The 144,179-nt window shown below is 47.1% G+C and overlaps 4 protein-coding genes across 13 annotated transcripts; 2 read left to right on the plus strand and 2 right to left on the minus strand.

The window, feature by feature from the left end:
- Positions 1 to 16,466: 16,466 nt before the first annotated feature.
- Positions 16,467 to 28,508, plus strand: LOC141155190 (uncharacterized). 3 transcript variants are annotated; one of them, XM_073641909.1, is made up of 10 exons: positions 16,473 to 16,568; positions 18,820 to 18,979; positions 19,856 to 19,956; positions 20,649 to 20,744; positions 21,208 to 21,297; positions 23,091 to 23,180; positions 23,859 to 23,948; positions 24,475 to 24,564; positions 25,750 to 25,845; positions 26,186 to 28,508. In XM_073641909.1, exons 3-10 carry the CDS (start codon positions 19,914 to 19,916, stop codon positions 27,163 to 27,165), a joined length of 1,575 nt encoding a protein of 524 aa, XP_073498010.1. In that variant the 5' UTR covers positions 16,473 to 16,568; positions 18,820 to 18,979; positions 19,856 to 19,913; the 3' UTR covers positions 27,166 to 28,508. The 3 variants fall into 3 exon arrangements, with proteins under 3 accessions (XP_073498012.1, XP_073498010.1, XP_073498011.1); XM_073641910.1 differs by having other exon boundaries at positions 18,820 to 18,934; XM_073641911.1 differs by lacking the exon at positions 18,820 to 18,979 and having other exon boundaries at positions 16,467 to 16,568.
- A 12,320-nt stretch (positions 28,509 to 40,828) lies between these two features.
- On the minus strand, positions 40,829 to 59,122 carry TAP2 (transporter 2, ATP binding cassette subfamily B member). Its single transcript, XM_073641921.1, is given in 13 exon segments — positions 40,829 to 42,766; positions 42,842 to 42,908; positions 42,910 to 42,970; positions 43,579 to 43,738; positions 45,187 to 45,360; positions 46,305 to 46,493; positions 48,366 to 48,494; positions 49,288 to 49,485; positions 50,512 to 50,717; positions 51,977 to 52,107; positions 53,590 to 53,704; positions 54,198 to 54,730; positions 58,787 to 59,122. Coding segments are annotated over 12 exon segments (2,112 nt in total). The 5' UTR covers positions 54,691 to 54,730; positions 58,787 to 59,122; the 3' UTR covers positions 40,829 to 42,577.
- Positions 57,587 to 83,812, plus strand: TAP1 (transporter 1, ATP binding cassette subfamily B member). Of its 8 annotated transcripts, none has more exons than XM_073641916.1 (14): positions 57,587 to 57,688; positions 58,604 to 58,719; positions 59,006 to 59,117; positions 60,265 to 60,760; positions 61,824 to 61,938; positions 70,031 to 70,161; positions 70,239 to 70,444; positions 71,186 to 71,383; positions 71,843 to 71,971; positions 72,842 to 73,030; positions 73,122 to 73,295; positions 73,993 to 74,152; positions 82,500 to 82,636; positions 83,055 to 83,812. In XM_073641916.1, exons 4-14 carry the CDS (start codon positions 60,268 to 60,270, stop codon positions 83,277 to 83,279), a joined length of 2,157 nt encoding a protein of 718 aa, XP_073498017.1. In that variant the 5' UTR covers positions 57,587 to 57,688; positions 58,604 to 58,719; positions 59,006 to 59,117; positions 60,265 to 60,267; the 3' UTR covers positions 83,280 to 83,812. The 8 variants fall into 8 exon arrangements, with proteins under 8 accessions (XP_073498017.1, XP_073498018.1, XP_073498021.1 ...); XM_073641917.1 differs by having other exon boundaries at positions 59,009 to 59,117; XM_073641913.1 differs by having other exon boundaries at positions 57,598 to 57,846.
- Positions 83,803 to 106,508, minus strand: PSMB8 (proteasome 20S subunit beta 8). Its single transcript, XM_073641923.1, has 6 exons — positions 106,152 to 106,508; positions 104,594 to 104,738; positions 104,355 to 104,466; positions 102,905 to 103,034; positions 89,905 to 90,109; positions 83,803 to 83,996 (listed from the first exon to the last, which is right to left on the minus strand). Exons 1-6 carry the CDS (start codon positions 106,281 to 106,283, stop codon positions 83,908 to 83,910), a joined length of 813 nt encoding a protein of 270 aa, XP_073498024.1. The 5' UTR covers positions 106,284 to 106,508; the 3' UTR covers positions 83,803 to 83,907.
- Between the last annotated feature and the right edge of the window lie 37,671 nt (positions 106,509 to 144,179).

Below are 144,179 nucleotides of genomic sequence, written 5' to 3' on the forward strand. Positions count from 1 at the left end.
GGAACTCTCTACCCAAACATATCAGACTCTTGCCTACCGTGGAAACATTCAAAAGGAACCTGAAGACCCACCTCTTCCGACAAGCCTACAACCTGCAGTAACCCTCGCCCCACCACACCGCTGCACGACCAGCTCTACCCTCACCTACTGTATCCTCACCCATCCCTTGTAGACTGTGAGCCCTCATGGGCAGGGTCCTCGCTCCTCCTGTACCAGTCACTGAATTCTATTGTCTAAGATTATTGTACTTGTTGTTTGCTATTTATACCCCTTTTATTTCAGGAAATAAACGGCGCTATAATTATAAATAATAATAATACTGTGCATGTCGGGTGCAGATATATGTGGTCGGCATACCTGGCCCGTAACATCAGCGATGGGAGCTCCAATCACAATTGTTAAACGCTTATATGAATTTAACCCCTTTACGACATGTGTCGTAATAGTACGACACATGTCGATTCCCTCCTGTTGGTGCGGGCTCGTGACAGCTGCGGGTGGAATCGCGATCCACCCTCGGCTGTTAACTAGTTAAATGCCGCTGTCAATCTCTGACAGCAGCATTTAACTCGCACGTCACTGGCTCCACCCATCGGCGACCCTGTCACATGATCACGGGTCGCCGATGGGTTGGCATGACAGCTCGTGTCTGCAGGAGACCCCTGCGGTTCTCATTACCAGATTCCTATGAGCGCCGACCAGCAAGTGAGTATTTCTGCTGCACACACGCGATCTGATAATTGCAGCTTCTAGTCTCCCATGGAGACTATTGAAACATGCAAAAGTAAAAAAAAATGTTTTTAAAAAAATAAAGAAAATATAAAAGTTTAAATCACCCCACTTTCGCCCCATTCAAAATAAAGCAATAAAAAAATCAAATATACACATATTTGGTATCGCCGCATTCAGAATCGCCCGATCTATCGATATAAAAAAAAAAGAATCTGTTTGGTAAACTGCGTAATGAAAAAAAAATTCAAAAAGCCAAAATTACGTTTTTTTTGGTTGCCGCTACATTGCAATAAAATGCAATAACGGGCGATCAAAACATTGGATCTACCCCAAAATGGTATCCATAAAAACGTCAGCTCAGGGCTCAAAAAAATAATCCCTCACTCATCCCCAGATGTCAAAAAATGGAGACGCTACGGGTCTCAGAAAATGGCGACTTTTTTATTTAAAGAAGTTGCACACTACTTTATATTAGCCCCCCCAATGTATCCCCCCAGGACCCCTAAGACTTTTTGAAAATACCTTATGTTGCTGATAATACCTGTGAGCGGCGCTATCGGTGGCCTCTCACAGGCATCACGTGACCCCGCGCTGACGTCACGACAAGTGAGGTGTGACTCAGCACTGGGGTCCCCGCGGTGGCTGCTGGGTTGTGGGCGGGGTTACCCCCCCCCTGCGTCACACCCAGCATCCACCGCGCGCTTTCCCATTGAATGGGGAGAGGGAGAGCGCGTGGTGGATGCTGGGTGTGATATGCGGGGGGTAACCCCGCCCACAGCCTGGCATCCACCTGGAACGCGGAAGACAAAGACCCCCGGCTGCTGCCAGCACTTGTCGTGACATCAGCGGATGTCAGAGCCGGCTGCAGCCGGGGGTCACATGATGCCTGTGAGCGGCCAGTGATAGCGCCACTCACAGGCATTATCAGCAACATAAGGTATTTACAAAAAGTCTTAGGGGCCCCGGGGGGATACATTAGGGAGGTAATATAAAGTAGTGAACAACCCCTTTAACAAACTTTGGATTTTTTTTCACAACTTAAAAAAGAACCCATACATGTTTGGTATCCACGAATTGTAATGACCCGGAGAATCATAATGGCAGGTCAGTTTTAGAATTTAGTGAACATGGTAAAAAAAACAATGACTGTGGAATTGCATCTTTTCTTCAATTTCACCGCACTTGGAATTTTTTTCCTGTTTTTCAGTACATGACATGGTAAAACCAATGATGTCACTCAAAAGTATAACTTGTTCTGCAAAAAATAAGCCCTCACATGGACATATTGACCCAAAAATAAAAAAGTTATGGCTCTGGGAAGAAGGGGAGCAAAAAACAAAAACGGAAAATGGCCCGGTCATGAAGAGGTTGGGGGTGCGCCATTTTGAACGTCAATCTGCCCCCTCCTCCACAAAACATTGTAAGCCCCCATAATGGTATAAATAAAAACATTACATTGCCACACAAAAAGCAAGCCCTCACATAACTTCATTAATGAAAAAATAAAAAAGTTGCAGGTCGTAGAAAATGGCAAAACACAAAGCTATTTTTTCTTCTTGTGACAAATTTCTGAATTTTTTTTTAACCACTAAAATAAAAAACTAAGTTTGATATCGCAGTAATTGTACTGACCTGATGAGCCGAGTTATCGGGTCATTTCTACCAGGCAGTGAACGCTATAAAAAAACAATGGCTGAATTGTGTGGGTTCTTTCACCATTATCACCCAAAAATGAATGATGTCATTCACAGCTACAACTTGTCCCACAAAAAAAACCAAGCCCTAGTATAGCTATATGGATGGAAAAATAAAAAAAGTTATGGCTCTTGGAAGAAGGGGAGGAATAATCATAAGTGGTGATAGAGGAGCGCGTGACCAGACCTGTCCATCCGCCTCCGACAATAGAAAAGCAGCTTTCCCATGTGCAGCTTTATAAATGGAGGAGGACAGACAGGTCTGGTCATGCGCTCCTCCATAAGCGGCAATCCTGAGATCAGGAGGAATTTGCAATCTGAGAAGAACCCGTGATCCTTGTAAATTAGTAAGTGTAACAACATCATCTGCCCAACATTTCTGTTAGAAAAAAAAGTAAAGCGGCCATCCCGTTTGCAAAGAGAGTACGTGCATGTTTGTTGTGTTGTACCAGTAAGGTGAAAAACCCCTGTCCCCCGCCCACAGTTTAAAATAAAAGATTTCTTCCCTCACCCTCCCCAGGTCCAGTGGTGAGTCTCTCCTGCTGCTCCAAGAGTTTGGATGCAGCGCTGCAAGCACTAACAATCAGTGGACTGAGCGGCCCGTGTCATCAACTCAGGCAGAGCCCCTGAGCTCACCTCCCTGACTGGCTGCAGCGTTGTCAATGAGACATCAGCACTGCAGACAATATAAGACACTGGGAGCAGTGGAGGAGAGTCAGAGCTGGACCCAGGGAGGGGGGAAAGCACAGTTTGTTTTTTAACCACACTGCAGCCGGCGAACGGGTTTTCAGAAACCGTAAAATCCCTTTAAGGCCGAATTCAAACTCAACAACCTCTTAAGCAATATCTAAGGCTGTCGAGTTTGGATTAGAAGACCGATGGCCGGTCCATACTTAACTGTGATATGTGATATATGGACGTATGAATTCGGCTTTATACTGGGTCCACACATTGCAGCAACATATAGTTATATACAGTACAGACCAGAAGTTTGGACACACCTTCTCATTTAAAGATTTTTCCGTATTTTCATGACTTTAAAAATGGTACATTCACACTGAAGGCATCAAAACTATGAATTAACACATGTGGAATTATATCCTTAACAAAAAAGTGTGAAACTACTGAAAATATGTCTTATATTCTAGGTTCTACAAAGTAGCCACCTTTTGCTTTGATCACTGCTTTGCACACTCTTGGCATTCTCTTGATGAGCTTCAAGAGGTAGTCACCGGAAATGGTCTTCCAACAATCTTGAAGGAGTTCCCAGAGATGCTTAGCACTTGTTGGCCCTTTTGCCTTCACTCTGCGGTCCAGCTCACCTCAAACCATCTCGATTGGGTTCAGGTCTGGTGACTGTGGAGGCCAGGTCATCTGGCGTAGCACCCCATCACTCTCCTTCTTGGTCAAATAGCCCTTACATAGCCTGGAGGTGTGTTTGGGGTCATTGTCCTGTTGAAAAATAAATGATGGTCCAACTAAACGCAAACCGGATGGAATAGCATGCTGCTGCAAGATGCTGTGGTAGCCATGCTGGTTCAGTATGCCTTCAATTTTGAATAAATCCCCAACAGTGTCACCAGCAAAGCACGCCCACACCATCACACCTCCTCCTCCATGCTTCACGGTGGGAACCAGGCATGTAAAGTCCATCCGTTCACCTTTTCTGCGTCACACAAAGACACGGTGGTTGGAACCAAAGATCTCAAATTTGGACTCATCAGACCAAAGCACAGATTTCCACTGGTCTAATGTCCATTCCTTGTGTTCTTTAGCCCAAACAAGTCTCTTCTGCTTGTTGCCTGTCCTTAGCAGTGGTTTACTAGCAGCTATTTTACCATGAAGGCCTGCTGCACAAAGTCTCCTCTTAACAGTTGTTGTAGAGATGTGTCTGTTGCTAGAACTCTGTGTGGCATTGACCTGGTCTCTAATCTGAGCTGCTGTTAACCTGCGATTTCTGAGGCTGGTGACTCGGATAAACATATCCTCAGAAGTAGAGGTGACTCTCGGTCTTCCTTTCCTGGGGCGGTCCTCATGTGAGCCAGTTTCTTTGTAGCGCTTGATGGTTTTTGCAACTGTACTTGAGGACACTTTCAAAGTTTTCCCAATTTTTCAGACTGACTGACCTTCATTTCTTAAGGTAATGAAGGTCACTCATTTTTCTTTACGTAGCTTTTTTCTTGCCATAATACAAATTCTAACAGTCTATTCAGTAGGACTATCAGCTGTGTATCCACCAGACTTCTGCACAACACAACTGATGGTCCCAACCCCATTTATAAGGCAAGAAATCCCACTTATTAAACCTGACAGGTCACACCTGTGAAGTGAAAACCATTTCCGGTGACTACCTCTTGAAGCTCATCAAGAGAATGCCAAGAGTGTGCAAAGCAGTGATCAAAGCAAAAGGTGGCTACTTTGAAGAACCTAGAATATAATACATATTTTCAGTTGTTTCACACTTTTTTGTTAAGTATATAATTCCACGTGTGTTAATTCATAGTTTTGATGCCTTCAGTGTGAATGTACAATTTTCAAAGTCATGAAAATACGGAAAAATCTTTAAATGAGAAGGTGTGTCCAAACTTTTGGTCTGTAATGTAGGTATGACAAAAAAATCCCAGAAACATAATGCCTGTGGGCGCACACCTCCGTCGTACCCAGCCGTGCGCCACCACAAACAAACAACTCCAAGAAACATGAGATAAACAAGGAATACGGAGTTTATTTGAGATTGATTAACAAAATGTCAATATGACTTTATTAACACATACAACTCAACAATACATGTAAGTATAAAAAAGACATGGGCAGGAGGGAAATGGAGGATAACAGCAAGGGCGCAAACCATTACCAGGGAGATGTCTTGTATCACATGGTATAAGAGCTAAAAAAGACGCCACGTTCAGGTTTCATATAAGGCTGAGAAGCTTAGCATAACCCAGTGGTATATAAACAGTGTAATTGACATAATTCAGCCATAATGACAATAAAACCTGTAGCGGCAGTCACTATCAGCAAAGAGCCAAACGTTGTGTATGGACAGCAACATCGCTTACCCTGGATAAGCGCAGCACCCAAAATACCGTGTGGATATATACCACTTCCCGACGCGCGTTTCGCGTGAAGTGTATACGGCTTTATCAAGGGAAGATAAAGCGTTGATAAAGCCGTATACACTTCACGCGAAACGCATGTCGGGAAGCGGTATGTATCCACGTGGTATCTTGGGCTCTGCGCTCATCTAGGGTAAGCGATGTTGCTGTCCATGCACAACGTTTGGCTGTCTCTTTGCTGATAGTGACCGCCGCTACAGGTTTTGTTGTTTTATTGTCATTATGACTGAATTATGTCAATTACACTGTTTATAAACCACTGAGTTATGCTAAGCATCTCAGCCTTATATGAAACCTGAACGTGGCGTCGTTTTTAGCTCTTATACTATGTGATACAAGACATCTCCCTGATAATGTTTGCGCCCTTGCTGCTATCCTCCATTTCCCTCCTACCCATGTCTTTTTTATACTTACATGTATTGTTGAATTGTATGTGTTAATAAAGTCATATTGACATTTTTTTACTCAATCTCAAAAAAACTCTGTGTTCCTTGTTTATCTCATATAGTTATATAGGTTGAAAAAAAGACACCGGATCATCAAGGTCCACTTTTCTCCACCAGTTCTACATTCTCTAATGTTAGATTTGCCATTTGTTGTGAGGAAATCATCCAGCCCTTTTTTGAAAGTTGTTATAGTATCTGCCATCACTACCTCTTGTTGTCGGCAATACACAGTCTGACTGCTCTGACTGTAAAGAACCCTTTCCTGTTTAGGTGCCGGAATCGCCTTTCTTCCCCCTGTAATGAGTGCCCCCTGGTTTAGTATGGTCTTTGGAAGGAATAAGTCATCGGCTAGTCCTTTGTACTGACCACACATATATTTATACATGTAAATGAGAGATCCTCTGAGGCGTTGTTTTTCTAAGCTAAACAAGCCCAACTTTTCCAATCTCTCATCATATGAGAGGCCTCCATTCCTTGTAATAATCTAGTTGCCACCTTTGAACTGACTCTCAACATCTGAATATTCTTTTTAAAATGTTGAGCCCAAAACTGGATCCCATATTTCAGATGTGGCCTCACCAGTGATTTATAAAGGGGTAACTACAATGGAATTGCAGGGTTTTATTTCTCTTTTTATACACCCTAAAATCTTGTTTGCTTTTGTGGCTGCTGCTTGACATTGAGTACTGCTGCTGGGCTTACTTTTAACCAGAATACCCAAATCCTTCCCCTGTTCTGTAGTCCCGAGTATACACCCATTTAATGTATATGCAGCAATAGGATTACTCCGTCCTAGGTGCATTACTCTGCATTTATCAACAACGATGCGGGAAAGTTGCCGGCAATTTAAACTGGTCTAGAAATGTCCATCTGGCCGGATGTTGTATAGTTGCTTTAGCATCTGTACCGTTCCGTGTGTAATTTTGATTCTTCGTGCCCCTTGTGACAGTATGGGCGCACAACCGCTGAAATGGAGTAAGAATGAGGCCCAGTAAACAGTAAGACATTGCCCCCGGCAACCACTCACTTTCAGTGTAGGCCTCAAAGTAAAAATAAAAGCCTGAATTAAATTGGTTGCTATGGGAAACTGCTCTGTTTCACAACATTTTCGTAGCTTTTTTTTGTTTTTCTTTGTGCTATGGCCAGATGCTCCTTTAAATTCTTCATTCCCAGTGTTTTGGGATTTGTGGACATTTATAAGCTTTTCTAATTTTTCAGTCTCGTTTGTGTACAAATCAGCATCAGAGGCACTGATTCTTGTCCCTCAGTGATACATCCATCATGGCGATGACAGGGGCACATAGCATCTGTGCTTGTGTAATGACCTGTGGTGATTGAAAGCCCCCTGCTGTAATAATGGCCATTAACCCTTTGGATGCTGCAATCTGTGCTAATCATGCCCCCCTATTGGGTATAAACAAACAGTGGGGGCTCTTTTTGGGGGGTTTGCTTTAATTTTGTCTTTAACCTTTTTGTGACTTTTCAGAGCAAGAAGTCGCATGTTTTGCTAAAATTACATAAAAAATTCCAGAATTGCAAAAAAAATTACTCCAGGGGGAACTAGAGTACATTAGCGCATAGAAAAATGTAACTAAAAAGTTGCAATTCATGAATCGACCACAAACATCTGGAAAATAAAAACCGCGCCCACAATGGTGAACATAAGAGAAAACAAACACATATAATATACGTAAAAAAGACGGCAATTAAAAGAGAAATTTGGCGAAAACCACCAAAAACTTTGCAAAAATCTGAGGCAATGTAATAATGAACAGGCCCTTAGGCTGCATACAGAAGATTACAATCTAAACGCCATGTCAGGCTGGTATCTCACCTCCGGTATACACGGTCTAAGTACAGACCAACCGCGGGTCTCCTGACCCAAACTCAATAGCTCTATAGTCATATATACAGGTGCATCTCACTAAATTAGAATATCATCAAAAAGTTAATTTATTTCAGTTCTTCAATACAAAAAGTGAAACTCCTATATTATATAGAGTCATTACACACAGAGGGATCTATTATATAGAGTCATTACACACAGAGGGATTTATTATATAGAGTCATTACACACAGAGGGATCTATTATATAGAGTCATTACACACAGAGGGATCTATTATATAGAGTCATTACACACAGAATGATCTATTATATAGAGTCATTACACACAGAGGGATCTATTATATAGAGTCATTACACACAGAGGGATCTATTATATAGAGTCATTACACACAGAGGGATCTATTATATAGAGTCATTACACACAGAATGATCTATTATATAGAGTCATTACACACAGAGGGATCTATTATATAGAGTCATTACACACAGAGGGATCTATAATATAGAGTCATTACACACAGAGGGATCTATTATATAGAGTCATTACACACAGAGGGATCTATAATATAGAGTCATTACACACAGAGGGATCTATAATATAGAGTCATTACACACAGAGGGATCTATTATATAGAGTCATTACACACAGAGGAATCTATTATATAGAGTCATTACACACAGAGTGACCTATTCCAAGTGTTTATTTCTGTTAATGTTGATGATTATGGCTTACAGCCAATGACAACACAAAAGTCATTATCTCAGTAAATTAGAATACTTTATAACAGCAGCTTGAAAAATGACTTTAACCTCTTAAGCCCCGAGGGTGGTTTGCACTTTAATGACCAGGCCAATTTTTACAATTCTGACCAATGTCAATTTATGAGGTAATTACTCTGGAACGCTTCAACGGATCCCCCTGATTCTGAGAATGTTTTTTCGTGACATATTGTACTTCATGATTATGGTAAAATTTCTTCGATATCACTTGCATTTATTTGCAAAAAAAACGGAAATTTGGTGAAAATTTTGAAAATTTTGCAATTTTCAAAATTTGAATTTTTATGCCCTTAAATCAGAGAGATATGTCACACAAAAGAGTTAATAAATAATATTTCCCACATGTCTACTTTACATCAGCACAATTTTGGAACCAACATTTTTTTTTGTTAGGGAGCTATAAGGGTTAAAAGTTGACCAGCAATTTCTCATTTTTCCAACAAAATTTACAAAACCATTTTTTTAGGGACCACATCACATTTGAAGTCACTTTGAGAGGTCTTTATGACAGAAAATACCCAAAAGTGACACCATTCTAAAAACTGCACCCCTCAAGGTGCTCAAAACCACATTCAAGAACTTTATTAACCCTTCAGGTGCTTCACAGGAATTTTTGGAATGTGGAAGAAAAAAATGAACATTTAACTTTTTTCACAAAAATGTTACTTTAGACGCAATTTTTTTTATTTTCACAGGGGTAACAAGAAAAAATGGACCCCCAAATTTGTTGTGCAATTTCCCCTGGGCACGCAGATACCCAATATGTGGGGAAAAAACACTGTTTGGGCGTACAGCAGGGCTCGGAAGGGAAGGAGCGCCATTTGACTTTTTGATTGTAAAATTTGCTTGAATAATTAGCGGACGCCATGTTGTGTTTGGAGAGCCCCTGTGTGCCCAAACATTGGAGCTCCCCCACAAGTGACCCCATTTTGGAAACTAGACCCCCCAAGGCACCTATCTAGATGCATAGTGAGCACTTGGAACCCCCAGGTGCTTCACAAATTGATTCGTAAAAATGAAAAAGTGTTTTTTTTTTCACTTTTACGAATCAATTTGTGAAGCACCTAGGGGTTCCAAGTGCTCACTATGCATCTTGATAGGTGCCTTGGGGGGTCTAGTTTCCAAAATGGGGTCACTTGTGGGGAGCTCCAATGTTTGGGCACACAGGGACTCTCTAAATGCAACATGGTATCCGCTAACAAATTGAATGGAAAATCGGCTCAAATTGTTAGCGGACACCATGTTGCGTTTGGAGAGCCCCTGTGTGCCCAAACTTTGGAGCTCCCCCACAAGTGACCCCATTTTGGAAACTAGACCCCCCAAGGCACCTATCTAGATGCATAGTGAGCACTTGGAACCCCCAGGTGCTTCACAAATTGATTCGTAAAAATGAAAAAGTGAAAAAAAAAACACTTTTTCATTTTTATGAATTAATTTGTGAAGTACCTGGGGGTTCCAAGTGCTCATTATGCATCTAGATAGGTGCCTTGGGGGGTCTAGTTTCCAAAATGGGGTCACTTGTGGGGGAGCTCCAATGTTTGGGCACACAGGGACTCTTCAAATGCAACATGGTGTCCGCTAACAAATTGTCGGCTCAAATTGTTAGCGGACACCATGTTGCGTTTGGAGAGCCCCTGTGTGCCCAAACATTGGAGCTGCCCCACAAGTGACCCCATTTTGGTAACTAGACCCCCCAAGGCACCTATCTAGATGCATAGTGAGCACTTGGAACCCCCAGGTGCTTCACAAATTGATTCGTAAAAATGAAAAAAAAACACTTTTTCATTTTTATGAATCAATTTGTGAAGCACCTGGGGGTTCCAAGTGCTCACTATGCATCTAGATAGGTGCCTTGGGGGGTCTAGTTTCCAAAATGGGGTCACTTGTGGGGGAGCTCCAATGTTTGGGCACACAGGGGCTCTCCAAACGCAACATGGCGTCTGCTAACAATTTGAGCCGATTTTCCATTCAATTTGTTAGCGGACACCATGTCGCGTTTGGAGAGCCCGTGATGTACCTAAACAGTGGAGCTCCCCCACAAGTGACCCCATTTTGGAAACTATACCCCTCAAGGATTTTATTAAGGTGTATAGTGAACATTTTGAACCCAGAGGTACGACACAGAATTTGTTTACATTAGGTCATCATATTGAATAAGTTGTCATTAGTCTTGAGCGCAAGTGCTCACTACTTGAGTTTGCATCGGGTACTCAGGTATGCACCATGTACAGTGTGTGCTCGAGTGACATGCTCGAGTCCCTGCTCCGCATGTTTCACGGTAATTAGACACCCAAAAAAAACCATGCGGGGATCGCTCGTGCATGGCAGGCAATCCCCGTAAAGTTTTTTTGGCAGCGAAGCATATGGGGCAGAGACTCGAGCATGTCACTCAAATACCCACGATACTCAATGCATACCAGAGCACCCGATGCAAACTCAAGTAGCGAGCACTTGCGCTCAACACTAGTCGCCATATCGTCATCTTTTTTTCTTACTTTTGAAAAAAATCCCAACCCCATCACAACCCTAACCCCAACCCCAGCCCTAACCCTAGCACAACCCTAACCCTAGCACATCCCTAACCCTAGCACAACCCTAACCCCAAACCCAGCCCTAACCCTAGCCCAATCCTAACCCAAGAGTTTATTTTTGACGCCGTTCCTCGTGCGGTATAAGTGATTAGACGACTTTATTCTTCGGGTCGGTGTGATTACAGCAATACCAGAATCATATGGGGTTTTTATGACTGACAGCTGTCACACACTAAAAGACGCATTTTTTGTAAAATCTAGTTTTTGCATTGCCATATTTTGAGAGCTATAATTTTTCCAGATGTTGGCAGACAGTCATGTGACGGCTCGTTTTTTGTGGGATGAGTTGACGTTGTTATTGGTGCCATTTTCAGGCACGTGACATTTTTTGATCGCTTTCTATTCCGATTTTTGGGAGGCAGAATAAACAAAAACCAACAATTCAGGAATTGTTTTTTTTGTTATTTTTTTTTCTATTCCGCGTGTGGTAAAATTGATAAGGCAGCTTTATTCTTCAGATCAGTACGTTTACAGTGGTACCACATTTATATCGTTTTTCTATGATTTGCACTTTTACATAATAAAAGCAATTTTATAGAAAAAATTATTTTTTAGCATAGCTTTATTCTGAGAGCTATAACTTTTTTATTTTTCGGCTGATGGAGCTGTATGTTGGCTTGTTTTTTGCGGGACGAAATTATGTTTTCAGCGGTACCATTTTTATTTATATTTGTCTTTTTGATTGCGTGTCATTCCATTTTTTGTTTGGCGGTATGGTGATAAAGCATTGTTTTTTGCTTCGTTTTTTTTTTTTTTTTACCGTGTTCACTGAAGGGGTTAACTAGTGGGACAGTTTTATAGGTCAGGTTGTTCCAGACGCGGCGATACCAAATATGTGTACTTTTATTGTTTTTTTTATAATAATATTTATTAATGGGTACATTATATTTTTATTTTTGGTGGATTATTTTTTTTTAAATATTTTTGCAATTTTTTTTTTTTTTTCACTTTCTGAAAGTTTATATACTTTATTACTTTGTCCCACTCTGGGACTTTCACTTTTCTTTCTCTGATCGCCTGCATGGCACAGGAATGCAGCACCATCCCTGTGCTATGCAGGCTGTCAGCGCTGGACAGGGAGAAGATAGTTTGGAGATGCACTGCGCATGTCCAAACAATCTTCCTGCTGTCTGGTGACCTGGATGTTGTCATGACGACATCGGGTCGTCATGGCAACACCCGGGAAGCCTTTGCAGACAGCGCTGGAAGCCGGAAGAGGAGGTGAGTATCTGCGATCACCTCCCCTTGCCCCCACAATGCTGCGATCTACTTCGATCGCAGCATCGCGGGGGTTAATATGCTGGGAGCGGTGCAGGACCGCTCCCTGCACATAGTATCGGGTGTCAGCTGTGACAATCAGCTGACACCCGGCGGCGATCGCGCCCGCACAGCCTGTGTGCGCGCGCGATCGCCATGACGAACTAATACGGGTCTGGCTCTTAAGTCCCAGGGCACAGACGCGTATTAGTATGTCAAATGTTGTTAAGGGGTTAAAATCCAGATTGTTGTCCTACTGAAATGTATGTTCAGTAAATGCACTCAATACTTGGTCGGGGCTCCTTTTGCATCAACTACTGCATCAATGCGGCAATGTGGCATGGAGGCGATCAGCCTGTGGCACTGCTGAGGGGTTATGGAAGCCCAGGTGGCTTTGATAGCAGCCTTCAGCTCGTCTGCATTGTTGGGTCTCGGGTCTCTCATCTTCCTCTTGACAATACCCCATAGATTCTCTATAATAGATTCTCTATGGGGTTAAGGTCAGGCGAGTTTGCTGCCAATCAAGCACAGTGATACTGTTGTTTGTAAACCAGGTATTGGTACTTTTTGCAGTGTGGACAGGGGCCAAGTCCTGCTGGAGAATGACATTTCCATCTCCAAAAAGCTTGTCGGCAGAGGGAAGCATGAAGTGCTCTAAAATGTCCTGGTAGACGGCTGCGCTGACTTTGGTCTTGATAAAACACAGTGGACCTACACCAGCAGATGACATGGCTCCCCAAACCATCACTGATCGTGGAGACTTCACTCTAGACCTCAAGCAGCTTGGATTGTGGCCTGTCTACTCTTCGTCTTCCTCCAGACTCTGGGACCTTGATTTCCAATTGAAATGCAACATTTACTTTGCATTTACTTAGTGTCGATGACTGCCTTCTGGACATCTGTCAAGTCAGCAGTCTTCCCCATGATTGTGGAGCCTACTGAAACAGACTAAGGGACCTTTTTAAATGCTTAAGAAGTCTTTGCAGGTGTTTTTTGCTAATTATTGTAATTTACTGAGATAATGATTTTTGTGTCTTCATTGGCTGTAAGCCATAATCATCAACATTAACAGAAATAAACACTTGAAATAGATCACTGTTTGTAATGACTCTATATAATAGATCCCTCTGTGTGTAATGACTCTATATAATAGATCCCTCTGTTTGTAATGACTCTATATAATATATGAGTTTCACTTTTTGTATTGAAGAACTGAAATAAATTAACTTTTTGATGATATTCTAATTTAGTGAGATGCACCTGTATCTGTATATGTGGCTGTTGCGTTTATGTCAGGAGACCCAGAGCTGCTCTGTATTTGGACCGTGTATGTCGGATATGTAAAACCAGTTTCAATCTCGCAGCAGCAGGGAGGACGCTGAGGAGCTGTCAATGAGGCACAGTGGGCAGAGGGGGGGGGTTCGATGTCTTCATGGGTCCTGACAGTGGGTTTCTGAATACATTGCTATTCATTTGAACAGCCCCATCTGAATGGAGCGGAAAATACAGCACTTTTATACAGTCATGGCCGAAAGTGTTGCCTCCCCTGAAATTGTCCCAGAGAATTAAATATTAACAGAGAAAAAAAAGGCAAATTGGACATAATTTCACACAAAACCCCATAAATGGGCCGGACAAAATTACTGGAACCCACAAGTTAATATTTGGTTGCACATACTTTGGAATAAATAATTGCAATCAATCACTTCCAATAACCATCAACAAGCTTCTTACACCTTTCAACTGGAATATTGGACCACTCTTCTTTTGCAAACTGCTCCAGGTCTCTCATATGTGAAGGCGTCTTCTCCCAACAGCAAGTTTAAGACCTCTCCACAGGTGATCAATGGGATTTAGATCCAGACTCATTGCTGCCACTTCAGAACTCTCCAGCGCTTTGTTTCATGCATTTCTGGGAGCTTCTTGAATTATGTTTGGGGTCATTTTCCTTGCTGGAAGACCCATAACCTAGGATGCAAACCCAGCTTTCTGACCCTGGGCACTACATTGCCACCCAAAAGCCTTTGGTAACCTTCAGATTTCAAGATGCCTTGCACACAGTCAAGGCACCCAATGCCAGAGGCAGCGAAACAACCCAAGAACATCTCTGAACCTCCACCATATTTGACTCTAGGTACTTGTAGGTACTGTGTTCTTTTCTTTGTAGGCCTCGTTCCGTCTTCCGTAAACAGTAGAATGATGTGCTTTACCAAAAAGCTCTATCTTGGTCTCATCTGTCCACAAGACGCTTTCCCAGAAGAATTTTAGCTTACTCACGTACATTTTTGCAAACTAGCTTTCTATGTCTCTGTGTCAGCAGTGGGGTCCTCCTGGGTCTCTTGCTATAGCATTTTATTTCATTCACATTTTGACGGATATTTCTCGCTGACACTGACGCACCCTGAGCCTACAAGACAGCTTGTGTTTCTCTGGAACTTGATTGGGGCTGCTTATCCACCATCCTGCGTTGCAACCTTTCATCAATGTTTCTCTGCCGTTCACGTCCAGGGAGATTAGCTTCAGTGCCATGGGCTGTAAACCTTTTGATTATGTTGTGCACCGTGTTCAAAGGAACATCCAGATCTCTGGAGATGGTCTTGTAACTATGAGATTGTTGATATTGTTCAACAATTTTGGTTCTCAAGTCCTCAGACAGTACTCTTCTCCTTCTGTTCTCCATGCTTACTGTGGCACACACAGACACACAATGCAAAGAGTGAAGAACAGTCAACTTCTCCCCTTTTTATCTGGTTTCAGGTGTGATTTTCATATTGCCCGTACCTGTTGCTTGCCATAGGTGAGTTTGAATGAGTATCACATGCTTGAAACAAAAGTGTTTACCCACAATTTATGAAAGGTGCCAACAATTTCGTCCAGCTCATATTTGGGGTTTTGTGTGAAATTATGTACAATTTGCCTTTTCTCTATTTTTAGTGTTGTTCCAATACACACAAAGGAAATAAATGTGTGTAGAACAAAACATGTGGAACTGCAATAATTTTCCTGGGAGAAATACTTCATTTTCTGGGACAAATTTCAAGGGTGCCAACACTTTTGTCCATGACCGTATCTCCGGCAATCCCATAGATAAAAGAGGTGGGCATGTTGACTCCTCGTTCCATTCAGAGGCTGCTCTTCTCATGTATGGTGATATCTTCACAGCCCTGTCTCGGTAAGGTTGGGGGTCCCAGCTATCGTCAAGTTGTTCTTTCTGGTAGTGATTGGTGAATTCTTCAAAACTTGGCTCAAACTCTTTAATATTAAACCGCCATTCTAACACGGAATAATGATGTAAGTACACCAATGTGGTGACATTCTCTGCTGGATCAGATGGGAGTTAAATGCATGATGCCCAGAAAACATGGTCATATTAGAGGTCGGCCATGATGCCCTCAGGCCTCGTACGGTTGCCCAGCATGTGATTCCAACGCTCCACATACAATGTGAATGGAGAACACAATCAGTACGACACTTTATAGCAGTGATCCTGGATTTAAAATAGTTTTTTTTTAAATTGTGGACAGTCCCTTTAAGGGTGAGCTGCACCACCACCAGTCTGAACGCAGCCATGCAGCTTTTATGTATTGCATGCGATATTGCTGTTTACACTGTGCTCACTTCGCATCCTTACTCATCACCTGGGGAACTCGTGGCCTCCCGTGCTCCACCATTGCCTGGCGGTCCCTTTGCCCCCTGTACACAGTGAAGAAAAAGCAGATCCTTTTATTATTGCACATTTTACAGTCCTGGTCCGTTACGATCACGGACACTGGGAGCCCCTCACCCCGCCGTACCGGCGCACTGCGCTCCCTGCAGAGCCTCCAGCGCCCGGAGCGCAGATAACAAAGCTCTGCACAACTTTCCACATCACTGAACTCTGCGGCGCACAGCAGGGAGCGCAGGACGCCAGCTTCCTCCCGCTCATTGGTCATTACCGGTCACATGACAGGGAGACCACCGCGGGTGCTTCCGGGAATTGTAGTCCTGAGGCGCGCTCCCTCCGCGTGCTCTTCACTCCGCTGAACTACAACCCCCGGAAGTCGCTGCGGCGGCCGACCAATGAGGGCGCTCTTCCTGCACGTCGTCTTTATTTGTGGCAGCAGAAGGTATGGCAGCGCCTCTTACTTGTATTGTGGGCTCGTGTGTGTTCATATTTGCGGGTGCAGCGTGTATGCAGCCTGGTACTGGTGCCGTGCGTCATCTGTGCGCCATAGTGGGCGGTCATGTGGCTCACATTTAAAGGGACCGTATAGGTGTGCACTGTAGCATGCATGCTGTGTCCTGTGCCCTGTAAAGAGTGGCCAGAGGAGGCCACAGATCAGGACTGTGCATGATAAGTATCCTTACAAGTGTGTGTTATGGCCGCCGGCCGGGTGCACTTACTAATAGCGCAAAATATTAGTGTAACGGTCACCATAGTGCACGGTACAGCACCACGGCTCATCTGTAAGGCAGCATTCACATTGTAGTGTGAGACTATGTAATTGTGTTCTGTCCGGCGGTGAGTGCAGCTCCGGAGGATGGCAGAATTATGTATTCTTCCTCCATCAATGCAGAATGTGAGGTGCAGCGGGTTCATTCACACAAGAATCTGCTGCCAGGACCTGGACACATCCTCAGATCCCTGATGATTTGCTCACTGAGCCGCGAGCAGATCTGCCCCATTCATTAGCAATTTAGATTTTAACTTCGTGCATTACAGTAACGGGAAAGTTTCTTCCTCTCGGACTTTCCGTGGTTTAAAAAAAAAAGATCTGAAGAATTTGGTGCGTGCCGTTCATGCAAAAAGTTTAGAACTTTTTAAATTGGCCGCCACTTTTTTAAAAAATAAATAAATGTCCTGCAATCCATTCCCAGGAATATACGGCCACTCAGACCTGGTGCAGAAGTTATTCTCTGGCCAAGGAGGTGGCAGATGTGCTCAGAGGAGGGTCTGATCCTCTGCGCGGCCGGAATCAGAGCTGGGTCCGCTATCACAACCATCTGATCGCTGTGTAACGCTGCCGCATTTCACACCGGCGGCCGCAGAGGTCTGTCCCCGTCTGCACTTTTTGGAAGCCCGTCCAGGCTGTTTTTCTTAAGATCACATACTTTTTTGTTAAATTTGGGGCCAGTAGTAAAGGGCAAAAAGTCACAAAATGCCTCTTGTGATAAATTTTGTGACTTTTGACACCAGGGGATGATAAATTCCCCCATGATCTGAAGATATGAATTATTGCTTTACGTCATCTCTTCTACAACACTTGCTCTACTTCTCGTCTGTCCTCTGCCCACAGAGGAGGAACCTTTCTCTTTACACTAAACTCTGCAGCGATGAGAGCCGGCGCCATGATACTTATCGCTGTCATGGTTGTAGCAGTTTAGGTCGCCGTGCTGCTCTCCATCCATTCTGGTCTCCTCCAATTCCCCATGATTGAGGTCCCAGCACCTTGTGAGCTGCAGAAAGTCCAGGACTTGTTAAGTAATTAAGTGGTGGCATCCAGCACCCTGTACATACTCGCACTATGGAGCATGGGGCAGTTATTTCTATAGACCATGCATCTACAAACATGGCGGCATTTCTGCTTCGTGACCCGTCATACATGGAGCAATAAGCCGGCCCTACACGTGAGCGCTCTATCGGAGCCACGCCTGGATCCTGCTCCTCTGGGATTCAGATGGAAGCCCCATAACGGCATCATTACTGGGGGACACAGACGTGATGTGACATTATTTGGAGGACGATACACCAAATTTAATAAGAGGTGCAATTGTATATACCGAAATCCAGGAGCAAAGCAAGTGATAAATTTCCCCAAAATACTAAATGATAACAGATGATACAATCCCTAGCAGCACAGAGTATTTTTTGTAGAGTAGTGGGTTTACGATGAATGATGATCATGTAATGCCTACCTGAAGCAAATAGTTCCTTTTCATGGCTCGTGCATCCATCCACACGAGTTCTGGGGGTGCAGATCTGTACGGGAGGGTTCAGACACTGCAGATTTGGTGCAGAAGTTTCTGCTTCCGTCCTCACAGTAATCGTTCCCTGCATTAAATCTTCCAGAAATCGGTGGAGATCGTGTGTAATTTAAACCAGAAAGCTGCAGAGAACCAGTGATAAACCAGCTCCAGCTTAGTAGGACTGAAGTCTGGGGCCGCGCTGCAGCTTAATTTTCTGCACCTGTTGCTGGTGGGGCGAGCGGGTCGTGATCTGGTCTCCAATAAAATGCATCAGATAGTGTCAGGTTTCCTGTGAAATCCACAGGATCACAATGGTGGAGGTGTCGTAAGATCGGACATGGCACCCGCCTATAGGATGGAGAAGGGACCAGTTGTCCAGGGATGATAATGGATCCTTTCTCTCTTTTTCAGGACCCATGCGACTTTTATGATTCTACAGGTTTTTTTTCTCTGACCCTGAATGGAGTTTATTGAAAGAGGAAGAAACGAGTCTGTATAGAGAAGTGACGGATCCGGCGCTCTGTGGGTGAGCGACCTGCACCCAAGAGGGGCCTGGTATACATCCTGCAGGGTAACTTCATACAGGGATATTTTTGGTCCGTGAGCACAAAGGACCAATAGTGGCCAATGCATTAGGACACACGACCAACACCCAACGCTGACCTAGAGTTGAGTGGAAAACATCACAGCGTGCGCTAGTGCGGTCCGTGCGGAGCAGCCGGCAGAGCTTGCACGTTCAGCGCTCTGCTGATCTGATGCAATATAACTCGCCTTCTTTTTATAATCTGCTGGGGGTTTATGTTGGGAGGATTTCTACCTCTGATGGACGGCCCCAATATAAGCTATTTGGTGAATCGTCGCACACGCAGTACATCGGCTGCAATGTTAATTAAAAAAAATTATGAAAAGGTCGCAACTCGTATCTTACAGCAGCGCACAATTCATCAAGACTGGAGTATGAGACACCAGTCGTAGTGAATGGAGCCAAATGTGAACTGAGTAGAGTCAGCCAGCCCCCTCCATGAATAGCGCCGGCCACGTGCCGACTCTCTCCGGTGCTCTGCACTGACTCGTCCACCTTTAGGGACATTTGTTAATAGTATTTAAGTACAAGAAAAACTTTTGGCATCAGATCAACATTGAAAATGAAAGTTTATAATAAATTCCATGTACTTATAGCTGCTCTTGCACTTTGCACAGCGAGAAATCCCGACCTGATAGTTGATCTTCCCGTCAGCGGAGTGAAGCAGTATGGCCGCTTCCCATCACAAATTGTACTCACACAAACTGTTATTGAGATTGATGCACATGTAATGTCCCTCAGTTAATCCTCCTGGACTCCTTCTCTTGATTTTAGATGACGATTCATTTAAGAGTCCACAGTGTTTTCTTTTGCTCCCACGTCGGCCATGATGTCGCACCCTGACATTTCTCTGATTGTTACCAGGTTGCATCATTATAAGTCCGGACATCATTGCAAAAATCGAACAAGGTGAAGAGAAGACATGGAAGAGAGAATGGAGCACGTGGAGGAGAAGCTTCGCGGAGGTCAGTAACGGGGGAGCAACAGAAGGGTTAATGTCTTTTGTAGATCGGCTGCGATCCTGGAGCAGAGACTGCGCATGGCGATGGGATGAAATCGCAAAAGGTGCAGCGAGTTCACGTCTTAGCAGGAATATGGCGACTACAGGAGCCGGGGAATCCCGTCAGCACCAGAGGCTCTCTGCTCATCACCGATCCTGAGAGCCGGCGCTCTGACGAGGCCATTGTGGACGGAGCAGCGGTCGTTCATGTGTAATACCGCTCCATTCATATGGATGGGCGCTTCAGAGCATCGGTTCTTGGTGCCCAGTGATCGGGAAGTAAACTTTCAGACTTGAGGATACCCCTTTAAATCCTTTGTTCAGCGCCACTTTCTTCCATCTACGGAGGTCAGTGGTGCTGGAGACGTCACTTTTGCACAGCAAGGACGCATGCAGGATCAGCAGGTGTCACACTTCTGTCCTATTCATCAGAGGTGCACAGGGATGTGCAGAACCTCCCGATGCAGAGAAGGGACCGGATATCCCCTTTATGTGGTATTGAGTTCACAGGGGAGAAATCCTTTTTTTTAAGATAAATGTGATGGGTTGTTTGCATCATTATTCTCGTCAGCCGTCCGCAGGGTGATATCAGACAGATTTACTCTTTCATTTAATAATTACAATTTATGTTATTGATAAAAAAATCTCCTTTTTCAGAATCTGTAATTGTGAAGCCGGACATCGAATCCAAGATAAAAGAAGGGAAGCCGGTGATTATAACTATTCCTATAGATGAGGAGTGCAAGTCTTCAGGTGAGCAGCCAGATAGTCATGAACATAAAGGAGGCTTAAGATTTAGAGATCTGCAGATGAAGAACACATGGCTGGTGTAGCGCTGCAGCCCTGCCTGATATTTCCCACGTTTTGCACAGTGGTGATCTCGGGCTGCCACCAGTGCGGAGAACTTCAGCCGCCTCATTCACTCACACAGCTCCGCGCAGCACCGTCTCGGGCAGCTGTGAATGTGACCTCTTCATTGCCAGGATCACTGGGGTATCCAAGCTCTTCAGTGGAGTGAAGTGGGTGCCCACCTGTCTCAGTTACTTAGACTGCCCGCCCTGTATTAGCTGCAGTCGGGGCCACCTGTGATCACCCTGATATATAGGGACGTGGTCACACAGAGCCGCTCTATAGGTCTCCATTGATGGCCTGTATTACACTGTATTACTGTACATTTGTACAATCTCCTTCACTTTTCCTTCTTTTGGATCCGCAGATGTTTATGTGATTTCCGATCCTTCAGCAGTAAAGCAAGAACCCGAATGTGAGATTAACCCTTTATCACACAGCAAGTCACCGCCAGAAGGTTTGTTATATATGGCCATCCAGTCTCCTCTCTCCTACCAAGGCCTCATTCAGACCTATGTTTTTCATGTGCGTGTTTTTCACGTCTAGAACTCAGACCCATTATAATCAGCTGCTCACGTCTGTTTTTCTGTCGACTAAGTGTCCGCAAAAAAAAAAAAAATATATATATATATAATCAGAAACTTCTAATTTATATGTGAGTCATGGATCAGAATCGCCTGTACAGAGCTGATATAGAGTAGCGCGGTGTACGGGTCATGTGTGATCGGCAATGTCTGCCTTTGCAGAAGTCGTGCTCACCAGGCGGTCGTTTCTGAACCCAAGACATGTGAGGTCTCCTTAGACACTTTTGCGTGCGTCTCCATTGCTGGCCAGTATCCTCTACATGTAAATTAATCCTAAAAAGAAGTGTTACAGGACGCCATAATCCTCGTTACATACTACGGATGTTCAGTGGAGAACTGCACCGAATAAACAACGTATCTGATGTCACTTAGTGGAGGTCACAAGGAACAAGATCTCATACAACCTATACCGAGCAGCGGATTTCATCATCATCATCATCATCATCTCGTAAATAAACCTTCACAGAGATTTCTTATCTCAGGTTTTCTAATATTCAGAACCACCAAGTAAATACTAGAAAATCTCAAAAAATTAGGATCCCCTCCAAGGCCTGATCAGTCAGTCTGCTCTTTTTATTGGAAGGCTTAATAAAAAAGAAAAAAACTAAAATTTCTCTTCGAGAATGTAATGATGCCACTGGCTGTGCCCGAGAGAAGCTGCCGGCTGAACGTAACCAGCCCTGACCTATAAATGGTCGCTTTGGCTTCAACAAACTTTGTAGAAATTAATAGTACAAGTGAATATAAGAAACTTTGTAATAAATCTTATAAGAGAAACCTGCTTCTTTCTCTGCTTACGAGCCACTGCTTCCCCCTCTACCCGCGGTCTCCTGAACTCATCATTCACTCTATAAAATAGCCAAAAATGTGGTGAGAACAAAACCCGACCAGCTGCGTGTATAAGAGAGGAAGAGAGGTTAAAAAGCAGAGATTGTGTAGCTGCTTTCTAGTAAGTAATTTATCTCATTGCAGCACTGGATTCACAGCTACACTGCTCAGTAACGCTGTGTAATGTCCTCTGTGCTGCTCTCTTTCAAGTAATTTCTCTCCCCAGTGCTGGATTCGCAGCCACATTGCTTAGTAATGCTGTATAATGTCCTCCATGATGCTGCTGCTGCTTTTGGACATGTGCTTCATAAAGACAGTAGAGCAGGAATCCCTCATGTCTGTGTGTGGTGGGTATGGGAGACTTAAAGGGGTAATCCCATCTCCAAGATCCCATCCCTATATGTAGTAGGTATAATAATAATAATATTAGTAAATATCTTCAATTAGAAATGTAGTATAGTTCTCCTGATTCGCTAGTGGTCGTAACCATGGATACCTAAGGTCCTGCACATGAGGAAAGATACTTAGCGAATCAGAAAAACTATACTACATTTCTAATTGGAGGTATTTGCTAATATTATTATTATTACTCCCACTACATATTGGAATAGGATCTTAGAGATGGGAATACCCTTTTAATAACCGCCAGTTTGACCTCAAAGACAACTGGTAATTTTAGAGACTAATTCTAAAGAGGGGGAAAATTTGTGTAAAGTGCAGGATAGAAGTCACATAACGGCCAGGAATAGTGTAAATCCTCAAGTACACATGTATGGATGTGAATTTCTTGTATTTCTGTATGTTGTCTTAGTCACTTTTCCTTCTTTTGGATCCGCAGACATTTATGTGATTTCCGATAATTCAACAATAAAACAAGAACCGAAACCTGAGATTAACCCTTTACCGCACAGCAAGTCACCGTCAGAAGGTTTGTTGTAGATCTCTATCTGTTCATTACTACTTTCCCAGCCATTGGCAAGTATCGGGGCTACCCCTGTGAAAAGCGCGACCCTGGGCCTGATCTCATATTAGTTTCTCCAGACTTAAATAATAAAGCGTGCGCTCCCACTCCAACGCGTTTCCTGCCCTGTCAGGAGCTATGATAGGGCAACGAAGTGTCGGGACCATAGTGAAGCGGCAGTGACGCCTCCGCATTGTCCGTATCTTCCTTTTAAGGCGAATGCCACTCCTACTGGTGGGCTTGGTTCTATAGCTGGCCAATAAGGAGAAAGGAGGTGTGGCCATCTGATAGCGCTCACCTCCCTTAAAGCCACAGACAAAGTCTGAAGCTGAGTAAAGTTACGAAGGAAAAGAGTAAAATCATATTATAAGTGATATATGACACATCTCTAGTGATTTATGACTTACAGTGGGGCTATAATTAAAGACACTGGATAGTCGCTGCATAGGAAGGGTTCATTTTCCCCTTGTAGATGGGTAAATACAGGTGATGTCACCAGCTGTGCCTGCCCCTCCAGGAAGCAGCTGTAGTCAGGAGCCACCAGTGGTCACCCGGACATGTAGAGCCGGACAGATGGAGCCGCTGCTATAGGATATAATTACATTTGTATAATTTCATTGAATTTTTCTTCTTTTGCCTCCTCAGATGTTTATGTGATTCCTGATACTTCACCCATAAAGCAAGAACCTGAATCTGAGATGCGCCCTTTACCGCTCAGCAAGTCACCGGCAGAAGGTTTGTTGTAGAACTACATCTGGCCACTGCTAGTGTATTTTCCCGGCCATTGGCAAATATCTGGTATGATGCTGCGAAAGGAGTGACCCTTGGCCTGACCCCACTTATAGTTTCTGCAGACTCAAATATTGAAACCTGAGCTCCCGCTCCAACGTGTTTCCTGCCCCATCAGGAGCTGAGACAAGAGCAGCAAGGTGTCCGGACCATAGTGAACCGGCAGTGATAGCTCAGCGTTGGCCGCATCTTCCTTTTAAAGCCAAAGCCACTCCTACTGGTGGGCTGGGTTCTGCAGCTGGCCAATAAAGGAGTAAGGAGGTGTGGCCATTTGATGGCTCTCCCTTCTCTTAAAGCCACAGATGCAGGAAAAAAAGAGTAAAACCAGATTATAAGCGACACATCTACAGTAATAACTTATAGTCAGATAAGACACTGGATGGTCACGCCACACCCTGCATGGGAAGTGTTAGTTTTTCCCCACGGCTTCCCTTCCAGATGTAATGACTACATTTTTCTTTTGGATCCGCAGAGGTTTATGTGATTCCTGATACTTCACCGATAAAGCAAGAACCTGAATCGCAGATTAACCCTTTACCGGGGAGCAAGTCACCGCAACAAGGTTTGTTACATGTGAACATCTGGTATCCAGTCCCCTCAGTACTAATTAATAAAATATAATGTGTCATTAAACGGAATGTGTCATCAGAAAATGAAAACATTTTTTTTTTTTTTCAAATCATTTTTTTGTTTTATATATATATATATATATACATTATTTATTTCATTTTAAAGTTTGGCTATTTTAAATCCTAAATCCCTGGGTTTTTTTTTTCAGGAAATCCATGTGTACATTAGCAGCAGTAGACAGACCCCGACCTTATATTTTGTATTGCTGCAGCTAATGAGCATGTGCAAAGGTCATTGTGCAGGAGAGGGAGGAGGTGATCTGTGATATCATCTATTGTGAATGGTGGATCCTGTGTTATCTACTGTATATAGAGGTGTTATCAGTCATTGTACAGGAGAAGGAGGAGGTGATCTGTGATATCATCTATTGTGAATGGTGGATCCTGTGTTATCTACTGTATATAGAGGTGTTATCAGTCATTGTACAGGAGGAGGAGGAGGTGAGCTGTGATATCAACTATTGTGAATGGTGGATCCTGTGTTATCTACTGTATATAGAGGTGTTATCAGTCATTGTACAGGAGGAGGAGGTGAGCTGTGACATCAGCTATTGTGAATGGTGGATCCTGTGTTATCTACTGTATATAGAGGTGTTATCAGTCATTGTACAGGAGGAGGAGGTGAGCTGTGACATCAGCTATTGTGAATGGTGGAGCCTGTGTTATCTACTGTGTATAGAGGTGTTATCAGTCATTGTACAGGGGGAGGAGGTGAGCTGTGTTATCTTTTGTGAATGGTAGATCCTGTGTTATCTACTGTATATAGAGGTGTTATCAGTCATTGTACAGAAGGAGGAGGTGAGCTGTGATATCACCTATTATGAATAGTGGATCCTGTGTTCACACCTGTATATACAGTAGATATCAGTCGTTGTAATCCTGCCTCTGATGATATGGAAACTCCTGTAAACTCTTCCTGTAAGGACAGGATGTATGAGTCTACATATGTAGACATCATGTAGTGAAGTCCTTGAATTCTCGGACCCTGCAGATTACAGCTCAGAGGATGAGACGATGGATTGAGGCAGATTTTGCATAGGAATATAATAGTAATTGGACTTTTTGACATCAGTTTTGGGTTTCCAGGATGCCTTCCTTATAAATATATTATTTTTCAGAATCTGCATCTATTATAATCAATATCGATGATGATGAAGATGAAGCCTGTTATGAAAATGTGCAACAAACGCCTAAACCGGAGAAGAATGCCGCAGGTACTGAATAGTCTCCACGTCTCGTGTGAAGGGCAGCTGCGGAGACGGTCTGAGTGCTGATCTTACATTACTGATGTGACCTTTCTCGAATTGTTAAAGAGGTATCCCGCCATAAATGTCTGATAGATACCGGTCCTACCACTGGGATACGTCTGTTTCTTGATGGGACGGTTCCCAGACCTCCTGTCACTCGTGCACTCGTCCGAGCCGGTATCAGTAATGTTGACGTCACCGGCTCTGCTTGCTTCCACTACAGACATGTGTGCAGTCGGAATACCCCTTTAAGTGATAACTTTTTTTTTCCACCTGTATAAACTATATATACATTTCTCTTTTGCAGACTGGATCATTCAGGACGTCATCACCCCAGTGCAGTCTAAAAATGCTCAGAATCAGAAGGAACCTGTCAATGTCTGGTTCGTGAAGAGCATGAAGGTTAGCAACGAAAACCAGAACCAGTCTGGGGGGAACTCCGTAAAGAGTGAGCATAAAAGTACGGAGAAGAAACCTGGGGTAAACGTGCTGAACTCGTCTGCACCCCATCCGTCTTCCCACAATGCCGCCGGCTTTCTGGAAAATCAGGCTCTGCACAACGGGCAGGCTTCCAAGTTTGGGGCTCATCCTGGTAACATGGCCGTGGGGGGCAGCTTCATGGATGAGATGGAAGAGAAGATCCAGGTTTGCTCCCAGTGTTCGATGTGCTTCACCTCACTGTCCGATCTGGAATCGCACATGAAGGGACACAAGGAGGGAAGCTCCTGGATCTGCTCCGATTGCGGGAAATCGTATTACACCAAATCGAGTCTCGATAGACACCAGATAACACATATAAGGGAGCAACCCCTGAAGTGTCACGATTGCGGCAAAGGTTTCGCCAAGCAAATCAATTTTGAGATGCATCTGCGGCTCCACGCCGGGGAAGTGCTGTTCCCTTGCACCGAGTGCGAAAAGCTGTTTAACTCCAAGGCCGCTTGTGACCGACACATACGAGCGCACAAGATGGAGCGGCCGCACGTCTGTCCGCAGTGCGGGAAAGGCTTTCTGTACAATGGCTGCCTCATCAGGCACATCAGGGTCCACACCGGGGAGCGGCCGTTTCCTTGTCCCGAATGCGGAAGATGCTTCCGTCAGACTTCGGCTCTCAACCGTCACGTAAAGACTCATTCTGGCGAGAAGCCGTATGACTGCGCGGAGTGCGGGAAATGTTTCTCCCATCAGTCCGATCTGAACCGACACAAGGAGACCCACAGACGAGAGCAACACTTCGCACAGTGTGCGCCAAGCAGCGAGAGCTCCTTACCCACTTACATTGTTTTATGAGACGCTGGCGCACCCCGACGTCGGCGCGGTGTAAATGAGTGGATTTTAATGAATTGTATATTAGACGTTTAACATTTTTAGAGACGTTATGTCTTACTGATTAGTAAGAAAACCACCAGATCTGGTGAAACTTCCCGTATAAGAGGAAGCGACCGGAAGGCGACACAGCTTAGCTGGGGGAAGGTGGCATTTCTCAATTATGCCTTGTCTAAACCATCGTTGGGCGCATGCGGTAGAGAAGTGCCGATCCACCCCATAGGACACTCTCCTGAAATGTGACCATCATGTCATTGATCTCTCCAAATTCGCTTTTTATGCAGTTCTTGTCATATAATCATTAGACATTCTCTCGTATATTCCGTCTTGATTTTTTTTTTTTTTTTAAAACAAAACCGCATTGGAAATGAAATAATGAGTTGATTTATTCTCCTTTATATTCTGTAGGACTGATATATTGCTGACTAAACGGACCACTAACATTATGGACGACTAGTCGTGCCTCTCTGTTGGGGCTGTAACTTTGTCGTCTAGATCGTTACAACTGCTGTAATACTTGAACCTCAAGTGATCTAATGTCAGAGCTGCTAATGTCTGCAAAAAGGATAAAATATATGTAAATCTAATAATGCAGGAGGCAGACTAAGCGCCCCATAGAAGTGGACGCAGTCGGGGCGCGTGTAGTCTACAAGGTCTCATTCTACAGAATGAAGATATTGCATCATGTCATGTTGGTAGCCAGGGCTAAACCGGGCAACTAGGTGGCATCTGTATAAAGTAACGTGCTCTAATGGCCGATGTAAGTAATATTAGTGTATTTTTCAGTATTGCTATTTTTCATTTTTATCAGCATTGTCTTGTAGCCAGGACTTTGCCGTTAGATTTCCAGTTTTCCCGTTTCCGAAAGTCAGAAGTAAAATAATGTTGAAAAGCAAAGTGCACAAAATCCGATGAAGATGCACATTATTGTTCTCTTATCTTCCACTCTTCAGCTGGATGAATTAGATCTGATTATGTACCAAAATTTAGCTTAGACCCCCGGGAGGGGAAGTTTGGGGCAATGTTTCCAAGAATAAGGATATGCAGACAGACGTGTATACAGCACATGTCTCAGAGCCTCTTACACGGCCCGATAATCCTAAAAGAAAAGGTCACTCTCATCTACTAGTCACTAATCGTAGGTTTTAAATAGATTTTTATTATTTTTTTTTTTTTTAAAACGTGTAACTTGTTCTTAGGTAAGAACATCTCTATCCTACCGGCGTCACTAGATGGCACGTCAACTATTTGTAGAACAGTCCCGCGCTGGGACAAGTTTTCGACAAATAAACCTGACTTATCATTTATTATATATCTGGAAAGTCCTATTTTCTCAAAGTGAATAATTCAGTAGCTGTAAAAATGCCACTTTGTAAAAAAAACGATTTGTAAAAAAATAAATGCATAAAACGTCAGGTTTGTGTCTAAAAGTCAGAAGCAAGCAGCCTGAGACCCCTTACATCTCGTACAAATAACAGTATAAGATGCTTGCCACAAATGCTTATTTCTCCTATTCAATCCCAGTATCCCATATGAGATGTGCAACTTGTTCATATTCTTGCTTTGTAGTAAAAATAATAAAGAACCCTCCCTTAGTGTGACAAAGGACACACAGACTCTCTGACTGGCAAAGGGGGTGATGACATGAAGAAAAGTGTAGTGCCGGCGTCCCTGCCCTCTGTTAGGCAGGGACGCTGCTCCCCTCACCGCTCTGCCCCGTGCCCGGCGTCCCTCTCCCGCTCTGCTGTCAGCGCGCGCTCCTTCCCGGCGTCCTCCTCCCGCTCTGCTCTCAGCGCGCGCTCCTTCCCGGCCCCTGTGCTTAGGGCGCGCGCGCGCGCGCTCCCCTCCTCTTAAAGGGGCCGCGCGCGCCGTCCTAAGGAGTCCCCAGCCAATGGCCGGAGGACTTCATCATATATAAGGCACCTCCTCCAAAATGGAGGTGCCCGAGCAATGTTGTTTGCACCTGTGTCTCACCTGTGCTTCAGCCCTCAGGTCCCGTTGCCAGTTACCTGCCAGTTACCTGTCAGATTCCTGCCTGATTACTTGCTACCTGTCTGCTAGCCTGAGGTCCGACGGTCTGCCTTACTACTCCTGTCAGTCTGTCTAAGGACCAGCCTGCCCGCTCACCTGGGAGCGCACCTCAGCTACCTGCCTGCTTGCCTGAGGTCCGACGGTCTGCCTTACAACTCCGGTCAGTCTGTCTATGGACCAGCTTGCCCGCTCACCTGGGAGCGCTTCTCCGTTACCTGCCTGCTTGCCAGCCCGGAGGCTCCGCTGTCACGTGCTGTGACCACCAGCTACTCCAGACTCTTGCCCGCTCACCTGGGAGCGCTTCTCCGCTACCTGCCTGCTTGCCTGCCCGGAGGCTCCGCAGTCACGTGCTGTGACCACCAGCTACTCCAGACTCTTGCCCGCTCACCTGGGAGCGCTTCTCCGCTACCTGCCTGCTTGCCTGCCCGAAGGCTCCGCTGTCACGTGCTGTGACCACCAGCTATTCCTGAGACTCTTGCCCGCTCACCTGGGAGCGCTTCTCCGTTACCTGCCTGCTTGCCTACCTGGAGGCTCCGCCGTCACGTGCTGTGACCACCTGCTATTCCAGAGACTCTCGCTTGCTCACCTGGGAGCACACATTCTTCATCTGCCTTGCTAGCCTACCTGGAGGTTCAGCCATCACAGGTCGTACCTACCCTTTATCCAGAGACTGCCCCGATCACTTGCCGTGTCCTCCTACCCGTACACCCAGAGACTGTCCTGGTCACCTCCTGTGACTACCTGCCTGGTCGCCACCCGCTCCTTTACAAGGACCGCCCCCTTGTATTGTAGCCCAGAGGTTCCGCCTCCCAGACCCGTTACAGTTTGCTCGGGCCATGGAACCCGGTGGCACCCAAGCTCCCTCGCTCTCGGACCTCTGTCTTGAACTGTCCCGTCAGAGGTCCCAACAGGAGTCCATCCTGCGTCACCTGCGGAATGTCAATACTCGCCTGAACACTCTGTCTGATCCACCAACAACCTCCGCCAGTGCCATATCTTGCAATCCGGCAGCTCCGCTGCCCACTAATACCATGGTATCCTACCCCGGACCCCGGCTTTCTGCACCTCCTCGCTTCGGAGGCGACTCCGTCCAGGCTCGGGGCTTCTTAAATCAGTGCACCCTGCACTTTGAACTTTTGTCCCACCAGTTTAACTCCGACCGGGCCAAAATTGCCTTCATCATGTCCCATCTCATCGGGGAGGCCCTGGCCTGGCTAAATCCTCTATGGGAGAGAGGAGACCCCCTGGTGTCCAACTTGCCTGCTTTTCTCACGGCTTTCCGGAAAGTCTTCGACGAACCCGGACGGAAGACCTCATCTGCATCATCGTTGCTACGCCTCCGTCAGGAGAGTCTCACCGTGGGCCAATATGCCATACGGTTCCGTACCCTTGCCTCGGAGCTGGCCTGGGATAACGACGCTCTGGTTTCCGTCTTCTGGGAGGGTCTGTCCGGCCGTATTAAAGATGAACTTGCCGGTCGGGACATTCCTACCACTCTCGATGACTTAATAACTCTTGCCACCCGGATTGACCTACGGTTCCAGGAGCGTGCCAGAGAGGTCACCCGTGAGAGGAGGTTACCACGTCTAGCTCCTACTTTTCAGAAACCCGTCACTCCTTCTGTCTCTAACCAGGTACACCCTCCTGAGCCTATGCAGGTCGACCAGACCAAGATGGTCAAGACCCGTCAGGACTTACGCCGTGCCGAGGGGACCTGCTTCTACTGTGGCAGTAAGGAGCACCGGATCCGTGCCTGCCCGGAGAGGTCGGGAAACGCCTGTGTCTAGGTTCGCTCAGAGAGGTCCACCTAGACAAGAATAAATCCTCTCCATCCCTGCTGTTGTCAGTTTCAATCGTCTACGGGGAGAACCGTTATTTCGAACTAGCCCAACTGGACTCTGGAGCAGCCGGGAATCTTATTTCACAGTCCCTGGTAGAGAAATACCGCATCCCCACCAAACCTCTGGCTGTACCCTTGTCTGTGGCTGCCGTGGATGGGGGGCTCTTACCACGCCCCATCCAACTCATCACCGAATCCATTACTCTGCAGGTGGGAATGCTGCATTCTGAAAGTATCTCCTTTCATGTTCTGCCTGGACTCTCTCACGCCCTCTTGCTAGGTCTGCCTTGGCTCCAGAAACATGCACCCGTGCTTGACTGGCAAACCGGAGAAGTCCTTCGCTGGGGACAAGACTGTCATAAGACCTGCCTGGTTCCCGTCCATCCCGTCCGTCCCTCTCCTACCCCAGCTAATCTACCTGGACTTCCAATTCCTTATTGGTCTTATGCTGATGTCTTTAATAAAAAGGAGGCAGAGACATTACCCCCTCATAGACCATACGACTGTCCCATCGACCTGTTACCCGGTACTACTCCTCCCCGTGGGCGTATTTATCCTTTATCCGCTGCTGAGACCCGGTCGATGTCCGAATATATTGAGGAGAATCTGGCCAGGGGATTCATCCGGAAATCTACCTCCCCGGCGGGAGCAGGCTTCTTTTTCGTCAAAAAGAAGGACGGCTCTCTCCGTCCCTGTATAGACTATAGAGGCCTAAACCAGATCACGGTGAAGAATAAGTACCCCCTTCCGCTCATTCCAGAATTATTTGATCGTCTGAGGGGGGCTAGAATCTTCACCAAACTAGACCTCCGTGGGGCGTACAACCTGGTTCGTATCCGTCAAGGGGATGAATGGAAGACGGCATTCAACACCCGGGACGGCCACTATGAATACCTGGTAATGCCCTTTGGTCTCTGTAACGCTCCTGCCGTCTTTCAAGAGTTGGTCAATGACATCTTCCGGGACCTTCTCTACTCCTGCGTAGTGGTGTACCTGGACGACATCTTGGTCTTCTCTCCGGATCTCCAGACTCACCGGAGGGACGTTCGTCAGGTCCTGCTCAGGCTCAGGCAGAATCACCTCTTCGCTAAATACGAGAAGTGCCTCTTTGAGCAGACCTCGCTTCCGTTTTTGGGCTACATTATTTCTCAGACCGGCCTACGAATGGATCCAGAGAAACTGTCTGCCATCGAGAAATGGCCCCGACCGGAGGGGTTGAAGGCCATTCAGCGGTTCCTGGGCTTCGCCAACTACTACCGCCTCTTCATACCACACTTCTCTTCCCGGACTGCCCCAATTTCCGCGCTCACCCGTAAGGGTACTAATCCCAAAGAGTGGCCGCCCGAAGCAGAAGAAGCCTTTCTTTCCTTAAAACAGGCCTTCTCTTCCGCCCCGGTGCTGCATCGCCCGGACGGCAACAAGCAGTTCTTCCTGGAAGTGGACGCCTCCTCCTCTGGAGCTGGAGCGGTACTTACTCAAAAATCTTCTTCCGGGAGGATGGTAACTTGCGGCTTCTTCTCTAAACTCTTCTCCTCCTCAGAGCGCAATTATTCCATAGGAGATCGAGAGTTATTGGCCATCAAACTGGCATTGGAGGAGTGGCGTTACCTGCTTGAGGGGGCTCTTCACCCGGTAATAATTTACACTGACCACAAGAACTTGGCTTACCTCCAGCATGCCCAGAGACTTAACCCGCGCCAAGCCCGGTGGTCCTTGTTTTTTGCTCGTTTTGATTTTGTCCTTCATTTTCGCCCGGCTGACAAAAACGTCAAGGCGGACGCCTTGTCTCGATCCTTTCTGGTATCTGATCTCGAGGAAGATCCGAAACACATCATCGATCCCGCCAGAGTAATGCAGGTGGCTCCCGTGAGTCTAAATCGTCTCCCTCCCGGAAAGACGTTCGTATCAGTACCTGATCGGGAGAAGATCCTTCACTGGGGTCACTCGTCTAAACTGGCTGGCCACGCTGGTCAGAAGAAGACCCTCCAGCTTATTTCCCGGCACTACTGGTGGCCTACCCTGCACAAGGATGTAATAGACTTTGTTTCTGCCTGTGTGTCCTGCGCCCGCAACAAGGTTCCGAGACATCTGCCAGCCGGTCGCCTCCTTCCGCTCCCAGTACCTGCTGCCCCCTGGCAGCATATTGCAATGGACTTCATAACTGACCTCCCACTCTCTGCCGGTTGTACGGTCATTTGGGTGGTCGCTGACCGCTTCTCCAAGATGGCTCATTTCGTTCCCCTGCCAGGCCTTCCGTCTGCACCCGAGCTAGCTAGAGACTTTATTCGTCACATCTTCCGTCTTCATGGCCTGCCCCTCCACATCGTGTCGGATCGTGGGGTACAGTTCACCTCACGCTTCTGGAGAGCCACTTGTAAACTACTAGACGTCACCCTGGACTTCTCTTCCGCTTACCACCCACAGTCCAATGGTCAAGTGGAGCGGATCAATCAGAACCTGACCAGTTACCTCCGGCACTTCGTTAATGCCCACCATTCTGACTGGGTGGATCTCCTACCATGGGCCGAGTTCTCTTACAATAATCACGAGAGCGAATCCTCCTCCAAATCCCCGTTTTTTGTAGTCTTTGGTCAGCATCCTCGGATTCCTTTTCCTGTCTCCACCTCGGTGGACAACCCGGCTGCGGAATCTCTCGTTAGCAAATTTTCCTCCATTTGGGAGAGTACCCGATCCGCACTCCTTCAGTCGTCCGAGCGGATGAAAAGACACGCTGACAAAAAACGCCTGGATCCTCCTCAATTTCGTCCAGGAGATAAGGTCTGGCTCTCATCTAAATATGTTCGACTCAAGATACCCTCTTACAAGTTAGGGCCTCGGTTCATCGGACCTCTGGAGGTCACCAGTCAGATCAACCCGGTGGCCTATAAATTGAAACTCCCGGCCAACTTACGGATCCCTAACTCCTTCCATGTATCTCTCCTCAAACCTGTGGTACTTAACTCTTTTTCCAAGTCTACAGGTACGCCTCCTGCTCCGGTTTCTGCTGAGGACGAGTTTGAGGTAGAGAACATTCTTGCCACCAAAAGGGTAAGAGGAAAGACCTTTTTTCTGGTAGATTGGAAGGGGTTTGGTCCTGAGGAGAGAACGTGGGAGCCCCGGGAGAACATCCATGCCCCTCTCATCCTAGCTAAATTTCTGTCTGGCCTAAAAAAGGGGGGGCCTAAAGGGGGGGGTACTGTAGTGCCGGCGTCCCTGCCCTCTGTTAGGCAGGGACGCTGCTCCCCTCACCGCTCTGCCCCGTGCCCGGCGTCCCTCTCCCGCTCTGCTGTCAGCGCGCGCTCCTTCCCGGCGTCCTCCTCCCGCTCTGCTCTCAGCGCGCGCTCCTTCCCGGCCCCTGTGCTTAGGGCGCGCGCGCGCGCGCGCTCCCCTCCTCTTAAAGGGGCCGCGCGCGCCGTCCTAAGGAGTCCCCGGCCAATGGCCGGAGGACTTCATCATATATAAGGCACCTCCTCCAAAATGGAGGTGCCCGAGCAATGTTGTTTGCACCTGTGTCTCACCTGTGCTTCAGCCCTCAGGTCCCGTTGCCAGTTACCTGCCAGTTACCTGTCAGATTCCTGCCTGATTACTTGCTACCTGTCTGCTAGCCTGAGGTCCGACGGTCTGCCTTACTACTCCTGTCAGTCTGTCTAAGGACCAGCCTGCCCGCTCACCTGGGAGCGCACCTCAGCTACCTGCCTGCTTGCCTGAGGTCCGACGGTCTGCCTTACAACTCCGGTCAGTCTGTCTATGGACCAGCTTGCCCGCTCACCTGGGAGCGCTTCTCCGTTACCTGCCTGCTTGCCAGCCCGGAGGCTCCGCTGTCACGTGCTGTGACCACCAGCTACTCCAGACTCTTGCCCGCTCACCTGGGAGCGCTTCTCCGCTACCTGCCTGCTTGCCTGCCCGAAGGCTCCGCTGTCACGTGCTGTGACCACCAGCTATTCCAGACTCTTGCCCGCTCACCTGGGAGCGCTTCTCCGTTACCTGCCTGCTTGCCTACCTGGAGGCTCCGCCGTCACGTGCTGTGACCACCAGCTATTCCTGAGACTCTTGCCCGCTCACCTGGGAGCGCTTCTCCGTTACCTGCCTGCTTGCCTACCTGGAGGCTCCGCCGTCACGTGCTGTGACCACCTGCTATTCCAGAGACTCTCGCTTGCTCACCTGGGAGCACACATTCTTCATCTGCCTTGCTAGCCTACCTGGAGGTTCAGCCATCACAGGTCGTACCTACCCTTTATCCAGAGACTGCCCCGATCACTTGCCGTGTCCTCCTGCCCGTACACCCAGAGACTGTCCTGGTCACCTCCTGTGACTACCTGCCTGGTCGCCACCCGCTCCTTTACAAGGACCGCCCCCTTGTATGGTAGCCCAGAGGTTCCGCCTCCCAGACCTGTTACAAAAAGCTCCTGTATCACCCTCCAGGAATCACAGGAGGGGAAGTGACAGGAGCAGGGTGTGATCTGCTAGAGGTGGTAATTTAGGATTTGAACAGTCGCTGATGGCTGTAAGAACAGGGATAATTTGGGGGGGATAACATGAAGAAAAGTTCCTGTATCACCCTCCAGGGATCACAGGAGACTGGGGGGAGTGACAGTAGCAAGGTGTGATCTGCTAGAAGTGGTAATATAGGCTCTGAACAGAGTCACTGGTGGCAGTTTGAACAGGGATAAATATACTGCAGTCGTAGTCATTTGCGCTGTGCAGATACGGGAGCCACATGAAGACATTTGTCACTAAAAGTCGCCTGCTGTTCTATGTGGATGTTGCCGAGGGTTAAAGCGAGAAATTACTGTTTCTCTTTTTAACACAGATCCATCAAATTCTCTTTTCTCCACCAGTTAAATTGTGCTTTCCCTATCACTAGATTATAGTGATAGAAAATGTACAGTATAACTGGCCGAGAAAAGAGAATTTGAAATTTTAAGAAAAGCATCCGGCCCTCCTATATATAGCTGTTATAGTGTCGGCCATTACTACCTCCTGTGGTCGGTATTCCACAGTCTGACTGCTCTAACTGTAAAGAATCCTTTCTTATTTAGCTCCTGAAGTCGCCTTCCCTCCACATATAATGAGTGCCCATGAGTGCTCTTGGTGTGGATTGCATTTTTCTTTACATTTCTCCACAAAAATAAATATATGTAGATAATCAGTAATTTATATGTATGCTAAAATGGGGACTTAGAAAAAGAAACTCATCTCCCAAAAAACAAGCCCTCATACGTCTACAGGTGCATCTCACAAAATTAGAATATCCTCAAAAATTTAATTTATTTCAGTTCTTCAATACAAAAAGTGAAACTCCTATATTATATAGAGTCATTACACACAGAGGGATCTATTATATAGAGTCATTACACACAGAGGGGTCTATTATATAGAGTCATTACACACAGAGGGATCTATTATATAGAGTCATTACACACAGAGGGATCTATTATATAGTCACTACACACAGGGATCTATTATATAGTCACTACACACAGATGGATCTATTATATAGAGTCATTACACACAGAGTGATCTATTATATAGTGTCATTACACACACGGATCTATTATATAGAGTCATTACACACAGGGATCTATTATATAGAGTCATTACACACCGAGGGATCTATTATATAGAGTCATTACACACCGAGGGATCTATTATATAGAGTCATTACACACAGGGATCTATTATATAGAGTCATTACACACAGGGATCTATTATATAGAGTCATTACACGCAGAGGGATCTATTATATAGAGTCATTACACGCAGAGGGATCTATTTCAAGTGTTTATTTCTGTTAATGTTGATTATGGCTTACAGCCAATGAAAACACAAAAGTCATTATCTCAGTAACTTAGAATACTTTATAACAACAGCTTGAAAAATGTTTTTAAAATCTGAAATGTTGTCCTACTGAAATGTATGTTCAGTAAATGCCCTCAATACTTGGTCGGGCTCCTTTTGCATCAATTACTGCATCAATGCGGCAATGTGGCATGGAGGGATCAGCCTGTGGCTGCTGAGGGGTTATGGAAGCCCAGGTGGCTTTGATAGCAGCCTTCAGCTCGTCTGCATTGTTCGGTCTGGGGTCTCTCATCTTCCTCTTGACAATACCCCATAGATTCTCTATAATAGATTCTCTATGAGGTTAAGGTCAGGAGAGTTTGCTGACAATCAAGCACAGTGATACTGTTGTGTAAACCAGGTATTGGTACTTTTGGCCGTGTGGACAGGGGCCAAGTCCTGCTGGAGAATGACATTTCCATCTCCAAAAAGCTTGTCGGCAGAGGGAAGCATGAAGTGCTGTAAAATGTCCTGGTAGACGGCTGCGCTGACTTTGGTCTTGATAAAACACAGTGGACCTCCACCAGCAGATGACATGGCCCCCAAACCATCACTGATTGTGGAAACCTCACACTAGACCTCCAGCAGCTTGGATTGTGGCCTCTCCACTCTTCCTCCAGACTCTGGGACCTTGATTTCCAAATTAAATGCAAAATTTACTTTCATCTGAAAACAACACCTTGGACCACTGAGAACAGTCCAGGTGTTTTTCTCCTTGGCCCAGGTAAGACGCTTCTGGCGTTGTCTATTGGTCATGAGTGGCTTGACACAAGGAATGTGACACTTGTAGCCCATGTCCTGGATACGTCTGTGTGTGGTGGCTCTTGAAGCAATGACTCCAGCAGCAGTCCACTCCTTGTGAATCTCCCCAAAATTTTTAAATGACCTTTTCTTAACAATCCTTTCAAGGCTGCGGTTATCCCGGTTGCTTGTGCACCTTTTTCTACCACACTTTTTCCTTCCACTCAACTTTCCATTAATATGCCTGGATACAGCACTCTGAACAGCCAGCTTCTTTAGCAATGACCATTTGTGGCTTACCCTCCTTGTGGAGTGTAACAATGACTGCCTTCTGGACATCTGTCAAGTCAGCAGTCTTCCCCGTGATTGTGGAGCCTACTGAAACAGACTAAGGGACCTTTTTAAACGCTTAGGAAGCCCTTGCAGGTGTTTTTGTTAATTATTCTAATTTACTAAGGTAATGACTGTTGCGTTTTCATTGGCTGTAATCCATACTCATCAACATTAACAGAAATAAACACTTGAAATAGATCACTCTGTTTGTAATGACTCAATATAATACAGTGCTGGCCAAAAGTATTGGCACCCCTGTAATTCTGTCAGATAATACTCAGTTTCTTCCTGAAAATGATTGCAATCACAAATTCTTTGGTATTATTCTCTTCATTTAATTTGTCTTCAATGAAAAAAACACTAAAAGAATTGTCCTAAAGCCAAATTGTATACAATTCCAAACCTAAAAAAGGGGGTGGACAAAAGTATTGGCACCCTTTGAAAAATCATGTGATGCTTCTCTAATTCGTGTAATTAACAGCACCTGTAACTTACCTGTGGCACCTAACAGGTGTTTGCAATAACTAAATCACACTTGCAGCCAGTTAACATGGATTAAAGTTGACTCAACCTCTGTCCTGTGTCCTTGTGTGTACCACATTGAGCATGCAGAAAAGAAGAAGACCAAAGAACTGTCTGAGGACTTGAGAAACCAATTTGTGAGGAAGCATGAGCAATCTCAAGGCTACAAGTCCATCTCCAAAGACCTGAATGTTCCTGTGTCTTCCGTGCGCAGAGTCATCAAGAAGTGTAAAGCCCATGGCACTGTGGCTAACCTCCCTAGATGTGGACGGAAAAGAAAAATTGACGAGAGATTTCAACGCAAGATTGTGCGGATGGTGGATAAAGAACCTCGACTAACATCCAAACAAGTTCAAGCTGCCCTGCAGTCCGAGGGTACAACAATGTCAACCCGTACTATCCGTCGGCGTCTGAATGAAAAGGGACTGTATGGTAGGATACCCAGGAAGACCCCACTTCTTACCCCAAGACATAAAAAAGCAAGGCTGGAGTTTGCCAAAACTTACCTGAGAAAGCCTAAAACGTTTTGGGAGAAAGTTCTCTGGTCAGATGAGACAAAAGTAGAGCTTTTTGGGAAAAAGCATCAACATAGAGTGTACAGGAAAAAAAAGAGGCATTCAAAGAAAAGAACACGGTCCCTACAGTCAAACATGGCGGAGGTTCCCTGATGTTTTGGGGTGGCTTTGCTGCCTCTGGCACTGGACTCTTTGACCGTGTGCATGGCATTATGAAGTCTGAAGACTGCCAAGAAATTTTGCAGCATAATGTAGGGCCCAGTGTGAGAAAGCTGGGTCTCCCTCACAGGTCATGGGTCTTCCAGCAGGACAATGACCCAAAACACACTTCCAAAAGCACTATAAAATGGTTTGAGAGAAAGCACTGGAGACTTCTAAGGTGGCCAGCAATGAGTCCAGACCTGAATCCTATAGAACACCTGTGGAGAGATCTCAAAATGGCAGTTTGGAGAAGGCACCCTTCAAATATCAGGGACCTGGAGCAGTTTGCCAAAGAAGAATAGTCTACAATTCCAGCAGAGCATTGTAAGAAACTCATTGATGGTTACCGGAAGCGGTTGTTCGCAGTTATTTTGGCTAAAGGTTGTGCAACCAAGTATTAGGCTGAGGGTGCCAATACTTTTGTCTGGCCCATTTTTGGAGTTTTGTGTGAAATGATCAATGATTTGATTTTTGCTTCATTCTCTTTTGTGTTTTTTCCTTGCAAGCAAATTAAATGAAGATAATAATACCAAAGAATTTGTGATTGCAATCATTTTCAGGAAGAAACTGAGTATTATCTGACAGAATTGCAGAGGTGCCAATACTTTTGGCCAGCACTGTATATGAGATTCACTTTTTGTATTGAAGAACTGAAATAAATAAAATTTTTGATGATATTCTAATTTTGTGAGAAGCACCTGTATGTGGAAAGATGAACTAAAAAAATATATGTATAAATCTTAAAATGGGAAAATTAAAAAAAAAACCTTCTATAATAGGTATGCATTTTGGACCTATTCAGATTTAAAAAGTTTGTCTAATCTTTCTTCAGGAGCGCAGCGCTCCTCTGCCTCCCGGCTTCCTGCTGTCGGGGCGCAGAGCTCCTCTGCCTCCCGGCTTCCTGTGGTCACAAGTGCAGCGCTCCTCTGCCTCCCTGCTGTCGGGGTGCTGCGCTCCAGATGATGATTGAGTTCGGACCAGCTGAGCGCCCTGTCCTCCCTTGCTTTTAGCAGGGGTAGCTTTGTCTCTGCAGCAGTAAAGGATCACTGATCTTGGCAGGATCTAGTGAGCTGGGAAGCTTCTGGCCTGCACTTACTAGCTCCAAAATAAAAAGATTGCAAGAATGCAATTGTGATGGCCGGTAACTTAGCCAACAAGAAGTAAACTATGAAATTAAAAATCCCTCCTGTCTAGAGAACAGAGGATTTTTAATAAAAATGCAGAGTTGCTTTGTAATTTTTCCTATTTAAAAAGTTGAGAAAACCCCTTTGTAAAAGGAAGATATTCTGTATGCGGATGTAAAAATATGGGGTTGTCTGATATTAGTCTGTTACTTCTTTTCTATATTAAGAAGTCCCAATCTGTCCTGGATTACATATAAAATGTTGCATAGATTTTGTAAAAATAAATAAAAAAATAAATATTGTAAAAATAAATGAGGTCCTGAAAAAAAAAAAAGTAAAGTCTGTATCACTTTCACACCTAAAAAAATAAATGTGTCAAAAGAAAGAGAAAAAATTATTTATTGTCTGACGTTAGGAACATGAAACATGTTTTATTTTATTTTTTTACAGATTTCCACCATCAAGATAAAAAATAATTAATAACACAAAACTTTTTTCCAACTTTTTATTTTTTTTTTGTCACATTTTCAGCAATGTAAAACCTAGAAAAACCTGAATACTGGAAAATATCAGATGTTGTATTCAGTGATAAAACAATACAGATTGAGATCAAACAGGTCAATTATTAAAGTTGTTTCAAGGTCCTTTAGGAAATAAATACGAGGACATACACTTTTTCTTTATTGCTGGGTTCAGATATAGCAGCGGTGCCTGTGCTGCACAAGGGATCACTGCGTGCAATATTCCTCCTGAAGGCCTCCTCAAAGTAGTGATTCTCCTTTGGGGACATTTATTTTCTTAAATGCATGTAATAGGGTCTAATAAATAATCATTTTTGCAATTGGGGTTAATTAACACTTTTGCATAGTCTGCCTTCTATAGTCTCTGGCATCAGAAAGTCATCTGAGAATCAGTCAGTCGTCCCCTTATGACGATCGGACGGAGAGATTTTAGCTTTTTTACGTGTCTTTTTCTGCGCTTATAGACCTCATCAAAGTTGAATGTGCCAAAAAACAAAGAGCCCGTTAAAACCAAACAGTGCAATTATTTGCAAAAATTATTATTTTTTTGTATTTAAGTAAAAAAAAATTGCCCTTCAAAACCCAATCACATGGCGGGTAATTGGCAAAAATTCATAAAAAAGCTTGTTGTAACCATCGATGTGTGTAAAGCTGATAGTTTGGATCGTTTATGTTGGCATGCAAATAATCATGGGTAATGTGGTAAAATAATCAGGATGTGCTGCCGATTATAGGCAACTGTATGGAGACAATATGGCCATGTAACCGATCATTCCACCCCGGACAGCTTGTATCGGCCCACGTGATGGCTCACTACACGAGTGCATTGTATATAGTTCTTTTCTCTCCTCTCCCCATTGAAAACACATAAACAGTCGGCCAAGCCAAATATTCATGTGTATGAAGGAGTCGGTAACGGCTGATCGATATCTAAGGTGTGTGGACTCCTCAAAGGGGTTATCCTGGATTGGAAGTGATCGGCACCAGTGAAGTTACGACCCGCACGCTTGCGTGGTCATCTGGGTAATGTGCACGTGTCTCCTCAGGTGCGCGGGTCGTAACGTCATCGGCACTGTTCACATGTAATGTGGGAATGAGCGGCATCGGATAACCCCTTTAAGGTTAGGGTCATAAATGTGGCTTTTGGTGCAGTTTTAGATCCAAGGCCAAGAGTGATTTCAACAGTTTGGGTAATATCAAATACTGCAAGTGTATTTCCAGCCCAAGTTTTTGAAACTTCTCAAGAAAACTACAAATCTCTCACATTTCCTATAATATAAAAAATACACAAGGAATAATGGGGTAAAGTCATTGTATGTTAAAGAAAAGCCAAAAAGACACCCAGCAGATGGCAGGTCCAGCGTCACGAGAGCTATGTCTCTGGCGGCTCCGCATGGGAAAATGGAATGTGTGAACGATGGTCAATGATTACGTGACGGCACATTAACAATTTATTGCACGATTCTCGTCAATGTACTGTAAATCCTTATCTGCCATCGGATCGCTTATTTCCTTACACAATTACTGGTGTAAACGAGACCTAAGTCAAAGCTGCAGCAGGTAAAAGGAGCGGACTAACAAAGCTGGCGAAGATGGAAGAGATGACGGTGACTTTTACATCACGTGTCACGGACATGTGCATAGTTTATGTGGCGTTGCTTCTCCGTCCTCATCTATAGAATATTTCCTCCATATTCCTCTACTTTACTTTCAGTCGCCATTCTTCAGGAGTTTATAGTAAGCCCCCTCCTCGTTCTTTACCAGCTCCTTGTGATTTCCGCGTTCTACCACCCGACCTCCGTCCAGAACCAGAATCTGATCCGCATCTCGCACCGTGCGCAGCCGATGGGCGATGATCAGAAGTGAGAGGCCGGGGATATTCTGTACAGACTGCTGGATCTGCGGAGGAGACAGATGGTAATGACGGAGAGAAACAGATCACATCCCCCCAATACAGCCGGCGTCGCACCGCACCTCGTGCTCAGTCTCTACATCCAGACAACTAGACGCTTCATCCAGGATAAGTAACTTAGGTTTCCGCGCGAGCGAGGGCGATGCGCTGCTTCTGCCCGGCCCCCATCTGAGCCCCGCTATCTCCAACATCTGTGGAAACAGGAAACTGCATTTCTGTATCAAATAATATAATAATAATCTGATTAAAAATGTCAGATGTAAAAATACTGCACAATATTGTATTAAAGGGGTAGAAGAGTTATGGTAAAAACCTGATGATTTTGGCCAAAAAGTTGGATCGGATAACCTAATGTACATGGGACCTCCAGATCCGAGACAACTTCCTACCTCTAGATATGTGGCCAGTAATGTGAATGAAGTAATGTATGAAAAACAACATTTTTTTTCTCTTTATGGGTTCGTTAATTCTATATTTTGATGGACTGGACTTTTATGAATGTGACAATGGCACCAGTGATTGACAGCAGCATGTAAATAGGTATACAGCAGTGATCGGAGGTAGCTCTGGTCGCTGCTGCTAACGGCAGATGCCGGCTGTATATCGCAGCTCCAGAGCCTGCTCCATACATGGAGACCCAACGCAGCAAGTGCTGCTACGTCAGGAAGGTGTTTATATGCAATGTACCATAGTAATGATAGTTTATTATAAACAGTAAAAAATAAAATGTAAAAAGTAAAAAAAAAATATATAAAAATCTTTTATCTCGGCTGTGGAATGTAATGCTGATATCACTGACTTGTATCGTAGCCCTGGTCCAGGTCGCTGATAAAGTTTTCAGCCTTCGCGTTCCTTGCGGCCTCTGTCACTTGCTCGTTGCTTTTGCTGTTGAGTCCGTAACTAATGTTGTCTTTTATTGTTCCAGCAAATAAAACAGGATCTTGGGCGACCAGCGCCACCTAGAGGGAACATTATCAGTATATTGTTTGCAGCCACTTACAGTTAAAAATATCTCATTAACATACTTAAAGAGTAGGGATGAGGAGACCCGTGGAAGTTCGGGTTCTGGTACCCGACCCAAACTTTATACCAAAGTTTGGTTTGGGTACCAGAACTGTACCCAAACTTGAACCAGAACCTGAACCCCATTGAAAACAATGGGGCCCAAACTTTTGAGTGGGCAAATTCTCTCCCTCTCCTTCTCTCTCACTCTCCAGACTTCCCCCGGAACTCTGAACATTGCAACAGACTTCCGGGTGAAGTCCATGTTCGAAGTTTAGCACCGGACTTCTAAGTTCGGGTTCGCTCATCTCTATTCAAGAGTAACTAAACTTTTTTGTTTTTTTAATTTCGTTATTGGTCAATTTATGATTTTTTGTAAATACTCCATTATCTTATTTTGCTTCCTTCTGACTTTATCACCACGCTGAAAGTGCTTGTTTGTCTGCCTAGTTCTTGCAGTCTTGGTAACTGTTTTGTACTGCAGGCCTAGCAAAGATCCGTTCTCTGCTCCTTTATAGTCAGTATAATTCCTGTCTGAACATAGATGGGGGCAGCAGAGACGCTCACACAGGAGAATGGATCTTTGCTGAACCTACAGGTCAAATCAGCTTCCAAGACTGCAAGAACTAGGCAGACAAGACAGCACCTTCAGCGTGGTGATAAAGACAGAAGGAAGCAAAATAAAGTAATGGAGTAGATGAAAAAAATTCATAACTTTACAAAGACTGATCAATGATTAAATAAAAAAATAGTTTAGTTACTTTATTATTAAAGGGGATGTCCAGAACTATGAAATTGATGATTTTTCCTTGGGACAGATCATCAATATGCGATTGACATCCCGCACCACCACCAAGCTGTTTGTCAAGCATAAAATGTTCAGAGCTGGAACAGCACAGCTCCACACACCGTGTTATGGCCGTTCACAGGTACTGCAGCTCAGATCATATTCACTTTATTGGCAGCCGAGGACGGCCATAACACATTGTACCTAGCTGTTCCGGCTCCGTACACAATGTACATCCTGTGGCTACGAGACCTACGAAGCAGGTGACACCCAGCACCGCACCGATCCGATACTGGTGACGATGGTGGTAATGGAGCTAAGCTTCTCCTGTAGGACAATTGTAATGAATGAGCCCCAGAATTAAAGGAGCATTAAACATACAACATAGTATGAATGAAGCATATACTAATAAGTAACATCATCCACATGTAAAAGTATGAAGGTTTCTAAATTTTCCATGAAATAAGTGGTATAAAGCAGGTGATCCTGGGAGTGGACAATATTCTGGATTTCCGGTCACATTGAGGAACATAGCGTGAAACATTAATATATAACAATCGATGGCCGTCAGCTGCTGAAGGTTCATGTGCGCTCGATGCTCCGGATATCTGGTCCTACCTTACTGTGCAGATACTGATGGTCGTACTCGGCCAGAGGTCTCCCATCCAGAAGGATTGCCCCGCTCTGGGGCTCGTAGAATCGCTCCAGAAGGGACACACAGGTCGTCTTACCCCCTCCTGAGAGTCCAACAAGAGCGGTGACGCTTCCCGGGGGAAGACTGAAGGATAAGTCCTGTGGGTCATAAAATAAATGATAGGGGATGAATATAATCAAGAGACAATGAAAGAGAGGACATGTATGGAAAGTATGTGAGGTGTCAAAGTGACGTATAAAATGAGAAGACTCAGAACATCAGAAAGGGGCCCGGATCTCAGATTCTGGCGGAGCTGTGTGTGAGGGGGCGACTGACTGCTCATGTGAAAGCTAAGCCGGCCCCTTTGTCTAACAAAGCCAACTGGCTGTTGAAATGCGCAGTCAGCTAGCCGCCTTCATACATGGCTCATTATGGGGGCCCACCTAATACTATTTCTATTCAACATGAGCTCTATCGGTACACGCCACATTAACCGGCCAATATGATGGGAATGCCGACTCTTTATAGTGAGTGGGATCATTGGGCTCAGCTCAGTCGTAGTTTTTGGCTCTTCATTTGAAGGAGTTTTCCACCACTATTATACGACCTCAGGAGAGATCATCAATATCATATCGGTGTGCGTCCGACACTCGGCAGTCGCACCAGTCAGAAGTTATTTGCACCGGCAGCGGACGGAAGTAATCCTTGAATCGAGTTGCAATGTGTAGCAGCCGCTACTGGATACTGCAGAGCAGCCGCTAGTCAAAAGTGGCCGCTGCAGTGAATAACAGATGAGTGGTGTAGGGGTCCTGTGTGATGGACCCCCACCGATCTGATGTTAATAACCTCTCCTAAGGACACTGGTAAGAGGTCTTGTGCTAAAAGAGTCATTAGTTAGGCCTGAATACACATCAGAGAAAATTTGGAGGACTCCACAGGGACATCAGTCTGTCCAATGTGTATGGAGGCCACATAATGGCAGATGTCAGGGAAGAGATGGATTGAGTGTGTACCTGTATGGGGGGGCCAGGAGGGATAGCTGTCGTTATGTAAGGTGTAGAAAATACAGGGTGTTGTGTGGTTTTGTGTTGTGCACACTCACCTGCACAGCCGGGGTATCTGGACGGGATGGATAATAAAATGTAACGTTCTTGAACTCAAATTCACCATGTAAATCGTTTGGGCAAAGTGATCCCGATGTGGAGATCTGAGGCTCCCGATCCAGGTACTGAAAGATCTTGGAGGCGACTCCTGCGGAATGGGTTATCTCACTGAGCATGTGAAAAAGGCTCTGAAAAGCAAAGGAGGAAAAAAGGTCAAGACCAGTGAAACGTGACAGTGCTCCATACCATGGGTATCCTTGCCAGTCTTGTGTACTAATGTTCAGCCCCCATTTACTTCAATAGGACCAGGGTCGCAGTACCCGAGAATGGCCACTACACAGTGTATGGAGCTGCTTATATACGTATATATACATACCGTACAGACCAAAAGTTTGGACACACCTTCTCATTTAAAGATTTTTCTGTATTTTCATGACTATGAAAATTGTACATTCACACTGAAGGCATCAAAACTATGAATTAACACATGTGGAATTATATACTTAACAAAAAAGTGTGAAACAACTGAAAATATGTCTTATATTCTAGGTTCTTCAAAGTAGCCACCTTTTGCTTTGATGACTGCTTTGCACACTCTTGGCATTCTCTTGATGAGCTTCAAGAGGTAGTCACCAGAAATGGTTTTCACTTCACAGGTGTGCCCTGTCAGGTTTAATAAGTGGGATTTCTTGCCTTATAAATGGGGTTGGGACCATCAGTTGTGTTGTGCAGAAGTCTGGTGGATACACAGCTGATAGTCCTACTGAATAGACTGTTAGAATTTGTATTATGGCAAAAAAAAAGCAGCTAAGTAAAGAAAAATGAGTGGCCATCATTACTTTAAGAAATGAAGGTCAGTCAGTCCGAAAAATTGGGCAAACTTTGAAAGTGTCCCCAAGTGCAGTTGCAAAAACCATCAAGCGCTACAAAGCAACTGGCTCACTTGAGGACCGCCCCAGGAAAGGAAGACCAAGAGTCACCTCTGCTTCTGAGGATAAGTTTATCCGAGTCACCAGCCTCAGAAATCGCAGGTTAACAGTAGCTCAGATTAGAGACCAGGTCAATGCCACACAGAGTTCTAGCAGCAGACACATCTCTTCAACAACTGTTAAGAGGAGACTTTGTGCAGCAGGCCTTCATGGTAAAATAGCTGCTAGGAAACCACTGCTAAGGACAGGCAACAAGCAGAAGAGACTTGTTTTGGCTAAAGAACACAAGGAATGGACATTAAACCAGTGGAAATCTGTGCTTTGGTCTGATGAGTCCAAATTTGAGATCTTTGGTTCCAACCACCGTGTTTTTGAGCGACGCAGAAAAGGTGAACGGATGGACTCTACATGCCTGGTTCCCACCGTGAAGCATGGAGGAGGAGGTGTGATGGTGTGGGGGTGCTTTGCTGGTGACACTGTTGGGGATTTATTTAAAATTGAAGGCATACTGCACCAGCATGGCTACCACAGCATCTTGCAGCGGCATGCTATTCCATCCGGTTTGCGTTTAGTTGGACCATCATTTATTTTTCAACAGGACAATGACCCCAAACACACCTCCAGGCTGTGTAAGGGCTATTTGACCAAGGAGGAGAGTGATGGGGTGCTACGCCAGATGACCTGGCCACCACAGTCACCAGACCTGAACCCAATCGAGATGGTTTGGGGTGAGCTGGACCGCAGAGTGAAGGCAAAAGGGCCAACAAGTGCTAAGCATCTCTGGGATCTCCTTCAAGATTGTTGGAAGACCATTTCCGGTGACTACCTCTTGAAGCTCATCAAGAGAATGCCAAGAGTGTGCAAAGCAGTCATCAAAGCAAAAGGTGGCTATTTTGAAGAACCTAGAATATAAGACATATTTTCAGTTGTTTTACAATTTTTTGTTAAGTATATAATTCCATATGTGTTAATTCATAGTTTTGATGCCTTCAGTGTGAATGTACAATTTTCATAGTCATGAAAATACAGAAAAATCTTTAAATGAGGTGTGTCCAAACTTTTGGTCTGTACTGTATATATATAGATAGCCTTTGGAAAACATGCACCATTGTGATTTCTTTGGCCTCGTACCCGTGTGTAGTCGCTAGACTCCATCTGGTAGATGATGAAGGACACCATCGCCCCGGTGGTCATCTCTCCTTCAAGGATTAATGTGTGTCCATAGCATAACATGGAAACCTGCGACCCCAGATTGATGATCTGAAGGGAAGAAAAGCGTCTTAATCATCAGGGCACACAGATTATCACTACTATCAACACAGATATCAGTCACATTTAAGTCGTTTTTCTCTCGCTGTGGCCACGAACACATCTAATTTTGAAGATAAGGAGAACGTTACCCCCTGATTGCATTGTGCCCTCTGTACAGATGGTGGAGGATAACGCTATGGGATGTTATCAGGGGGCGGCTTCGGCCCCTTAGTTCCAGTGAACGAACATCTTAATTCTTACAGCTTTTTGGGAACAGTTTGGGAAGGCCCTTTTCTGTTCCCATGACTGTGCCCAATGCACAAGGTCCATGTAGACATGGTTGGGGGAATTTGGGGGAAGAACATGACTGGTCGCACAGAGCCCAGCCTACAACTTCATCCAAGAATAGTGATTGTGAGCCCGGCCTCTCCCCATCATCATGGTCTGACCTCACAAAGGCTCTTCTTGATGAAGGGGCAAAAATCTCTAGTAGAAATTCGATGGTCAGGTATCGATTTCCGCTCCCGTTGTTCTGTGGATTTGCACGTCTCACTGCCGCGGATCCGCACACGGACAAGGCCAATTATCATTCAATGGGGTCAATTCTCTACTATTCCATGTAGAACATGTATTTTCCCATGAATGGGATGTAGACTGTGGTTGGATTTCACTCGAATTCTACAGTAAACGCCAAGTCAAAATCCGTGTCCTATCCGACAAGTGTGAATATAGGCTAATAGCTTATTTGCAGCCATCTCGTCACACACAATGCAAGCACCAGGAATAAGACATGTTTCCTCACCCTTATTAACAGGAGATACAGAGCTCTGGTCATGTCCCTCCACATCTGCAGATTGTGAGTCTTTTTCAGGGACGCTTCATATCTCTTCACTTCTTCTTGTTCAGCGGCAAAACTCTGCACCGTTTTAACCGACTCAATAATCTCTTTTGCGAGATCACTAGACCTGGCAATCGAATCCTGCACCTTCTTCACAAGATCCTGAGAGGAGAAATTAAAAAAATGAGTCAGTAAATTTTGTAGATTTGAAAATGCATATTTGTGCAAGGAATACTTAAAAAACACTCAAGTAAAAACATTTTTCCATCTTCTATATTATAACTATTTGACAGGAGCCGCATAATCATCATCAGTAACTGTGATAGTACTTGGTCTCTTTTCCTGAGAATTGCCTGTGTGCTCACGACGTAGCTCAGATGACTGAAATTGTGTTAAGTAATGCAAGGGATCACTATAAACTTTTTTTCCTTTTTTCACACCAGTGGTTTTGTTGGTTGTGGTCAAAAGGGTATGTTCCAAAATACCGTCATCCAGTTGAAAACAATTCAGAACTGCGATACATTGTGGGAAGGTTCTGCTGGCATTTGTTATGCATTCTGAGTATTTTACATGTTACTCATGGTCTTTATTGCTCTGATTATGCACCTTTATGGGAGCTTTATTCCAGCTCTGAATGATATGGAGCCCTAAAACGACTACGTGCATGAGACCTAAAAAGAGCACGTTCACACAGAGGTTTCGGTTTTTTAACATGGATTTTGAAACTGATCAACTTCAAAATCCACATTAAAAACAACTTAGAATACTCCTTGAATACTTTTTTATGTGGATTTCGAAGCGGATCTGCTTCACAATTCACATAAAACACTCTGCGACCACACCCCAATTGTCTAAAGATGGTAACGAAAACGAAAATGAGCAGCTAAAATTAATTCAAAAAGTATGATGAAAAATGAAGGCTGTAGACTTTTTCTGTTACTGATTTTATAGCAAATCCACAATGAAATCCACATTACATGCAGATTTTGAAGCTGATTTTGATGTCAAATATGTTGTGAAAATCCACACCAAATCTACAGTTTGTCAATTTACCCTTAAACAATTAGGCATTTTTAATCTAATCAATAGTATTAGATGCAATGATTATAGACCCATAAGGAAATCGTTATTGTCTGTCCATTACATTACGATATACAGTGAGTGATCTGTCCCCGCACATATACGCACCTCGTGATATTTGTTGTATATGCTCTGAACGATGGAAATTAGTGGCATGCTCACAAAGGTGAGGAGTGTAAGACGCCAAGACAGAGACAACATGAAGAGGTAATGACCAACGCATTTTATCAATGTCCGCAGGGTTATGTTCACATTGGCGGCAATAGAGCGACTCACAAGAGACGTGTCATTTGATAGTCGAGAGGAGACGTCACCTGTAGTGAAGAGTAAAATGTGCATTAACTTATTTCTAAAGGCTCATTCACAGGTCTGTTTTTCACATACGAGTGCTATCTGTGTTGTTCACATATGTAATTTTGTAGTCCAGGCAAAATTGTGGAGACACGTCTGATATCGTTCTGAGTGTCGGATCAAACTGGGCAATGAAGATCTATGGTCCATGAAAATATCAAATCACATTCAGATGTCATCCAAGGGGTGTCCATTTTTTACGGACGGATAGATAAGAAAACTTTTTTCTTTTTTTCTCATCAGAGAAAAAGTGATGAAACTCTGACCAAACTCTGACCAAACACAGACCAAACTCTGACCAAACTCTGACCAAACTCTGACAAAATTCTGACCAAAAAAACTGCTAAAAGCAAATGATGAAACTCAGTCAGTTTTTCTTCAAGATCAAAATATCTGACATCTGAACGAGGCCTAACTTTTTGTAAAACTTAAAGTTATAATTTACTAAATTCAGTCACAAATGTTCATATAGAATATGAGCTTAAAATTGGCTGTGATCAAGGGATCGCTGTGGATTTTCATTTGATTCATAAGCCTATGATACACGTGCCAAACTTATCTGTCCCCTACAGTCAGCATAAGTCGTAAGTGTGTGATTTTGCCATACAGTGGGTTGATATGTGTGGGCTTTCCTTATTATTTTTGCCTTTTAGGAAAGAGTAGACTGATAGGGACCCCAGAATAAAAATGGTATTTTAATAAGTCAGGCTAAATGTTTTGTTACAATGGGATTCACTGGGCGATGTCCGCGACTCGGTGTCTATGTAGTCACATGTATCAGAGGCTTCTGTTGGAGGATATAAAATATTATTTCTCAAAATCTATCTCCAACAAATTAAAAAAAGCAAAATGTGAGGAAGGTCATTTTTAGTTTTACATCTGCAGTATATATGCCATGTATTTAATGCACCTAAAAAAAAACAGAAAAATGACCAGCTGACTGCATTATATACAAACAAAACTAGATAGATAGATAGATAGATAGAAGATAGATAGATAGATAGATAGATAGATAGATAGATAGATAGTAGGATATATATTAAAATCAATAACAATAAAGAACACAAACATTCTAAATTCTAATCTCAAGCCTTTTTGAGAACATGATAGCGAATATCATCTTACAGAGTGTTAGGCACAATGATTGCCCCCATAGCAGTGCCCATAGGACATGTGTGTATACAAGGTTCTGTGTCTCACAAGTTACAGTATCGTACTTTACCAGTTTTAGTGGTTTCAAAGAAGGCAATGTCCTGTCTAATGAACGCACGGAAAAGGAGACGTCGCAGACGTCTGGTGAGACGATACATGGAGAATATGAAGAGTCCTCCTCTGCAGCCTGCAGAAATAGTGCTAAATAAAGAGAAAGGTAAGTCTCAATATCCAGTATTACATCTGTATGAAAACACATGTAGAAATATTTATAGAATGAATGGCCACTTTATTACTGACACCCATCTAGTAGTGTGTTAGACCTTCTGCCTTCAGCAATTCCTGGTGGCAGAGATCCCACTTGTTGATGTGATCGTTCTGCAGGAATTTCGGCCATGTGGATTGGATCACTAGATGGAGGTACTGACAGGCTGTCAACGGCCCATTGTACTTTGTCCCAGAGATGCTCTACAGAATTAAGATCTGGGAAATTTAACATCCAGGAAACAAAGAAAAACTCACTGCAATATTTCTGTAAGCAACCCAAGACTATATGGCTGATGTGGCTTGGGGCATTGTCCTTCTGCCATAGAGGAAACAGCTGCCACGAAGAGATGATCGGACACAATACTGAAGTAAGTCCTACTGTTCAAATGTCTATCCACAGGTATCAGTGGCAAATGCCAAGAAAACCTTTCCCTACCATTACTGTACCTCCACCAGCCTGACAGGAAGGCGTTATCCATCCACAGGTATCAGGGCATCATGGTGCACCAAGAAAACCTTCCCCCACCATTACTCCACCTCAATCTGCCTGACAGGAAGCGGTCATTAATCCACAAGCATCAGTCAAATCTACATGTACTAAAAAAACCTTTGTCCATCAATACTCCACCTCAATAAGTCTGACTGAAAGGGGTTGTTCACCAAAAGGTATCAGAGGAGCCAGAGTGCGCCAAGAAAACCTTCCTCCACCATTATTCACCTCCATCAGCCTGACAGGGTGTGTTCATCCATCTACATGTATCAATGGCGCTATGGTGGACCATGAAAACCTTCTGAACATTATTACTTCACCTCAATCACCCTGACAGGAAGAGGTCTTCATTTCAGCTCTAATCATGAAAGGACTGGTGTTTCTAATGAAGCGGCCATTCAGAGTATATTGTATTTATGTTCAGTACAGCAATAGTAAATGTCTGTCCCAGGAATAACTCGGCAAGAATTTACCACGATGGGAACATGCATAAAACGTAGAGCTGAGCAGGAAGGATTGCTCTTCCCTGGTGTGGCGTCCAGTCTGGTCCTCCACGGCAGTCTTCACATCTGTGCCCGACATCCTGGGTACTTATTGCACTTTCAAGCACTTTCTGAGTGGCGTGATGCACGACATGACGTCGCAGGATTTAGCAGGCGACAGTGGTACCCAAATAGCTGGGCACAGAAGTGAAGACTGCAACATAGGACTGGACTGGGTGGCCGCGCAAATCCTTCTGCCCAACACTACAAAAAATTAATACTCACAAAAAAAGTGCTTATATCAACCATTAAGAGTCAAGTCTCCACAGGAAAAATGGCAGCTGAAATTTGCCTGCTTGCTGACCTTGAATTTCAGAGTTCTCTAGTTTAATCATGAGGCCCAAGAAGTCTACATGTGCTCACTTTGCCATATGTCTCACCCACCTGGAGATGGTCAACACAGCCATATAAAGTATAGCCTCCAGGAACTCGGCCTCCTTGTAATTGTTGGACAGGTTGTCAATCATCCGACCCATGTAGTAAGGAACCCACATTTCAACTGTAATAAACAATAAGATACTTACTTTCCTCCATAGAAGAACAGAACTTTCCATATAACTTTTAGTCTAAACAACATATTCAACCTGTCGAAATGTTCTGACTATTTCTAACCGTTATCAGTTTCCCTCTTTACACAACTACCTCTTCACATATAAATTAGCGTTGCGTGATCGGACAACCAAAGTTCCCTTCACACGAGCCAGTAATTTGCTCGTAAGAACGCTCATTCCCGATCATCTTTCTGTGTACACATGCCATCGATCGGCTGAAGAACGAGCAAAATGAACGAGCCTGTATTACAGAACATAGAAGAACCCATGTTTCTCTATTATTAAGGTGGAGATCAGTTACTTTCTCTTGTAAGACAAATGGCTGCAGCAGGAGCCTCTCCCCTCTGCTCTGTAAAAATTTCCACTCCCTGCCTGTTGTAGAAATTTTGCAGAAAATCAAGTTATATCTCATAAAAAGAAAAACAGTTTTGCAAAACTTACATGTCAAAGCCAGAAAAAGGAAAACAAAAGCCGAGGACAGGTACGGCCAATCCCGCTTCGAAAGTTTGACAAGTCTGATAAAATTCTTCCTGTCTGTCTGTTCTCGTTCGTCTCTGCCGGAAGTTTCTTTTTTGTTAGTAGGAGGTAAAATCAGATCCCAGACCAGACATGACAATGGCAGAGGCATATGATAGAGCAGAGAGCTGGAGAAAACAGAGGATAACTCGGGAGACTGAGAGGTGAGAAAGAACCTGAGGGTCTGGTATAAAGGAGGCGCGAAGCCGAGGGTTAGAGCGAAGGGCAAGCGGGAGGAGATCCAGCGTGGACGGGGCAGGAGGTTGGATATCGCTACAAGTATTGGAGCTTTAATAAGGTAGACCAGCCACACAGCGAGAAAGAGATCTACAGGATAATATCTGACAAGGCTGGAAATTATGTACGTGAGTGATGAGTCCAGCAAGACGAGAAGTGGAAGAAAACATAAGGAAATCATTGTGAAGGCTGAAGAGTAACACTGAGACCTCGACGGAAACCTACAAAGAGAAAGGTCACAAGTTAGAGGCCAAATGTACAGTAAACTCTACTACAACTCACAGGATCAGCACAACAACAGAAAGTCCGAACCAAGGTTGTAACTCTTGGAAAACATATATGCAGACCTAAGAAGTTTGTCCAGTGATAAAAAAAAATGTAAGGGGGAAAACTCACCCTCACCGATCCACGGCAGGGCCCGTTTCGAATCATCCTGAGTCTTTGTAGGTCTTTACTCGTTTCATCCCATCTCCAGTAGTAGGGGCCAGAAAAGTCAAAGTTACAACTGACCCCTTTAAAAAATAAATTTTAGTCCCTGGAAAATCCCTGTAAATGGGTCTAAGCGCAGGATAAAGTATTGACAGAGACCCAGATTCCATCACTGGTCATTTTCTAGAGGTCTTTCAACCATGGTGCTGCAGCCTACACCCCGAACCCATGATGATGGTGAGCGGTGGTCCACCCCATCTCCTGACAGGCAGCGTTCTCCAGTTTCAAGGACCATGCTCAGAGCAGTACACCAAGCAGCTGCAGATAACTCTGGTCAGGAGACCCAGCGGTCAGGCCAAGTATTCCTCTCCGAGCACGGTCTATGTTTCACAGACCGGACGTATAAAAGCAGCATTATACACAGTATAAGGTAAAAGCTGTCAATCAGCCGCAGCAGGATGGTGACATCCACAGCTCAGGAATATCGATGACTAAGTAACCCAAAGCTGGTATCGGGGTCCCCGTCACTACCCTTGGATAGGGCAGCAGAACCCGCATGAAAATTTCCTTCAAAGCAATTTTCTCACCTTTTTAGGCTCATTCACATCAGAATTAGTCACAGAAATGTACAGGACTTCTCTATATACTCAAATTGTGTTTGTAAACTTTCTCGCTCTCGCATGTGATACAGAAGCAACCTAAGATTTTTAGTTTCAGAAAAATCCTCACCGTGTAAAACCTATCCTAAAGCCCAATCTCGCAATAGTTCTCAGAAGAAACCGCCCTCATCAGTACTGGCGGCCATGAGAGGCACATTTACAAATCGACTCTGTAAATCCTGATAAGTTTTCTGGCTGGAATCCAGCATCAAATCTCAGGACGCAGATACAACTGCACGGACGCTAACGCCGGCATCAGAAACAGATGGGAGAACAGAGCTTTGAAACTCTAAAAATGAGTGTAGGAGATTTCTATAAAGCCCCTCGACGCGGCCCAATAATCGGCCAAAGGGCATTAATTGGAGCTCATTATGGGCATAAATCGTCCTTCACTTTCTCATTAAATTGTTTTAAGCCCCATTCTGCACTTTTATTCTTAAAAGGCGCCCTGTCACTAGATCAGAAGTAGCCGGTTTTTGTTCTTATTTTATCTCCACTTCTACCTTCAGTATTCCACGGTTTGTTTGTTTTTAAATCTGCAACATGGTTCCCGAGATATGGGCCTCCTTATTTAGTGCTGATGATTTTTATAGTCTTTAAAAGGGGAGTGGCTCACAGGTTCCTCTGGGGCGTGTCTTTAGGCTGTTCTACATAATTAGTATGTAAACCACACCCCCTTAGTAAAGACCATAAAAATTAGCACTTAATAAAATGGCTCATATCTCTGGAACCGTATGGCGGATTTAAATATGGAAAAAAGATGGATTACTCAGGAGAGTAGTAGGAATAAAATAAGAAAAAAAAACTAAACACTTTTCACCCTGTGATGGCACCCATGTAAAAAAAATAACAAAAATTGTTAAAAAATTTGGGGATAATAACTTTAAGCCCACAGCCTCACATGGGCATATTATAGGGTTCACATTGTAGTGTTTGATTTCATAGAGATGTATTACAGTTGAATTCAGTACGAAAACCCTCCAGAAAAAAACATGGCTGCTTTATCGGATGCCATTGTGTGGATGGTTGTGGCAAGACTTAGCTATATACTTTAGAGTAGAGTAACGCTGTGTGTGATTTCATCCTTTAGGAACCTCTATGGGCCAATAGCTCGGTACATACTATGCCCAGCAGAGGCTGTTCGGCAGCACACAGACGCTATGCAGCACGCTACACTCTCCGTGTAACAGCGTTCGCCTGTCCGCTATCACATGTTCACGGCTGCTTAACATACTTGACAACAGTTATAGTTATTAAAGGATCATCCTAAAAGCTGGATCACAAAAATGTCAGAGTGAGTGAAAATGTGCATTACAATGGGGGATTTACGATAACCCCCCGGCGCTTATATATTTAGCGTATTGTGCTGTATATGCATAACACAGGGGTGGCATAAGCGCAAAAGGAGTTTCCCATCATCACCAGTCGTTCAACCTCTCAGATGCTGCAACCTACACAGTCTGCTGCATCTAAGCGGTTAGATAGATGGACAATGGTCAACTAGATACCTTAAACACGCCGCTGTGATGATGGCGACCGTATCATTCATTGTCCTTAAGAGATCTCACAGATCTGGTGTATAGGTGAGCCTGTAAGGGGGTGACAGGGGCTGCCATGTGTCTCTCCCTCTCTAAACAGTGTTTATACAAGGTGTACGGTTTTATTACATTTTGGTGACTATATTAATATATGAATCTGCATTGTTTTCATAGGTACTAATGTACACAGTTAATGTATTGTGATTAGTGTATAATGTTATTTATATATGGTGTATAGGGAAAGCATAGGACCCTGGCTGGGGTATAGTTAGTGATGGAGCCATTGGGGCTGAGGCAGTGGTGGCCTATTACTATATAGAGGATGAGGCAGAGTGTAGAGAATAGGACGTGCAGTGCACGCTATTACTGGGTGAATACCGCAGCTCATTGCTGAAGGGAGAAGTTTGCCCAGCGACCGGCGGAGACGGTTGCTGATTGGTCCAGTTAAAAAAAGGAGGAGGAGTCTGGGCCAGAGGGGAGCAACGGTTATTCCTGTCAGGAATCAGTCCTGTCAGAGCAGCAGTTGCTGTTGGACGGGAGAATCAGCTGCCAGGTTATTATTATCACATATTAAACTATGTGGAATGACGTTTACTTTTCACTAAGATGGCGGCGTCTGGGGAAAATGAGAAAAAAGCTCCGGCTCTGGGAAGAAGGCGAGGAAAAGATGAAAGCTGGGAACACTAAACATGGCGTCTGATCGCCGGGGGGGTAGGTTATAAAGTGGAGGACTGATGGTACGAGGATGGCACAGGTTAGGAAGGGGTTAAAGAGTGAGATCGCATCTCTGGAAGACGCACAAAGGACCCTGCGACTGCCTGAATATTATACAGCGAGACGCAGGAACATCAGGAAATATACAAAAATAAATGAAAATAGATTTATATATATTGCTTACTTTTTTTTCATAATTGTTTATATATAAAGATATATAGATATATGTGTCTGTAAATATTGTGCTGTGGAATATGTTGCTACTATATAAATAATATTATATATATATATATATATATATATATATATATATATATGCAAAGAGTTGTAAAAAAAAGTAAATAATATATATAAATACATTATATTTATTTTTGTATATTTTCCAATGTTCCAGCGTATCGCCGTGTTTGTTTTATTTATTTTTTATTTCTTATTTAGTTGCTTTTTTACTATTACTTTTTGGATTATTGTAACTCACTATATATTTAGTAATATATACATATATATATATATATATATATATATATATATATATATAACAAGTAAATAGTCTGTATATATAGATAGATAAAATATTATTAATATATTAATAGTCATTATTGTGTATATATGTATAATAACTATTAATATATCAATAATATTTTCTCTCTATATATACACTATTTACTTGTTTTTTTTCTCTATTTTTTTAATTAATTAATTAGTATTTTTAATTTCCCTTTTTCCTTTTTTTTTTTTTTTTCTTTGCAAATAGTAATGGAAAAAAAATAAATAGATAATCATACTAAAAAAGCCCCTCCAGCTCTGGGCAGTAAGGGGTTAAGAGGCTAAACTCTTGTGGTTATTTCGCCTCCATCGATCGTGACACAGGTAGGTGATGAGTGAATGACACAGGGTGACCCTGCTGGGAGTTGTAGTGCTCACTGTCTGTACTCACTGCGCCCTCTCCGCGGAGTTTCTGCGCCCGAATCTTCAGCGCTGTCGCCCGGATGCTGCGGCTGAGCCGGGGTCCTGCGGGTGTCTGCGCCCGGGTGTCGGTGTCTGGGTGTTCGGGTGTCGGGGCTCGGGCTGTGGGGCCGCCCCGTGCTATTATTGTATTACATTAGCCGCAGCTTTCACTTTCGATCTCCTGTTGATGCCGCGATTCCGGGAACAGCAGCCGGGGGTTTCTGTGTCCTGACAGCAGATCACATCGGATCAGAGGCGGAGAGGATCGCACCGAGCGAGCGAGCGCCGGACATCAGCCTGGTGCCGGTTCACACTGTCTGGTGAGGCCGCATTTATGCATTTTATTTATTTTTTTGCTGTTTTTCTTTGCACCATTTTGGGGTCCTTGAAACTTTCCCATCTCTTTATTCCATTTTTGTGGGGGGGAGTTGATCTGGTCGGTTATTATATTAATACTTTATTAGGAGGAGCTGTGGCGGTGTCAGATGTATTTGTGGTCCCAGAGGTCACATTGGTGGTCCCAGCGGTCACATTGGTGGTCCCAGAGGTCACGTTGGTGGTCTCAGCGGTCACATTGGTGGTCTCAGAGGTCACATTGGTAGTCTCAGCGGTCACATTGGTGGTCCCAGAGGTCACATTGGTGGTCCCAGAGGTCATGTTGATGGTCCCAGTGATCACGTGGTGGTCCCAGCGATCACGTGGTGGTCCCAGTGGTCACATTGGTGGTCCCAGAGGTTACGTTGGTGGTCCCAGCAGTCATGTTGGTGGTCCCAGTGGTCACATTAGTGCTCTCAGCCGTCAAGTTGGTTTTCACCAGCGGTCATGTTGGTGGTCCCAGCAGTCACCTTGGTGGTCCTTAGCCACCAGTTCAGTGACCTCCTGGCATCCACGGCTCCTCTGATTGATCGGCCGGAGATGTCATGACATGACGCCAAGCTCACACCAGAAAATGCGTCATGCCGGCAGGTAGTAGGAGGTACACAGGACTCGGGTCTGGTGGCCAAGGACCACCAATGTGACTGCTAGGACTGGGGTCCTGCAAATCTTTTTGCTAAAGCTCTATTTTTTTACGTTTTGTGACATGAATGTTGATTTTTTTCATTTTTTTTTAATATTTTAGCTATTCTTTTTACATCTCTTTTTAGTACTTGTACCTGTGATCACTCAATCACCTCAATAATCGCCTCATATGTATAATGCATCAAATGCCCTTTTTATCCCCTTTTTGTGACGTACTATCACACAGTCCTGTGACGTAATAGCGTGTCTGTGGGCTGTATTATACAGCCGGCACTGGTTTTGGACATTAAACCCCTTAGATTCTGCAGTAAGAGCTGACCGCAGCATCTAGGCGGTGAGTCAGAAGGAGACGGCTCCCTCTGTCCCTCCATGACACCTTCGTTAACTATATTCCACTATAGTGACATAATCACAGCCTTATTTGTGCTATTTTCTCTCTGTTATCAGGCGATGCATCCCGTCTACTCATTGTGCTGCCTCTTCGGGGTGGACTATGCCACTCTACACCTGCTGACCCTTCTTTTGCCCCCAAACCTCCTCCAGACATGGGCACTGGGCCTGGTACGACTGGTCGTCTTGATGCTTGGCGTTCGTGCAGTGGGCCGAATATCAAAACTGCCCCCCTGGTTACAGGGGAATCCATTGCTGCTGTCCTCTGCCGTCCTCACCCTGCTGGTGCCATGTTGTGCGACCATCACTGCTGTTCTGTTACCACGGGCCAGCGCCGGCCTCCTGCACCGATCGGGGCACGCGGACCTGTTCTTCTACTCGTACCTGATCACGGTGACGTCCACCCTCGTCTGGCACCAGCTCTTCCTGGAGGATGAAGACGAGGAGGACGAGGCGGAGTCGTCGGCCTCAGTGTGGAGGCTACTCGACCTCCTGAGGCCCTATGGCTGGCGGTTCCTGTGGGTGTCCGTGTTTCTGGTGCTGTCTTCATGGAGTGAGTATTGTTCTCTGGTGTCTACCCCTCAGTTTCTTAGGGACGCAGTCAATTTTCATTTTTGCGTTTTCGTTTTTTTTTTCCAAGAGCCAAACCTTTTTTCTTTTCTGTCCCCACAGCCACACGAGGGCTTGGTTTTTGCAGGACAAGTTCTAGTTTTGAATGACACCCTTCATTTTACCACATAATGTAGTAAAAAATGGGGAAAAAAAAGTTATTTTGGGTGGCAATCTGCAGCTTTTATTGGTGCCATACTGGGGTATTTATGATGTTTTGATCACTTTTTATTGCATTTTTAATAACAGTAATTCTGGCTTTTAGATTTTTTTTATCTATTTTCTTTCATTTACCTAATGGGTTAAATAATGTTAGATTTTGATAGATCTGACTTTTCCTCATGTGATGATAACAAATATTTTTATTTTTTTAGTTTCTTTATTTTTAATTGAGGAAAGTGGGCGATATAAAGTTTTATGTTTTATTTTTATTTCTTTACTATTTTCAAATACTTTTTTCTTACTTTATTTTCTAGTCCGCTTAGTGGAATTGAACCTGTGGCATTGTTGGATCACTTGTACAATATAGTGTATAGTGAAAATAATGGTCTCCTATTAATATATATGTCATAGAGCTGGAAGGGGTTAAAGCCATTGTCCAGTTTATAAAAGACATTTCCATACAAACTGTTGAGGAATTTTGACTAAATAAGGGGGTCCTCTGTTCAGGACCCTAATCGTTCGGGGTACGGAGTGGTTACATAGAGCAGCTCTTGATCTGGAGGATCCGCGTTTTACACAGACAATCCATTCACTTGAACTGAACCTGTGTAATGCTTCATTTATCCTGTAGGGGCGCTGCAGAGAAATTAAACACTTAGAATTATGCATTGAACCCAGCTGATCGCTTAGGTCCAACATTGTCATATTATCAAGGATCCTTTCTAACAGAGATACTGGACAATCCCCTCACCTAGGACAGATTCAGATTACTGTATGTAGAGTCCAGTATGATGGATGATCGCTCCATGATTATAACGTGTGGCTTCATGTGTCCCATGTACCAGGTGAAATGGTTTTGCCATCGTATACAGGAAAGATGACAGACTGGATCCAGGAGAAGAAAGATCCCTCCATATTCTGGAACTCCATCATGGCGATAAGTCTGATCACACTCTGCAGGTGACGACACTGATGTTGATTGTGTAGCATCATCTCCTCTTCTCCCCATCTCCCCTCTCACAGACACAGAGATACTGCAGCATCATCTCCTCTTCTCACATACACAGAGATACTGCAGCGTCATCTCCTCTTCTCACAGACACAGAGATACTGCAGCATCATCTCCTCTTCTCACAGACACAGAGATACTGCAGCATCATCTCCTCTTCTCACACAGAGATACTGCAGCATCATCTCCTCTTCTCACAGACACAGAGATACTGCAGCATCATCTCCTCTTCTCACAGACACAGAGATACTGCAGCATCATCTCCTCTTCTCACAGACACAGAGATACTGCAGCATCATCTCCTCTTCTCACAGACACAGAGATACTGCAGCATCATCTCCTCTTCTCACACAGAGATACTGCAGCATCATCTCCTCTTCTCACAGACACAGAGATACTGCAGCACCATCTCCTCTTCTCACATACATAGAGATACTGCAGCATCATCTCCTCTTCTCACAGACACAGAGATACTGCAGCACCATCTCCTCTTCTCACATACATAGAGATACTGCAGCATCATCTCCTCTTCTCACAGACACAGAGATACTGCAGCATCATCTCCTCTTCTCACAGACACAGAGATACTGCAGCACCATCTCCTCTTCTCACAGACACAGAGATACTGCAGCATCATCTCCTCTTCTCACAGACACAGAGATACTGCAGCATCATCTCCTCTTCTCACAGACACAGAGATACTGCAGCACCATCTCCTCTTCTCACATACATAGAGATACTGCAGCATCATCTCCTCTTCTCACAGACACAGAGATACTGCAGCACCATCTCCTCTTCTCACATACATAGAGATACTGCAGCATCATCTCCTCTTCTCACAGACACAGAGATACTGCAGCATCATCTCCTCTTCTCACAGACACAGAGATACTGCAGCACCATCTCCTCTTCTCACAGACACAGAGATACTGCAGCGTCATCTCCTCTTCTCACAGACACAGAGATACTGCAGCGTCATCTCCTCTTCTCACATACACAGAGATACTGCAGCATCATCTCCTCTTCTCACATACATAGAGATACTGCAGCATCATCTCCTCTTCTCACATACACAGAGATACTGCAGCATCATCTCCTCTTCTCACATACACAGAGATACTGCAGCATCATCTCCTCTTCTCACAGACACAGAGATACTGCAGCATCATCTCCTCTTCTCACACAGAGATACTGCAGCATCATCTCCTCTTCTCACAGACACAGAGATACTGCAGCATCATCTCCTCTTCTCACATACACAGAGATACTGCAGCATCATCTCCTCTTCTCACATACACAAAGATACTGCAGCATCATCTCCTCTTCTCACATACACAGAGATACTGCAGCGTCATCTCCTCTTCTCACAGACACAGAGATACTGCAGCACCATCTCCTCTTCTCACAGACACAGAGATACTGCAGCGTCATCTCCTCTTCTCACAGACACAGAGATACTGCAGCATCATCTCCTCTTCTCACAGACACAGAGATACTGCAGCACCATCTCCTCTTCTCACAGACACAGAGATACTGCAGCGTCATCTCCTCTTCTCACAGACACAGAGATACTGCAGCATCATCTCCTCTTCTCACAGACACAGAGATACTGCAGCATCATCTCCTCTTCTCACAGACACAGAGATACTGCAGCACCATCTCCTCTTCTCACAGACACAGAGATACTGCAGCACCATCTCCTCTTCTCACAGACACAGAGATACTGCAGCATCATCTCCTCTTCTCACAGACACAGAGATACTGCAGCACCATCTCCTCTTCTCACAGACACAGAGATACTGCAGCACCATCTCCTCTTCTCACAGACACAGAGATACTGCAGCATCATCTCCTCTTCTCACAGACACAGAGATACTGCAGCACCATCTCCTCTTCTCACAGACACAGAGATACTGCAGCACCATCTCCTCTTCTCACAGACACAGAGATACTGCAGCGTCATCTCCTCTTCTCACAGACACAGAGATACTGCAGCATCATCTCCTCTTCTCACAGACACAGAGATACTGCAGCATCATCTCCTCTTCCCACAGACACAGAGATACTGCAGCGTCATCTCCTCTTCTCACAGACACAGAGATACTGCAGCGTCATCTCCTCTTCTCACAGACACAGAGATACTGCAGCATCATCTCCTCTTCTCACATACACAGAGATACTGCAGCATCATCTCCTCTTCTCACAGACACAGAGATACTGCAGCATCATCTCCTCTTCTCACAGACACAGAGATACTGCAGCATCATCTCCTCTTCTCACAGACACAGAGATACTGCAGCGTCATCTCCTCTTCTCACAGACACAGAGATACTGCAGCATCATCTCCTCTTCTCACATACACAGAGATACTGCAGCATCATCTCCTCTTCTCACAGACACAGAGATACTGCAGCATCATCTCCTCTTCTCACAGACACAGAGATACTGCAGCATCATCTCCTCTTCTCACAGACACAGAGATACTGCAGCGTCATCTCCTCTTCTCACAGACACAGAGATACTGCAGCATCATCTCCTCTTCTCACAGACACAGAGATACTGCAGCATCATCTCCTCTTCTCACAGACACAGAGATACTGCAGCATCATCTCCTCTTCTCACAGACACAGAGATACTGCAGCGTCATCTCCTCTTCTCACAGACACAGAGATACTGCAGCATCATCTCCTCTTCTCACATACACAGAGATACTGCAGCATCATCTCCTCTTCTCACAGACACAGAGATACTGCAGCATCATCTCCTCTACTCACAGACACAGAGATACTGCAGCATCATCTCCTCTTCTCACATACACAGAGATACTGCAGCATCATCTCCTCTTCTCACAGACACAGAGATACTGCAGCATCATCTCCTCTTCTCACAGACACAGAGATAATGCAGCATCATCTCCTCTTCTCACATACACAGAGATACTGCAGCGTCATCTCCTCTTCTCACAGACACAGAGATACTGCAGCACCATCTCCTCTTCTCACAGACACAGAGATACTGCAGCATCATCTCCTCTTCTCACAGACACAGAGATACTGCAGCATCATCTCCTCTTCTCACAGACACAGAGATACTGCAGCACCATCTCCTCTTCTCACAGACACAGAGATACTGCAGCATCATCTCCTCTTCTCACAGACACAGAGATACTGCAGCACCATCTCCTCTTCTCACAGACACAGAGATACTGCAGCACCATCTCCTCTTCTCACAGACACAGAGATACTGCAGCGTCATCTCCTCTTCCCACAGACACAGAGATACTGCAGCATCATCTCCTCTTCTCACAGACACAGAGATACTGCAGCACCATCTCCTCTTCTCACAGACACAGAGATACTGCAGCATCATCTCCTCTTCTCACAGACACAGAGATAATGCAGCATCATCTCCTCTTCTCACATACACAGAGATACTGCAGCGTCATCTCCTCTTCTCACAGACACAGAGATACTGCAGCGTCATCTCCTCTTCTCACAGACACAGAGATACTGCAGCATCATCTCCTCTTCTCACATACACAGAGATACTGCAGCATCATCTCCTCTTCTCACAGACACAGAGATACTGCAGCATCATCTCCTCTTCTCACATACACAGAGATACTGCAGCATCATCTCCTCTTCTCACAGACACAGAGATACTGCAGCATCATCTCCTCTTCTCACAGACACAGAGATAATGCAGCATCATCTCCTCTTCTCACATACACAGAGATACTGCAGCGTCATCTCCTCTTCTCACAGACACAGAGATACTGCAGCACCATCTCCTCTTCTCACAGACACAGAGATACTGCAGCATCATCTCCTCTTCTCACAGACACAGAGATACTGCAGCATCATCTCCTCTTCTCACAGACACAGAGATACTGCAGCATCATCTCCTCTTCTCACAGACACAGAGATACTGCAGCATCATCTCCTCTTCTCACAGACACAGAGATACTGCAGCATCATCTCCTCTTCTCACAGACACAGAGATACTGCAGCACCATCTCCTCTTCTCACAGACACAGAGATACTGCAGCGTCATCTCCTCTTCCCACAGACACAGAGATACTGCAGCATCATCTCCTCTTCTCACAGACACAGAGATACTGCAGCACCATCTCCTCTTCTCACAGACACAGAGATACTGCAGCATCATCTCCTCTTCTCACAGACACAGAGATAATGCAGCATCATCTCCTCTTCTCACATACACAGAGATACTGCAGCATCATCTCCTCTTCTCACAGACACAGAGATACTGCAGCGTCATCTCCTCTTCCCACAGACACAGAGATACTGCAGCATCATCTCCTCTTCTCACAGACACAGAGATACTGCAGCATCATCTCCTCTTCCCACAGACACAGAGATACTGCAGCATCATCTCCTCTTCTCACAGACACAGAGATACTGCAGCGTCATCTCCTCTTCTCACAGACACAGAGATACTGCAGCATCATCTCCTCTTCCCACAGACACAGAGATACTGCAGCATCATCTCCTCTTCTCACAGACACAGAGATACTGCAGCACCATCTCCTCTTCTCACAGACACAGAGATACTGCAGCATCATCTCCTCTTCTCACAGACACAGAGATAATGCAGCATCATCTCCTCTTCTCACATACACAGAGATACTGCAGCATCATCTCCTCTTCTCACAGACACAGAGATACTGCAGCATCATCTCCTCTTCTCACAGACACAGAGATAATGCAGCATCATCTCCTCTTCTCACATACACAGAGATACTGCAGCATCATCTCCTCTTCTCACATACACAGAGATACTGCAGCACCATCTCCTCTTCTCACACAGAGATACTGCAGCATCATCTCCTCTTCTCACACAGAGATACTGCAGCATCATCTCCTCTTCTCACATACACAGAGATACTGCAGCATCATCTCCTCTTCTCACAGACACAGAGATACTGCAGCACCATCTCCTCTTCTCACATACACAGAGATACTGCAGCATCATCTCCTCTTCTCACAGACACAGAGATACTGCAGCATCATCTCCTCTTCTCACAGACACAGAGATACTGCAGCATCATCTCCTCTTCTCACAGACACAGAGATACTGCAGCATCATCTCCTCTTCTCACAGACACAGAGATACTGCAGCATCATCTCCTGTTCTCACAGACACAGAGATACTGCAGCATCATCTCCTCTTCTCACAGACACAGAGATACTGCAGCATCATCTCCTCTTCTCACAGACACAGAGATAATGCAGCATCATCTCCTCTTCTCACAGACACAGAGATACTGCAGCATCATCTCCTCTTCTCACAGACACAGAGATACTGCAGCATCATCTCCTGTTCTCACAGACACAGAGATACTGCAGCATCATCTCCTCTTCTCACAGACACAGAGATACTGCAGCATCATCTCCTCTTCTCACATACACAGAGATACTGCAGCATCATCTCATCTTCTCACAGACACAGAGATACTGCAGCATCATCTCCTCTTCTCACAGACACAGAGATACTGCAGCGTCATCTCCTCTTCTCACAGACTCAGAGATACTGCAGCATCATCTCCTCTTCTCACAGACACAGAGATACTGCAGCACCATCTCCTCTTCTCACAGACACAGAGATACTGCAGCATCATCTCCTCTTCTCACAGACACAGAGATACTGCAGCATCATCTCCTCTTCTCACAGACTCAGAGATACTGCAGCACCATCTCCTCTTCTCACAGACACAGAGATACTGCAGCATCATCTCCTCTTCTCACAGACACAGAGATACTGCAGCATCATCTCCTCTTCTCACAGACACAGAGATACTGCAGCATCATCTCCTCTTCTCACAGACACAGAGATACTGCAGCATCATCTCCTCTTCTCACAGACACAGAGATACTGCAGCATCATCTCCTCTTCTCACAGACACAGAGATACTGCAGCATCATCTCCTGTTCTCACAGACACAGAGATACTGCAGCATCATCTCCTCTTCTCACAGACACAGAGATACTGCAGCATCATCTCCTCTTCTCACAGACACAGAGATAATGCAGCATCATCTCCTCTTCTCACAGACACAGAGATACTGCAGCATCATCTCCTCTTCTCACAGACACAGAGATACTGCAGCATCATCTCCTGTTCTCACAGACACAGAGATACTGCAGCATCATCTCCTCTTCTCACAGACACAGAGATACTGCAGCATCATCTCCTCTTCTCACATACACAGAGATACTGCAGCATCATCTCATCTTCTCACAGACACAGAGATACTGCAGCATCATCTCCTCTTCTCACAGACACAGAGATACTGCAGCGTCATCTCCTCTTCTCACAGACTCAGAGATACTGCAGCATCATCTCCTCTTCTCACAGACACAGAGATACTGCAGCATCATCTCCTCTTCTCACAGACTCAGAGATACTGCAGCACCATCTCCTCTTCTCACAGACACAGAGATACTGCAGCATCATCTCCTCTTCTCACAGACACAGAGATACTGCAGCATCATCTCCTCTTCTCACAGACTCAGAGATACTGCAGCACCATCTCCTCTTCCCACAGACACAGAGATACTGCAGCACCATCTCCTCTTCCCACAGACACAGAGATACTGCAACATCATCTCCTCTACTCACAGACACAGAGATACTGCAGCATCATCTCCTCTTCTCACAGACACAGAGATACTGCAGCATCATCTCCTCTTCTCACATACACAGAGATACTGCAGCATCATCTCCTCTTCTCACAGACACAGAGATACTGCAGCATCATCTCCTCTTCTCACAGACACAGAGATACTGCAGCATCATCTCCTCTTCTCACAGACACAGAGATACTGCAGCATCATCTCCTCTTCTCACAGACACAGAGATACTGCAGCATCATCTCCTCTTCTCACACAGAGATACTGCAGCATCATCTCCTCTTCTCACACAGAGATACTGCAGCATCATCTCCTCTTCTCACAGACACAGAGATACTGCAGCATCATCTCCTCTTCTCACACAGAGATACTGCAGCATCATCTCCTCTTCTCACAGACACAGAGATACTGCAGCATCGTCTCCTCTTCTCACAGACACAGAGATACTGCAGCGTCATCTCCTCTTCTCACAGACACAGAGATACTGCAGCATCATCTCCTCTTCCCACAGACACAGAGATACTGCAGCATCATCTCCTCTTCTCACAGACACAGAGATACTGCAGCATCATCTCCTCTTCTCACAGACACAGAGATACTGCAGCGTCATCTCCTCTTCTCACACAGAGATACTGCAGCATCATCTCCTCTTCTCACAGACACAGAGATACTGCAGCGTCATCTCCTCTTCTCACACAGAGATACTGCAGCACCATCTCCTCTTCTCACAGACACAGAGATACTGCAGCGTCATCTCCTCTTCTCACAGACACAGAGATACTGCAGCACCATCTCCTCTTCTCACAGACACAGAGATACTGCAGCACCATCTCCTCTTCTCACAGACACAGAGATACTGCAGCATCATCTCCTCTTCTCACACAGAGATACTGCAGCATCATCTCCTCTTCTCACAGACACAGAGATACTGCAGCATCATCTCCTCTTCTCACACAGAGATACTGCAGCATCATCTCCTCTTCTCACAGACACAGAGATACTGCAGCATCATCTCCTCTTCTCACACAGAGATACTGCAGCATCATCTCCTCTTCTCACAGACACAGAGATACTGCAGCACCATCTCCTCTTCTCACAGACACAGAGATACTGCAGCATCATCTCCTCTTCTCACAGACACAGAGATACTGCAGCATCATCTCCTCTTCTCACAGACACAGAGATACTGTAGCATCATCTCCTCTTCTCACACAGAGATACTGCAGCATCATCTCCTCTTCTCACAGACACAGAGATACTGCAGCATCGTCTCTCCACCTCCCATAGTCGGTGCGTCTCGTGCACGCGGCCTGTTCTGCGTATCGCATGCTCTCTGTATAGTACATTGTGTTTTCCTGCCTATTAGTAATGGTGATTTTGTTGCGTGCAGCGCTGTGACAGAGTTTCTCTGTGACTGTGTGTATAACGTCACCATGAGCCTGGTTCACACCCAGACCCAGGGGAGGCTGCTGCGCACCATCCTGACGCAGGACATCACCTTCTTCGACACGGAGTCCACAGGTGATGATCGCGCAGATGACGTCTGACGGAGCCTCGCTGATGCTTCCTGTCTCCTAAACGTGGCGCTTCCTTTCCAGGTGACATCACATCTCGTCTTACGACTGACATCACAGCCATGAGCGAGGCGCTGAGCGAGGACCTCAGCCTGCTGATGTGGTACCTGATGAGGGCGATATTCCTGGCCATCTTCATGTTCAGCTTGTCTGCTAAGCTGACGCTCTTCACCATGCTCTGCCTCCTGGTGATCACAATCGTCCCAAAATTATCAGGAGCCTTTTCCCAGGTGAGACCTATGATAGTATGTGACAGTGACACTGCTGAGGGTTTGTTACAGTTGCAGCCCTTACTTGCAATTCAGAACTTACTGACTGCAGGCAGAGATCCTGACACTCCTTCACCTTTCACCTTACTGAACGTTTTTGGTTTATTTTGATCTTTAGTTTGTAGCTCGCCTTCTTCCAAGAGCTGTAACTGTTTTCATTCTTTTTCATCACATGCCTATTTTGGGGGCTTGTTTTTTGCAGGACGAGTTGTACTTTGGTATGACTCCATTCACTTTACCTTATAATGTACCCAAAAATAGGGAAAAAAATCCAAGTGCGGTGAAATAGTGAGAAAAAAAAAACGCAATTCCACCATTGTTTTGTAGGTTTCCTTCATATTATGTGGTTACACTGAAAGAGCAAAGTGACGGTCCGGGTCAGATCGATCATATTTTTCTTACATATTTAGTGACTAAAATATATTTAGAATTTTGTAAATAATATTTGGGTTTATGTCACCATATTCCAAGACCCATAACGTTTTCATTTTCCATCTGTGTAGCTATGTGATGACTTTTGCGCGGCGAGCTGACGTTGTCTTTGGTGCAACTTTGGGTACAAATACAAATCTGCTGCATTTGCCAGTGTGCACCAAGGGCATCGCCACGGCTGCCATGTCTGGATACACCCTGACATGCAAAAGCAGCATACGTCTGCGTCCACGAGGAGACCAGCCAGATAATGTCCTTTCTTTTCCCCAGAGTTTAGCTATTAAGGTCCAGAAATCCCTCTCGGGAGCCAATCAGGTGGCGCTGGAGATCTTCTCCAACATGAAGACAGTGCGGAGCTTCGCTAATGAAGATGGGGAATGTCAGCGCTACGAGTCCAAGCTGCAGGACACCTACGCGCTCAACAAGGTGGAGGCCGTGGCCTACGGCTGCAACTCAGTGGCCAACAGCGTGAGTGCTGGGTGTTCTCCGGGGTTGTCCATGATTTATAAAAAGGACACAAACTGGTTTTAAAAAAAACCTTACCACAGTTCCCCCATAGCTCCGTCCTGACTCGCTAGCAGTCCCATAGACAATGAATAAATAGGCGTCCACCACTTCAGAGGCATCGGTGGGATACCACCTATCAGCGAGTCATGATCAGTCCTGTGGAGAAGGGATAACGTCATAAGTTGCTGATAAAGAACATTTTAAGCCATTGAGTGGGTTATCTAGTGGTTTGTACCATTAAATAGGACATCAGTAATAGATCAGTGGGGTCTGACTCTCGGTGGCCCCTCTTTTCAGCTCTTTAAAGGGGTCCTAGAAAGGAGCCTTTACCTAAGAAATCCACAAATCCAGCACCCACCCAGCAGTGACACGTGGGGGTGTCACAGATAAGGATACTAATGTTCAGTGTTTCCCCTACAGCTGTCCGGGCTCGTGCTCAAGGTGGCCATCCTGTACTTTGGTGGCCGGTTAGTGACGTACGGCGAGGTCAGCGGAGGGGAGCTGGTGTCGTTTGTCCTGTACGAGCTGCAGTTCACGTCGGCTGTGGAGGTGAGCGGCTTCATGTGCTGCATGTATACGAGGTACTGTGCAAGGCGTACAGCTCTATGTGCTGCTATATAGGGGGTCTCATCCATAGAGGTCTGATCGCTGCTGCATTTATGGTGTGTATGGTATAGGGCGTGTGGAACCTCAGGCCCGCGGGACATTTACGGCCTTAGTCCGGCCCCCAGGCAGATTCCCGGGGACCACAGTGCTTGGGTCGGCAGCTTTGTTTTGACGGGCACCGGCCCCTTAGTTTCTTGCCCTGTGAGCATGCACATGTAGTGTTCACTACTGAACGCTGAGGCGCGTGCAATGAAGGATTACATCCTGACGCCAGCGTCAGGGCGTACTTTGTGGGCAGATTTAACCCACAATTTGTACGGCCCCCGAAGGATGCTATAGATATCCAAATGGCCCTCGACAGACTAAAAGGTTCCACACCCCTGGTATAGGGAGTGCACTACCCAGAAGAAGAGCAGTGCGAGATGTGGGCACCATGGGGCACAGTGTTTAAGCCTGATATACGGTATCAGAAGGCGAGCGGCAGCGATGCCGTCACATCTACAGTTATCCCGGGACGTGTGCACCACCCATCTTCCATTTATAAAGACCGTTGATTTCCAGCTATATCACCCTCCGCCTGGTTGGTGAGATATCACTGTGACGCTATTCTGCATCAGTAATAAATGACTGTATGTGACAGACGTAGCTGCCGCCATCTCCACACCTCAGGACGCTACACTAATTTATCTGTTAGGCTGAACATTCAGATATAATGTAGCAGCCGCCCATCGAGATGGTGAATGCCGCATCTGTAAGCGACATTGCTGCCCTGCCATCCCGACCTATGATAACCCCCTTCGTCTCATCATTTAGGTGCTGCAGCGCATGTACCCAGATGTTAAAAAAGCCGTAGGATCATCTGAAAAAGTGTTTGAGTACATGGACCGGACTCCGCAGCTGCCACCACCAGGAAACCTCAAGCCGACTCATCTTAAAGGACTCGTCCAGTTCAAGAATGTCACATTCGCCTACCCGAAAAGGAAGGACACCCCGGCTCTACAGGTACGGAAGTAACCAGAGATGTTCACTCTCATCTCTGGCTGTAAAAGTGACACTCCTATACGTACTGATACATATTGTTATAAACCTCTAGGATGTCTCTTTTGACCTACGTGAGGGGCAGGTGACGGCTTTGGTTGGCGCTTGTGACTCTGGTAAATCCACCGTGGTGCAGCTGCTGCTGAAGTTTTATCAACCGCAACGAGGAGAAATCCTCCTGGACGGGAAGCCGGTATCCGAATACGACAACGAGTATTACCGCAGAATGGTGAGCCCCCTGCGTGCATGTCCGAGGGGATATTGGAGCCACCCACAGCTAAAGTGCATGCTCCTCATTATACTTTGTAATTATGAAAATAAATAACTACTTAAAGTAAAGGATCATTCCCATTTTCATGGATGGTCATTGTTGGGTAGTAATTTGCAGCTGATATTAACATGTTTGTTTACAGTTTGTCACCTAGGAGACCGACCACCACTGCCAAAGGTGCAGTGCTTACAAGCTCTTTTCTATGGAGCTTGTAACCGCTGCACTGAAGATGTCCAGGAGCGCGCTGTTACCGCCAAATCCAGGCCACTTTCAGCGCAGTGCTAGACAGACAGTAAAGAGTACAAACTAGACAGTAGCTGTAAAAACTAGACAGCTGTGGTGGTCAGTCTCCTAGGTAATGAGATGTAAAGAAAAGTTTAATATCTCAAGAACGGTTGCAAATTTTAATAAACAAGAAATTGCAAAAGTGAAGCATATGTGAAGCATTAAGGACATACAAGGGGCGGTCAAGGGGAAACCATGGTGGCCGTTTCGTTGGTCATACATTGCTTATGCAGATTTATTGCTGTTGACTCTTCATCACACCATGGATGCCAGAGCAACGAGACTGGAGACAGACTCCATCATCATGTGCCGCTGGTGACAGCTCACGTTCGTCACTGTCCTCGGTCTTAGCTCGTCTCCTTCATTGCAGGTGTCCGTGGTGAGTCAGGAGCCCGTCCTCACTGCCCGGCCCTTAGATGACAATATCTCTTACGGTTTGGGGAACGTTCCTCAGTCATCTGTGGAGAACGCGGCAATTGCAGCAAACGCACATGATTTTATTTCCAGCCTCTTGGACGGGTATAAGACAGGTGGGTGTACAGATGATATACGAGACATGCGTGACACAAGCGTCTGGTCACACAAGGTGTATTACACTCTGCCCCGCGTTGTATTTTGTTATCCCCCCCACTTGGTGTAATGTTTAGTGTCTACATACCAGTGTCATACATCGGTCTAATAACAATGTCAGGCAATTGCCTAAATAACTAAACTCTTTAGTGCCGCCCCCACCATGCATTGCTGGAGTAATATTCTGTACAGTGCAGGAGATATACAGTGTATAATCCCCCATACAGTGCTCAGATACCAGCAGTGACCGAAACTGCTCCGTACAGAAAGCCAACTAATATCAGAGCTATAATAATAATACCGCTATGAAGTGTGCAATACAATGCATGGTGGTCACAAAGGAGCGGATGATGTCCTCTGTGCGTCTGATGTTCTCTGTGCGCCTGGTGCGCTCCGTGCAGCTGATGTGCTCTGTGCGGATGATGTGCTCCGTGCAGCTGATGTGCTCTGTGCGGCTAATGTGCTCCGTGCTGTGTGCGGCTAATGTGCTCTGTACGGCTAATGTGCTCCGTGCTGTGTGCGGCGAAATGTGCTCTGTGTGGCTGAGGTGCTCCGTGCGGATGATGTGCTCCGTGTGGCTGATGTGCTCCATGTAGCTGATGTGCTCTGTGCAGATGATGTGCTCCGTGTGGCTGATGTGCTCTGTGCGGCTGAGGTGCTCCGTGCGGCTGATGTGCTCTGTGCGGCTGATGTGCTCTGTGTGGCTGATGTGCTCTGTGCGGATGATGTACTCTGTTCGGATGATGTGCTCCGTGTGGCTGATGTGCTCTCTGCCGCTGATATGCTCTGTGCGGCTGATGTGCTCCGTGCGGCTGATGTGCTCCATGCTGTGTGCGGCTAATGTGCTCTGTGCGGCTGATGTGCTCCGTGTGGCTGATGTGCTCTCTGCGGCTGATATGCTCTGTGCGGCTGATGTGCTCCGTGCTGTGTGCGGCTAATGTGCTCTGTGCGGCTGATGTGCTCCGTGTGGCTGATGTGCTCTCTGCGGCTGATGTGCTCTCTGCGGCTGATGTGCTCTGTGCGGCTGATGTGCTCTGTGTTGTGCTCTGTGTTGTGTGCGGCTAATGTGCTCTGTGCGGCAGATGTGCTCCGTGTTGTGTGCGGCTGATGTGCTCCGTGTGGCTGATGTGCTCTCTGCGGCTGATGTGCTCTCTGCGGCTGATGTGCTCTGTGCGGCTGATGTGCTCCGTGTTGTGTGCGGCTGATGTGCTCTGTGCGGCTGATGTGCTCCGTGTTGTGTGCGGCTAATGTGCTCTGTGCGGCAGATGTGCTCTCTGTGGCTGATATGCTCTGTGCTGTGTGCAGCTAATGTGCTCTGTGCGGATGATGTGCTCCGTGTGGCTGATCTGCTCTGTGCGGCTGAGGTGCTCCGTGTGACTGATGTGCTCTCTGCGACTGATGTGCTCTGTGCGGCTGATGTGCTGTGTGCGGCTAATGTGCTCTGTGCGGCTGATGTGCTCCGTGTGGCTGATGTGCTCTCTGCGGCTGATGTGCTCTCTGCGGCTGATGTGCTCTGTGCGGCTGTTGTGCTCCGTGCTGTGTGCGGCTAATGTGCTCTGTGCGGCTGATGTGCTCCGTGTGGCTGATGTGCTCTGTGCAGATGATGTGCTCTGTGCGGATGATGTGCTCTGTGCGGCTGATGTGCTCTGTGTGGCTGATGGGCTCAGTGTGGCGGATGTGCTCTCTGTGGCTGATATGCTCTGTGCTGTGTGCAGCTAATGTGCTCTGTGCGGATGATGTGCTCCGTGTGGCTGATCTGCTCTGTGCGGCTGAGGTGCTCCGTGTGACTGATGTGCTCTCTGCGACTGATGTGCTCTGTGCGGCTGATGTGCTGTGTGCGGCTAATGTGCTCTGTGCGGCTGATGTGCTCCGTGTGGCTGATGTGCTCTCTGCGGCTGATGTGCTCTGTGCGGCTGTTGTGCTCCGTGCTGTGTGCGGCTAATGTGCTCTGTGCGGCTGATGTGCTCCGTGTGGCTGATGTGCTCTGTGCAGATGATGTGCTCTGTGCGGATGATGTGCTCTGTGCGGCTGATGTGCTCTGTGTGGCTGATGGGCTCAGTGTGGCTGATGTGCTCTCTGCGGCTGATGTGCTCTGTGCGGCTGATGTTCTCCGTGCTGTGTGCGGCTAATGTGCTCTGTGCGGCTGATGTGCTCCGTGTGGCTGATGTGCTCTCTGCGGCTGATGTGCTCTGTGCGGCTGATGTACTCCGTGCTGTGTGCGGCTAATGTGCTCTGTGCGGCAGATGTGCTCTCTGCGGCTGATATGCTCTGTGCTGTGTGCAGCTAATGTGCTCTCTGCGGCTAATGTGCTCTGTGCGGCTGATGTGCTCTGTGCGGCTGATGTGCTCCATGCTGTGTGCGGCTAATGTGCTCTGTGCGGCTGATGTGCTCCGTGTGGCTGATGTGCTCTCTGCGGCTGATGTGCTCTGTGCGGCTGATGTGCTCTGTGCTGTGTGCGGCTAATGTGCTCTGTGCGGCAGATGTGCTCTCTGCGGCTGATATGCTCTGTGCTGTGTGCAGCTAATGTGCTCTCTGCGGCTAATGTGCTCTGTGCGGCTGATGTGCTCTTTGCGGCTGATGTGCTCTGTGCGGCTGTTGTGCTCCGTGCTGTGTGCGGCTAATGTGCTCTGTGCGGCAGATGTGCTCCGTGTGGCTGATGTGCTCTCTGCGGCTGATATGCTCCGTGCTGTGTGCAGCTAATGTGCTCTGTGCGGCTGAGGTGCTCCGTGTGGCTGATGTGCTCTCTGCGGCTGATGTGCTCCGTGTGGCTGATGTGCTCTCTGCGGCTGATGTGCTCTGTGCGGCTGATGTGCTCTGTGCTGTGTGCGGCTAATGTGCTCTGTGCGGCAGATGTGCTCTCTGCGGCTGATATGCTCTGTGCTGTGTGCAGCTAATGTGCTCTCTGCGGCTAATGTGCTCTGTGCGGCTGATGTGCTCTTTGCGGCTGATGTGCTCTGTGCGGCTGTTGTGCTCCGTGCTGTGTGCGGCTAATGTGCTCTGTGCGGCAGATGTGCTCCGTGTGGCTGATGTGCTCTCTGCGGCTGATATGCTCCGTGCTGTGTGCAGCTAATGTGCTCTGTGCGGCTGAGGTGCTCCGTGCGGCTGATGTGCTCTGTGCGGCAGATGTGCTCCGTGTGGCGGATGTGCTCTCTGCGGCTGATATGCTCCGTGTTCTGTGCAGATGATGTGCTCTGTGCGGATGATGTGCTCCGTGTGGCTGATGTGCTCTGTGCAGATGATGTGCTCTGTGCGGATGATGTGCTCTGTGCGGCTGATGTGCTCTGTGTGGCTGATGTGCTCCGTGTGGCTGATGTGCTCTCTGCGGCTGATGTGCTCTCTGCGGCTGATGTGCTCTGTGCTGTGTGGGGCTAATGTGCTCTGTGCGGCTGATGTGCTCCGTGTGGCTGATGTGCTCTCTGCGGCTGATGTGCTCTGTGCGGCTGATGTGCTCCGTGCTGTGTGCTTCTAATGTGCTCTGTGCGGCTGATGTGCTCCGTGTGGCTGATGTGCTCTCTGCGGCTGATGTGCTCTCTGCGGCTGATGTGCTCTGTGCGGCTGATGTGCTCCGTGCTGTGTGCGGCTAATGTGCTCTGTGCGGCAGATGTGCTCTCTGCGGCTGATATGCTCTGTGCTGTGTGCAGCTAATGTGCTCTGTGCTGTGTGCGGCTGATGGGCTCCATGCTGTGTGCGGCTGATGGGCTCTGTGCTGTGTGCAGCTAATGTGCTCTGTGCGGCTGATGTGCTCCGTGCGACTGATGTGCTCTCTGCGGCTGATGTGCTGTGTGCGGCTAATGTGCTCTGTGCGGCTGATGTGCTCCGTTTGGCTGATGTGCTCTCTGCGGCTGATGTGCTCTGTGCGGCTGATGTGCTCCGTGCTGTGTGCGGCTAATGTGCTCTGTGCGGCAGATGTGCTCCGTGTGGCTGATGTGCTCTCTGCGGCTGATATGCTCCGTGCTGTGTGCAGCTAATGTGCTCTGTGCGGCTGAGGTGCTCCGTGCGACTGATGTGCTCTCTGCGGCTGATATGCTCTGTGCTGTGTGCAGCTAATGTGCTCCGTGTGGCTGATCTGCTCTGTGCAGATGATGTGCTCTGTGCGAATGATGTGCTCTGTGCGGCTGATGTGCTCTGTGCGGCTGATGTGCTCCGTGCGGCTGATGTGCTCTGTGTGGCTGATGTGCTCCGTGTGGCTGATGTGCTCCGTGTGGCTGATGTGCTTTGTGCGACTGAATTGCTCTGTGCGGCTGATGTGCTCCGTGCGGCTGATGTGCTCCGTGCGGCTGATGTGCTCCGTATGGCTGATGTGCTCCGTATGGCTGATGTGCTCTGTGCGGATGATGTGCTCCGTGTGGCTGATGTGCTCCGTGCGGCTGATGTGCTTTCTGCGGCTGATATGCTCTGTGCTGTGTGCAGCTAATGTGCTCTGTGCGGCTGAGGTGCTCCGTGCGACTGATGTGCTCTCTGCGACTGATGTGCTCTGTGCGGCTAATGTGCTCTGTGCGGCTAATGTGCTCTCTGCGGCTGATGTGCTCTCTGCGGCTGATGTGCTCTCTGCGGCTGATGTGCTCTCTGCGGCTGATGTGCTCTGTGCGGCTGATGTGCTCCCTGCTGTGTGCGGCTAATGTGCTCTGTGTGGCAGATGTCCTCCGTGCGACTGATGTGCTCTCTGCAGCTGATCTGCTCTGTGCAGATGATGTGCTCTGTGCGGCTGATGTGATCTGGGCGGCTGATGTGATCTGGGCGGCTGATGTGCTCTGTGCGGCTGATGTGCTCCGTGTGGCTGATGTGCTCTGTGCGGCTGATGTGCTCCGTATGGCTGATGTGCTCTGTGCGACTGAATTGCTTTGTGCGGCTGATGTGCTCCGTGTGGCTGAATTGCTCTGTGCGGCTGATGTGCTTCGTGTGGCTGATGTGCTCCGTGTGGCTGATGTGCTCTCTGCGGCTGATCTGCTCTGTGCGGCTGATGTGATCTGGGCTGTGTGCGGCTAATGTGCTCTGTACGGCAGATGTGCTCTCTGCGGCTGATATGCTCTGTGCTGTGTGCAGCTAATGTGCTCTCTGCGGCTAATGTGCTCTGTGCGGCTGATGTGCTCTTTGCGGCTGATGTGCTCTGTGCGGCTGTTGTGCTCCGTGCTGTGTGCGGCTAATGTGCTCTGTGCGGCAGATGTGCTCCGTGTGGCTGATGTGCTCTCTGCGGCTGATATGCTCCGTGCTGTGTGCAGCTAATGTGCTCTGTGCGGCTGAGGTGCTCCGTGTGGCTGATGTGCTCTCTGCGGCTGATGTGCTCCGTGTGGCTGATGTGCTCTCTGCGGCTGATGTGCTCTGTGCGGCTGATGTGCTCTGTGCTGTGTGCGGCTAATGTGCTCTGTGCGGCAGATGTGCTCTCTGCGGCTGATATGCTCTGTGCTGTGTGCAGCTAATGTGCTCTCTGCGGCTAATGTGCTCTGTGCGGCTGATGTGCTCTTTGCGGCTGATGTGCTCTGTGCGGCTGTTGTGCTCCGTGCTGTGTGCGGCTAATGTGCTCTGTGCGGCAGATGTGCTCCGTGTGGCTGATGTGCTCTCTGCGGCTGATATGCTCCGTGCTGTGTGCAGCTAATGTGCTCTGTGCGGCTGAGGTGCTCCGTGCGGCTGATGTGCTCTGTGCGGCAGATGTGCTCCGTGTGGCGGATGTGCTCTCTGCGGCTGATATGCTCCGTGTTCTGTGCAGATGATGTGCTCTGTGCGGATGATGTGCTCCGTGTGGCTGATGTGCTCTGTGCAGATGATGTGCTCTGTGCGGATGATGTGCTCTGTGCGGCTGATGTGCTCTGTGTGGCTGATGTGCTCCGTGTGGCTGATGTGCTCTCTGCGGCTGATGTGCTCTCTGCGGCTGATGTGCTCTGTGCTGTGTGGGGCTAATGTGCTCTGTGCGGCTGATGTGCTCCGTGTGGCTGATGTGCTCTCTGCGGCTGATGTGCTCTGTGCGGCTGATGTGCTCCGTGCTGTGTGCTTCTAATGTGCTCTGTGCGGCTGATGTGCTCCGTGTGGCTGATGTGCTCTCTGCGGCTGATGTGCTCTCTGCGGCTGATGTGCTCTGTGCGGCTGATGTGCTCCGTGCTGTGTGCGGCTAATGTGCTCTGTGCGGCAGATGTGCTCTCTGCGGCTGATATGCTCTGTGCTGTGTGCAGCTAATGTGCTCTGTGCTGTGTGCGGCTGATGGGCTCCATGCTGTGTGCGGCTGATGGGCTCTGTGCTGTGTGCAGCTAATGTGCTCTGTGCGGCTGATGTGCTCCGTGCGACTGATGTGCTCTCTGCGGCTGATATGCTCTGTGCTGTGTGCAGCTAATGTGCTCTGTGCTGTGTGCGGCTGATGGGCTCCATGCTGTGTGCGGCTGATGGGCTCCGTGCTGTGTGCGGCTAATGTGCTCTGTGCGGCTGATGTGCTCCGTTTGGCTGATGTGCTCTCTGCGGCTGATGTGCTCTGTGCGGCTGATGTGCTCCGTGCTGTGTGCGGCTAATGTGCTCTGTGCGGCAGATGTGCTCCGTGTGGCTGATGTGCTCTCTGCGGCTGATATGCTCCGTGCTGTGTGCAGCTAATGTGCTCTGTGCGGCTGAGGTGCTCCGTGCGACTGATGTGCTCTCTGCGGCTGATATGCTCTGTGCTGTGTGCAGCTAATGTGCTCCGTGTGGCTGATCTGCTCTGTGCAGATGATGTGCTCTGTGCGAATGATGTGCTCTGTGCGGCTGATGTGCTCCGTGCGGCTGATGTGCTCTGTGTGGCTGATGTGCTCCGTGTGGCTGATGTGCTCCGTGTGGCTGATGTGCTCCGTGCGGCTGATGTGCTCCGTATGGCTGATGTGCTCCGTATGGCTGATGTGCTCTGTGCGGATGATGTGCTCCGTGTGGCTGATGTGCTCCGTGCGGCTGATGTGCTTTCTGCGGCTGATATGCTCTGTGCTGTGTGCAGCTAATGTGCTCTGTGCGGCTGAGGTGCTCCGTGCGACTGATGTGCTCTCTGCGACTGATGTGCTCTGTGCGGCTAATGTGCTCTGTGCGGCTGATGTGCTCTCTGCGGCTGATGTGCTCTCTGCGGCTGATGTGCTCTCTGCGGCTGATGTGCTCTCTGCGGCTGATGTGCTCTCTGCGGCTGATGTGCTCTCTGCGGCTGATGTGCTCTCTGCGGCTGATGTGCTCCCTGCTGTGTGCGGCTAATGTGCTCTGTGTGGCAGATGTCCTCCGTGCGACTGATGTGCTCTCTGCAGCTGATCTGCTCTGTGCAGATGATGTGCTCTGTGCGGCTGATGTGATCTGGGCGGCTGATGTGATCTGTGCGGCTGATGTGCTCCGTGTGGCTGATGTGCTCTGTGCGGCTGATGTGCTCCGTATGGCTGATGTGCTCTGTGCGACTGAATTGCTTTGTGCGGCTGATGTGCTCCGTGTGGCTGAATTGCTCTGTGCGGCTGATGTGCTTCGTGTGGCTGATGTGCTCCGTGTGGCTGATGTGCTCTCTGCGGCTGATCTGCTCTGTGCGGCTGATGTGATCTGGGCGGCTGATGTGATCTGGGCGGCTGATGTGCTCCGTGCGGCTGATGTGCTCCGTGTGGCTGATGTGCTCCGTATGGCTGATGTGCTCTGTGCGACTAAATTGCTTTGTGCGGCTGATGTGCTCCGTGTGGCTGATGTGCTCCGTGTGACTGAATTGCTCTGTGCGGCTGATGTGCTCCGTGTGGCTGATGTGCTCCGTGCGGCTGATGTGCTCCGTGTGGCTGATGTGCTCTGTGCGGCTGATGTGCTCCGTGTGGCTGATGTGCTCTGTGCGACTGAATTGCTCCGTGCGACTGATGTGCTCTGTGCGACTGAATTGCTCCGTGCGACTGATGTGCTCTGTGCGACTGAATTGCTCCGTGCGACTGATGTGCTCCGTGTGGCTGATGTGCTCTGTGTGGCTGATGTGCTCTGTGCGACTGATGTGCTCTGTGCGACTGAATTGCTCCGTGTGGCTGATGTGCTCCGTGTGGCTTATGTGCTCCGTGTGGCTTATGTGCTCCGTGTGGCTGATGTGCTCCGTGCGACTGAATTGCTCCGTGCGACTGAATTGCTCCGTGCGACTGAATTGCTCCGTGCGACTGAATTGCTCCGTGCGACTGAATTGCTCCGTGCGACTGAATTGCTCCGTGCGACTGAATTGCTCCGTGTGGCTGATGTGCTCCGTGTGGCTGATGTGCTCTGTGCGGCCTCGTGGGTCGCACACTCTGAAGGCCAGTCTTGAAAACTCGCAGCAGTAAATGTATGACTCGTGTGTAGAGATAATAGTCATATGCTGTATTTTAGGTGCTGGACAAAAAGGCGCACTTTTGTCTGGGGGTCAGAAGCAGAGAGTGGCCCTAGCGCGGGCCCTGGTCAGGAATCCCCGGGTCCTTATACTGGATGACGTCAGCAGCTCACTGGACACTGAAAGCGAACTCAAGGTGAGTGAACCGATAGGATAATGCTGGCAAAACTCACAGCGTTCCTCCAGATGTGCTGCAGAGCATCGCGCCATACGATATGCTCCATCCATTGGACATTGCGTGTTATACCCGTGTACAGAGTGTGTCATAAATCAGGATTTCTGTTTTCCCTCCATAAATTGCCAGATTTAGTAAGAATGAGAGAATTAACCTACAAAATTGCACCAAATAACTGGAAGGAGCACTGATCAGCGATTATGTAATGGTTACTCCCATATACATAATAGATCGGTGTGGGAATCGCACACATCCTGGTGCCCTCCGGTGCTGCTCCATCTTTGTTTGCTGTTGCACAGCAGATTTTCACCCATGTGTTTCGCTGTGAGGAGGCGCGGACTGTTTTTATATAATTCTGTGATGTGACTTTTCTGCCCAGATACAAAGCACCGTTTATGACAACCCAAACAAACGTACCGTACTGCTGATATCCCACCGCCTGAACGTCGTGGAGAAAGCCGACCACATCCTGGTTCTGGAAGGAGGACAGATCCGAGAGTCCGGCAGACACGAACAGTTACTGGCCCGGGAGGGCGTCTACTGGAGACTCTGGAACAAGCAGCACAGCACTTTCCACAGGGAGAACGGAGACACAGAGGAATGAACATGAGGCCACTGCTGGTTGCTGCTCATTTGTTGCAGTTTTTAGCAGTGAGACATTACAGTCTTAGGCCTCTGCTTTGGCTGTGTAACCCTAAACTTTCGCCGTGACCTATTACTTCTGTTTTGCTGAAGTATTTGCCGTGTTCACACATTAAACCTGGTGCAGATGTTCTTGCTGTCAGTGAATGAGACACCTGTCCATCGCTAATCCTGCCCTCAGCCGAGACGTGGAGTCGATGCTCTGTGAGCGTCACACAAGTTCCTGCTGGTTTGTTCCCTTGTATCAGTCTGCAGCCGGGATGTTTAGCTCACAGAGCATTGTCTAGACCGGATACAATTGTACCCCTCGTGAAAATGGCAGCCAGATATCTCACTAATGAGGTTCACCTACCTGCACCTTTGTCAATTCTGTACTTTTGCCATGAAAACCTTTATCTTCCTATTTGCTTCATTTTATGTTTTAATGTATTGTTAGAAATGTAATAATAATGGATCAGACATAAAAAGTAATAAAACAAGTAAAATGTTAGAAAAGGTTCTTTACTTTCAGGGAATAATAATCGCAGGTTTGAATGGAGAAATGTTGGAGACGGTGATGGAGTCATCGTCTCTGGGCTCAGTCTCTCCGGTTACTTCTTCTCCTCCTTGTACTCGTAGAGCAGGTCGCTGACATCGTACTGCCCGACTTTCACCCATCCGTCCTCCTTCATGTGGTACACTGAGGGGACACAGACCAGTCAGACTTTTAGTTGGTGTCATGTCGAGGGTTTCTTCTCTATATCAAGTTAACAGAGGGGGAAGCCTGGCTTGTAAAGAAGCCACACTTACCGGTCTGCTCCAACGCTGGCACTCTGATGGTCACCGCCGGGCAGACAGGCATCTCAAACACCAGTCACCTGATCCTGCAGCCAATTGGTGGCCTCAGCGGGAAGGTCAAAGGTGGCTGTGAAGTCATCACTTCTGTTTCGACTGAGACCATAAGAGCGGCAGCACTGGAGCGAGGGGGTGGATTCCTCTGGTAAGTAAGACCCCATTGATCCCATGACAGTGGCTCTTAAGTGTGAGGACTGAATGTAGTGGAGGTCGAGTGTGCGCACCTCTGCTCCATTCATTATCTATGAGATTGACGGAAATATCCAAGCACAGCATTCTCAGAATCGATGGGGGTCACAATAGCTGGACCCCCCGCAGTCAGTAAGTTCCATGGATAGTGGATGATTAGCACAAACATTTAACAGTAAATGAAGAGAAGAAAATCCCTTTAAGAGTATATTGAAACGGTGCAGCAGAAACGCCTTCCTTTGTGATGGCCTTTTGCAATGCAATTTTGTTTCACAATCGTGCAGCCATTGACCCAATGCTAGTGGGCAGACCTTCATCCTCACCACCGCTGCACCGACTAATGGGCAGAGCTTCATCCTCACCAGTTCTGCACCGACTAATGGGCAGACCTTCATCCTCACCACCGCTGCACTGACTAATGAGCAGAGCTTCATCCACACCGTCGCTGCACTGACTAATGAGCAGAGCTTCATCCACACCGCCGCTGCACTGACTAATGAGCAGAGCTTCATCCACACCAATTCTGCACCGACTAATGAGCAGAGCTTCATCCTCACCACTTATGCACCGACTAATGGGCAGAGCTTCAACCACACCGTCGCAGCACCGACTAATGGGCAGAGCTTCATCCACACCGTCGCTGCACCGACTAATGGGCAGAGCTTCATCCACACCGTCGCTGCACCGACTAATGGGCAGAGCTTCATCCACACCGTCGCTGCACCGACTAATAAGCAGAGCTTCATCCACACCGTCGCTGCACTGACTAATGAGCAGAGCTTCATCCACACCGCCGCTGCACTGACTAATGAGCAGAGCTTCATCCACACCAATTCTGCACCGACTAATGAGCAGAGCTTCATCCTCACCACTTATGCACCGACTAATGGGCAGAGCTTCATCCACACCACCGCCGCACCGACTAATGGGCAGAGCTTCATCCGCACCAGTTCTGCACCGACTAATGGGCAGACCTTCATCCTCACCACCGCTGCACTGACTAATGAGCAGAGCTTCATCCACACCGCCGCTGCACTGACTAATGAGCAGAGCTTCATCCACACCAATTCTGCACCGACTAATAAGCAGAGCTTCATCCACACCAATTCTGCACCGACTAATGAGCAGAGCTTCATCCTCACCACTTATGCACCGACTAATGGGCAGAGCTTCAACCACACCGTCGCTACACCGACTAATGGGCAGAGCTTCATCCACACCGTCGCTGCACCGACTAATGGGCAGAGCTTCATCCACACCGTCGCTGCACCGACTAATGGGCAGAGCTTCATCCACACCGTCGCTGCACCGACTAATGAGCAGAGCTTCATCCACAGCGCCGCTGCACTGACTAATGAGCAGAGCTTCATCCACACCAATTCTGCACCGACTAATGAGCAGAGCTTCATCCTCACCACTTATGCACCGACTAATGGGCAGAGCTTCATCCACACCACGGCTGCACCGACTAATGGCAGAGCTTCATCCACACCACCGCTGCACCGACTAATGGGCAGAGCTTCATCCACACCGTCGCTGCACCGACTAATGGGCAGAGCTTCATCCACACTGCCGCTGTACTGACTAATGGGCAGAGCTTCATCCGCATCTCTGCTGCACCGACTAATGGGCAGAGCTTCATCCGCATCTCTGCTACACCAACTAAAGGGCAGAGCTTTATCCTCACTGCCGCTGCACCGACTAACGGGCAGACCTTCATCCGCACCTCTGCTGCACCGACTAACGGGCAGAGCTTTATCCTCACCACCGCTGCACCGACTAATGGGCAGAGCTTCATCCACACCACCGCTGCACCGACTAATGGGCAGAGCTTCATCCACACCGTCGCTGCACCGACTAATGGGCAGAGCTTCATCCACACCGATGCTGCACCGACTAATGGACAGAGCTTCATCCGCATCTCTTCTGCACCGACTAATGGGCAGAGCTTCATCCTCACCACCGCTGCACCGACTAATGAGCAGAGCTTCATCCACACCGTCGCTGCACCGACTAATGGGCAGAGCTTCATCCACACTGCCGCTGTACCGACTAATGGGCAGAGATTCATCCGCATCTCTGCTGCACCGACTAATGGGCAGAGCTTCATCCGCATCTCTGCTACACCGACTAAAGGGCAGAGCTTTATCCTCACTGCCGCTGCACCGACTAACGGGCAGAGCTTCATCCGCACTTCTGCTGCACCGACTAACGGGCAGAGCTTCATCCACACCGCCGCTGCACCGACTAACGGGCAGAGCTTCATCCGCACCTCTGCTGCACCGACTAATGGGCCGAGCTTCATCTTCACCTCTACTGCACCGACTAATGGGCAGAGCTTCATCCACACAAATTCTGCACCGACTAATGGGCAGAGCTTCATCCTCACCACCGCTGCACCGACTAATGGGCAGAGCTTCATCCACACCACCGCTGCACCGACTAATGGGCAGAGCTTCATCCACACCGTCGCTGCACCGACTAATGGGCAGAGCTTCATCCACACCGGTGCTGCACCGACTAATGGGCAGAGCTTCATCTACACCGGTGCTGCACTGACTAATGGGCAGAGCTTCATCCGTATCTCTTCTGCACCGACTAATGGGCAGAGCTTCATCCTCACCACCGCTGCACCGACTAATGAGCAGAGCTTCATCCACACCGCCGCTGCACTGACTAATGAGCAGAGCTTCATTCACACCAATTCTGCACCGACTAATGGGCAGAGCTTCATCCGCACCACTTCTGCACCGACTAATGGGCAGAGCTTCATCCACACCGTCGCTGCACCAACTAATGGGCAGAGCTTCATCCACACCGTCGCTGCACCAACTAATGGGCAGAGCTTCATCCACACCGCCGCTGCACTGACTAATGAGCAGAGATTCATCCACACCAATTCTGCACCGACTAATGGGCAGAGCTTCATCCGCACCACTTCTGCACCGACTAATGGGCAGAGCTTCATCCACACCTCTGCTGCACCGACTAATGGGCAGAGCTTCATCTGCACCACTTCTGCACCGACTAATGGACCGAGCTTCATCCGCATCTCTGCTGCATCGACTAATGGGCAGAACTTCATCTGCACCTCTTCTGCACAGACTAATGAGCAGAGCTTCATCTGCACCTCTGCTACACCAACTAATGGGCAGAGCTTCATCCAGATCTCTGCTGCACCGACTAATGGGCAGAGCTTCATCTGCACCACTTCTGCACCGACTAATGGGCAGAGCTTCATCCACATCTCTGCTGCACCGACAATTGGACCGAGCTTCATCCGCATCTCTGCTGCACCGACTAATGGGCAGAACTTCATCTGCACCTGTTCTGCACCGACTAATGGGCAGAGCTTCATCCGCATCTCTGCTGCACCGACTAATGGGCAGAACTTCATCTGCACCGACTAATGGGCAGAGCGTTATCCGCATCTCTGCTGCACCGACTAATGGGCAGAGCTTCATCTGCACCACTTCTGCACCGACTAATGGGCAGAGCTTCATCCACATCTCTGCTGCACCAACTAATGGGCAGAGCTTCATCCGCATCTCTGCTGCACAGACTAATGGACAGAGCTTTATCTGCACCTCTGCTGCACCAACTAATGGGCAGAGCTTCATCCACACCACTTCTGCACCGACTAATGGGCAGAGCTTCATCCACACCACTTCTGCACCGACTAATGGGCAGAGCTTCATCCACATCTCTGCTGCACCAACTAATGGGCAGAGCTTCATCCGCATCTCTGCTGCACCGACTAATGGACCGAGCTTCATCCGCATCTCTGCTGCACAGACTAATGGACAGAGCTTCATCTGCACCTCTGCTGCACCGACTAATGGGCAGAGCTTCATCCGCATCTCTGCTGCACCGACTAATGGACCGAGCTTCATCCGCATCTCTGCTGCACAGACTAATGGACAGAGCTTCATCTGCACCTCTGCTGCACCGACTAATGGACCGAGCTTCATCCGCATCTCTGCTGCACAGACTAATGGACAGAGCTTCATCTGCACCTCTGCTGCACAGACTAATGGACCGAGCTTCATCCGCATCTCTGCTGCACCGACTAATGGGCAGAGCTTCATCCACACCACTTCTGCACCGACTAATGGGCAGAGCTTCATCCACATCTCTGCTGCACCAACTAATGGGCAGAGCTTCATCCGCATCTCTGCTGCACCGACTAATGGACCGAGCTTCATCCGCATCTCTGCTGCACAGACTAATGGACAGAGCTTCATCTGCACCTCTGCTGCACCGACTAATGGGCAGAGCTTCATCCGCATCTCTGCTGCACCGACTAATGGACCGAGCTTCATCCGCATCTCTGCTGCACAGACTAATGGACAGAGCTTCATCTGCACCTCTGCTGCACCGACTAATGGACCGAGCTTCATCCGCATCTCTGCTGCACAGACTAATGGACAGAGCTTCATCTGCACCTCTGCTGCACAGACTAATGGACCGAGCTTCATCCGCATCTCTGCTGCACAGACTAATGGACAGAGCTTCATCTGCACCTCTGCTGCACAGACTAATGGACCGAGCTTCATCCGCATCTCTGCTGCACAGACTAATGGACAGAGCTTCATCTGCACCTCTGCTGCACCGACTAATGGACCGAGCTTCATCCGCATCTCTGCTGCACAGACTAATGGACAGAGCTTCATCTGGACCTCTGCTGCACCGACTAATGGACCGAGCTTCATCTGCACCTCTGCTGCACCGACTAATGGACAGAGCTTCATCCACATCTCTGCTGCACCGACTAATGGGCAGAGCTTCATCCGCATCTCTGCTGCACCGACTAATGGGCAGAGCTTCATCCGCATCTCTGCTGCACCGACTAATGGGCAGAGCTTCATCCGCATCTCTGCTGCACCGACTAATGGGCAGAGCTTCATCCGCACTGACGCTGCACCGACTAATGGGCAGAGCTTCATCCGCACCGACGCTGTACTGTCTAACTGAATAAATGCCTAATTGGTGAATAGGTCTACAACAAAATTGTAATATCAGCAATGTCTTTAGTCTGGTGAGGGAAGCTCAGATCCTTCATCTGAAACTTTCTCTTAGGCCACATTCACAGTATTTGGTCAGTATTTTACCTCAGTTTTTGTAAGCCAAAACCAGGAGTGGGTGATAAATACAGTGGTGGTGACGTGTTTATTATACTTTTCCTCTGATTGTTCCTCTCCTGGTTTTGGCTTACAAATACTGATGTACAATACTGACCAAATACTGAACGTGTGCACGTGGCCTTAGGCAGGAGATCTGGAGAGGATGTTCTTTTAGGTGTATCAAAAAGGGCTGAAGCTTAAAAGGGGGTGGCCCATACAAAAACCTCTAAAACATAAGGCAGGTGATAAATTTATGATCGCTGGGACCCCCCACGGTCACTAGAAAAGGGGTCTTGAATTCCTGTCATGTACACTAGTGGAGCTAGAAAAATATTGTAAAGAGAAGTAATAAAATGGGAAAAAACGTACATATTGAGTGTACATGCCTATTTATATATGAGCCATGGCTTTATATCTGCAGACAGTAGCAGAGGTACTTACTGTTCACTACCCCTCCGGAATAATTATCACGGTGTGCAGCATAACTGATGGCTCTGCGGCCCAGGTCATACGCCTCTTCAGGGGTCAGATCCTTACGGTATCCGCTGTCCATAACTCCATAAGCAAAGGAACTTCCCGATCCGGTGGAGAACATGTAATTGGAGAGTCTCGTCCCGTTTTCATTCACGTAATATAAACCAGGGCCCTGTGGGTTACACAGAATGTAAAAGGTTCTAATGCTTGGTTTATGTACAGAACACACCGTCGCTCCTCATCGTCAGCATTATGTAGAGAACACACCATCGTTCCTCATCAGCATTATGTACAGAACACACCATCGTTCCTCATCAGCATTATGTACAGAACACACCGTCGCTCCTCATCAGCATTATGTACAGAACACACCGTCGCTCCTCATCGTCAGTATTATGTACAGAACACACCATCGCTCCTCATCGTCAGTATTATGTACAGAACACACCGTCGCTCCTCATCGTCAGCATTATGTAGAGAACACACCATCGTTCCTCATCAGCATTATGTACAGAACACACCATCGCTCCTCATCAGCATTATGTAGAGAACACACCATCGCTCCTCATCGTCAGTATTATGTACAGAACACACCATCGCTCCTCATCGTCAGTATTATGTACAGAACACACCATCGCTCCTCATCAGCATTATGTAGAGAACACACCATCGCTCCTCATCGTCAGTATTATGTACAGAACACACCATCGCTCCTCATCGTCAGTATTATGTACAGAACACACCATCACTCCTCATCGTCAGTATTATGTACAGAACACACCATCGTTCCTCATCAGCATTATGTACAGAACACACCGTCGCTCCTCATCGTCAGTATTATGTACAGAACACACCATCGCTCCTCATCGTCAGTATTATGTACAGAACACACCATCGCTCCTCATCAGCATTATGTAGAGAACACACCATCGCTCCTCATCGTCAGTATTATGTACAGAACACACCATCGCTCCTCATCGTCAGTATTATGTACAGAACACACCATCACTCCTCATCGTCAGTATTATGTACAGAACACACCATCGTTCCTCATCGTCAGTATTATGTACAGAACACACCGTCGCTCCTCATCGTCAGCATTATGTAGAGAACACACCATCGTTCCTCATTGTCAGTATTATGTACAGAACACAGCATCGCTCCTCATCGTCAGTATTATGTACAGAACACACCATCACTCCTGATCGTCAGTATTATGTACAGAACACACCATCGTTCCTCATCGTCAGCATTATGTACAGAACACACCATCGCTCCTCATCGTCAGTATTATGTACAGAACACACCATCGCTCCTCATCATCAGGATTATGTACAGAACACACCGTCGCTCCTCATCGTCAGCATTATGTAGAGAACACACCATCGTTCCTCATCGCCAGCATTATGTAGAGAACACATCATCGTTCCTCATCGTCAGTATTATGTAGAGAACACATCATCGTTCCTCATCGTCAGTATTATGTAGAGAACACATCATCGTTCCTCATCGTCAGTATTATGTAGAGTACACATCATCGCTCCTCATCCTCAGTATTATGCACAGAACACACCGTCGCTCCTCATCCTCAGTATTATGTACAGAACACAACATCGCTCCTCATCGTCAGCATTATGTATAGAACACACCGTCGCTCCTCATCCTCAGTATTATGCACAGAACACACCGTCGCTCCTCATCGTCAGTATTATGCACAGAACACACCGTCGCTCCTCATCGTCAGTATTATGTACAGAACACAACATCGCTCCTCATCGTCAGTATTATGTATAAAACATACCGTCGCTCCTCATCGTCAGCATTATGTATAGAACACACCATCGCTCCTCATCGTCAGTATTAAGTACAGAACACACCATCGCTCCTCATCATCAGTATTATGTACAGAACACACCTTCGCTCCTCATCGTCAGTATTATGTACAGAACACACCGTCGCTCCTCATCGTCAGTATCGAGTACAGAACACACCATCGCTCCTCATCATCAGTATTATGTACAGAACACACCGTCGCTCCTCATCAGCATTATGTACAGAACACACCGTCGCTCCTCATCGTCAGTATTATGTACAGAACACACCATCGCTCCTCATCGTCAGTATTATGTACAGAACACACCGTCGCTCCTCATCGTCAGTATTATGTACAGAACACACCGTCGCTCCTCATCCTCAGTATTATGTACAGAACACACCATCACTCCTCATCGTCAGTATTATGTACAGAACACACCGTCGCTCATCGTCAGCATTATGTACAGAACACACCGTCGCTCCTCATCGTCAGCATTATGTACAGAACACACCATCGCTCCTCATCGTCAGTATTATGTACAGAACACACCATCGCTCCTCGTCGTCAGTATTATGTACAGAACACACCATCGCTCCTCATCGTCAATATTATGTACAGAACACACCATCGCTCCTCATCGTCAGTATAATGTACAGAACACACTATCGTTCCTCATCCTCAGTATTATGTACAGAACACACCATCACTCCTCATCGTCAGTATAATGTACAGAACACACTATCGTTCCTCATCGTCAGTATTATGTACAGAACACACCATCACTCCTCATCGTCAGTATTATGTACAGAACACACCGTCGCTCCTCATCGTCAGTATAATGTACAGAACACACTATCGTTCCTCATCCTCAGTATTATGTACAGAACACACCATCACTCCTCATCATCAGTATTATGTACAGAACACACCGTCGCTCCTCATCGTCAGTATTATGTACAGAACACACCGTCGCTCCTCATCGTCAGTATTATGTACAGAACACACCGTCGCTCCTCATCCTCAGTATTATGTACAGAACACACCATCGCTCCTCATCGTCAGTATAATGTACAGAACACACTATCGCTCCTCATCGTCAGTATTATGTACAGAACACACCATCGCTCCTCATCGTCAGTATAATGTACAGAACACACTATCGTTCCTCATCCTCAGTATTATGTACAGAACACACCATCGCTCCTCATCGTCAGCATTATGTAGAGAACACACCATCGTTCCTCATCGTCAGCATTATGTATAGAACACACCGTCGCTCCTCATCCTCAGTATTATGTACAGAACACACCGTCGCTCCTCATCCTCAGTATTATGTACAGAACACACCGTCGCTCCTCATCCTCAGTATTATGTACAGAACACAACATTGCTCCTCATCGTCAGTATTATGTATAAAACATACCGTCGCTCCTCATCGTCAGCATTATGTATAGAACACACCATCGCTCCTCATCGTCAGTATTAAGTACAGAACACACCATCGCTCCTCATCGTCAGTATTATGTACAGAACACACCATCGCTCCTCATCGTCAGTATTATGTACAGAACACACCATCGCTCCTCATCGTCAGTATTATGTACAGAACACACCATCGCTCCTCATCGTCAGTATTATGTAGAAAACACACCATCGCTCCTCATCGTCAGTATTATGTACAGAACACACCATCGCTCCTCATCGTCAGTATTATGTACAGAACATATACACTATAAAGATGAAAGAGCTGTACTGTTCTGCTTTGCAGCTGTGCAAATGCACCGCCGCTGGCCATGATCTTCTGCAGGCTGTGACCTGCCAGATTGTTCCAGTGTTTGCTGGGTGAGCTGGATGTAACTTTTCAATGGAGAGCCAAAACGAGTCTGATAGACTTGCATTGAGAGTTTGTGACCATTACCCCTGACTTCCGGTCAATCAGAAGTCACGGTCACAAGATGGACAATTGGATCGGCACTGGGAAGAGCAGAAGACAGCGGCTGCTTAGTATATTACTAGGGGCAGGGGACTTACATTAGGTTATACAACGCTGACAATGAAATAAAATGTCGGGGTTATTACAGAACTGACCGGTGACCATAAAATAGATTAGAGTTATCCGCTGCCATGTCCGGCTGGCTTCTCCCAGAACAAATCCAGTTGATTGACAGGTACACACATGAAAGATCTGTCATCTAGAGCAGTGTGGGGAGAAGACGGCCTCTAAGCTTTGTTCTCTCTGAAACTCAACATTGTTTCATAAAAAAATATACCTGACTGCAATCACACAGTCGGGCTCTGATTCATGCCGCCCGTGGTCTGGTCAGCATGAATCACATGGCAGGTTCCCTTTAATGGTCAAATTAACTATTTAGAAAAAAAAATCCACTATACGCAATGTTTAGTATTGAAAAAAGTATTGGTGTCTTCTCAGGTACCATGGGGAGCTCCGTATATGAGCACGGACATCACTGGAGCTTCCAGACACGGAGGATTAATGGGGGGCGTCTGTTATCTATAGGGTATTGTGGTTATCACTTGGGCTCTCTTACAGGATACTGCGCGGTGATATAAAGTCGCCTACTGCACTGTTCTAAACCTGTTTGGTGTGTTTTGCTTATTGGCCAGATGGAGGACAAATAATAACTCTATTCCGGCCTCCATCTGGCAATACAAGGCTAGTGACATATTTAGCATGTACATTCAGTGCTTTCCAAACATACTTGCTAAACATGGATGAAAAACATCATGTGAACGGGTCCTCATAGCGCTCAAACTCTGTCCGCCGGGTACAAAAAACGACAGCATAAAATCGTCCTGTAAAACCACAATCATACATAGACAGGAATGCAGATACAGAGCCACAATCCTTTACCCAGAGAAAACTACACATTATAAATGTACACAGCTTATACATATACAGTATACAAACTAATAGATATACAGGTGCATCTCACCCAGTCTCTGGAGCAGCAGAGGCCTCACAACACAAGCTGCACAGAAGCCATAACCAGGTATATACAGAGAGGAGGAGGACACTGCACAGAATGGAGAGGACTGTAACCGGGGCTCTCTCTTCTTGTCCTGACTGGCTCTGCACATGCTTTCTCTACTATCCCTCTCTTTCCCTCTCATTCTGCTCTGACAGCCTCCAGTGATATAGAGAGGCCCCACAGAGCAGAATGTTGTGATGCAGTTCTGTAGTGCTGCCACCTGCTGGCTAACACAGGAGGCATAATGATAAACTTTCCGATGATGGGCCCCCTCCCCCTCTGGGTCCCTGTGCAGCTGCACCTGCTGCACAGGCAATATGTCCACCCCTGTCGCTCCTCATCGTCAGTATTATGTAGAAAACACACCTTCGCTCCTCATCCTCAGTATTATGTACAGAACACACCATCGCTCCTCATCGTCAGTATTATGTACAGAACACACCATCGCTCCTCATCGTCAGTATTATGTACAGAACACACCGTCGCTCCTCATCCTCAATATTATGTAGAAAACACACCATCGCTCCTCATCGTCAGTATTATGTACAGAACACACAGTGCTCCTCATCGTCAGTATTATGTACAGAACACACCATCGCTCCTCATCGTCAGTATTATGTACAGAACACACCATCGCTCCTCATCGTCAGTATTATGTACAGAACACACCATCGCTCCTCATCGTCAGTATTATGTAGAAAACACACCATCGCTCCTCATCGTCAGTATTATGTACAGAACACACCATCGCTCCTCATCGTCAGTATTATGTACAGAACACACCATCGCTCCTCATCGTCAGTATTAAGTACAAAACACACCATCGCTCCTCATCTTCAGTATTATGTACAGAACACACCATCGCTCCTCATCGTCAGTATTATGTACAGAACACACCATCGCTCCTCATCGTCAGTATTATGTAGAAAACACACCATCGCTCCTCATTGTCAGTATTATGTACAGAACACACCATCGCTCCTCATCGTCAGTATTATGTAGAAAACACACCATCGCTCCTCATCGTCAGCATTATGTAGAAAACACACCATCGCTCCTCATCGTCAGTATTATGTACAGAACACACCATCGCTCCTCATCGTCAGTATTAAGTACAAAACACACCATCGCTCCTCATCTTCAGTATTATGTACAGAACACACCATCACTCCTCATCATCAGCATTATGTACAGAACACACCATCGCTCCTCATCGTCAGTATTATGTAGAAAACACACCATCGCTCCTCATCGTCAGTATTATGTACAGAACACACCATCGCTCCTCATCGTCAGTATTATGTACAGAACACACCGTTGCTCCTCATCGTCAGTATTATGTACAGAACACACCATCGCTCCTCATCGTCAGTATTATGTAGAAAACACACCATCGCTCCTCATCGTCAGTATTATGTACAGAACACACCATCGCTCCTCATCGTCAGTATTATGTACAGAACACACCGTCGCTCCTCATCGTCAGTATTATGTAGAAAACACACCATCACTCCTCATCGTCAGTATTATGTACAGAACACACCATCGCTCCTCATCGTCAGTATTATGTACAGAACACACCATCGCTCCTCATCGTCAGTATTATGTAGAAAACACACCATCGCTCCTCATCGTCAGTATTATGTACAGAACACACCATCGCTCCTCATCGTCAGTATTATGTACAGAACACACCGTCGCTCCTCAGCGTCAGTATTATGTACAGAACACACCATCGCTCCTCATCATCAGTATTATGTACAGAACACACCATCGCTCCTCATCGTCAGTATTATGTAGAAAACACACCATCGCTCCTCATCGTCAGTATTATGTACAGAACACACCATCGCTCCTCATCGTCAGTATTATGTACAGAACACACCGTCGCTCCTCATCGTCAGTATTATGTACAGAACACACCATCGCTCCTCATCGTCAGTATTATGTAGAAAACACACCATCGCTCCTCATCGTCAGTATTATGTACAGAACACACCATCGCTCCTCATCGTCAGTATTATGTACAGAACACACCGTCGCTCCTCATCGTCAGTATTATGTAGAAAACACACCATAACTCCTCATCGTCAGTATTATGTACAGAACACACCATCGCTCCTCATCGTCAGTATTATGTACAGAACACACTATCGCTCCTCATCGTCAGTACTATGTAGAAAACACACCATCGCTCCTCATCGTCAGTATTATGTACAGAACACACCATCGCTCCTCATCGTCAGTATGATGTACAAACACACCGTCGCTCCTCATCGTCAGTATTATGTACAGAACACACCATCGCTCCTCATCGTCAGTATTATGTACAGAACACACCATCGCTCCTCATCGTCAGTATTATGTAGAAAACACACCATCGCTCCTCATCGTCAGTATTATGTACAGAACACACCAACGCTCCTCATCGTCGGTATTATGTACAGAACACACCATAGCTCCTCATCGTCAGTATTATGTACGGAACACGCCATCGCTCCTCATCGTCAGTATTATGTACAGAACACACCGTCGCTCCTCATCGTCAGTGTTATGTAGAAAACACACCATCGCTCCTCATTGTCAGTATTATGTAGAAAACACACCATCGCTCCTCATCGTCAGTATTATGTACAGAACACACCATCGCTCCTCATCGTCAGTATTATGTAGAAAACACACCATAGCTCCTCATCGTCAGTATTATGTACGGAACACACCATCGCTCCTCATCGTCAGTATTATGTACAGACCACACCGTCGCTCCTCGTCGTCAGTATTGTGTACAGAACACACCATCGCTCCTCATCGTCAGCATTATGTACAGAACACACCATCGCTCCTCATCGTCAGTATTATGTACAGAACACACCGTCGCTCCTCATCCTCAGTATTATGTACAGAACACACCGTCGCTCCTCATCCTCAGTATTATGCACAGAACACACCATCGCTCCTCATCGTCAGTATTATGTACAGAACACACCGTCGCTCCTCGTCGTCAGTATTGTGTACAGAACACACCATTGCTCCTCATCGTCAGTATTATGTACAGAACACACCATCACTCCTCATCGTCAGTATTATGTACAGAACACACCATCGCTCCTCATCGTCAGTATTATGTACAGAACACGCCATCGCTCCTCATCGTCAGTATTATGTACAGAACACGCCATCGCTCCTCATCGTCAGTATTATGTACAGAACACACCATAGCTCCTCATCGTCAGTATTATGTACAGAACACGCCATCGCTCCTCATCGTCAGTATTATGTACAGAACACACCATAGCTCCTCATCGTCAGTATTATGTACAGAACACGCCATCGCTCCTCATCGTTAGTATTATGTACAGAACACGCCATCGCTCCTCATCGTCAGTATTATGTACAGAACACACCGTCGCTCCTCATCGTCAGTATTATGTACAGAACACACCATAGCTCCTCATCGTCAGTATTATGTACAGAACATGCCATCGCTCCTCATCGTCAGTATTATGTACAGAACACACCATCGCTCCTCATCGTCAGTATCACGTACAGAACACACCATAGCTCCTCATCCTCAGTATTATGTACAGAACACACCATCACTCCTCATCGTCAGTATTATGTACAGAACACACCGTCGCTCCTCGTCGTCAGTATTGTGTACAGAACACACCATTGCTCCTCATCGTCAGTATTATGTACAGAACACACCGTCGCTCCTCGTCGTCAGTATTGTGTACAGAACACACCATTGCTCCTCGTCGTCAGTATTGTGTACAGAACACACCATTGCTCCTCATCGTCAGTATTATGTACAGAACACACCATCACTCCTCATCGTCAGTATTATGTACAGAACACACCATCGCTCCTCATCGTCAGTATTATGTACAGAACACACCATCACTCCTCATCGTCAGTATTAAGTACAGAACACACCGTCGCTCCTCGTCGTCAGTATTGTGTACAGAACACACCATAGCTCCTCATCGTCAGTATTATGTACAGAACACACCGTCGCTCCTCGTCGTCAGTATTGTGTACAGAACACAGCATTGCTCCTCATCGTCAGTATTATGTACAGAACACACCATAGCTCCTCATCGTCAGTATTATGTACAGAACACACCGTCGCTCCTCGTCGTCAGTATTGTGTACAGAACACACCATTGCTCCTCATCGTCAGTATTATGTACAGAACACACCATTGCTCCTCATCGTCAGTATTATGTACAGAACACACCGTCGCTCCTCATCGTCAGTATTATGTACAGAACACACCATAGCTCCTCATCGTCAGTATTATGTACAGAACACACCATAGCTCCTCATCCTCAGTATTATGTACAGAACACACCATCACTCCTCATCGTCAGTATTATGTACAGAACACACCGTCGCTCCTCGTCGTCAGTATTGTGTACAGAACACACCATTGCTCCTCATCGTCAGTATTATGTACAGAACACACCATTGCTCCTCATCGTCAGTATTATGTACAGAACACACCATCACTCCTCATCGTCAGTATTATGTACAGAACACACCGTCGCTCCTCGTCGTCAGTATTGTGTACAGAACACACCATCACTCCTCATCGTCAGTATTATGTACAGAACACACCGTCGCTCCTCGTCGTCAGTATTGTGTACAGAACACACCATAGCTCCTCATCGTCAGTATTATGTACAGAACACACCATTGCTCCTCATCGTCAGTATTATGTACAGAACACACCATTGCTCCTCATCGTCAGTATTATGTACAGAACACACCATCACTCCTCATCGTCAGTATTATGTACAGAACACACCGTCGCTCCTCGTCGTCAGTATTGTGTACAGAACACACCATCACTCCTCATCGTCAGTATTATGTACAGAACACACCATCGCTCCTCATCGTCAGTATTATGTACAGAACACACCATCACTCCTCATCGTCAGTATTATGTACAGAACACACCGTCGCTCCTCGTCGTCAGTATTGTGTACAGAACACACCATCACTCCTCATCGTCAGTATTATGTACAGAACACACCGTCGCTCCTCGTCGTCAGTATTGTGTACAGAACACACCATAGCTCCTCATCGTCAGTATTATGTACAGAACACACCGTCGCTCCTCGTCGTCAGTATTGTGTACAGAACACACCATTGCTCCTCATCGTCAGTATTATGTACAGAACACACCGTCGCTCCTCATCGTCAGTATTATGTACAGAAAACACCATCGCTCCTCATCGTCAGTATTATGTACAGAACACACCGTCGCTCCTCATCGTCAGTATTATGTACAGAACACACCATAGCTCCTCATCATCAGTATTATGTACAGAACACACCATAGCTCCTCATCCTCAGTATTATGTACAGAACACACCATCACTCCTCATCGTCAGTATTATGTACAGAACACACCGTCGCTCCTCGTCGTCAGTATTGTGTACAGAACACACCATTGCTCCTCATCGTCTGTATTATGTACAGAACACACCGTCGCTCCTCGTCGTCAGTATTGTGTACAGAACACACCATTGCTCCTCATCGTCAGTATTATGTACAGAACACACCATCACTCCTCATCGTCAGTATTATGTACAGAACACACCATCGCTCCTCATCGTCAATATTATGCACAGAACACATCATCACTCCTCATCGTCAGTATTATGTACAGAACACACCGTCGCTCCTCGTCGTCAGTATTGTGTACAGAATACACCATAGCTCCTCATCGTCAGTATTATGTACAGAACACACCATAGCTCCTCATCGTCAATATTATGTACAGAACACGCCATCACTCCTCATCGTCAGTATTATGTACAGAACACACCATCGCTCCTCATCGTCAGTATTATGTACAGAACACACCATAGCTCCTCATCGTCAGTATTATGTACAGAACACGCCATCGCTTCTCATCGTCAGTATTATGTACAGAACACACCATCGCTCCTCATCGTCAGTATTATGTACAGAACACACCATAGCTCCTCATCCTCAGTATTATGTACAGAACACACCGTCGCTCCTCGTCGTCAGTATTGTGTACAGAACACACCATTGCTCCTCATCGTCAGTATTATGTACAGAACACACCGTCGCTCCTCATTGTCAGTATTATGTACAGAACACAGCATAGCTCCTCATCGTCAGTATTATGTACAGAACACGCCATCGCTCCTCATCATCAGTATTATGTACAGAACACACCATCGCTCCTCATCGTCAGTATTATGTACAGAACACACCATAGCTCCTCATCCTCAGTATTATGTACAAAACACACCATCACTCCTCATCGTCAGTATTATGTACAGAACACACCGTCGCTCCTCGTCGTCAGTATTGTGTACAGAACACACCATTGCTCCTCATCGTCAGTGTTATGTACAGAACACACCGTCGCTCCTCGTCGTCAGTATTGCGTACAGAACACACCATCGCTCCTCATCGTCAGTATTATGTACAGAACACACCATCACTCCTCATCGTCAGTATTATGTACAGAACACACCATCGCTCCTCATCGTCAGTATTATGTACAGAACACACCATCACTCCTCATCGTCAGTATTATGTACAGAACACACCGTCGCTCCTCGTCGTCAGTATTGTGTACAGAACACACCATTTCTCCTCATCGTCAGTATTATGTACAGAACACACCGTCGCTCCTCATCGTCAGTATTATGTACAGAACACACCATAGCTCCTCATCGTCAGTATTATGTACAGAACACACCGTCGCTCCTCATCGTCAGTATTATGTACAGAACACACCATCGCTCCTCATCGTCAGTATTATGTACAAAACACACCATCGCTCCTCATCAGCATTATGTACAGAACACACCGTCGCTCCTCGTCGTCAGTATTATGTACAGAACACACCGTCGCTCCTCATCGTCAGTATTATGTACAGAACACACCGTCGCTCCTCATCGTCAGTATTATGTACAGAACACACCGTCGCTCCTCGTCGTCAATATTATGTACAGAACACACCGTCGCTCCTCATCGTCAGTATTATGTACAGAACACACCATAGCTCCTCATCGTCAGTATTATGTACAGAACACGCCATCGCTCCTCATCGTCAGTATTATGTACAGAACACGCCATCGCTCCTCATCGTCAGTATTATGTACAGAACACGCCATCGCTCCTCATCGTCAGTATTATGTACAGAACACACCGTCGCTCCTCATCGTCAGTATTATGTACAGAACACGCCATCGCTCCTCATCGTCAGTATTATGTACAGAACACGCCATCGTTCCTCATCGTCAGTATTATGTACAGAACACGCCATCGCTCCTCATCGTCAGTATTGTGTACAGAACACACCATAGCTCCTCATCGTCAGTATTATGTACAGAACACGCCATCGCTCCTCATCGTCAGTATTATGTACAGAACACACCGTCGCTCCTCATCCTCAGTATTATGTACAGAACACACCGTCGCTCCTCATCGTCAGTATTATGTACAGAACACGCCATCGCTCCTCATCGTCAGTATTATGTACAGAACACGCCATCGCTCCTCATCGTCAGTATTATGTACAGAACACGCCATCGTTCCTCATCGTCAGTATTATGTACAGAACACGCCATCGCTCCTCATCGTCAGTATTATGTGAGATGAGGTAAAGGTGAAGGAGAACAATCACCTTCCTGAACAGTGTCTGGGACTGTGGATGGTGCTGCCCACAAAGTTGATCATCAACAGATGAAGAAACTGACAGACTCCATGGATGGAGCTTATGACTGTTACTGAGAAGAAGGGCGGCCATATTACTATATTGGTCACTGAGATTTTTATGGAAATGTCAGAAATGTATTTTGTTCATTTTTAGCTGTTTGGTTCTTATTCTCACAGATAAAAATAAACAACTGGCTAATAATTGTGCACACAGTGTATGGTAAACTATTATCTCATATTTTAACCATAATTTAATACCAGTTGCGTCACAAAAATAACGATAGTCTGAACACTATATTTTGATGTATGAGGTTTTCGAGCACCACGGTTGGACATGTAGGGACATAAGAAAGATGTGTAAGGTCAGTTTTAGTCTTTTGTAAATCTTGGTTAATTTGCCAACTGGTATTGAAGCAATTCCGCTGCCTAATCATCGTGCCGAGCCCATTACCTTCTCATCCCAGCCGCAGATCATGCTGCCCATGCTCAGTCCTGTACCTCTGTACTCCAGCATCATGTTACATAGGAGTTTGGAGGCCGCCGACACCGTGATCCGGGAATTATTCCGCAGCTGGTATAACCTGATAGACAGAGGAATGTGTGGATATGAGGCAAAATGCATGAATCTTCTGTTCATATGTGCATCTTCCGTTTATAATGAAAGCGAAAACGGGCAAAGGATACCGCCGCCACCCAAAGGACCCCGTTGACTTATAGTGGGATCTGTTTTGCTTCAACATTGTGTCAGTAATTTTGACGGTTCTGTATGTCCTATTAAATCTGGAATCTGCAAGTCTCTGGAGCAGATATGAACATACAGTAGCTAAACTCATGTCAATATATTACAATGACCAAATGAAGTGTTAAAAAATACAGAATAAAAAAAAAGTCACAAAAAATGTAAAATAATTAACACAATAAAAAAAAAAAGGTTTATTCCCACCTCAACCATTTATGGCTGTAATAACTCCTCCCAGGCATCGATCACTGGAGATGGATTTCCAAAAACAGCCGAGATCAGGTGAGAAACACGTCTCTGTAACCGCTATAGAAATTAATGGGACGCGCTGGATGGAGTTATTTCCGCCATGAAAGGCTAAGATGGGAATAAACGAAAAATTCGGTAACTGCACAATGATCAGTATATTGTAAATTCATTTTGAAACACATTCCGAAACGAATAAAGATAAATCAAGTTATTTCTCAATGTAACAATAATGGCTGAATGTTGCATGCCAAAAAAGGTGAGCTGTTAAGGACAGGCAGATCGATCAGATGCAGCGTGCCTCACGTGAGGTGTCTTGGCAAGGATGATAAGAGTCCTGAGAGGTGTCGTCTCCAAGAGCGCAGCAAGTGACCACCACCTGAAAGTCTGATGAGCAGTAAGGCCAGGGTTGCAGAGTCAAGATCCAAGAGTGCTTGTACTGCAAGTAAATCATGTGTCGCGGCAGGAAACAAAGGCCTGAGGTGTAAGTGAAATGTGACTAATGCGTGTTGGTACCAGACATTGTGAAAGACCGGCTAAAGTGTGGACCTGAGACTTAAGAGTGAAGAACAGAGTGAGGCTTCTGTACATGTAACCAGAGGCTGAGATATGTTTAGGTTTTGTTCAAGTCATTGTGCCTTGAGAATGAGTAAGGTTTACCACCGGTCCAGCGATAGTGTTGTGCCGTTCTTAGTGCTGCTCTGAGAAGGGAGCACTGTTAGGTTCAAACTTCCTAAATTCTTTACTTGGTGTCGCACACCATCCAGTGCACCCCTTACAAATGGGAGCAGGGAAATGGAATTCAGTTTTCTTTTTATTAGACAGTGTCATTGAGCGAACAATCATTTCAGAATAGTACTCATTAATATAGAGTGTAAAGCCGCTCTAATGCAGTGACGGGTATTATTTCACACACCTGCACTCCTTGGCGAGAAGCCGTTCCCAGTACTGGCAGTCTGCAGCACATCCGGACATGGTGCCCAGCAGGTACGGGTTTATCTCAATCACTTTGTTAACCTTCAGTGTAGCTGTAGGGAAAATGATGCATGGGAATCATTATATGGAAGAAATCAGTCTACCACAGCTAATACTAAATGAAATCAAGTTCTAATATAGAAAGTAGTTCTAATATAGCATGTATTAGCAACCACTCACCGATATACTGTCCCGCCGACGCACGCGAATCCACAGCCACAATCACTCCATGCTGGAACTTGAAGGCCAGTGTGGTGGTCCCGTGCCATGGCTCTAGCTTTACACCATCCACCCCTTCCTCCAGATGATGGAGAAATGCTGCAGGCTGAGAACAATAGTATAAATCATTAGGTCAACATGATCGAGATCTGTGTTTCTCAATGTTCCTACTAAAATAAATTAAGTACCTCTGAAGTTATGATCTGACACTGTGCAGCATAGATACCATTTAGAGACATGTCGTCTACACAATGGGTTGAGAACCTACGGTTTACAGTACATGAACCACCGGAGCCAATATACAGTCCATGTTGCTTTATCTTTGGCCGTCATTGTGAAGGGCAGTCACAATCGAGATTTACCAAAACTACCATAAAGGCAAAGTGCTGGAATTCTCCATAGCACAGATTTCTTCTTTCTCTCACGCTCTTGTACCATCAATTGGAGATTGCTACCCTACAAGTCATCTGACCCTTTAATGAGCCTTGCAACATTACTAAGGATATTGGCCAAGCCAGAAACCAATTTGGAGCCAAGCAACAAACCCATCTGTAGCAAAGCCAGGAACCTATCTGTAGCCAAGCCAGAAACCAATCTGGAGCCAAGCAACAAACCCATCTTGTCAGTAGAGGAGGGTACTGATTGGCTGGATGAGAAGAATTTGACTCAGCTCAAAGGCCTTTTCAACACTAGCATGACCTATTTTTCTCCTGAAAGAGAGGGAATATCTATACTCCACATTGATCTTGATGTAAATATTGGGGAATTATAAATTTAATTATATAATTGCAGGCAAAGAAAATAACAAGCACACAAATACTCACCCTCTGTAGGCCCAGCACTGCATCTCTGACGGTTATTGTTGACAGGCTGCAGTGGTGATGTTATCAGTTATGACTACAGCACACATGACTGATGCAGCCAGTTACTGGTTTCAACGCCACAAGGTCTGAGCCCATTGATTGGCTGCAGCAGTCCCATACATTGTAGTTGTGATGTTACAACTGCTGGGTGTCGTACAAATGCTGCATCCACTTCAAACAACTGACCAGCAGGGGTGCCGAGAGTCAGACCCCCCACCTATATAATACTGGATAACTGTTTTTAAAAGAGTTGCCCGCCTTAAAAAAAAAATACAGCGCAAGGGATGGTTAAAAAAACATAATAATGGATATTCCCTCACTCCAACCATGTTGGCTCCAAAGCAGGCCTCTCTGGGGGTCTTAGGTGGGATAGGAACTGATGATACTGTACTATGGTCACCTGGCCAATGACACTTGTGATTGGCTGCAGCGGTCAGGTGACTGGAGCTGCACATCATCACAGACACAAAGTAGATCCCATACCGACAAATTTTGCCACGTCTGCTTAACAGAAAAATATTTCAAGTTTCTGTAATGCCATGCATTATATATTATTTAATGATATATTATATTATATATTTTATATGATTATATATATATATTATATTAGATATACCAATGAGCAATGTGAAACAATAAGTAAATGTTATCTGTACCTGGCATCCGGGCGGCACCGTCAGTTCAGTGTTGTAGGGTTTAAAGGAGACTGTGGGTGAAATTTTGCCACCGTAGAGGGGCAGTCTCCAGTCCTCATGTCCAGAGGACCCACAAAAACTCAGAAGAGCCATACCAAGGAGAAGAGCTGCCCCAGAAACGTGATCCTTAGTCTTCTAATCTCCCAGATCTATTATTTTCTCTGTTTATTTTCCCTTTATTTTATATAAATCTCTCTTCCCCTTGTTCTTTTTCTGACGTCTTCTGCCTGAATGAAACTGAAAGTGTTGATCATGATCCTACTCTCCTCCTCCTTAGTCTCATATTGACTGTTCATCGTAGCGAAAATCTGAAATAACTCATCTAGGTTTACTTCATGGTTCGTGGTAACTTGTAAGTCAGTAAAAAGCTCCATTACCCTTTCATGACCAAGGACTTCAATGTCTAAACGTCCACAGCAAAAATTTACCTTTAGAAATCATACATTCACAAATATGAATATTTTTTTTTTTTAGCATTTTTTTTTTGCATTATTTTCTAAATTTTATGTTTTAGAGTTTTTGACATCTCACAGGTTTATTTTTTTAGGCTGTAGCACAGCATTATCTCGCTGTGGCATGTTTTTTTTTTTGCAGGTTTACAGGCTATTTTACAGGGTTTAAAAGAGAACAGGAAAGATGCTTGTATATAACGTTGCAGAATAAAATCAGAATTATTATTTATTATATTTTTTTTAATATGTGTTTTAAAACAAAAAAGGTGAATAACTGAAGGATTCCTAAATCTTTTAATGGGCGCTTGTCAGCACTATTTTACATATGGGAATTTTTTTATTTTTTTTTTTTGCATAGATTCAATGTGCTGACATGAGAAATCTCCCATAGAAGCCATATGCCGATCAGGCTGGAAGTGCACTGGGGGCGTGTCAATCCACATGATCTGCGTATTTCAAGTGCATTGACACGCCCCAGTGCGCTTACAGTCTGATTTGCATATGGCTTCTATGCTAGATTTCTCATGACTGGCACATTGGATTTCTATGAAAAAAGGTATTGCAAAACCAAAGAAATTAGCTGAAAAATATGTTGGTATATGTGCAATGTGTAGGTGCACATTCACACTGTGGCTATTTAATAGACAGAACCTAGGATAAAAAAGGAGCAAATTCCCTGCAGTAAGTAAATAGTAATAATACATGTAAATAACATAGGGGACTTAGTTGATGCTGTTTTGATAAAAAAAAGCATAAAAGCCATCCCACCATGACAAGGTGTACCCAATCAGACTCCTTAATTCTTGTAGATCACCTCTCTATGTGCGAATAGGCCGCAAAATAAATGGGGACGAGCGGGACCCAGACCTGACTGGTTTACACCTGCCCGTGGAAAGCTATAAAGACAAAATACACAGCCCAATCAGGGGAAACTGCGATTCTGTATGTAGAAAAGTTTAAAAAACTAAAGCAAAACTAAAAACATGAGCCTGAACACATGGTATTAGTGCAATGTGTAGGTGCTCATTCACACTGCGGCCATTAACAGACAAAACCCAGGATTAAAACAAAATTAGCAAATACCCTGCAGTAAATAGCAAATTGGATAGTACAACCCCTGGGAAAAAGGCCCAGATTCTCTTCTAGTAATTTATAATAATAATCTTTTTAGAGCACTAGCATATTCTGCAGCACTTTACATACATTATCATCACTGTCCCCATTGGGGCTCACAATCTTGATTCCCTATCAGTATGTCTTTGGAGTGTGGGAGGAAACCAGAGAACTCAGAGGAAACCCCACAAACACATTGTTGTTCTTGGTGGGATTTGAACCCATGACCCCAGCGCTGCAAGGCAACAGTGCTAACCACTGAGCCACCGTTCTGCCAAATTTCTGTCCTTGGCTGGTATATGTAATCTGTAAATGGAGCAAATTATCAATGCAGAAAATTTTTTGAATTTTAGAACAGTGTTATAGCAGAAGATGGAGTCCCTCAAGTTTAAAGGCCCCATCTATGCTATATAAGTCTGACAGTTATTTTAGGTAAAAACAACAGCAAGCTGAAATGTTCCTTCTTGTATCAATAGCGTGTCCTTGCTAAAAAGATAACATGTACTCCCCGGCCAGATATTTCATCTTGTAGCAATAATGTGTTCTTGCAAGAAAATAATGTGGCCTTGCTAACCAGATAAGTCTAATTAAATATTTTAAAGCATACAGAAACTAGCTTTTTTCGCTTGTTCAGCTAAACTGTATAATCAAACCATATATGGTAAATCCGTTTCCTGCCTTCAGAGTGAATATAAAACCCATGCTTTGTAATAAAGTTTAGAGCTTGTTTGACACACATCCTGTCCTGTGTCTCACTCTCTCTCCGATATCGTAATCCAAAGGATAGAAGACCAAGAATGCAGTGACGACAGCTGGCGCATCGAACAGGGACCTTGAGTTAATCTACCCAGGGGTGCTCGACCGGTCCGAGACGTGGGACGAGTGAAGCTCTCTGTTGGTGATATATACAGCGCTGAGGTAAGAATAACTGTTATATTCTACCTAATTATATCACTGCATAGAAGAGACTCCCTCACCCCCGAGCGGTCGGCTCCCCAGGTAATTCAACAGATTGTTGTCTGGCTCAGGTACCTTTGAACCAGTAGAATCCCCTCAGATAAATTGACAGTCCTGCCTTCTATCCTTTGGAGAATTTAAGAATGAAAGTATGGATCCGATGATTGTGTTGTGGATGTGTCCCGGGATTGATGTTTTTGGTCTGTTTTTCTGGTTGGCGTATAAGTCCTAGAGAGGCTAGTAGTGGAAAGGATCAGAAACCTTTGTGGCCCATTGTCTAAGTGACCATTGCCTAAGTGACTGAGGAGTCTCTTCTAGGTGAGGAGAACCGAAAAAAATGGGGAACCAAAATGCCAAGGAAGGCATTATAGCCAAAGACTTAGTAGTACGCAGAGAAGGGAAACAGGCACTGATTGGAATTGACAAAATATTGTGTAAAGCGGGAATGAATGAGAATGGAGAGATGAATGGAGAGAAATGGAAATCCTTCTTTAACTCCTATCATGGATGGCTGAAAGATAAGGGTCTGTTAGGGACAGTAGATGTATGGATGAATGCATGCGCTTATTTTGAAGGAAAGATTGAAGAATTAGGAGACGGACGTTACAGACTGACAAAAACCGGAATGACAGATTTTCCTCCCTGTCCGCTCCCGACGTCACCCCCACCCCAGCACCAGAATTCCAAGGAACCAAAAATGTTGGGTTTGCCCCAGATGTGGACAGCAGAACCCCTTGACAGTAGACATCTGTGTGGCATGTGGAGGACCGAGACCCCACCCAGCTAGACTATTCCCAATGAGGACGGTAGTTGTGCCAGGAGCACCGGGAGCAGCAGCAGCAGCAGGGGGGGATGCAGTTGTTCCAGGTCAGGAAGCTCGCACAATGTTAATGTATAGACCATGGAGTCCTTCAGAGCAGTTGGCGTTGATCTCCCAACTGCCAGATCCGTCCCAGTCCCCTATGGGTTTCGCTAGAATGATCACCACCATACAGGATACGTACCATGCCACTAGAATAGATCTGCAAGGGGTAATTAAGGGGAATTTGGCAGATGAAGCTCGGTATGACAGACTGACGGACGAAACTTATAAACAATATGACAGTAGAACAGGCCCTGATGTAGCGGAGGCTAATGATGCAGCAGCCGGGGTTCTGTATGTAAAAGCGTTGGTAAAAGCATGTAAAGACAGGCAAGCAGAAAAGCAAGTTACACTAGAAGATAGAGTGCAAGGGAAGGAGGAAGATCCTAAGGATTATTTCTATGCACTAAAGAAAACCTGGTCAGAAATGGGGTTCAACCCCGGGAATAAGACTAGCGAGAGGGTATTAGCAAGTGCTTTCATGAATGGACTAAAGAAAGAGATTGCAGAGAAGGTAAAAGCAAGTAGACCGGACTGGAGATCAGTGAAGGCAGAAGATTTAGCTAGAATAGCTCAGGGGGCACAACATGACATAGCGCAGGCAAAAAGAGCTGCCAGAATACATATAGTAGAGACGACCCCCAGAAACAACAGAGGCAGAGGACGGACTGAAGGAGGAGGACAGAAACTGTGTTACGGATGTAAAAAGCCAGGACATTTTAGAAAGAACTGTAGGACCAACCCGTATCCAAATGCTCAGAGTACGGGTCCTCCTGCTGACCAAACAATGCCCACATAGGATGAGGGTAGCTTGCACATGAACCCCCTCATCTCCTTACCCCCAACTCCCAGTTGCATAGTGCAGGTGAACCTACCAGGGGGACATGAAATCGATTTCCAAGTAGATACGGGGGCCGACAATTCAGTAATTACGCAAGGTGATTGGCCATACACTGACACTCATTTTTCACATCATGTCATTGCCACCCCCTTCAATTCCCCGTCTGTCCTGCTCCCTGTCACCAAGAGAATTCCCCTGCAAATTCAAGGAGCTACTGTACATAGCCAGCTCATGGTATCGCCCCGAGGCCAATGTAATCTTTTGGGAAATGATGTGTTGTCCCAATTACAAGCACATATTGAGTATCATCCCGATGGCACTGTCACCATGACCCCAGGTTTAAAACCAAGTACCCTTTGCAAAATTATGTCACTAGATATTGCCAGCATAGAAGAGACAAATGAGTTTCCCCCGATATTGGAGCATGCTGTGCCACATGATTTTTGGGCCTCAGACAAAACAGATGTTGGTAGGTTAAGAGTTCAACCAGTAATGGTAAAATTAAAACCAGGAGCAATCTTGCCTCAACAGAGGCAGTATCCCCTTAGCTCGGCTCAGGAGAATGCCATAGCCCTGCAAGTCCAAAAATTACTACACAGGGGAGTCCTAGTCAAAACCCAGTCCCCTTGCAACACTCCCCTGTGTAACGGGTCCGGGAGGCGGAACCTCTGAGCTACTATACAAGGGGGCGGCCCTTGTAAGGGAGCGGGTGGCAGTCTCTGGGTGAACGGACAGGGAGTTACGGCAAGTGATCTGGGCAGTCTCTGGGTAAGGGGTAGGTACGACCTGTGATGGCGGAGCCTCCGGGTAGGCTAGCAGGCAGATGGTAGATGTGTGCTCCCAGGTGAGCAAGCGAGAGTCTCTGGAATAGCAGGTGGTCACGGCACGTGACGGCGGAACCTCCGGGCTGGCAGGCAGGTAGGTAACGGAGAAGCGCTCCCAGGTGAGCGGGCAAGAGTCTCTGGAATAGCTGGTGGTCACCGCACGTGACAACGGGACCTCCGGGCTGGCAAGCAGGCAGGTAACGGAGATGCGCTCCCAGGTGAGCGGGCAAGAGTCTCTGAGATAGCTGGTGGTCACAGCACGTGACAACGGAGCCTCCGGGCTGGCAAGCAGGCAGGTAGCGGAGAAGCGCTCCCAGGTGAGCGGGCAAGCTGGTCCATAGACAGACTGACCGGAGTTGTAAGGCAGACCGTCGGACCTCAGGCAAGCAGGCAGGTAGCTGATGTGCGCTCCCAGGTGAGCGGACAAGTTGGTCCTTAGACAGACTGACCGGAGTTGTAAGGCAGACCGTCGGACCTCAGGCAGGCAGGCAGGTAACAAGTATTCAGGCAGGAATCAGGCAGGTAACTAGCAGGAAACTGGCAGGAAACTGGCAGGTAACTGGCAGGTAACTGGCAACGGGACCTGAGGGCTGAAGCACAGGTGAGACACAGGTGCAAACAACATTGCTCGGGCACCTCCATTTTGGAGGAGGTGCCTTATATATGATGAAGTCCTCCGGCCATTGGCCGGGGACTCTTTAGGGCGGCGCGCGCGGCCCCTTTAAGAGGAGGGAAGCGCGCGCGCCCTAAGCACAGGGGCCGGGAAGGAGCGCGCGCTGAGAGCAGAGCAGGAGGAGGACGCCGGGACGGAGCGCGCGCTGACAGCAGAGCAGGAGGAGGACGCCGGGACGGAGCGCGCGCTGACAGCAGAGCGGGGAGAGGACGCCGGGACGGAGCACGCGCTGACAGCAGAGCGGTGAGGGGAGCAGCGTCCCTGCCTAGCAGAGGGCAGGGACGCCAGCGCTACACCCTGTTCCCAGTAAAGAAAAAGAGCGTGCCAGGACAACCAGCCGCATATAGAATGGTCCATCACCTCCGGTTGGTTAACAAAGCCACAGAACTTCTAACACCAGTTGTGCCCAACCCGAATACTCTTCTGTCACAGATACCTTCTAACTCTCTTTGCTTTTCAGTGGTCGATTTGGCAAATGCATTTTTCAGTGTACCATTACATCCTGACTGCCAGTACCTGTTTGCTTTCACATTCCAGGGTAGTCAATATACATGGACAGTGTTGCCACAGGGTGCCCAGAATTCACCCACAATGTACACTGCAAGTCTGCAGGAAATACTGGAGGGATGGGCTGAACCACATATCGTTGTTCTGCAATATGTCGATGACCTGCTCATTTGTGCCCCCTCCAGGAAACAATGTCGTAGTGCAACTATATCGCTTATGTTGTTTCTCTATCACGCTGGCTGCAAGGCATCGAAAGATAAGCTTCCGTTTTGTAAATCTTCAGTCACCTTTTTGGGACATTGCATTACACCAGGAGCTCGTCATTTAACAAATGCACGTAAACAAGCAGTACAGGCATTCACCGTCCCTATTAATGTTGCAGCCCTCAGAACTTTTCTTGGACTTGTTTCCTATTGCAGACAGTGGATTCATGCCGTCTCTGTTTTAATGCAGCCCCTCTATGACTGTCTTACTCCAACACCTTTCATACTAACACCAGAGGCAATAGACTGTTTTTATTCTCTCAAGAACCGTATTTTGGCCGCTCCAGCTTTGGGTACCCCTAATTATGAGCTCCCATTTACTCTGTACCTTCATGAACAAGCTGGACATGCAGCAGGAGTTTTAACTCAAACACATGGTGATAATCAGAGACCTGTTGCCTATTTTAGTGGCAGATTAGACGCGGTAGCCAGAGGTGCACCATCCTGTGTACGTGCTCTGCATGCTGTTGGACTATTACTCCATAAATCCGCAGACATTGTTCTTGACCACCCGCTCACCGTGCTAACACCTCATGATGTCTACACTATATTGAACCAAGTGCAACCCGCTCACCTTTCAGCAGCACGTCATCTTAGGCTACAATGTGCACTGTTAATGCCTCCCAATGTTTCTTTACAGAGGTGTACTACTCTGAACCCAGCAACTTTGTTACCTCTCTCGGATCTAAAGGAGGAGTCAGGTACTGTGCTTTTTAAGGAAGATCCAAGAGAGGAAGTTCCTCATGACTGTGTACAAATGATGGCACAAGAAACGGCAGGTTTACCTACTGTATTTGAACATGAATTACAAAATGCAGATTTTGAATTTTTTGTAGATGGATCCCGTCATCAGGACGATTCAGGTACCTTCCATACTGGATATGCAGTTGTCTCCCTCAATGCAGTAATCAAGGCAGAACCAATGCTCCCATACCAATCGGCTCAAGAAGCTGAACTTAGGGCCCTAACCGAGGCCTGTAAACTAGCGGAAGTTAGTATTGTTAACATTTACACAGATTCTAGGTACGCATTCGGTATATCGCATGATTTTGGTCCAATATGGAAGTCAAGAGGTTTCCTGACGGCAGCAGGACACCCCATTAAGAATGCTGATGCGGTCCAGCAGTTAATTGATGTGCTACAACTACCCAAACAAGTAGCTGTCATAAAGGTAAGAGCACATACCAGAAGCACCGACCAGGTAAGCAGAGGAAACGCGATGGCAGATGCAGCGGCAAAAACAGCAGCCTGTAAGCCGCAACAAGGGTCAACAGTACGTCAGATAAGTGCCCCTAAAAACCCCTTTGTGTCGGAGGACATCTTATCCCAAATGCAGGCTCAGGCTCAAAAGGAGGAGGTTGATAAGTGGTTAAAGGAAGGTGCATGCCTAAATGAAGCAAATGGGGTATGGGGAAAAGGGACACGACGATGCCTTCCAAGGGCACTGTACCCAGCAGCTGCCCAGATACTACATGGGTTGACACACCAATCTAAAACGGGTGTGATGAGTGTGATGCAGAAATATTGGGTGGCACCAGGATTCTCCACCTGTATTGAAAACCTGGTACAAGGGTGCATGATATGTGCTACACATAATCAGGGTAGAGTAGTTAAAACACCACCCAAACACACCCCCCGGCCCCTCTATCCATTCCAGAGACTGCAAATTGATTATATTCAGCTGCCAAAGTCAGGATCATGGGAATATGTGTTGGTCTGTATTGATTTGTTCTCAGGATGGCCAGAGGCTTTCCCGATTGCCAAAGCCACGGCTGCGGCAACCGCAAAGAAGCTGCTTGTGGAGGTGGTCTGCAGGTATGGGGTACAAGAGGTAATTGAGAGTGACAGAGGTACACACTTCACAGGTGAAATAATGAATGAAGTCATGTCAGCTCTAGGAATTCAACAAGCATTCCACACCCCATATCACCCACAAAGTAGTGGAAAAGTGGAAAGACTGAATGGGACATGGAAATTAAAAATTCAGAAAGCCATGGCTGAGACAGGAAAACCATGGCCAGACTGTTTACCGCTTGCTCTGTTTTCAGTAAGATACACGCCTAATAGAAAGACTGGACTCTCTCCATATGAGATATTGTTTGGCAACGTACCCAGCCTAGGGTGTTTCTATCCGCAAGCATTAGAAATGAACAACCATGTGCTAAGTTCCTACGTGAGGGCTTTACACAAAAAGATTAAGCAAGTACATGATAATGTCTTCAGTTCTCTTCCAGATCCAGATCAAGACTCTAGCAGCCATATGCTGCAACCTGGAGACTGGGTGGTTATAAAAAGACACGTGAGGAAAAGCCTAGATCCACGGTTTGACGGACCCTTTCAAGTTCTGCTGACCACAAGCACAGCCGTTAAGCTAGAGGGAAAAGAGACCTGGATCCACGCATCCCATTGCAAAAAGATACTAGGAGAACCAGCGGATAAAGAATGATGACATTGTTTATACTTACCTGCATCCTTACAACCACAGGTGCATGGACTAGGTTGAGCGCAACAGATGGAGACGACAATAGATTCATTAGACACCATCTTGCTCTAATCGATGGACTAAAGGAGCAAAACCAGACCATTGCTAATTGTTTGAAATGTACACATGCCCCTGTGACGTCCACTAGCATACCTTTTCTCGCTGTCCCAGTCTCATGGGAAGAGATAAACTTTTGGGTGAACTGTTCAGATACTTGGGCCAATAATTCCACACAGAGATTTTCCTTTCTAAATCCCGCAAATTGGTTTAAAGGTATCGGTGGGTGGTTGGCTGGTATAGTGCAAGCTATTTTTCAGGTTTTGCTAATGTGCCTTGCGGTTTATTTGGTTTTTAAGCTTTTTCTAATGTGTATTCAGCGTTGTACTAAAAGAAAACATAGAGATTCGTATTGATAAATGAAGGAACAAAAGGATGGAATGTTATAGCAGAAGATGGAGTCCCTCAAGTTTAAAGGCCCCATCTATGCTATATAAGTCTGACAGTTATTTTAGGTAAAAACAACAGCAAGCTGAAATGTTCCTTCTTGTATCAATAGCGTGTCCTTGCTAAAAAGATAACATGTACTCCCCGGCCAGATATTTCATCTTGTAGCAATAATGTGTTCTTGCAAGAAAATAATGTGGCCTTGCTAACCAGATAAGTCTAATTAAATATTTTAAAGCATACAGAAACTAGCTTTTTTCGCTTGTTCAGCTAAACTGTATAATCAAACCATATATGGTAAATCCGTTTCCTGCCTTCAGAGTGAATATAAAACCCATGCTTTGTAATAAAGTTTAGAGCTTGTTTGACACGCATCCTGTCCTGTGTCTCACTCTCTCTCCGATATCGTAATCCAAAGGATAGAAGACAAAGAATGCACTGACGACAACAGTTTAGGGCAGAATAGAGAAAAATGAATAATGAGAACGAATAATTTTGGTGGCTTTGGACAGGAACTGACACAGGCAACAGAGCGCCCATGTGTACAACACAGCGGCATCCATTGTCGACATTAGTAATAACAGTAAAAAAAAATGTCTCTGTGGAAAACGGAAGGCTAGATTTAATTTTCCTGATACAGATGGGTTGATGGAAATATGCCTGGTGGGTAAGGAAAGCGAAAGGGTCAACTCCCTGTACCAAATGATGGTGTAGTCGTAGTCCTCCTGATCTTCCATCTGGGCTAGTAGATGTCTCACGCATTGTCTCTACAAAGATGGTACCTGCCAATTGTCCTGAATTTACCAGGACTGTCGGACCGAGATCGGAACGCAATGCTGGGACTGTCCGGCGGCTCTCCCGAGCCGAGTGTGTCAGCTTCATGTATTTCTACGGAGCTGTCACGCTCGGGTCAGTCGCCGGTCAGTCCTAGTATGGCGTTCCAATCTCGGCCCAATTTGTAAGGTCGTCTGAAGGCGCAACTATATCTGCACCCTGAGGACCCAGATACAGCAGAAACTGTCACCCCGACCTCCCGCCACAGCTTTACAAATTCAGTAATGTCCTGCTGTATCTGGCACAGTTGGGGGGTCTGATGTTTGACGCTGGTATTTTTTTTACATACAAGACAATGGAGAGGAGAAAAAAATGGAAACTCCCATTTAGGGCTGTGTTCACACTACTTTTCTGTTTCCAGGAGCGGAGTCATGGAGAATGGGCTTGTGAGGGATCTTTCATTTGACACATAGTTGAGAGCCCATCTGTGCCCATTGACTGTAACGGGATCCATCATATTTCACAGCTAAGTCCACACTGTGGCCATCTCCTCAGGTTCCTCTCTGCCTTCTCCTCACCATTATTAAAAGGTTTGTGCCAAGTTTGGAAGTGATCCCCTATCAGCTGATCACTGGGGTCTGACTGGAGAGTCCTGTATGAATTGCATGTACATTTTATATACCCAACTATAGTATAGAAAACATGGAGGTGTATAAATGTATATACTGCGCTCTATATACTGCTCACACCTTATATGAGGAGTCTCCAGTCCTGTCAATGACAATGTTAGATGTTGCAGCCAATAGAATTGCAGTCAGTTATTCGCATCATCTGTTACTAGGCAGATAATGTCTTCAAAGTTTAGTGACAGGATCGTCTGAGGTGGCTGCTGTGAGGAGGCAGAGCAGCGGTGTCAGCGCAGTGTAGAGTTACCTCTGGGAGCTGATACTGGTATAGACATACCCCAATAAATAGAAACCTCATTAGTTACCTAATTAGAATTTATTGAGACAAATAGTAAAGTTGATTTTTAGAGCAGGGCAGTATAGAGGGGCTGTCAGGTCCCCAATAAGTATTCTTCTTCTGTTAGTCAATGGACCATTACATTTATTGTATGGAATGGAGAGAATATTATTGCCTTTCATTTCAGTTGGTCACTGTAAGAAGTCTTAGGGTGCTTCACTGCCCCCCAAATGTGCGCAGTAGGGAACATAATGAACGTGGATAGACATAATCGAGATTTCAGAACTAACACAAGGTCACTTCTTGTCAGCCATATCAACCACTTACCACAGCGCCGGAGGGTTTTCCCACCTCTTAGGCTGAATTTTTATGAATGAGTTATAATCAGCAGAGATAAACTAATTTCCCAAAAATTTGTTTCAGAACAATTCGAATTTGTCCGAATCTAAATTGTCTTAAAAGACATTCATCATGGTCTGAGGTCTCTCCAAACAACAAAATATAATAGACAAACAGCCAAGAAGGGGTTAAAAAGTAATAAAAGATTGTATTCACCTCTCCTATTCCTGCCTCTCACCTGTCTTGTACTCACCTGCCCTATTCCTGCCTCTCACCTGTCTTGTACTCACCTGCCCTATTCCTGCCTCTCACCTGTCTCGTACTCACCTGCCCTATTCCAGCCCCTCACCTGTCTTGTACCCACCTGCCCTGTGCCTGCTTCTCACCTGTCTTGTACTTCCCTGCCATGTTCCTGCCTCTCACCTGTCTTGTACTCACCTGCCCTATTCCTGCCTCTCACATGTCTTGTACTCACCTGCCCTATTCCTGCCTCTCACCTGTCTCGTACTCACCTGCCCTATTCCAGCCCCTCACCTGTCTTGTACCCACCTGCCCTGTGCCTGCTTCTCACCTGTCTTGTACTTCCCTGCCATGTTCCTGCCTCTCACCTGTCTTGTACTCCCCTGCCCTATTCCTGCCTCTCACCTGTCTTGTACTCCCCTGTCCTATTCCTGCCTCTCACCTGTCTCGTACTCACCTGCCCTATTCCTGCCTCTCACCTGTCTTGTACTCACCTGCCCTATTCCAGCCTCTCACCTGTCTTGTACTCGCCTGCCCTATTCCTGCCTCTCACCTGTCTCGTACTCACCTGCCCTATTCCTGCCTCTCACCTGTCTTGTACTCACCTGCCCTGTTCCTGCCTCTCACCTGTCTCGTACTCACCTGCCCTATTCCTGCCTCTCACCTGTCTTGTACTCCCCTGCCCTATTCCTGCCTCTCACCTGCGTGTACTCCCCTGCCCTATTCCTGCCTCTCACCAGTCTTCTACTCACCTGCTCTATTTCTGCCACTTACCTGTCTCGTACTCACCTGCCCTATTCCTGCCTCTCACCTGTCTCTTACTCACCTGCCCTATTCCTGCCACTTACCTGTCTCGTACTCACCTGCCCTATTCCTGTCTCTCACCTGTCTTGTACTCACCTGCCCTATTCCTGTCTCTCACCTGTCTCTTACTCACCTGCCCTATTCCTGCCTCTCACCTGTCTCTTACTCACCTGCCCTATTCCTGCCACTCACCTGTCTTGTACTCCCCTGCCCTATTCCTGCCTCTCACCTATCTTCTACTCTCCTGCCCTATTCCTGCCTCTCACCTGTCTTGTACTCCCCTGCCCTATTCCTGCCTCTCGCCTGTCTTGTACTCCCCTGCCCTATTCCTGCCTCTCACCTGTCTTGTACTCACCTGCCCTATTCCTGTCTCTCACCTGTCTTGTACTCACCTGCCCTATTCCTGCCTCTCACTTGTCTTGTACTCCCCTGCCCTATTCCTGCCACTTACCTGTCTCGAACTCACCTGCCCTATTCCTGCTTCTCACCTGTCTTGTACTCACCTGCCCTATTCCTGCCTCTCACCTGTCTTGTGCTCACCTGCCCTATTCCTGTCTCTCACTGTCTCTTACTCACCTGCCCTTTTCCTGCCTCTCACCTGTCTCTTACTCACCTGCCCTATTCCTGCCACTCACCTGTCTTGTACTCCCCTGCCCTATTCCTGCCTCTCACCTGTCTTGTACTCCCCTGTCCTATTCCTGCCTCTCACCTGTCTCGTACTCACCTGCCCTATTCCAGCCCCTCACCTGTCTTGTACCCACCTGCCCTGTGCCTGCTTCTCACCTGTCTTGTACTTCCCTGCCATGTTCCTGCCTCTCACCTGTCTTGTACTCCCCTGCCCTATTCCTGCCTCTCACCTGTCTTGTACTCCCCTGCCCTATTCCTGCCTCTCACCTGTCTCGTACTCACCTGCCCTATTCCTGCCTCTCACCTGTCTTGCACTCACCTGCCCTATTCCAGCCTCTCACCTGTCTTGTACTTCCCTGCCCTGTTCCTGCCTCTCACCTGTCTCGTACTCACCTGCCCTATTCCTGCCTCTCACCTATCTTGTACTCCCCTGCCCTATTCCTGCCTCTCACCTGTCTTGTACTCCCCTGCCCTATTCCTGCCTCTCACCAGTCTTCTACTCACCTGCTCTATTTCTGCCACTTACCTGTCTCGTACTCACCTGCCCTATTCCTGCCTCTTACCTGTCTCTTACTCACCTGCCCTATTCCTGCCACTTACCTGTCTCGTACTCACCTGCCCTATTCCTGTCTCTCACCTGTCTTGTACTCACCTGCCCTATTCCTGTCTCTCACCTGTCTCTTACTCACCTGCCCTATTCCTGCCTCTCACCTGTCTCTTACTCACCTGCCCTATTCCTGCCACTCACCTGTCTTGTACTCCCCTGCCCTATTCCTGCCTCTCACCTGTCTTGTACTCCCCTGCCCTATTCCTGCCTCTCACCTGTCTTCTACTCTCCTGCCCTATTCCTGCCTCTCACCTGTCTTGTACTCCCCTGCCCTATTCCTGCCTCTCGCCTGTCTTCTACTCCCCTGCCCTATTCCTGCCTCTCACCTGTCTTGTACTCACCTGCCCTATTCCTGTCTCTCACCTGTCTTGTACTCACCTGCCCTATTCCTGCCTCTCACTTGTCTTGTACTCCCCTGCCCTATTCCTGCCACTTACCTGTCTCGAACTCACCTGCCCTATTCCTGCTTCTCACCTGTCTTGTACTCACCTGCCCTATTCCTGCCTCTCACCTGTCTTGTACTCACCTGCCCTATTCCTGTCTCTCACTGTCTCTTACTCACCTGCCCTTTTCCTGCCTCTCACCTGTCTCTTACTCACCTGCCCTATTCCTGCCACTCACCTGTCTTGTACTCCCCTGCCCTATTCCTGCCTCTCACCTGTCTTGTACTCACCTGCCCTATTCCTGCCTCTCACCTGTCTTGTACTCACCTGCCCTATTCCTGCTGCTCACCTGTCTTATACTCACCTGCCCTATTCCTGCATCTCACCTGTCTTGTACTCACCTGTCCTATTCCTGCCTCTCACCTATCTTGTACTCACCTGCCCTATTCCTGCCTCTCACCTGTCTTGTACTCACCTGCCCTATTCCTCCCTCTCACCTGTCTTGTACTCACCTGTCCTATTCCTGCCTCTCACCTATCTTGTACTCACCTGCCATATTCTTGCCTCTCACCTGTCTTATACTCACCTGCCCTTTTCCTGCCTCTCACCTGTCTCGTACTCACCTGCCCTATTCCTGCTATGTTCCTGCCTCTCACCTGTCTTGTACTCCCCTGCCCTATTCCTGCCTCTCACCTGTCTTGTACTCCCCTGCCCTATTCCTGCCTCTCACCTGTCTTGTACTCCCCTGCCCTATTCCTGCCTCTCACCTGTCTCGTACTCACCTGCCCTATTCCTGCCTCTCACCTGTCTTGTACTCACCTGCCCTATTCCAGCCTCTCACCTGTCTTGTACTTCCCGGCCCTGTTCCTGCCTCTCACCTGTCTCGTACTCACCTGCCCTATTCCTGCCTCTCACCTGTCTTGTACTCCCCTGCCCTATTCCTGCCTCTCACCTGTCTTGTACTCCCCTGCCCTATTCCTGCCTCTCACCAGTCTTCTACTCACCTGCTCTATTTCTGCCACTTACCTGTCTCGTACTCACCTGCCCTATTCCTGCCTCTCACCTGTCTCTTACTCACCTGCCCTATTCCTGCCACTTACCTGTCTCGTACTCACCTGCCCTATTCCTGTCTCTCACCTGTCTTGTACTCACCTGCCCTATTCCTGTCTCTCACCTGTCTCTTACTCACCTGCCCTATTCCTGCCTCTCACCTGTCTCTTACTCACCTGCCCTATTCCTGCCACTCACCTGTCTTGTACTCCCCTGCCCTATTCCTGCCTCTCACCTGTCTTGTACTCCCCTGCCCTATTCCTGCCTCTCACCTGTCTTCTACTCTCCTGCCCTATTCCTGCCTCTCACCTGTCTTGTACTCCCCTGCCCTATTCCTGCCTCTCGCCTGTCTTGTACTCCCCTGCCCTATTCCTGCCTCTCACCTGTCTTATACTCACCTGCCCTATTCCTGTCTCTCATCTGTCTTGTACTCACCTGCCCTATTCCTGCCTCTCACTTGTCTTGTACTCCCCTGCCCTATTCCTGCCACTTACCTGTCTTGAACTCACCTGCCCTATTCCTGCTTCTCACCTGTCTTGTACTCACCTGCCCTATTTCTGCCTCTCACCTGTCTTGTACTCACCTGCCCTATTCCTGTCTCTCACTGTCTCTTACTCACCTGCCCTTTTCCTGCCTCTCACCTGTCTCTTACTCACCTGCCCTATTCCTGCCACTCACCTGTCTTGTACTCCCCTGCCCTATTCCTGCCTCTCACATGTCTTGTACTCACCTGCCCTATTCCTGCCTCTCACCTGTCTTGTACTCACCTGCCCTATTCCTGCTGCTCACCTGTCTTATGCTCACCTGCCCTATTCCTGCCTCTCACCTGTCTTGTACTCACCTGCCCTATTCCTGCCTCTCACCTGTCTTGTACTCACCTGCCCTATTCCTCCCTCTCACCTGTCTTGTACTCACCTGTCCTATTCCTGCCTCTCACCTATCTTGTACTCACCTGCCCTATTCTTGCCTCTCACCTGTCTTATACTCACCTGCCCTTTTCCTGCCTCTCACCTGTCTCGTACTCACCTGCCCTATTCCTGCTTCTCACCTGTCTTATACTCACCTGCCCTATTCCTGCCTCTCACCTGTCTTGTACTCCCCTGCCCTATTCCTGCCTCTCACCTGTCTTGTACTCCCCTGCCCTATTTCTGCCTCTCACCTGTCTTGTACTCACCTGCCCTATTCTTGCCTCTCACCTGTCTTGCAATCCCCTACCCTATTCCTGCCTCTCACCTGTCTTGTACTCACCTGCCCTATTCCTGCCTCTCACCTGTCTTGTACTCACCTGCCCTATGCCTACCTCTCACCCGTCTTGTACTCACCTGCCCTATTCCTGCTTCTCACCTGTCTTATACTCACCTGCCCTATTCCTGCCTCTCACCTGTCTTGTACTCACCTGCCCTATTCCTCCCTCTCACCTGTCTTGTACTCACCTGTCCTATTCCTGCCTCTCACCTATCTTGTACTCACCTGCCCTATTCCTGCCTCTCACCTGTCTTGTACTCACCTGCCCCATTTCTGCCTGTCACCTGTCTTGTACTCACCTGCCCAATTCCTGCCTCTCACCTGTCTTGTACTCCACTGCCCTATTCCTGCCTCTCACCTGTCTTGTACTCCCCTGCCCTATTCCTGGCTCTCATCTGTCTTGAACTCCCCTGCCCTATTCCTGCCTCTCACCTGTCTTGTACTCACCTGCCCTATTCTTGCCTCTCACCTGTCTTGTACTCCCCTACCCTATTCCTGCCTCTCACCTGTCTTGTACTCACCTGCCCTATGCCTGCCTCTCACCTGTGTTGTACTCCCCTGCCCTATTTCTGCCTCTCACCTGTCTTGTACTCCCCTACCCTATTCCTGCCTCTCACCTGTCTTGTACTCACCTGCCCTATTCCTGCCTCTCACCTGTCTTGTACTCACCTGCCCTATGCCTACCTCTCACCTGTCTTGTACTCACCTGCCCTATTCCTGCCTCTCACCTGTCTTGTACTCCCCTGCCCTATTCCTGACTCTCACCTGTCTTGTACTCCCCTGTCCTATTCCTGCCTCTCACCTGTCTTGTATTCCCCTACCCTATTCCTGCCTCTCACCTGTCTTGTACTCACCTGCCCTATTCCTGCCTCTCACCTGTCTTGTACTCCCCTACCCTATTCCTGCCTCTCACCTGTCTTGTACTCACCTGCCCTATTCCTGCCTCTTACCTGTCTTGTACTCCCCTGCCCTATTCCTGCCTCTCACCTGTCTTGTACTCCCCTGCCCTATTCCTGCCTCTTACCTGTCTTGTACTCCCCTGCCGTATGCCTGCCTCTCACCTGTCTTTTACTCCCCTGCCCTATTTCTGCCTCTCACCTGTCTTGTACTCACCTGCCCTATTCTTGCCTCTCACCTGTCTTGTACTCCCCTATCCTATTCCTGCCTCTCACCTGTCTTGTACTTACCTGCCCTATTCCTGCCTCTCACCTGTCTTGTACTCACCTGCCCTATGCCTACCTCTCACCCGTCTTGTACTCACCTGCCCTATTCCTGCTTCTCACCTTTCTTATACTCACCTGCCCTATTCCTGCCTCTCACCTGTCTTGTACTCACCTGCCCTTTTCCTGCCTCTCACCTGTCTTGTACTCACCTGTCCTATTCCTGCCTCTCACCTATCTTGTACTCACCTGCCCTATTCCTGCCTCTCACCTGTCTTGTACTTACCTGCCTCTCACCTGTCTTGTACTCCCCTGCCCTATTCCTGCCTCTCACCTGTCTTGTACTCCCCTGCCCTATTCCTGCCTCTCACCTGTCTTGTACTCACCTGCCCTATTCTTGCCTCTCGCCTGTCTTGTACTCCCCTACCCTATTCCTGCCTCTCACCTGTCTTGTACTTCCCTGCCCTATTCCTGCCTCTCACCTGTCTTGTACTCCCCTGCCCTATTCCTGCCTCTCACCTGTCTTGTACTCACCTGCCCTATTCTTGCCTGTCGCCTGTCTTGTACTCCCCTGCCCTATTTCTGCCTCTCACCTGTCTTGTACTCCCCTACCCTATTCCTGCCTCTCACCTGTCTTGTACTCACCTGCCCTATTCCTGCCTCTCACCTGTCTTGTACTCACCTGCCCTATGCCTACCTCTCACCCGTCTTGTACTCACCTGCCCTATTCCTGCTTCTCACCTGTCTTATACTCACCTGCCCTATTCCTGCCTCTCACCTGTCTTGTACTCACCTGCCCTATTCCTCCCTCTCACCTGTCTTGTACTCACCTGTCCTATTCCTGCCTCTCACCTATCTTGTACTCACCTGCCCTATTCCTGCCTCTCACCTGTCTTGTACTCCCCTGCCCTATTCCTGCCTCTCACCTGTCTTGTACTCCCCTGCCCTATTCCTGCCTCTCACCTGTCTTGTACTCACCTGCCCTATTCTTGCCTCTCGCCTGTCTTGTACTCCCTACCCTATTCCTGCCTCTCACCTGTCTTGTACTCACCTGCCCTATTCTTGCCTCTCACCTGTCTTGTACTCCCCTACCCTATTCCTGCCTCTCATCTGTCTTGTACTCACCTGCCCTATTCCTGCCTCTCACCTGTCTTGTACTCACCTGCCCTATGCCTACCTCTCACCCGTCTTGTACTCACCTGCCCTATTCCTGCTTCTCACCTTTCTTATACTCACCTGCCCTATTCCTGCCTCTCACCTGTCTTGTACTCACCTGCCCTTTTCCTGCCTCTCACCTGTCTTGTACTCACCTGTCCTATTCCTGCCTCTCACCTATCTTGTACTCACCTGCCCTATTCCTGCCTCTCACCTGTCTTGTACTTACCTGCCTCTCACCTGTCTTGTACTCCCCTGCCCTATTCCTGCCTCTCACCTGTCTTGTACTCCCCTGCCCTATTCCTGCCTCTCACCTGTCTTGTACTCACCTGCCCTATTCCTGCCTCTCACCTGTCTTGTACTCCCCTACCCTATTCCTGCCTCTCACCTGTCTTGTACTTCCCTGCCCTATTCCTGCCTCTCACCTGTCTTGTACTCCCCTGCCCTATTCCTGCCTCTCACCTGTCTTGTACTCACCTGCCCTATTCTTGCCTGTCGCCTGTCTTGTACTCCCCTACCCTATTCCTGCCTCTCACCTGTCTTGTACTCACCTGCCCTATTCCTGCCTCTCACCTGTCTTGTACTCCCCTGCCCTATTTCTGCCTCTCACCTGTCTTGTACTCCCCTACCCTATTCCTGCCTCTCACCTGTCTTGTACTCACCTGCCCTATTCCTGCCTCTCACCTGTCTTGTACTCACCTGCCCTATGCCTACCTCTCACCCGTCTTGTACTCACCTGCCCTATTCCTGCTTCTCACCTGTCTTATACTCACCTGCCCTATTCCTGCCTCTCACCTGTCTTGTACTCACCTGCCCTATTCCTCCCTCTCACCTGTCTTGTACTCACCTGTCCTATTCCTGCCTCTCACCTATCTTGTACTCACCTGCCCTATTCCTGCCTCTCACCTGTCTTGTACTCCCCTGCCCTATTCCTGCCTCTCACCTGTCTTGTACTCCCCTGCCCTATTCCTGCCTCTCACCTGTCTTGTACTCACCTGCCCTATTCTTGCCTCTCGCCTGTCTTGTACTCCCTACCCTATTCCTGCCTCTCACCTGTCTTGTACTCACCTGCCCTATTCCTGACTCTCACCTGTCTTGTACTCCCCTGTCCTATTCCTGCCTCTCACCTGTCTTGTACTCCCCTACCCTATTCCTGCCTCTCACCTGTCTTGTACTCACCTGCCCTATTCCTGCCTCTCACCTGTCTTGTACTCCCCTACCCTATTCCTGCCTCTCACCTGTCTTGTACTCACCTGCCCTATTCCTGCCTCTTACCTGTCTTGTACTCCCCTGCCCTATTCCTGCCTCTCACCTGTCTTGTACTCCCCTGCCCTATTCCTGCCTCTTACCTGTCTTGTACTCCCCTGCCGTATGCCTGCCTCTCACCTGTCTTTTACTCCCCTGCCCTATTTCTGCCTCTCACCTGTCTTGTACTCACCTGCCCTATTCTTGCCTCTCACCTGTCTTGTACTCCCCTATCCTATTCCTGCCTCTCACCTGTCTTGTACTTACCTGCCCTATTCCTGCCTCTCACCTGTCTTGTACTCACCTGCCCTATGCCTACCTCTCACCCGTCTTGTACTCACCTGCCCTATTCCTGCTTCTCACCTTTCTTATACTCACCTGCCCTATTCCTGCCTCTCACCTGTCTTGTACTCACCTGCCCTTTTCCTGCCTCTCACCTGTCTTGTACTCACCTGTCCTATTCCTGCCTCTCACCTATCTTGTACTCACCTGCCCTATTCCTGCCTCTCACCTGTCTTGTACTTACCTGCCTCTCACCTGTCTTGTACTCCCCTGCCCTATTCCTGCCTCTCACCTGTCTTGTACTCCCCTGCCCTATTCCTGCCTCTCACCTGTCTTGTACTCACCTGCCCTATTCTTGCCTCTCGCCTGTCTTGTACTCCCCTACCCTATTCCTGCCTCTCACCTGTCTTGTACTTCCCTGCCCTATTCCTGCCTCTCACCTGTCTTGTACTCCCCTGCCCTATTCCTGCCTCTCACCTGTCTTGTACTCACCTGCCCTATTCTTGCCTGTCGCCTGTCTTGTACTCCCCTGCCCTATTTCTGCCTCTCACCTGTCTTGTACTCCCCTACCCTATTCCTGCCTCTCACCTGTCTTGTACTCACCTGCCCTATTCCTGCCTCTCACCTGTCTTGTACTCACCTGCCCTATGCCTACCTCTCACCCGTCCTGTACTCACCTGCCCTATTCCTGCTTCTCACCTGTCTTATACTCACCTGCCCTATTCCTGCCTCTCACCTGTCTTGTACTCACCTGCCCTATTCCTCCCTCTCACCTGTCTTGTACTCACCTGTCCTATTCCTGCCTCTCACCTATCTTGTACTCACCTGCCCTATTCCTGCCTCTCACCTGTCTTGTACTCCCCTGCCCTATTCCTGCCTCTCACCTGTCTTGTACTCCCCTGCCCTATTCCTGCCTCTCACCTGTCTTGTACTCACCTGCCCTATTCTTGCCTCTCGCCTGTCTTGTACTCCCTACCCTATTCCTGCCTCTCACCTGTCTTGTACTCACCTGCCCTATTCTTGCCTCTCACCTGTCTTGTACTCCCCTACCCTATTCCTGCCTCTCATCTGTCTTGTACTCACCTGCCCTATTCCTGCCTCTCACCTGTCTTGTACTCACCTGCCCTATGCCTACCTCTCACCCGTCTTGTACTCACCTGCCCTATTCCTGCTTCTCACCTTTCTTATACTCACCTGCCCTATTCCTGCCTCTCACCTGTCTTGTACTCACCTGCCCTTTTCCTGCCTCTCACCTGTCTTGTACTCACCTGTCCTATTCCTGCCTCTCACCTATCTTGTACTCACCTGCCCTATTCCTGCCTCTCACCTGTCTTGTACTTACCTGCCTCTCACCTGTCTTGTACTCCCCTGCCCTATTCCTGCCTCTCACCTGTCTTGTACTCCCCTGCCCTATTCCTGCCTCTCACCTGTCTTGTACTCACCTGCCCTATTCCTGCCTCTCACCTGTCTTGTACTCCCCTACCCTATTCCTGCCTCTCACCTGTCTTGTACTTCCCTGCCCTATTCCTGCCTCTCACCTGTCTTGTACTCCCCTGCCCTATTCCTGCCTCTCACCTGTCTTGTACTCACCTGCCCTATTCTTGCCTGTCGCCTGTCTTGTACTCCCCTACCCTATTCCTGCCTCTCACCTGTCTTGTACTCACCTGCCCTATTCCTGCCTCTCACCTGTCTTGTACTCCCCTGCCCTATTTCTGCCTCTCACCTGTCTTGTACTCCCCTACCCTATTCCTGCCTCTCACCTGTCTTGTACTCACCTGCCCTATTCCTGCCTCTCACCTGTCTTGTACTCACCTGCCCTATGCCTACCTCTCACCCGTCTTGTACTCACCTGCCCTATTCCTGCTTCTCACCTGTCTTATACTCACCTGCCCTATTCCTGCCTCTCACCTGTCTTGTACTCACCTGCCCTATTCCTCCCTCTCACCTGTCTTGTACTCACCTGTCCTATTCCTGCCTCTCACCTATCTTGTACTCACCTGCCCTATTCCTGCCTCTCACCTGTCTTGTACTCCCCTGCCCTATTCCTGCCTCTCACCTGTCTTGTACTCCCCTGCCCTATTCCTGCCTCTCACCTGTCTTGTACTCACCTGCCCTATTCTTGCCTCTCGCCTGTCTTGTACTCCTTACCCTATTCCTGCCTCTCACCTGTCTTGTACTCACCTGCCCTATGCCTGCCTCTCACCTGTCTTGTACTCCCCTGCCCTATTTCTGCCTCTCACCTGTCTTGCACTCCCCTACCCTATTCCTGCCTCTCACCTGTCTTGTACTCACCTGCCCTATTCCTGCCTCTCACCTGTCTTGTACTCCCTTGCCCTATTCCTGCCTCTTACCTGTCTCATATTCACCTGCTCTATTCCTGCCTCTCACCTGTCTTGTACTCCCCTGCCCTATTCCTGCCTCTCACCTGTCTTGTACTCCCTTGCCTTATTCCTGCCTCTTACCTGTCTCGTACTCACCTGCCCTATTCCTGCCTCTCACCTGTCTTGTACTCCCCTGCCCTATTCCTGCCTCTCACCTGTCTTGTACTCCCTTGCCCTATTCCTGCCTCTTACCTGTCTCGCACTCACCTGCCCTATTCCTGCCTCTCACCTGTCCTGCTGCTGTAGCCGCCAGCTGTGTTCTCCGCTCACCCCCTCCTGTCACTCCCCGGCCGCTCTTCAGCTCTTCCCAGCAATAGGCCTCATGCCATCACCTCATGCTGATGCACATCAATAATGCGCATTGCATCCCAAGACACTGCATCATACAGCCAGCACCTGGAGTGGACACAGACGGAAGAGGGCCCCTGTGTAAAAACAATAAATGGGCCCTTTGCAGTCCAATGGCTCATCATAGTGAACAATTCCACCTGCTTTGGAGGTGGTAGTGGCCCCTTTACATCCTGGGCCCATGTGCAGCTGCCCACGTTGCATCAATGGTTGCCCCTGGCCAGCACCTGCCTCTACCATCTCTGACAGACGCATTTCAGTGCCGTGATCCCGATGATGAGGCAATTTGGGTGCCCAACTCACCTTCCTGTGACGTAATTGCAGGGTGCCAATGGGTTGGCATGGCAGCCCAATGCCTACTGAAGACCCCCATTTTCGGCATCCTGACGCTACTATGAAGCCCAGCCTATGGCAGGTCCGCATAAGAGATTATTAAATTCACCATACACCGCAAAACTAGAGTATTGCAGTAAATAGTACAAGCGATCAAATGGTCACAGGTTCAAGGTTTTTAAAGATATTAAAAATATAAAATAACTATTAAGTTTAAACTACTCCTCTCTTTACAGAATAAAATTAAAGAAGTAAAACTAATTATTTGGTCTCACCATATGTGCAAGAGTCCGCTCTACGGAAATATAAAAGTATTCATTCTGTATGATAAAAACAGTAAAGCAAAATAAAAAGTCAAAATGCCAGAAATGCCACACCGCCACAAAAAAAGCAATACAAATCTATTAAAACGTTGTATGAACCCCAAGAATGGTAAAAAGCAACAACTAAGGTTTGCCACATTAAAAAAAAACAAGCCCTCACACAGCTCCTCCACCGATACAAAAGTTCCGGGTCTCAGAAATTAGGAAAACAAACACATTTTTTATATTTTTTTAATCCCTAAATTATTAACAAAAACTATACAATTTTGGTATCGATAGAATCGTAATGACCTGGAGAATCATATTCCCAAGTTGTTTTTCTCCAAAACAATAACTGGAATTGCATTTTTTTGTTCACTATTTCACCACACTTTGAATTATTTTCCCATTTTTCTGTACATTACGTGGTAAAGTGAATGGTGACATTTAAATCTACAGTAGAACTCATCGCGCAAGAGAACAAGCCATCGAACAGTGAAGCTGACAAATAATGTAAAGTTATGGCTGTAAGAAGAGGAAGAAAAAAGGAAAGCGCAACAATGAAAATTGATTGTCAGGAAGGAGTTAAATTCAAGCTGCCCAACCCTTCTATGCCCTACATCCTCTACATCATCTGATAGGTAAGGGTTTGCAGGTCCTCATATACATTGGATAGTTAGTTGGTCAAAAATTATACGATTTACTTTTCTTTGTTTTAGTTACTTATACAGCGCCATCAAACTCCACATTGCTTTACAGATATTATCACTTTATTATAATGTTCTGAATATGGGGCCTTTGACCTCCAGTGACAATCCCATACATTGTATGCCAGCGAGGTGACAGGGGTCACTTCTCTTTATCTAACCACCTGGATGCCTTGGTCGCTATTGACTGCGGAATCCATGCAGTTTCTGCAGCAGCGCCACCTGGTGTTGACACACTTAGGGTATGTTCAAATGTTGAATTTTTGCAGATCAGTCTGCACTAAAAATGCAGTTGTTGGCAGGAAAAACACAGCGCACAATTTAAGCATTTATCAGGCGTTTTTTATTTTGAATGCGTGAAAAACAGTGCAAAAACCCTGAAAGAATTGACATTGTGGTCGGAAAAAAAAGACGCATCACAGCTCAAAAAACTCCATGAAAGAAAATGTACCCAAAGTATTAGACTTTATAGATCTCATTAATTTTGCTGCTACTGTAAAATGCTGTGATTTTTCAACACAAAAAACAACAACACCAAATTAGGGGTAAAAATGACCGCGCTGAAGATTTTGTTGCAGAGAATTCTGAGACTCAAAATCTGTTCTATTCATCAGAATTGGATTGTTTGGGACAGTTACACAACTTCCTGCAATAAAATCCTTCAGCTGCTGTTTAATATCTTCACTGAGCAGATAACAGGACCGCGCTCCCATGATAGCCGTCGGCATGCACCCCCCCCATGTCTAACCATTGCTCCCAGCACTGAGGTTGTATATGTGACGGAAAGTCCCCCCCTTTTATATCATCGGGGAATTCCAGGGAGTTGTGCTTGTAGCCAGTGAGTAATCATGTACCGCATGCATCACCTGTTACCGGGCAGACAGTTCCTGTGCAGTGTAAAAAGACATAAGACACAATACCATAGACATAACTGGTCTACAAAGTGAGGAAGAATATCCGAGTAATGCGAGATCCGAGAATCAGGGCGCTGGTCTCCGGAAATTGCATTGTGCCATAATGGAGCTTTCAATGATATTAATTGAAAACTACCTATTGCTGGTTAGATTCATGAGCACGCACAATCTCAGGCTTTCTACTTGAAAAATTAGCTAATATCTTAGACACACTAACCTTAACCCTTTGCTGATATCGGTGTATGTCAGGTGTGGGTGTATGGAGCGGGCTCAGGAACTGAGCCGTCACCATACCGGGCATCTGCCTATAACAGCTAAACTCCAATTGCTGCCGTTAATTGCTTAAATACCGGTGTGAGTCTTTGACAGCGGCACTTAAGGCGCACAGTCCCTGAGTGCACACTATTCTGAGCGCCCATCGCCAGCACCTGTGATGTGATTGTGGCATGCTGATGGGGTGCCATAGCAGTTTAGGTCCTGCTGAGTCCCTATGGCTGCCATGTTGGTACTTCTGTGACGCCCAGTCTCCTATGAGCTCTGGCTTCATAAACAACCATCATGTTAGCAATATATACTACAATGCAGTATATAGAACAAATAATCGTAGGCTCAAGTCCTCTAATGAGAAGAAATAAAAAGCAGAAAAAAAGTTTTTAAAACTACCAAAAAAAATGATAAAAATTAAAAATTCGAGTCACCCTCCTCTTCTTACATCAAAAATAAAGATATTAAAACAGGAGAGTTAAACATAAAGTAGTGTGAGAGAAATACATCATGTTAAATGGCTGCAGATGTGACAAAAGAAAATTATACTTATTAAGAGCCCGATTCTTCAAAACTATCACACCACAATTCTTTGCTGTCAGAGACCTAGTAATAGTCTTCAGGACTGCTAAGCAAGGAAGCCTATTAGATGCTGCCACAGGATCCTGACATAGGATATACAGGTGTAAGTTGCGGGCTCTGAAGCTGAGGCTGCTCTGTAAATGTTGGGTGCCAGCTGTGTAATAAAGACAGCACCTGCCTGTGACCACAGTAACCAGCCTATCTGACAGCGGCATTTATGTGTTATTGCTGTGTCCGTAATAGTCTAATCTATGAAAATATAGAGGCTATTAACTTGCATGGTTAATGCTGTAATGTGGAAAAAAAATTTAATTCCCAAATCAGTGTTTTTCGCTACATGAACTTACAAAAATGCAATAAAAAGCAATTAAAATGACACTTGTACCATACAATGGCATCAATAAAAAAAGTCAGCCTGTCATTAAAATCAAGCCCTAAAACAGCTCCACTGACAGAAAAATACAAAAAGTTAGACACCTCAGAGAATGGCCAAACAAATACATTTTAGTTACAGCTTTTAATAACTAATGGAGTCTATTTATTCACCAATATACAGTGTGTATATATACATATATATATATATATATAAGGTATTCGTGTTTGTATGTATATATATGAATATACATACCATATAGATATATATATGACGCGCCCCCTGGGCCTGTGCTGCTGCTGCTGTGCAGGGGGAATACCCGGAGCCGGATCGCTGGGGGTTGTAGTTCTCCGTGGCGGTGACCCGGTCCGTGCCCAGGGTGGTCAAACCAGTGGCAGTCTAAATGTTGTAATAAGTGTCCGACTACGCCACCCGTGGATTGCGGTCAGTGGGGACCGCCGCTGCGCTGCCGTCCGCTGAGGCTGATGTTGGTTGCGCAGCTGAGTAAGGGATAACTCCCCACTGGAGGAGTATTGCCTCAGGGCAGCTAGTGTGGATAATGATGGGGGTGATCGTGTGAGGGTCCCAGTGCTAATGGTGCTGGTGCGACAAGGAATCACAGAGACGTGTGGTGCAGTTCAGGGTCTTTACTGATGGTACAAGGCAGACCCTCCCGGGAGTACTGGCTAGTATAAGGGGCCTGGTCAGTCTGCGAGCAAGCAGGAGTTCCCCTGGCCAGGTGGAGTTGTAGGCCTCCCCGTTAATCTGCACTCTTCCTGGCTACCTTGCTGTCAGCGGTTACAAGTAGCCCACGTCCCTGAGTATACCGTGTGGTGCTCACCCGTATGGCTGGTGACTTGGGGCCTTCTGTTAGCCTCCGCTCCTGGATGGCGGCGCTGGTCCCTTGTTTGTGACTGAGCCTCCGGGCTTCTATGGCCAGAGGACCTGGAATCCCCTGCCGGCTGGTTTCTGCTGCTGGGTGTATATCAGTCCCCACAGCCTCGGACTCCTGTGTCCGGTTTTAGTGTCCTCGTCCAGGGCGAGCTCCTGTTCTTGCTTTTCCTGTGTCTGCTGTCCTCCAGACCAGACTGCATCTCTGTCTGGGACTTCACTCCCCAATCCCGCCCCAGACCCAGTTTTATAAGGGCAGATTCCTCCCCTCCCAGTTCTGGGTGGGCCGTGTTGCATGTTTAGGGATCCTGACCAGAGAAACCTCCCACTTGCTCTCAGACATAATATCTCTATTACTGCGGCAACCAGACCCCTGGGGTGCCGCATTCCCCCCTAGTAAATTTTAGTACTCCGGGACTAAACACATTTTTTAAAGAAACATAAATACAAGGTATAACAATAACAAGACAACATATTTACAAGAAGCTTTAGTCTGTAGAGGTCACGGCGTTTCCATATCACCCAAGGTGAGGTTTATGAAACAAAGGGGGTGTCCATGTCACCCAACAAGGCGAAGTCTTGGCACAGAATAGGGGACCTGTCCAAAGCAAACCCCTTGCGTTGTCCTTGGGCGTGGCTGCAAGGGTAGAGCTAGCTACTTTGGGCCGCAAGTAGGCCACGCCAGACAGGTTTTCCCTTCTGCGACCGTCTTCGCAAGGGGCACCAAGGTGCAACTATCTACAAGAATTGTTCCGGTTATCCAGTGTCCATAAGCTGTTAGTCCATAGAAATCTGAAGGGTAACTGAGAAACATAATTAATAACAGGCAACAACAAAAACCATCAACATTTTTCAATAAACAGTTAACTTTACAGTGCATTGGTTTAGATTCTCCAGCGAGCGGGCATCTGACCTCTAGTGAGTCTAGTGGACCTACGGAGCTCACTAACTGGGTGTGCACTACAGGGTGTAGGAGGTGTTATGGGCAAGCTGGGCAGCTGTCTGCGCACTCTTTGGCTCACTAGGGGCACGGCAGGCTCACTACTAGCAGAGGGTTGATCCTCCTGGACTGCTGGTGTGGACTCCTCTGCCTCTTGGGCCAGCTGCTCTTCCAGCTCTACCGGTTCCTCTGTAGGCACTTGCGGGGCTGGCTGGAGAAAGGTGAGGACGGGTACTACGACAGCGCCGTTTACTTGTGTCCAAGACCGGGGGAAGTCTCCGAGTACGGTACTGATCATTTCTTCCCTTTCCTCTGCGGGTTGAGGGTTTTCTTGATCTTCTTCTTCAGGGCTTTGCAGCTGCTCGGGACACTTCTTCAGGTGATCTCTGGAGACAATGGCTGTGGTTTCTCCTCCATCCTTACTGATTACGCAGATTTTTGGGTTCTCATGGCTTGATGGCAGTACGGTGTACGGGTCCTTCTCCCACTGGTCGTCCAACTTGTGGAGCTGCCTCTTCCTCTTCAAGACCTGCTCTCCAGGTACCAGGGGAACAGCGGGAGCATACTGGTTATAAGCCTTCTCTTGTCTTTCTCTAGCTTGAGACAGACTTCGCTCGACGCTCTCCTGTACTTTCCGATACTGCTGCTGCCGTTCTGTATCTCAGTCTGCCTCTGGTGAGGTGTCCTGAGGCGTCAGGACTCCCATATCCAGGTCGATAGGCAGCTTACCAGGTCTTGCTCTCATTAGGTAAGCCGGGGTACAGTTGGTGGAACCTACAGGGATGTGGTTATACAGGTCCACCAGGTCGGGCAGTTTCTCAGGCCACAGACTGCGTTCTTCCAGGGGCAATGTTTTTAGCAGATCTATCACCACCTGGTTCATCTTCTCGCAGAGTCCATTGGTTTGAGGGTGATAGGGCGTTGTTCTTATCTTCTTGCAGCCATACAGGTTGCAGAACTCCTGGAAGACCTCCGCTTCGAAGGCTGGTCCTTGGTCTGTCAACACTTGGTCCGGGTACCCGTGTGGGCGGCAGAAGTGCTGCTGGAAGGCTCTAGCTGCTGTTTGAGCCGTTAAGTCCTTAACTGGGACCACCACCAGGAACCGGGAGTAATGATCTACGATTGTGAGGGCGTAGACATACCCAGATCTGCTTGGAGCCAGTTTCACATGGTCCAGGGCTACCAGTTCCAGTGGCTGTCTGGTGATGATGGGCTGCAGGGGAGTCTTCTGGCTGGCATGATCTTTTCTTCTCAGGTGGCACGGGCCACAGTCTCTGCACCACCTCTCGATGGCTCCTCTCATGCCTACCCAGTAGAACCGTTCACGCAACAAGAACTCCAGCTTCTTCCATCCGAAATGTCCTGCTCCGTTGTGGTATACCTCCAGAATCATAGCCGCGTCTCGTCTTGGGACCACTACCTGCCAGGTCAACTCATGTGTTCGAGAGTTAACCATTCTCCGGCACAGCTTCTCCCTGTAGAGGAACAGCTTACTTTTCTCCTTCCACAGTTGCTTGGTCTCCTCCGGAGCGTCTGGGTCAAGACTGGCATCGGCTTGGGTCAGCATTTCCTTCACCAGACGGACTGCGGGATCACTGTCTTGCGTTTCCGCCCAGTTGTAGTGGGGCAAGGGATTGAATGTCACAGAGCGCCTGTCCTTCACACGGTGGGAATACAGGGTAATCCCATGACGGTGGAATGCAGGGAGCTCGACTTCTTCCAGATCTTCTGGATCTTCCCCTACGTCCGGTAAGTTCGGCATTCTAGACAGGGCATCCGCGTTGGCATTTGAGCGTCCCGCCCAGTATTTGATGGTGAATTCAAAGTTGGACAGGCGGGCCATCCATCTCTGTTCCAGGGCACCGAGCCTTGCAGTGTCCAGGTGTGTCAACGGGTTGTTATCCGTGTACACAGTGAATTTGGAGGAGGCAAGGTAATGCTTGAAACGTTCGGTCACTGCCCACACTACTGCCAGGAACTCCAGCTTAAATGAGCTATAATTCTCAGGGTTCCTCTCCGTGGGCCGTAGCTTTCGGCTGGCGTAAGCGATTACCCGTTCTTTCCCTTGCTGGATCTGGGACAGTACGGCTCCTAGCCCGATGTTGCTTGCGTCCGTGTGGAGGATAAAGGGCTGGCTGTAGCCTGGATACGCCAGGATTTCATCCCCCGTGAGGGCCATCTTCAGCTGGCAGAAGGACTCCTCTTCCAGCTTTTCCCACCTGAAGGGCTGCTTCTGGTTCTTGGCTTTCCGAGATTGACCTATCAGGAGGTCCTGCATAGGGGCTGCCATTTTGGTGAAACCGGGAATGAATCTTCGGTAGTAGCCTACCAACCCGAGGAACTGCCGCACTTCCTTTATGCTGGAGGGTCTTGGCCAGTCCTTAATTACGGTGATCTTATCAGGGTCGGGAGCCACTCCGTCAGCACTCACCACGTGTCCCAGGTACTGCACCTTTGGTTTCAGGAGGTGACACTTAGAGGGTTTCACCTTTAGGCCGTAGTTTGCCAGAGCTTCAAACACTTCTGCCAGGTGTTTCAGGTGGTCCTCGTAGGTCTTGGAATAGACGATGACATCGTCCAGGTATAACAGGACCGTCTCGAAGTTCCGGTGTCCCAGACAGCATTCCATCAACCGTTGGAAGGTTCCTGGTGCGTTGCAGAGCCCGAACGGCATACAGTTAAATTCACTGAGACCCATCGGGGTGGTGAATGCGGTCTTCTCCCGGTCCGCCTCTGCTACAGGAACCTGCCAGTACCCGCTAGTGAGATCCAAAGTAGAGAAGAAGTTAGCAGATTTTAATGCAGCTAAGGACTCTTCTATCCTTGGTAACGGGTACGCATCTTTGTGTGTGATACGGTTGACCTTCCTGTAGTCTACACACATTCTCATAGTGTTGTCTTTCTTTTTCACTAAGACTAGTGGAGCTGCCCAGGGGCTACAGCTGTCCCTGATTACCCCAGCCTCCTTCATTTCTCTAAGCATCCCCTTGGCGTGTTGGTAGTGTGCCGGGGGTACGGGTCGGTATCTCTCCTTTATGGGAGGATGGTCTCCCGTGGGGATGTGGTGTTCTACCCCCTTTACTCACCCGAAGTCTAACGGGTGTTTACTAAACACTCTCTCGTACTCTTGAACCACCCGATAGACTCCCTGTTTCTGGTGTGAGGGAGTGGAGTCAGTACCCAAATGCAGTTGCTGACACCAGTCCTCCATTGGTTTCTTAGAGCCGTTACCTTCCTCTGGTTGAGATGGAGGCAAGGGTTCCACGGCCTGTACAGAATTCTGGTTTATGGTGAACAATTTGACTAGCGTGGCATACCGGGGCAGGTGTACTTCTCTCTCCCCGATATTTATGATGCGAACGGGCACCCTCCCATGGCGTACATCGACCACCCCCCGTGCTGTCAAAATGGTGGGCCTACTGTCTGAGTAGACGGGTTCTACCATTGCTTGGTAGTCTCTACCTCTTAGTCCAATAGCTGCCCGGCACCAAATCATCATCTCACTTTTTGGGGGCATGGCAATAGGGAACGGGTCACACATTCTCACGCTACCTATCTCACCACCAGATAGTTCCACCTGTTGCCGCTTCATCAGTGCCCGGATCTCTTTTTGGAGCACACGCTGCTGGCCGGAACTGGCGTTTTTGGCAACCTGCTGTAAAATGAGAATCACCTCTGCAAGACAATTTTCAATCACATTAGTTCCCAAGGTTATTCTAGGGTGACTCTCATGACGGTCTATGTCCACTATAATCAGTCCTTGTGCCGCCAGTTCGACTTTACCGATCTTAATGGTCACCTCCTTGAATCCCACCTGCGGCACGGGCTGACCATTGCTGGCGATGATACTCAGGTCGTCATCTGGGTAGCGGGTTATGTCCGAGTCATTCCAGTACTGTTTAAAGAGCACGTACGGGATGGTGGTCACCAGTGACCCAGTGTCTAGTAGGGCACTCATAGGAATGCCATCCAGTACCACAGGCAAGACCGGACGTCCCCCTACGTATTTATTACGCCAGTTAGATGGGCCTGATGATCTTATGCCTGGGGGTTGGCCCTCTACCCCAGGTTGTGCCCGTTTAAATGACAGTACCTTGCCACATGTCCGGGTTGATTGCAGCGGCGGCAGATGGGTCGTCCGTCCTCGTTGTATCTGTCGCTGGGTCTTCCTCTGGCCGGTGGGGTCCTCCTCAGTCGGCGCTACGGGACGTCCTCCGGTCCGGATGCCAGCTGGATCTTTCCTGGAGAAGAGACCTGTAAAGACTGCACAGTTCTGGTTAGCGCAGCAACACTCTTAGTCAGCTCTTGGACCTGATGGTGCAGGTCTGTTGCCGGGTCATTGTTCAAAGCCTGCGCATCAGCCCCCACAGGCCCTGCAGACAAGGGCGCCGTCTCCTGGTGATAAGTGATAGCAGGGCGCCTGTGGGTCGCAGCGCCACCTGGTGCCGGTTCTCGGAGCACCCGGATGGCTCTGTCCTTGAACTGTGCAAAGTCCAGGTCAGGGTCCTGTAAGGCCATTGCCCGCAACTGGGTTCGGTGGGCATTGCATAGTAGACCCTCAATAAATTGTTCAGTCAACAGCTTATCTTCATTTCCCACGCTGTCAGGGTCTGCCTGCTTAATGGCTCTCAGGGCCTCTTGTAAGTTTAAAGCATAGTCTCTTATACTCTCATGTGCTCGCTGATTGCACCCCTAAAATCTGAGCTTTATTTCGGCTGAGGTGCGGGTGTCAAATGTGTCTTTCAGCCGGGTTAGTATGTCTCTGACAGTCCTCTTCCTCCCAGGTGGCCAGGACTTTACCTCCCTTTGGGCTGCCCCGATTAATTGGGCCACCAGGATGCTCACTTTTTGATCTTCTGTGAGGGGGTACACCTGGAAGAGGCTATCCAGTCTTTCTCTAAAGTCATTTAGGGTATGTGACTCCCCTGAGTACTGGGGTAGCCAGGCTGCCCCCGGGATATAGGGCATGGTGAAGGGCATGACCGCAGCAGCGGTTGCGCTGGCGGTGGCTGTGGCAGTGGAGCTCCCCTCGGTATCCGGCATCCTCCTCCCCCCTAGTGGACCGTGGCCTACCTTGCGATGCTCTTCTTCCGTAGGCCGCGGCTCCGCAGTCGATCGTCGGGGTTGAGGACCTGGCGTCGCGCTCCGATGACGTCAGCGTCGCTCTTCCTCCCTTCCAGGACCTTGCGCAGCGTCAGCGTGGGGCGGAGCTTCGGATCTCGCGCGCTTTCGGCGTCCACGCCCCTCTTCTTCCTGTGCGGTGTCCCGAAGATGGCGGGAAAAAGGCAGAAGACGGCGGGAAACGGTCCAAGATGGCGTCTGATGGCGGGAATCAGCTGCGGATGGCGGGAAGAAGGCAGAAGATGGCGGGAAACTGTCCAAGATGGCGTCTGATGGCGGGAATCGGCTCCGGATGGCGGGAATCGGGTCCGGACGGCGGGAAACTTCACCACAGGTAAGTTCAAAAGTCTTTTTCAGGCACGCAGTACCCGGTGGTTGCGGGCACGAAATCCTGCCGACTACGCCAAAATTGACGCGCCCCCTGGGCCTGTGCTGCTGCTGCTGTGCAGGGGGAATACCCGGAGCCGGATCGCTGGGGGTTGTAGTTCTCCGTGGCGGTGACCCGGTCCGTGCCCAGGGTGGTCAAACCAGTGGCAGTCTAAATGTTGTAATAAGTGTCCGACTACGCCACCCGTGGATTGCGGTCAGTGGGGACCGCCGCTGCGCTGCCGTCCGCTGAGGCTGATGTTGGTTGCGCAGCTGAGTATGGGATAACTCCCCACGGGAGGAGTATTGCCTCAGGGCAGCTAGTGTGGATAATGATCGGGGTGATCGTGTGAGGGTCCCAGTGCTAATGGTGCTGGTGCGACAAGGAATCACAGAGACGTGTGGTGCAGTTCAGGGTCTTTACTGATGGTACAAGGCAGACCCTCCCGGGAGTACTGGCTAGTATAAGGGGCCTGGTCAGTCTGCGAGCAAGCAGGAGTTCCCCTGGCCAGGTGGAGTTGTAGGCCTCCCCGTTAATCTGCACTCTTCCTGGCTACCTGGCTGTCAGCGGTTACAAGTAGCCCACGTCCCTGAGTATACCGTGTGGTGCTCACCCGTATGGCTGGTGACTTGGGGCCTTCTGTTAGCCTCCGCTCCTGGATGGCGGCGCTGGTCCCTTGTTTGTGACTGAGCCTCCGGGCTTCTATGGCCAGAGGACCTGGAATCCCCTGCCGAGGACCTGGAATCCCCTGCCGGCTGGTTTCTGCTGCTGGGTGTATATCAGTCCCCACAGCCTCGGACTCCTGTGTCCGGTTTTAGTGTCCTCGTCCAGGGCGAGCTCTGCTCAGCTCCAGCCCCTGGTCTTCTGCTACTGCTCCTACAGAGCTCCTGTTCTTGCTTTTCCTGTGTCTGCTGTCCTCCAGACCAGACTGCATCTCTGTCTGGGACTTCACTCCCCAATCCCGCCCCAGACCCAGTTTTATAAGGGCAGATTCCTCCCCTCCCAGGTCTGGGTGGGCCGTGTTGCATGTTTAGGGATCCTGACCAGAGAAACCTCCCACTTGCTCTCAGACATAATATCTCTATTACTGCGGCAACCAGACCCCTGGGGTGCCGCATATATATATATATATATATATATATACATACATATATATATATATACATACATATATATATATCACAAGTTTGGTATCACCCTGCTTGTACTAATCTGGAGAATTGTACTGCCAGTTCATTTTTAGCACATAATGAACGTTGTAAAAAAAAATTGTGGTGTAATTACATTTTTTTTCACAATTTCCTCCACTCTGAATTTTCTTCCTGTTTTTCTGTACATTGTATAGTAAAATTAATGGTGTCATTCACAAATACAACTCAAGCCCTTGTACAGCGATGTCAATGGAAAAAAAAGTATGGCATATGGAAGAAAAGGAAAAAATGTAAGCATAAAAATGAAAAAAAAAAAATAATAATATTGCACTATTTTGAAGAGGTTAAAATCACTCTGAAATCTGAGAATGGAGAAATAAAAAACTATTGCTAGGTACAGGCGTGACTGCAGCAATTTTGCAGAGATTTTCAAGCTACGCATTCCTATGGAGGGTGATATCACAGAGATTTATTGTGCAGATATGAGTCTGGGTGTAGCCCGACCTCTGCAATGTTTATTGCTCAGATTGTTATATCAGGAAAGTCCCTTGTCTTGTTTCATCCTTTGGCGAAGTTCATCATGATTCATACAGCAGCCAATGTGAATTCAGCTTACACCGTGCGTCAGGTGTTACCAGGTAGAGGCCATCACCGAAGGTTAGAGAATGTGCAGTAATGTGGTGTGAGTTTTGCTGTTGGATTTCTGAGAACCTTCTTTCTCAGGAGGAGGCAGCAGAGGATCAATTATAAGTTACAGCTTAGGACACAAATGTACAAGCGGCAGAAATGGTTTAAAAATAATAAAATGAGGCTAATTTTCCTGCTTTAACCCCATGTGGATCCAGCACAGGCCACTCCAGGGAGTCTGTGCTAGGACAAGAAGTGATGACGTCCCGTTTTTCAGTCACTTAGACCACCGAGGCCTGTGATTAGCTGACTGAATTGTCTCACCATTAAGATAGATCAAAACGTTTTACAAGATCCGTCACACCAGGGTCCTGTGAACTCACTTGGCTGTCACGCGAATGTTGGCACCTTGGGCGTCTCTTCTGATTGCTTGGCCTTTGCCACGTCATAATGCCACAGCACAACAAATCATGATGTTGAGCGAGGTATCAGAAGAGGCGCCAAGCATGCCAACATTTGTGTGGCACACAAGAAGGTTTGCAGGATCCTGGTGCGGCTGCCACAAAGTACCAATGTGGGCTCTGGACCAAGAACCTGTGAATCTTTGATCATCTTCACTCGCTACCAAATTTCCCTGAGATGACGAGCCGTTTCAGTCATCACAGGCCTTAGCGTTTAGTTGCCTGAAGAATGGGAAGTCATTGCCTCCTCTCCTGAAGCCATCCATGGATCAACTAGGGTTAGATCAGAGGAGCTCATGTGATTTTATTATTTTGAAACCATCCCCAACACCTGATAATTTTGTTTAGAGATAAGACATCCACTTCAAAAATATTTCATTTTTATTAACCTTGTAATGGCCAATCAATTTTTTTCTTTTTTTTATTGTTGTATTTCACAACCTATAAGGCTAAGTGCCCACGTTGCGGAACTGAAGCATATTTTTTACGCTTCTCCCTGGCGGGAAAATCGCATGCGGATATTACATGCGGTTTTCCCGCCAGGTAGAAGCGTTTGTGAGGCGTCTTTGCAGCATCTTTGCATGCATTTCCGCATGCGGGTTATCAAGCACTTCTCCAAGTGATTTAAGCATCACTTGGAAAAGTGCTTGACAACTTGTTCACACTATATAAATCCATGGATTTATATAGTGTGACCAAGTAATAGTTAAAAAAAAAGAATCAGAATGGTAAAAAATAAAGTTTATACTCACCTACCGATGCATTCTCTGCCCCGTCCGGAGTCTTGAGCGGCTCACACTGTTGTGTGCAGGACCTTCGGTGACGTCATTGAGTAATGTGATGGGTCACATGACTCAATGACGTGGCAGGTCCTTCACACACCTCGCGACGGCGGGAAAACACCGGGAAGACATCAGAAGATAAGTATAAACTTTATTTTATTCTTTTTTTTACAGATTCTTTGGTACCCTGGTCTGGATGAGAGTCTCCTCTCCTCCAGACTTGGTTACCATCCGCATGCAGAAACGCAAAATTAATGAACATGCTGCGGATTTTTGACCGCAGCATATACGCTGCGGAAAAATCCGCAGCATGGGCATTGCCATTGCGGAATCCCCTTGGGGACCATGGGGAGCGGATTACCTAGCGTTTTACAAGTGTTTCCGCTGCGGAAATTCCGCATCAAAAACGCTTGTAATACGCAACGTGGGCACCCAGCCTAACTTTACCTTTTTTTAATCATATGGTATTCTGTCCCCATGGCTGTGCTGTATATATAGGGTGCTGTTGAGACGCTGTTTCTTCACCTTATTTACAAAGAGGCGATGGTCGCAGATAGCTAAACTCAGCTGCAAGCTGGCACGTTGTGAAGAATTCAGAAGAGGTTTTGTTTTCTCTGAGAATTCTTGTTAGCGCTCTTTTACACGTCAGTGTCTCCGGTATGAGTGGTGACAGTTTCCACATGTACCGGAGACACTGACACACGCAGACCCATTAAAATCAATGGGTCTGTGCACATCTTCGTGTTTTTTCACGGACCGTGTGTCTGGGTGCTCCACACGGAGACAAGTCCGTTTTTTTTGTGGACACGCGGTCTGCAAAACGTACCTCACGGATGACATACATCCGTCGCCTGTATGCAGCAGAGCCACTCAGGCCAAGTGTTGCTTCTAGTCTCCCATGGAGACTATTGAAGCATGTAAAAAGTAAAAAAAATAGTTTTTAAAAATATTTAAAAAAATATATAAAAGTTTAAATCACCCCCATTTCGACCCATTCAAAATAAAATATTAATAAAAAAAAAACACTTTTCTTTTTTTTTTAGCAAACTTTGGATTTTTTTTTTTAACCACTTAAATAAAAAAGAACCTATAAATGTTTTGTATCTACGAACTCATAATGACCTGGAGAATAATAATGGCAGATGAGTTTTAG

The sequence above is a fragment of the Phyllobates terribilis genome, unplaced genomic scaffold, assembly GCF_046119375.1.
Source record: "Phyllobates terribilis strain yellow unplaced genomic scaffold, ASM4611937v1 Scaffold_7__3_contigs__length_470593459, whole genome shotgun sequence".
In the NCBI taxonomy this organism is placed as follows: Eukaryota; Metazoa; Chordata; class Amphibia; order Anura; family Dendrobatidae; genus Phyllobates; species Phyllobates terribilis.

Coding starts and splice junctions, on each gene's coding strand:
- LOC141155190 (XM_073641911.1), top strand. CDS start 19,914: ATGGAAGAGAGAATGGAGCACGTGGAGGAGAAGCTTCGCGGAG. Junction 20,745..21,207: donor TGAGGAGTGCAAGTCTTCAG/GTGAGCAGCCAG, acceptor TTGGATCCGCAG/ATGTTTATGTGATTTCCGAT. Junction 21,298..23,090: donor CAGCAAGTCACCGCCAGAAG/GTTTGTTATATA, acceptor TTGGATCCGCAG/ACATTTATGTGATTTCCGAT.
- TAP1 (XM_073641916.1), top strand. CDS start 60,268: ATGCATCCCGTCTACTCATTGTGCTGCCTCTTCGGGGTGGACTATGCC. Junction 74,153..82,499: donor CTTGGACGGGTATAAGACAG/GTGGGTGTACAG, acceptor GCTGTATTTTAG/GTGCTGGACAAAAAGGCGCA. Junction 82,637..83,054: donor ACACTGAAAGCGAACTCAAG/GTGAGTGAACCG, acceptor TTTTCTGCCCAG/ATACAAAGCACCGTTTATGA.
- PSMB8 (XM_073641923.1), bottom strand. CDS start 106,283: ATGGCTCTTCTGAGTTTTTGTGGGTCCTCTGGACATGAGGACTGGAGA. Junction 104,739..106,151: donor CGGTGCCGCCCGGATGCCAG/GTACAGATAACA, acceptor TATTGTTCTCAG/CCTGCAGCATTTCTCCATCA. Junction 90,110..102,904: donor TCTGCGGCTGGGATGAGAAG/GTAATGGGCTCG, acceptor TGTAACCCACAG/GGCCCTGGTTTATATTACGT.